Source organism: Rhinopithecus roxellana, chromosome 1 (assembly GCF_007565055.1).
Source record: "Rhinopithecus roxellana isolate Shanxi Qingling chromosome 1, ASM756505v1, whole genome shotgun sequence".
Taxonomy (NCBI): domain Eukaryota; kingdom Metazoa; phylum Chordata; class Mammalia; order Primates; family Cercopithecidae; genus Rhinopithecus; species Rhinopithecus roxellana.
The window spans coordinates 197904727-198017299 of NC_044549.1; the positions used below are offsets into that span (position 1 = coordinate 197904727).

The 112573-nt window shown below is 42.8% G+C and overlaps 2 protein-coding genes and 1 long non-coding RNA gene across 7 annotated transcripts; 2 read left to right on the plus strand and 1 right to left on the minus strand.

Moving 5' to 3' along the window:
- Window positions 1-5998: 5998 nt before the first annotated feature.
- On the plus strand, window positions 5999-78042 carry TCAIM (T cell activation inhibitor, mitochondrial). 5 transcript variants are annotated; one of them, XM_010374347.2, is made up of 11 exons: window positions 5999-6199; window positions 19209-19281; window positions 22228-22363; window positions 28805-28958; window positions 34537-34789; window positions 60889-61011; window positions 64741-64838; window positions 65084-65175; window positions 69002-69234; window positions 69842-69973; window positions 76009-77978. In XM_010374347.2, the coding sequence occupies exons 2-11, from the start codon at window positions 19253-19255 to the stop codon at window positions 76247-76249; spliced, it is 1491 nt and encodes a 496-aa protein (XP_010372649.1). In that variant the 5' UTR covers window positions 5999-6199; window positions 19209-19252; the 3' UTR covers window positions 76250-77978. The 5 variants fall into 5 exon arrangements, with proteins under 5 accessions (XP_010372649.1, XP_010372648.1, XP_010372650.1 ...); XM_010374346.2 differs by lacking the exon at window positions 5999-6199 and adding an exon at window positions 6333-6719 and having other exon boundaries at window positions 76009-78042; XM_010374348.2 differs by lacking the exon at window positions 5999-6199 and adding an exon at window positions 6350-6602 and having other exon boundaries at window positions 76009-76315.
- Window positions 78043-90307: 12265 nt separating this feature from the next.
- C1H3orf86 (chromosome 1 C3orf86 homolog) lies at window positions 90308-90668 on the minus strand. Its single transcript, XM_030938093.1, is given in 2 exon segments — window positions 90308-90385; window positions 90387-90668. Coding segments are annotated over 2 exon segments (360 nt in total).
- Window positions 90669-96739: 6071 nt separating this feature from the next.
- LOC115900026 lies at window positions 96740-98352 on the plus strand. The gene is made up of 4 exons (XR_004059711.1): window positions 96740-96976; window positions 97369-97438; window positions 97661-97755; window positions 97880-98352. It is a non-coding gene; the product is annotated as an uncharacterized LOC115900026 (long non-coding RNA).
- Window positions 98353-112573: the final 14221 nt, after the last annotated feature.

The window sequence follows — 112573 nt, forward strand, 5'->3', positions numbered from 1 at the left end:
ATTTAGGAAGTTAAAACTCTTCTGAAGTCATATTCAGAATCTATATCCCATTCTCCAAGGTGGTAGTCCTCATCTTTGATAATTTGAACCATAATTTAAAATTGTTTAGATTTTAAAAAGTATGAGTAATGTGAGTAGTAAGTTGTAACTAAGGGGACTGAAAGTATTTTTTTTTTTTTTCCTGAGAAAGGGTCTTACTCTGTGCCCAGGCTGGAGTGCAGTGGCATGATCATGGGTCATTGCAGCCTCAACCTCCCGGGCTCAAGTGATCCTCCCATCTCAGCCTCCCATGTAGCTGAGACTACAGGTATGCACTGCCATGCCTGGCTAATTGTTGTTTTTTGTTTTTGTTGTTGTTTTTGTTTTGAGATGGGGTTTTGCTATGTTGCCCAGGCTGGTCTCAAACTTCTGGACTCAAGCTATCTGCCCACGTTGGCCTCCCAAAGTGCTGGGATTACAGGCACGGGCCACCGTGCCCGGCTGGACCGAAAGTATTTCTTAAGGGAGTTCACAAAATATGGTAAATAGCAGCATCATTTGAATAAGTCTGTAACATCACAAGACTAGGGAGGTTAAATCCTAGCTCTTGCCAAAATGCCTGATTACTATGGATGAAATGTAGAACGAATACTATCACAAATGGGATATGGGGAAGTGAGGCAGGTGACGTCAAGAAAGATACCCGGTTCTTTTTTTTTTTTTTTTTTTTTTTTTTTTTTTTTTTTTTTTGAGATAGAGTCTTGCTCTGTCGCTCAGGCTGGAGTGCAGTGGTGCGACCTCTGCTCACTGCAAGCTCCACCTCCCAGGTTCACACCATTCTCCTGCCTCAGCCTCCCAAGTAGCTGGGACTACAGGCGCCCACCACCATGCCCAGCTAATTTTTTGTATTTTTAGTAGAGATGGGGTTTCACTGTGTTAGCCAGGAAGGTCTCGATCTCCTGACCTCGTGATCCTCCCCTCAGCCTCCCAAAGTGCTTGGATAGATACCCAGTTCTTTAGTATGAAGGAACTGGGTGACTATAACCTGCCATTACTTCAGTGGAGCACCTAGGAAATGAATCAGGTTTGGAGATCATTTTGAGGCACCTTTGAAAATAAGGGGAGAATAGAAAGTGGGCAATTGGTAGATTAGTCATTTCTACAAATGATAACTGAAACCCTAAGAAAGGAATTAGAGAAGTATGTGACCTCTGAGATGCTGGTGGCAAAGATGTATTAGGATGAAGTTGCAGGAGGGAAAGGATGATAAATTAAGCTTTTAGGAAAAATGGGATTGGATGGAATGGTTTACAAGTGTCTGGACTGGTTTCTAATGACAAGTTAAGACCTTATTGCTGGAACAAATAGAGGCATTTTTACTTGTCAACAGTGCCAAAAGATAGAAAAGGGAAAGGAGCGTTAATCATTGCTGGGTGTGAGGTGTCAAAGCCCTGACAAGAAAAAGTGTTGGCTCTGGAGTAGTAAGAAGAATACTGGCAACAGTACAGGTTTGAAAAGGAAGTTTCATTAGATAGATAGAATGCTGCAGAAGGATGCAGCAGGGCACTTCAGCAAGAGAGGACTGAGCTCGCCACAGTAGAGTTTTCCTTAGGAGTATTTATAGACCTTTGAGCAGGAGCTTAAGGGTAATTTGGACCATATTAGCCATGTAGATAATGATAAATGATTATATTTGTAGACATTTTGGTGCCTTGATGTTAGCAAGGGTTGCACAATGAGTTTTGACATGCATGCATTTGGAAATGTGTAGAAATTCTAGTTACTTACAAATTTTGGGGAAAGAAGCCTGGTATCAGATGCCAGGTTTTGATAATGGGGAAGTCTAATTACTTCTAAATTCCTCAGGTAAGGAGTTTTGCCTGCAGATGGTCTGCTTGATGGCCACCAGGTGATCTTTGCTTGCCTCATTTTCCCCCTGACAGATATCTTGGTCAAATCTTTGACCCTTTCTATTACCCCATGACCCTGTGTACCTGCTGCCTATTATGGCTTCAAGAAAGGGAAAACGGCACAGTGAAGAGGGGTGTCAGGTCTGTCTGGCTGCTTTCTGCTGAAAGGGAGCATTGAGGGGATAAGTCATGTTTTTCCCTTTCTTGCTCTCTGTCATGAAGGGTTATGAAAAACTTGTTTTGGGGACAGGAGACACCAGATTCCATCAAGAGGCCCCATATAAGTGGAAGTTGCTGTTGCAGGCTGGTATTGGGATTACATAATCATCTGTAGGTGGAATCATTGTAATCTGGAAGATAGAAACTTAATGAGAGCATTAAAGAAGCAGGGACCAAATATTAGAAGAAGGAGAATGAGGAATAAAGGTCCAAGGAATGGGAGAAGCCAGGTGATTTTTGGAAACCAATTAGTAAGGATTTTGGCCCAGTTTGGGTTACTTTGAGAAAGTGTGTGTAGCCATTTGGTTTGTTTGAAAATGTCTCAGATGTTAGTTTCCACTTCTCCAGACATATTAATGTAGGTGCAACACATTTTGTTGATGACAGCACAGATGACTCCTTGTTCAGATAGGAGGTAATCTAGCACTCTTCTGTTATCAAAAATCATTCTTGCTAGTGAGGTTAAAGACTTTTCTAGTGGTGATAGATTTGTGCTAGTTTTTGCTAAGCTATTTTGAGGGAGGCAGTAAGTTCCCATAGTGTGATTTCATGATAAGTACAACCTCCCCAAGGGGTGAGAGTTGTGATGATTCCAATAACTCCAGCAATAAGTCCTAGGACCCTTTTTCTTCTAGAATGGCATTCTAGATTGGAAGTTATGTTTAAGACAGTGATTTGGGCAGGAGCTATTGTACCCAGAGTACAGTCATCATAACGAACAGAATTATCAAGGTGGGATAGGGCCAAAGCTTGAAAAGGATTTAAATAATTAATAGCAGTGCCACAAAACCATACGAGTCCAGGAGGGGCAGGTAATACATTTTTGAGGCTTCTTGGACTAAGAGGGCCACCACTGCTAAGGCTCTTAAGCCATCCTTGGGATACTAGGTCTAAAGTTTTTTAAAAAATATGCCATAGTGGCCAGGCACAGTGGCTCACACCTGTAATCCCAGCACTTTGGGAGGCCAAGGCAGGCAGATCATGAGGTCAGGAGTTCGAGACCAGCCTGACCAACATGGTGAAACCTTGTCTCTACTAAAAATACAAAAATTAACTGGGCGTGGTGGTGCGTACCTGTAATCCCAGCTACTCAGGAGGCTGAGGCAGGAGAATCACGTGAACCTGGGAAGCAGAGGTTGCAGTGATCCAGGATCACGCCATTGCACTCCAGCCTGAACAACAGAGTGAGACTCCATCTCAAAGAAAAATAAGTGCTATAGGGCACTTAGAGGGCCCCCCAATCTTGGGCTAAGACTCCCAAAGCTATTCCCTTTTGTTCATGTACATACAAAAAGGCTTAGTCAGATCTGGTAGGGCTGAGGTCAGGGCTGAGATTAAAGCCTGTTTGAAAGTGTTTAGAGCATGTTTGATATCATTAGTCCAGAATAGAGGCTGTTCCTCAGTTCCCTTGAGGGCTTCATATAAAGATTTTGCTATTAACCCGAAGGAAGGAATCCATATTCTGCAAAACCAAGCCTTACCCAAAAATGACTGAAGCTGTTGTTTACCACAGTTCTCATGTTTAAGATCTTTACAAGCACTACAAAGGCTTTTTCACTGGGAATTAAAATAAGACCCCAAAATTTAACCCTTTGTGTGGATATTTGTACTTTAGAAGGAGATACTTTGTACCCACAATTAGCAAGTTTGTTTAGTACTAATACTGTATTTTGGTTTGGAATAGCCTTGTTAGGACTATAGATTAGTAAGTCATCCACATACTGAAGTAGATTGCTATCTGGGAGAAGCTGCAGGGGCTATTTTAGTGAAGTGTTAATACAGCTAGAAGGCAGGGCCTTAGCTGTAAATTAGCTTGTAGTTTTGTAAATCACAACCTAATGGAACAGGGCAGCTTGGCTGAAAAGGAGTAGAGAAATAGCCTTTCATTTTACAAGGGAGTGGTGGTGTGAAACAGCCTCATTGGAGTTTTCCATCAATATCCATGAGGAAAATGGAGGAGTGGCACACTGGGCCATAGTAAATGTTTAAAGCTGAATAACTGTCCATTGTACCCATGAGTAATACTACCTGTTGTTCAGCCACAGTCAGATTTGCCCTGGGCTTATCCACAGAGATGGAAAAGACAGGGCCATGGATGGCTTCAAAGGCCCCATCTAGAGGATGGATGACTGACATTTCAGAGGCTTGATCATAATCCAGGAATAGAATTAGAGGTACTTGCCCTTGCCCTCACCCTCGTTCTACAGGATCCCCTTGTTAGGTTGGTGAGATTGTGGCTGTCATAGCCTAGAAGGAAGAGGTGGCCCCCCTTCACAAGGGAGGGACACTCTTCCAATTTGCAGTGAGGACAGGGTCCCAGGGATGACTTGCAACCTGGAGGTTTGGGACATTCTCAACTTCAGTGTCCTTGATTTCTGCAGTGATGACAGGCTCCCATTCTGTTAGTGTTATAGGGATGAGCCTTGGGGTTATTGGCTAATGAAAAAGAATGTGCCAATGTTATCTCAGTATAATTAGCTTGGTGACAGCAATTTTCCTCCTCCAATTCAGCCTTTTTTTTTTTTTATGTTTCCTCCTGGTTATTGAAAACCTTAAAGGCTGCTTTTAATAAAGTACAAAAGGGAGTCTGTGGTCCTTGCTCTAATTTTTGGAGTTTTTGTCTGATGTCTGGGGAAGGCTGACTTATAAAATGTATGGCCAGAAGGGATTGGCCCTCAGGGCTTGCAGGGTCTAAATTCGTATATTTATGCATGGCCTCCATCAGTCTAGCTTGGAAAAGGGCTGGGTCCTTGGTCCTGAGTGATCTATCATAATTTAGAAAAATTAACAGGTTTTATTACAGTCTTTTTCATTCCTTCCAACAAACATGTTATCATATAATCTTCTCTGCCCCTGTCTCTGTTTGGGCTGGCATTGGCAGCGTGGTATTGCCAATTGGGTTCTGTGTTGGGGACAGCTTCTGCCCCGCCTCTATTATTAGGATTGCCAACATGAGCTTCATCTGCCCAAACTCGAGCTGAAGACCGTGATTTTTCTTCGTGGGAACAGCAAATAGTTAATACCACAAATGTGTCTTGCCAGGTTAACTCAAAGGCAATAAAGCCCGAAATTCTTGAATGAACTTAGAGGGATCCTGGCTAAATGAACCCAACTTGGATTGAATTTGCCAAAGATCAGACAATGGAAAAGGGACATGAACTCAAATTGTTCCCAAATCTCCGTTTGCCACCTTGTGGAGAGGCAAAATGTTTGGGGGATTTTCTGAGGACTCTGTACTAGTGGCATAGGTAACTCCTGTGCGAGTATGTGAGGGTGATAAAGTATCTGGATGGTAGGGGGCAGGGGTTGATTGGGGCATGGAGCAGATGGCAAGGGGTACACAATGAGTTTTGACATGCGTGCATTATGGAGATGTATAGAAATTCTAGTTACTTTTAAATTTGGAGGGAAGAAGTCTGGTACCAGATGCTGGCTTTAGATAACAGGGAAGTCTAGTTACTTCTAAATTCCTCAGGTAAGGAGTTTCTGCCTCAGAATGGTCTGCTTAATGGCCACCAGGTGATCTTTGCTCGCAATTCTATTTGCTTGATTTCATCTGTGGCAGTTTCTGGGTGCGGGGGTGGGGGAAATCAAAGTTATAGAAACAAAATAAAACCAACAGTAAAACTTTCATGCTGACTGGAGAATGCTTAACGTTTAAAAATAGGTGTTGAATGGGCCAAAGCCAAACAACGCAAGCCGGAAAAGAAATGTTTAAAAGTTGACTATATTTATTTATACAAGGAAAACCAAAAGAGATAATTAAATGAGACTTTTAAAATTCGGGGGTCTCCACTGAGGCTTGTCCCCGGGCGCCAGCTCCGGGAGTTCGGCAGAGGCTCGTCCCCTGCCAGGGCGTCTGGGGCAAGGGACCGCAAGGCGCATGCGCGTCCTCCGGCAGCCCCCTTTCCCCTCCTTCCCCAAGATCCAGCGTGTGCTCGGTTGCCCTTCTCCGTTCCCTGCGGACCCTTGCGTCAGGACCCACCACCTGCCGGCCCATCATTTTCCGAGTCCCTGCAGCCTAGTCGGAGTGCTCGCTCGCGCCTCCTAAAGCTTTCAGCCGAGCGTGCCGAGACCCCTGAGGGCGGCCGGTAAGAAGGCGGAGGGGCAGGGGCCTCAAAGCGCGCGGGGAAGGTGCAGCAGTCACTAGAGTGGTGACGTCAGCTAGAGGCAGGGCACCGCGGTAGGTTGAAGCCACGCCCTGGCTGCGCGCAGGCGCTGTAGGGGGAAGGCCTGGCACGCTCCAGCCAACCAGGGCGTCACCTGCAGCCCGTCCCTCTGCCCGGGCTTGCCTCCAGCGCTCTGCCGCCGCCCGAGCGGGGAGGGTGTTGGGGCAGGTGGAGCCGGGGGGGGGGGTCCAGCTGAGAATTCGGGGTTAGGGGCTCAGAGAGCCCTGCGGCTAGGAGCCCGTTAGAGCCTGTCGCCCACTGGTGCGAGGGCAGGTGGGAGCGCCTAGGCCGTGCGTCGCGAGTTGGTTGGCCGGCTGACGCCCAGGTGCGCATGCGCGGCCGAACAACCCTGCGGGCGGAGCGACTGTCCTCTCTCCTGGTGTACTGGGTGGGAGGTGGAACTGGTTGGACAAAGCCCTCGCGTCGGACCCTTGCCAGAACTGTAAGGAGCAAGAGGGGAGGGACTCTGGTGGTGCGTTCATGCTCCTCTCAGGGTGGGAAGCAGGGTCGGAGGGGAGTGCTCAAAGCCACCTTAGCGCAAAGTGCTAACTTTTGAACTGAGGCGGTGCCGGTGGCCGCAGTATCCGCATCACATCTACATTTTAACTCGCTTTGAAATGAGAACGCAAAGACGATTTAGGTTTTATTGTTTCTGACTTATATTTTACCGAGGTCTTTGGTTTACGGGAAATTGTTACCTACTAAATCTCATATAGCAAGAGATTGAGAAAAGGAAGCTACAGAATCTAGGCTAATTTATCTGATAGCATTTCCTGCTTTTGGTCTTTTTGCCTTTTCCCCCTACTCTACGAAGTACATATTCAACTGAAAAGCCATGAAAATTGCCGCTTTTATCCCTCCTTGATGTAACAAACTGCTTTCAGAAACCTTACAGGATAGTCACTAAAGGAAGTCACAGTTCAAATGAGAGTGGCATGATATTAATTTTATTTATTAATAAATTACTTTCAAATAAAAGTTGTGCCAAATGGTCAAAGCTCAATCCTGGGAGCTCTATTTGGCACACACTGTTATTCTTTCTGTGTTAGTTGAAAGTGATTTAAGCAAAACAAAACCGTTTTTCCTGTACTCTTCCATAATTTGGATTTTTCACCGATTTACGTATCTTTCCTCCAAATTTGGTTTGAAACTGCACAGATTTAATGCCTCAGCACAGATTTTAGGTAAAATTTGAAATTTTCATTTTATGAAACAGAAGCTAATATCACTATTAAGTAGATTAAAGTAGTCATTTACCATGGTTTGTAAATAAATTGTATCCTTCCCGGTCCTCTGCCCCCTTCCAGGAAAGGCACCATTTCCTTGGAGAAGACCTTCCTGAGTGCTCCCCGTCCCATTCTAAGTGTAGCGTTTGGGAGTTTCTCATATTCTGTGCATGTTTGTATTATTGCATTTACTGCGTTTATAGTTACCTGCTTGTGTCTGTTTTTACACTCCGCCCTCCCTCTAAAAGTATTTTGAGTGTTAGAATTGTCTTAATATTTTTCTAGTCCCAATGCTTTACGCAGGACCTGGCCCGTAAGTGATGATGAATGGGTGAGTTAAAGACTCAGTATGCCTTCCAAGTCTGATAAGACAGTGCAACCTCTTTAGTTATTTTATAGCATTTTCCATGTGGAAGTATAGTGGGCTAAGTGCAGTATGGACAGGAACCACTTATGTAACAATTTGTCTGAAGAGGAGAAGCCTGCAGTTGATGTGGATGCCCTGGGCTTTTGGAGCTGGTGTCTGAATGAGAGCACCCAACTCGACTCTGAAGCAGTGTGTCTTCAGTCAGCTGATAGTAATTTGATTTTCTGTGTAGCTAGTCCTGAGAGAGTAAGAACATTATATCTGAATCTTCTAATTGTCTTAGCATTTATAATCTCAAAGTAAATCTACAGATTGACATTCTAGTTATCAGGCCTTCTAATTTAGCTTTCCCAAGGTCCGCATATATCTGTTTGAAGTGATAAAATTGGGTTCTGTTCTTACAAAGTTGAAGACTAACTCAAGATCTGGGCGTTAGGAAGAGGCAAGCAGCCATGTCTGCCAACCTGCTGGACTCTAACATTGTCTCTACTTGGAATTTTGTTTTTTTAGTCTGAAAAGTACGTAAACCATACAGGAAACAAAGAACTAATTCAAGCAAAAACTGGAAATCCTCCTTTGATTTTTAGCATAAATTGGGTAGCTAAAAATCCAAGTTTGTATTAAATAATTGTTTTTAAAGAATTAAAGCTTAAACATTAACAGATGCCCCAGAATCCTCTTTGGTGATAGAATCAGGATTCCCTAATACAGTGGTTCTCAAACCTGAGTGTGCGTCAGAATCCCTGAGAGTATGTTAAAACAGATTCCTGGATCCCACCCAGTTTCTGATTCTGCAGGACTAGGATGGGACTTGATAATTTGCATTTCTCATGAATGTTGTTGCTGCTTTGAAAACCACTGCCCTAAGAGTTCTTTCTCTCCTTCCTACCCTATCCCTTTCCTCTTTTCCAAAACTGGATCCTGATCTGTCACTTAGTGTTCAGAGCCCATTCTTAAATAAGAGCTTATAGGAAATACTCGAAAGACTCATAGGACTCAGTTGTTCATTCTTATTCTTAAACAGAACAAGAAAATATATTTTTAATTTTTTCCAATGATTTGTATAAAGTGATCATCTTAGAGCAATAATTTTGTTTAATGGATAGCAGAATTATTAACTGAATATATTTTTATGTATATAGGCATTTTCCTCTAGAAATATGAATTGGCTACCATTGTGGGAGAGAGGAGAGTTGCTGGAAAAAGGAAAAGTCACATTCCCTCTCATTTCTCCTCTATTGCTCTCTCATTGTTTCTCCATGCCCCAGAACACTGTCTTCAAAAAGTCAGTATTAATTCATAAAAAGACAATTACCACAGCACAATATAACTTTATTATACTCACTTTAGGTTTTTATTTTGAAGAGAGAAATGCTACTTCCATCAAAACTTGTGTTTTTATTGCTTAGCAAGTGCTAACTTTATCTTCAAATGGTAAAAATAAACAACTAGCTACTTTTTAATTCTGATGAATTAAAAGTATTTTTCTAGAGAAAAATTTGTGAAATTAGATTATTCATTTGTACTTTTTAAACTGTAGCCTTGGCAAAATTGTCTACTACCTTGTTTTTTTTTTTTTTTTTTTGAGGCGGAGTCTCACTCTGTCGCCTGGACTGGAGTGCAGTGGCCAGATCTCAGCTCACTGCAAGCTCCGCCTCCCAGGTTTACGCCATTCTCCTGCCTCAGCCTCCCGAGTAGCTGGGACTATAGGCACCTGCCACCTCGCCCGGCCAGTTTTTGTATTTTTAGTAGAGACGGGGTTTCACCGTGTTAGCCAGGATGGTCTCGATCTCCTGACCTCGTGATCCACCCGTCTCGGCCTCCCAAAGTGCTGGGATTACAGGCTTGAACCTTGTATTTTTTAAGACCTTCAGACATTGACTCCTTATTGTGATAATTCTGAGTTTTTCAACAAAGTTTTTCAAAATTTGTTTTCAAATAAAGTGTTGTATTTAACTGCATGTTTGAGCAATATGTTATCCGACATTAGGTGGAAAAAAGAATTATGCCATTTTTTAATATACTCTGACATAATAATAGTTGCAACTTTTTTTTTTTTTTTGAGACAGAGTCTTGCTCTGTCACCCAGGCTGGAGTGCAGTGGCGCGATCTCCGCTGACTGCAAGCTCTGCCCCCCAGGTTCTCGCCTTTCTCCTGCCTCAGCCTCCCAAGTAGCTGGGACTACAGGCGCCTGCCACCATGCCCGGCTAATTTTTTTGTATTTTTAGTAGAGACGGGTTTCACCGTGTTAGCCAAGATGGTCTCGATCTCCTGACCTTGTGATCCGTCCGCCTCAGCCTCCCAAAGTGCTGGGATTACAGCCGTGAGCCACCGCGCCGGGCCAATAGTTGCAACTTTAATGAATTTTTTAATTGCTAAATGTGGCTAAATCCCTTATGCATATTATTTTACTTAAGCTTCACAAAAATGCTATGAAAAAGATAGCCCCTACTTTCATAAGTGATGTATCCCTGAAAACACGTACACAAAGTCAGATGTGGGATTCCACATCCAGAGCGCTTAAACATCATTATTAGGTTCTAAATTTAGATTTCACCTTTTAGAAAAGTCTTACTGAATATTTCTAGCATTTTGTCTGTGTCTTTCCACTATTTTATCTTAAATGTGCTGTCCAGATAAATTCAGTCCAGTGAGCATCAGATACAGACTAAATAGCAATATAGATGTCATTTTCTCATTTGTATTTCATTTCATATTCTTTATTACTAGTATTAGAATTGTAATTTTTCTTTTTTATAAATAAAGACAAAAATTCAATAAAATATTCACTAATTTCATTGACTAATTTGTACTCCTGTCTAGCAGATTAGCATTGTGTTAGCTCAGAGTATTCTTTCGGTTAATGAAAACTTAAGATTCAGAATTAAAAGGCAGTTTGGAGCAGGGACAGAATGTTTATAGATATCCACATGTTTCCGCTGTAATGCCATACTTGCATTCCTGGAAATCCTGACATGCTGCCAAACAATAAGCAAAAGTAACAGTTTGTGGAGCAAAAACACAACACTCACAACTGAACAAACGTTTATAAGAGCCCTAACAAAAACCCTAACCCTAATAAACATACTAGTACAATTAAATCTAGTTTAGACCAGTTTTGTCAAGATTAACATTCTAATCTAGGAGTAGCTTTATTTATCTATCCTTTTTTTTTTTTTAAGACTTAGAAATCTCTAGCTTTTTCATTTATCCTAGCACATTGCCAGATGGTTTGATAAAGTGGAAAATGTAGCCAGACATGAACCCACTAAACATCTGCTTCTTAAACCAAAAAAAAGAACTACCAAGAGATTTTTTTTTTTCTCTAAAGGTCTTTACATATCACTAAAGCCTTTTTTTTTTTTTTTAAATTGTAGAAAGACTACCTCTGATCATTTCAGATCAGTAATATGTTGAGGGAAAAATACATATATAATGTCTTTCCCCTGTTGACCAATTGCACATAAGCTGATTCACATTAAATAAACGTTTTGAGGCTGGACACAGTGGCTCAGGCTTGTCATCACAGCACTTTGGGAGGCTGAGGAAGGAGGATCACCTGAGGTCAGGAGTTTGAGACCAGTGTGGCCAACATGGAGAAACCCCATCTCTACTAAAAATATAAAAATTAGGTGGACATGGTGGTAAGTAACTGTAATCCCAGCTACTCGGGAAGCTGAGGCACGAGAATCACTTGAACCTGGGAGGCAGAGGTTGCAGTAAGCCAAGATCATGCCACTGCACTACAGTGTGGGCGACAGAGCAAGACTCTGTCTCAAGAAAAAAAAAGAAATGTTTTGGTGTTACGACAGACTTTTCTTAACCATCTGTGTTATTTAAGGGATGAGGAAACAGACTCCAGAAGGTAATGTAACTTGCCCTTGCTCACACAGTCACTGAAGATGTGAAGATTTGAATACAGATCTCAAGCTCCCTGCCTTCCTTTCCAAACCATTGTGCAAACTACCTACTTTGACAGTCCCATTAACTGTGTTTAGATCAGCACAGTCCAATAAAAATAGGATGTAAGCCTTGGATATAGTTTAAAATTTTCCAAAAACTAGATGTTTTACTTTTTAAAAAGTAAAAGTGAAATTAATTTTAATGAATTATAATTTCAACACATAACCAATATGAAAAATTATTACTGAGCTACTTTCCATTCTTTGTACTAAATCTTTTAAATCCAGTGAGAGGTATTGAGGATAGGAGAGTATATGGGTTTGGCACCACGGGGTGGGTAGGCAAAACAATTTGACTGATAAGGCGCAGATCCTGAACCTGTAAGACTTGTCCGGTTTTTGGACAGGTAAAATGGACTTGTAAGGAGAGTTTGTAGGCTTTAAAAGGCCATGCTGTAATAGGTGAGTGATAACAGGCTTTAATCCTTTTAAAGTGTGCTGTGGGATGGGATATTGGCGTTGAGCAGGGTAAGAGTGATTAGTTTTTAATGGGATGGTAAGCGGTGCATAATCGGTCATCAAGGAGGGAGTAGAGGTGTCCTATACTTGTGGATTAAGGTGGGGAGACACAAGGGGAGGATGTGAAGGAGGCTTTGAACTGGGAAAAAGGCTGCCAATGAGGTGTGGCTGTAGCCTAGGAATAGTCAGGGAAGCAGATAATTTAGTTAAAATGCCTCGACCTAATAAGGGAACTGGGCAGGTGGGGATAACTAAAAAGGAGTGCATAAAAGAATGTTGTCCAAGTTGGCACCAGAGTTGGGGAGTTTTAAGAGGTTTAGAATCCTGGCCGCCAATACCCACAACAGTTATGGAGGCAAGGGAAACAGGCCCTTGAAAAGAAGGTAATGTGGAGTGGTAGCCTCCGTATTGATTAAGAAGAGGACGGACTTACCCTCCACTGTAAGAGTTACCCAAAGTGTCTGTGATGGTCCAGGAGGCTTCTGAGGCAATCAGGCAGCGTCAGTCTTCAGCTGCTAAGCCGAGAAGATCTGGGAAGGAGTCAGAGAGCCTTGGGCCAGAGTTCCAGGGGCTCTGGGAGTGGCTCCCAGGCGAGTTGGACAGTCCAATTTCCAGTGGGGTCCCACACGGATGGGACACGGCTTAGGAGGAATCCCGGGCTATGGGCATTCTTTGGCCCAGTGGCCAGATTTCCAGCACTTGAAGCAAGATCCTGGGGGAGGAGATCCTGAAGGAATGCCTGACCGCTGTGGCTTAGGTATTTTGAAGTTCTTGTGTGCTGGAGATGTGGCTGGGGTTTCTCTCACAGCAGAGGCAAGTAATTGCAACTCTTCTCTATTATTGTACACCTTGAAGGCAAGGTTAATTAAGTCGTGTTGTGGGGTTTGAGGGCCGGAATTTAATTTTTGGAGCTTTTTCTAATGTCAGGAGAGGATTGGGTAATGAAATGCATATTGAGACTAAGACGGCCTTCTGGCCCCCTGGGTCTAGGGCGGTAAAGCGTCTAAGGGTTGCTACTAAACAAGCCATGGACTGGGCTGGGTTTTTATATTTGATGAAAAAGAGCCAAAATGCTAACTGATTTGGGAAAGGTCTGATAGAGAAAAAGGAACATAAACCTTGACTATGCCTTTAGCTCCAGCCACTTCTTTAAGAGGAAATTGTTGGGCAGGTGGGGGAGGGCTAGTGGTGGAACGAAACTATAAGCTGGACCAGGGGTGAGGAGGGGAGGTGATAGAAGGATTATAAGGTTGGGGAGTGGAAGCTAAAGAAGAATTGGGACCTGGCTCAGCCTGGCGAGGAGCAGACTGAGGAGGAGGGGAGAGGTCAGATGGGTCCATAGAAAAGGAGGATTTAAAGGACTCAGAGCTTGGGGTGGAGACTGAAGGAACAGACAGGAGAGAAAGAAGAAGATTCGGGACGAGTCGCATTGGGAGCAGAGATTAGGAAGGGACCGATGTGTAAAAGAATGCCTGGAAATCAGGCATCTCAGACCATTTGCCCATTTTACGACAAGAATTATCTAGATCTTGTAGGATGCAGAAATTGAAAGTGCCATTTTCTGGCTGCTTGGAACTATTGTCGAGTTTGTATTGGGGTCAAGCGGTATTATAGAAGAAACTAAGGCATTTAGGTTTTAGATTAGGTGTGAGTTGAAGAGGTTTTAAGTTCTTGAGAACACAGGCTAAGGGAGAAAAAGAAATGGAGGGTGGAAGGTTGCCCATAGTGAAGGAGGCAAGCCTAGAAAAAAAAAGAGGGTAGAGACACGGAGAGAGGGGGGTGAGGGGTACTTGCCCCCCAGGGGAGGTGGTGCTTGCCACCAAGGTGAAGGATCCAGGCAGATGTCCCCGCGGTGATCACACACCTCCAAAATGTGGGCAAATAATCAGGCAGGCATCCCCGCGGTGATTAAACACCGAAGAAAGACTGTCTTCCCGAGTTTGTGACTGGTGCCGGAGTTTTGGGTTCAGGGATAAAACGTGTCTCCCCTGTCTCTACCAGAAAGGGAAAGGAACTGAAATTAAGGGAAGGGAGAGATTGAAGGGTGGCACCAAAATTGAAAGGAGAAAGAAGTTGAGGGATAGTGAGAGATGTTAGAGAAGAGAGTAAAAAGAGGCTGCTCACCGGATTTTAAATTGGTGAGATGTTCCTTGGGCTGATTGGTCGGAGGACCCGAGGTCGTAGGTAGATCTTTCATACGGAGCAAAGAGCAGGAGGACAGGGGATTGATGTCCCAAAGGAGATCCCCTACTCCAAGTCACCAAATGTCACATGCATCCGTGTGAAGAGACCACCAAACAGGCTTTGTGTGCAGGTGGGCTGAGTCTGAAAAGAGAGTCAGCAAAGGGAGTTAGGGGTGGGGCAGTTTTATAGGATTTGGGTAGGTAGTGAAAAAGTACAGTCAAAGGGGGTTGTTCTCTTGGGAGCAGGGCCCAGGGGTCACAAGGTGCTCAGTGGGGGAGCTTCTGAGCCAGGAGAAGAAATTTCACAAGGTAATGTCATCAGTTAAGTCAAGAACCAGCCATTTCTACTTTTGTGATTCTTCAGTTACTTCAGGCCATCTGGATGTATATGTGCGGGCTTGGGCTCAGGCGCCTGACAGTTACCTCCCAAAGGCCCCGCTTCCTTCTTTTTTTAAATTTTTTTTTGAGTCAGGGGTCTTGCTCTGTCTCCCAGGCTGGAATACAGCGGCACGATTGCAGCTCATTGTAGTCTCCACTTCCCAGAGTGAAGCCATCCTTACCTCAGCTTTCTGAGTAGCTGAGGCTACAGACAGACAACACCACCCAGCTACTTTTTTGTTTTTTAGAGACAGGGTCTCACTATGTTACAGCCCAGAGGCTGGTCTTGAACTCCTGGCCTCCCTCAAGCAATACGCCTGCCGCAGCCTCCTGAATTACTGGGATTACAAGTGGGAACCATCATATGCAGATGATTTTTTTAAAAAAACATATTTCACATGTTTGTTGTAAATAATATAGGAGATAAGAAACAAAATTAAAACATTTAATATCCTACCTCCTAGAGATAGCCATTGTTACAGATTGCATATTTTTCTAGTCTTTTTTTCTTTGCAAGCTTGGGGTCTGGCACTTGTGCTGTCTTAACTAAATCTAGGTTATTTTGTTCACCTTATGATGAAGTTTGATGAGAATTCAGTCCCTCACAGGTAACACTGAACCTTCAAATAGTTCAAATTTTTTTTGTGTTTTTTATTGTTGTTGTTGTTTTTGAGATGCAGTCTCACTCTCTCGCCCAGGCAGTGCAATGGCACGATTTCGGCTCACTACAACATCTGCCTCCCGGGTTAAAGCGATTCTCCTACCTCAGCCTCCCAAGCAGCTGGGACTACAGGCATACGTTTCCATGGCCGGCTAATTTTTGTGTTTTGGGTAGAGACAGGGTTTCTCCATGTTGGCCAGGCTGGTCTTGAACTCCTGACCTCAGTCGATCCGCCTGCCTGGGCCTCCCAAAGTGCTGGGATTACAGGCAAGAGCCACTGCATCTAGCCCCAAATGTTTTTTTTTTTTCTCATTGTATCTCCATTTGATCTTAGAAATCTTTGAAATGGTAGAAGTATATTCTGTATCTTTGTATTTGTCTCAAAATATCAATGTGCATGGTTAAATAAAATCACCTTTTTAAATTTATTTTATTTTATTTTGTTTATTATTATTATTATTATTATTATTATTATTATTATTTTGAGACAGAGTGTCACTCTATTGCCCAGGCTGGAGTGCAGTAGCGTGATCCTGGCTCACTCCAACCTCCACCTCCAGGGTTCAAGTGATTCTGCTGCCTCAGCCTCCCAAGTAGCTGGGATTACAGGGTCCCACTACCACACCTGGCTAATTTTTGTATTTTTTGTAGAGACAGGGTTTCACCATGTTGGCCAGGCTGGTCTCGAACTCCTGACCTCAGGTGATCCTCCCGCCTCAGTCTCCCAAAGTGCTGGGATTATAGGCATGAGCCACCGCGCCCGACCCACCGTTTTAGTATTTAAATGGATACTTATAAACGCATTCTAACTCCAAGAAACTCTTGCCACATCAGTCAACCTGGAAATAAATTGAAGTATCCATTTTTGTTTAAGAATGTACTTTTTAAAAAGATAATTCCTGATTTTTCATTTAAAATTTTCTATCATTCTATTAATAACAGTTATGCTTCATTAGATTACTTCACATATATTGACCACTTCACTTATATATATGTTATGTATATATTATATGTTAGTTATATATTACATATATAAAGTTATATATATGTGTATATATAATATATAAAAAACATTTTGATACTTAAGATGTGACAGAATAGGACTTTAGCCATGTGGTGATTGTTTTGAGAGAACGTGCTACTCAGCAGCTCTCCACTAGAATGGAATAATGGAGAACAGGAAAAGCTCAGAGCTCAATTATGTAGGGGAGAAAATAATTTTTTACCTAATGGTTATTATGTGAATAATAGGGCCTTGCAAGATTTTAATAAGGTACTGCTCATAGGATTTTAAAAATCATTTGGTCAGTTGATATGGAGACCATAGTATATTCGAATATCTTGCTAAAGATCTAAATTATTGGAAAAGTTCATGTGATTCAAATCCTTTCCCCTACTTTTATCTCCATAGCTTGTTTTAAAAATAAACTTTAATTTTCAGAGCAATTTTAGGTTCACAGCAAAATTTAGCAGAAAGTAAAGAGAGTTTCATATACTCCCATCCCTACTTACACATAACCTCCCTCATTATCAGCATCCACACCAAAATGGTGTATTTATTACAGTCAGTCCACACTGACACATCCTTATCACCCAAAGTCCGTGCTTTACCTTAGGGTTCACTTGGTGTTGTCCATTCTAAGAATTTTGACAAATGTTGACAAATGATGCTTCCACCGTTGTAGTATCATTCATACAGAATAGTTTCACTGCCCTAAAAATCCTCTGAGCTCTGCCTGTTCATCCCTCCCTATCGATTAACGCGTGGCAACCACAGATCTTTTATACTGTCTTCATACTTTCTGCCTTTCCCAGACTGCTTGGAATTCATATGCTTGGAATCATACAGTATACAGGTATACAGCCTTTTCAGATTGACTTTTTTTTTTTTTTTTTTTGAGACGAGTTTTTGCTCGTGTTGCCCATACTGGAGTGCAGTGGCACGATCTTGGCTCACTGCAACCCTCCGACTCCTGGGTTCAAGCAATTCTCCTACCTCAGCCTCGTTAGTAGCTGGGATTACAGGCACCCTCCACCACACCAGGCTAATTTTTGTATTTTTAGTAGAGACAGGGTTTTACCATGTTGGCCAGGCTGGTCTCAAACTCCTGACCTCAGGTGATCCACCTGCCTCGGCCTCCCAAAGTGCTGGGCTTACAGACATGAGCCTCCGCACCTGGCCGACTTCTTTAACTTAGTAGTATCCAGTTAAGTTTCCTCCCTGACTTTTTTTTAGCCTGAATAATATTCAGTTGTCTGGATGTAGCACAGTTTATCCATTTACTTACTGAAGCACATCTTGTTTGCTTCCAAGTTTTAGCCGTTATAAATAAAGCCTCTATAAACACCTGTGCGCCGGTTTTTGCGTGCACATAGTTTTCAGTTCGTTTTGTAAATTACCAAGGACTACTGTTGCTGTATAGTATGGTAAGAGTATGTTTAGTTTTGTAAGAAATTGCCATACTGTCTTCCAAAGTGGCTGCACCTGTTTGCATTCTTACTTCCCACTAGGAGTGAATGAGAATTGCTGTTGCCGCACATCCTTACCAGCAGGTGTTGTCAATGTTTTGGATTTTGGCCATCCTAATAGATTTGCAGTGGCATCTCATTTGTTTTAATTTGCAATTGTCTGAGGATACATGATGTTGAACTGCATTTCATGTGCTTATTTGCCATCTGTATGTCTTCTTGGTGAGGTGTCTTAAGGTTTTTTGCCCATTTTTAATTGGGTTGCTTGTTTTCTCATTGTTAAGCTTTAGGAGTTCTTTGTATATTTTGGATAATAGTTTGTTATCAGATGTGTCTTTTGCAAATATTTTCTCTAAGTTCGTGGCTTTTCTTCTCATTCTCTTGACATTTTCTTTCACAGAGCAGAATTTTCAGTTTGACCAAAGTCCAGCTTACCAGTTAAGCTGGATAGTGCCTTTGGTGTTATAACTAAATAGTCATTTCTATCCCCAAGGTCATCTAGATTTTCTCTTTTGTTATCTTCTAGGAGTTTTACAGCATTTTATATTTAGGTATATGACCCATTTTGAGTTAATTTTTGTGAGAAATGTAAGGTCTGTGTCCACGTTAATTTTTTTGCATGTGGATGTCCGATTGTTTTAGTGTCATTTGTTGAACAAGCTGTCTTTGCTCCAATGGATTGCCTTTGTTCCTTTGCCAAAGATTAGTTGACTTTATTTATATGAATCTATTTCTGGGCTCTCGGTTCTGTTCCATGGATCTATTCATTCTTTCAGCAACACCGTGCTGTCTTAATTACTGTAGCTTTAGGGTAAGTCTTGAAATAAAGTAGTGTCATTTTTCTACCTTTGTTCTCCTTCCTTATTGAGTTGGCTACTCTGGGTCTTTTATCTGTCTTTATAAACTTTAGAATCCATTTGTCAGTATGCACAAACTAACTTGCTGGGATTTTGATTGTAATTTCATTGAATCTATAGATCAAGTTGGGAAGAATGACATCTTGGCAATATTGAGTCTTCCTATCCATGAACATGGAGTATCTCTCCATTTGTTTAGTCTTCCTATTTCCTTCATCTGAGTTTTGTAGTTTTCCTTATCTAGATCTTATACATATTTTATAAGATTAATAACTAAGTATTTCATATTTTGGGTGATAATATAAATCATAATGTGTTTTACATTTAAAATTCTACTTGTTCATTTGTGATATCTGCTTAACTTTTAAGCAATTAATGGATGCCTGGAAGTTGACGTACATATATATTCAGAAATGTTTTGCCACCTGAGACCTATGAGGAGGTAAGTATTGTGGTCCAATCTGTAATTAGTATTGTGGGGGTGGCGGGGGAGGTCTGTTATGCATTTGGTTTATTTCAGTTTGTTATTATTTTTCTAATTCTGAAGTTATATTATGGTGGAAAGCAGGAACAAAAAAGGAAAGAAAATTTATATGAGAAGACAGGTCCTCCAAGAGTACATTCGGAGTAGAAGGTGAAAAGAATACTGTCCTTCAGAATAGTTAGGTGTGAAAAGCTTAAACAGAAAAACAGATAAGTTTCCTCTTAACACAATTCACTTTATGGTATTATGTTTCAAGCGTCTAGGGCACACAGTTTCTTTTCTTTAGAGTTTAAAAGAGGGAGAGACTAATGAGAATACAGAAGGGAAGGTTCTGGGGGAATAGGTACAATGCCTCCTGGAGCATGACAGGTACGCAGTAATTGTTCAGTTTGGATAGGTAAAAATGCAGGTCAGGGAGGATGCATTAGGACTTAGAAATTATGTAGGACAAAAAGGGGAAAATGAGGAAGATTCTTGGGAGCTGGAACTAAGGGTTTCTATAAGGAGTGATTGGAGATCAAGTTGGAAAGACAGATGGGGAAACAAAGAGGGTTTCAAATACCAGACTAAGGAGTGGATTTATTCGCAGGAATTAGGGCACCACCAAAGCTGTTTGAGTAAGGAATACAGTGATGGTGGGATTTTAGGAAAGTTAATCTGTTGGTGATACCCAATATGGTTAGAGAAAGGGACAGCAGAGTAGACTAATTGTGAGACTGTAGTCCAGTTTTGTAGTGATGATAATTGATAGCAGAGAACGTGGAAAGAAGGAATGATTTCATTGAACATTGTAAAGTGAGAAGACTTTACTAACTGAAAGTGAATGGGGGTAGTGAACTAATTTGGGTTTTGTGCTTTACAACATTGAGAAAGGTGGTACCACAATAACAAAAATAAGGAAGATAATCCTGGATTGAGTTGTTAGCTGCTCCTGGCCTTCTGTAACCAGGCTGAATTTAAAAAGACAATAATGACTTGTGCTCCTTTTTTAGATATGCAAAATTTGAGCAGCTGGCAGGAGAGCTAAGTGTATGTCAGACGTTGGGAAATGAGAATGGAAGCTCAGAGGGATAAGTGGAGTTGCAACTGTGGTTTACTTAGACTAGCTCATATTTAATCCTGGCTGATTGTTTCCTTTGCTTTAAACTCCTGTTCTAATCCTTGAGGTACAAATCCATATATTGACTTTATAAAATGTTCAAATATATGGGAGGAATAAAAGATAATCTGCAAATAGGTTGGTGGTCTCCAGATTGTTTAAAAATCACCAGAAATGATTCCACAATCTCTACCATTTTAAAAACATAAAACTTTTCTAAAGACTTGGCACACCTAATGTATGAGAACAAAGGCATGTGCAATGTTTAGAGACTTCATTATAAAAAGCTTAGGTTGGGCCAGGCGCAGTGGCTCACGCCTGTAATCCCAGCACTTTGGGAGGCTGAGGCAGGGAGATCCTTTGAGGTCAGGAGTTCAAGACCAGCCAGGCCGACATGGCAAAACCCCGTCTCTACTAAAAATGCAAAAATTAACTGGGCATGGTGGCATGCACCTGTAATCCCAACTACTTGCAAGGCTGAGGCAGGAGAATTTCTTGAACCCAGGGGGCAGAGGTTGAGCCAAGATCGTACCACTGCACTCCAGCCTAGGCAACAGAGTGATACTCTGTCTCAAAAATAAATAAATAAATAAAAGCTTAGGATGGAAAAGGTAAATGATAACATTTAAAAATAGTCGTGGAAGTACTTTCAAAAAACCGCAAATAATTTCATTTGGATTTAAACACTGTACTTTTAAAAAACACTCTCAAGTGGGTTACAAAACTTAAGAATATCACGGCCGTGTGTGGTGGCTCATGCCTGTAATCCCAGCACTTTGGGAGGCTGAGGCGGGTGGATTACCTGAGGTCAGGAGTTTGAGACCAGCCTGACCAACATGGTGTGAGACCCTGTCTCTACTAAAAATACAAAAAAAAAAAAAAAAAATTAACTGGCGGTGGTGGCACACGCCTGTAGTCCCAGCTACTTGGGAGGCTGAGGCAGGAGAATCACTTGAACCCGAGAGGCAGAAGATTGCATGCAGTGAGCTGAGATCATGCTACTGCACTCCAGCCTGGGCAACAGAACAAGACTCCGTCTCAAAAAAAAAGAATGAGAATATCAAGTTATCCAACTAGTATAATTTTAGCATGCTAATAATGAGGGAATGAACTAAAAGACATCTGTATCTCTTTTTAAGTATAATAATTATTAAAATGTTTGCTACTATAAAGAAAAAAATTGAACCAGGCATGGTGGCTCATGACTGTAATCCCATTGCTTTGGGAGGGTAAGGCGGGAGGACTGCTTGAGGCCAGCAGTTTGAGATCAGCAAAAGAACTAGTTGGGTGTGGTGACAGGCACCTGTAGTCCCAGCTACTTGGGAGGGTGAGGTGGGAGGATCACTTGACCCCCAGAGATCGCACCCCTGCACTCCAGTCTGGGCAACAAAGCAAGACTCTGTCTGAAAGAAAGAAAGAAAAAGAGATAGATATAAAGAGAGAGATATAGATATAGAGAGAGAATTATACTATTGGATATTAAGATTTTTTTATCTGAATAAGAAAATTAGAAAGAAAATTGTTATTTGCAGTGAAGTCAGCTGAATTTCAAAGTGGAGTATTGAGGGGAAATTATAATATTATTTAATATTTCTCATTTTGCACAAGAAAAAATTATAACCACTGTTTTAGAAACCATGTGGTACTCACCGCTTGTAAAACTAATAGATTTCAGAAAACCATGAAGTATCTATCTTGTTTCTGCTGTGCATAGTACGTTTAATTTTATTGTCACCTTATACATTGAGGATTTGTGTGTGTATGTGAGTGCCTCAATGAATAACCAGCCCACATCTTTTTAAAAGGTTATGTCTAGAGAAGATATTTCCACACTGGTTTCCCTATTCAAGAGCTTTATCAGGAGCTGAAGCAGTCAATGCCTTGAGGCCTTTCTATTTTGCAGTACATCCAGATTTCTTTGGACAGCACCCCGTAGAAAGGGTAAACATTTATTTATTTTTAAACCAGTAGTGTACATTTCTGCTTATTTACCTTTGATACAATATAATACATAGAGTTCTATAAATGTGGATTATTCTGTTGTAGTGATATAATCAATGCTTGGAACTAATTTGAAATGTAGATACTGAAAATTGAAAATAGAGCTTTTTTAATGAAAGCTGTCATTGTTTTGTACAGGCAATAAAGCTGTCATTTAAACTCTTTAGAGTACTAGTAATCATGTTTTTGGCACCAAGTTTTGAAGTACAGTTGAGGGTTTGAAAGAAAACTTAAGACCTCTATTATCATGATTGATCTCTCTCTTTTTTTTTTAAATTATACTTTAAGTTCTAGGGTACATGTGCACACATGCAGGTTTGTTACATATGTATACATGTGCCATGTTGGTGTGCTGCACCCATTAACTCGTCATTTACATTAGGTATATCTCCTAATGCTATCCCTCCCCCTTCGCCCCTCCCCACAATAGGCCCCAGTATGTGATGTTCCCTTCCTGTGTCCAAATGATCTCATTGTTCATTTACAACCTATGAGTGAGAACATGCGGTATTTGGTTTTCTGTTCTTGTGATAGTTTGCTGAGAATGATGGTTTCCAGCTGCATCCATGTCCCTACAAAGGACACAAACTCATCCTTTTTTATGACTACATAGTATTCCTTGGTGCATATGTGCCACATTTTCTGAATCCAGTCTGTCACTGATGGACATTTGGGTTGATTCCAAGTCTTTGCTATTGTGAATAGTGCTGCAATAAACATACGTGTGCATGTGTCTTTATAGCAGCATGATTTATAATCCTTTGGGTATGTACCCAGTAATGGGATGGCTGGGTCAAATGGTATTTCTAGTTCTAGATCCTTGAGGAATCGCCACACTGTTTTCCACAACGGTTGAACTAGTTTACAGTCCCACCAATAGTGTAAAAGTGTTCCTACTTCTCCACATCCTCTCCAGCACCTGTTGTTTCCTGACTTTTTAATGATTGCCATTCTAACTGGTGTGAGATGGTATCTCATTGTGGTTTTGATTTGCGTTTCTCTGATGGCGAGTGATGATGAGCATTTTTTCATGTGTCTGTTGGCTGTATAAATGTCTTATTTTGAGAAGTGTCTGTTCATATCCTTTGCCCACTTTTTGATGGGGTTGTTTGCTTTTTTCTTGTAAATTTGTTTGAGTTCTTTGTAGGTTCTGGATATTAGCCCTTTGTCAGATGAGTAGATTGCAAACATTTTCTCCCATTCTGTAGGTTGCCTGTTCACTCTGATGGTAGTTTCTTCTGCTGTGCAGAAGCTCTTTAGTTTAATTAGATCCCATTTGTCAATTTTGGCTTTTGTTGCCGTTGCTTTTGGTGTTTTAGACATGAAGTCCTTGCCCATGCCTATGTCCTGAATGGTATTGCCTAGGTATTCTTCTAGGGTTTTTATGGTTTTAGGTCTAACATTTAAGTCTCTAATCCATCTTGAATTAATTTTCGTATAAGGAGTAAGGAAAGGATCCAGTTTCAGCTTTCTACTTATGGCTAGCCAATTTTCCCAGCACCATTTATTAAATAGGGAATCCTTTCCCCATTTCTTGTTTTTGTCAGGTTTGTCAAAGATCAGATGGCTGTAGATGTGTGGTATTATTTCTGAGGGCTCTGTTCTGTTCCATTGGTCTATATCTCTTGTTTTGGTACCAGTACCATGCTGTTTTGGTTACTGTAGCCTTGTTGTATAGTTTGAAATCAGGTAGCGTGATGCCTCCAGCTTTGCTCTTTTTGCTTAGGATTGTCTTGGCAATGCGGGCTCTTTTTTGATTCCATATGAACTTTAAAGCAGTTTTTTCCAATTCTGTGAAGAAAGTCATTGGTAGCTTAATGGGAATGGCATTGAATCTATAAATTATCTTGGGCAGTATGGCCATTTTCATGATATTGATTCTTCCTATCCATGAGCATGGTATGTTCTTCCATTTGTTTGTGTCCTCTTTTATTTCACTGAGCAGTGGTTTGTAGTTCTCCTTGAAGAGGTCCTTCACATCCCTTGTAAGTTGGATTCCTAGGTATTTTATTCTCTTTGAAGCAGTTGTGAATGGGAATTCATTCATGATTTGGCACTCTGTTTGTCTGTTATTGGTGTATAAGAATGCTTGTGATTTTTGCACATTGATTTTTTATCCTGAGACTTTGCTGAAGTTGCTTATCAGCTTAAGGAAATTTTGGGCTGAGATGATGGGGTTTTCTAAATATGCAATCATGTCATCTGCAAACAGGGACAATTTGACTTCTTCTTTTCCTAACTGAATACCCTTGATTTCTTTCTCTTGCCTGATTGCCCTAGCCAGAACTTCCAACACTATGTTGAATAGGAGTGGTGACAGAGGGCATCTCTGTCTTGTGCCAGTATTCAAAGGGAATGCTTCCAGTTTTTGCCCATTCAGTGTGATGTTGGCTGTGGGAAAAGACCAAAAAAAAAAAGGCTAAAAGTTTGATATTGGCTATGGGTTTGTCATAAATAGCTCTTATTATTTTAAGATACATTCCATCAATATCAAATTTATTGAGAGTTTTTAGCATGAAGGGCTGTTGAATTTTGTCAAAGGCCTTTTCTGCATCTGTTGAGATAATCATGTGGTTTTTGTCTTTGGTTCTGTTTATATGCTGGATTACGTTTATTGATTTGCATATGTTGAACCAGCCTTGCATCCCAGGGATGAAGCCCACTTGATCATGGTGGATAAGCTTTTTGATGTGCTGCTGGATTCGGTTTGCCAGTATTTTATTGAGGATTTTTGCATCAATGTTCATCAGGGATATTGGTCTAAAATTCTCTTTTTTTGTTGTGTCTCTGCCAGGCTTTGGTATCAGGATGATGTTGGCCTCATAAAATGAGTTAGGGAGGATTCCCTCTTTTTCTATTGATTGGAATAGTTTCAGAAGGAATGGTACCAGCTCCTCCTCGTACCTCTGGTGGAATTCGGCTGTGAATCCATCTGGTCCTGGACTTTTTTTGGTTGGTAGGCTATTAATTATTGCCTCAACTTCAGAGACGCAATAAAAAATTATAAAGGGGATATCACCACCGACCCCACAGAAATACAAACTACCATCAGAGAATACTATAAACACCTCTACGCAAATAAACTAGAAAACCTAGAAGAAATGGATAAATTCCTGGACACATACACTCTCCCAAGACTAAACCAGAAAGAAGTTGAATCCCTGAATAGACCAATAGCAGGCTCTCTCTTTTTCTTTTAAGGATGATACATGGAAGAGTTTTCAATGCCCTAGTGATTTTTCCTTACGATGCATGCTGCTGGACCACTCCCTACAACTCAGTTAATGTGTGCTCCAGGAATACAAACTGATACGAAAAATGGCTTATGGTAGATGTAGTTAAGACAGTCAATATATTTTAACATTAGAAAATTCAGTCAGTCCTTCATATCTGTGGGTTTTACACCCATGGATTCAACCAACCTCAGACTGAAAATATTAGGGGGAAAAAAATACATCTGTACTACAGATGAACAGACTTCTCTTTCTTGTCATTATTCCCTGAACAACACAGGATAACAACTACTTACATAGCACTTACATTATATTAGGTATTATCAGTAATCTAGAAATGATTTAAAGTATATGGGAGGATATATATATAGGTTATTTGCAAATACTACACTATTTTATATGAGAGACTTGAGCATTCGTGGATTTCGGTATCCACAGGAGGTCCTGGAACCAATCGCCTATGGATACCAAGGGACTACTATATATTACAAAGCCACATGCTTTGGAATTACTTCATTGGCTCCTTCTATTTTCATTAACACTGATATCTAGTTTAATATGAAAAGGAACTTGAAATCTTGAAAATTAGAACATTGTTTTTTTTTCTACTTGCAATGCAAAATCTATTTTGCTTTTTTGCTTTTAGGAAAATATTCTGATTGTGGTATTTGATACTTATGTTGGCTACTCAAAGTCAGAACTTTTCAAAGTAATCAGTAAATTGAATCAACAGAAAAATATTCATTACCTTGGGGATGCATTAATAATTTAAAGTTTTTAAATTCAACATGTATAGAAAAATCAAGCTTAGTAATACTTTAATGTTATTCTACCAATGTATTTTTTTAAATTAAGACTTCTGTATGCAGCAGGGCGTGGTGGCAAACCTGTAGTCCCAGCTACTAGGGAGGCTGAGGCAGGAGGATTACTTGAGCCCAGGAATTCAAGCCTGGGCAACGTAGTGAGACCTCATGTCGTAAATTTAAAAAACAAACAACAGAAAATTCTACGTGTGGTAAAGGGTTAACTCAGCAAGCTTGGGTTGCTTAAACCTTGCACATTCCAAAGAAAGGTCTGACTTCAGTGCTGAACTTTGGCTCCTGGGAAATGAGCTCTGAGCCCCTGGAATATCCCACCTGATAGGAATGTTTCTGTTTGCCTGAGGCGTTAGACCATGCCAGATAGACAGTTTATGCTAACAGTATGATTTATAGTGAATACCTGTTTTCCTGTGTCTAAGACCCTGGACTGCACTGTATTCATTTGACCTGGGGGATTTAGGGAGCTGAGACTGAATAGCTAAAGTGAGTCACATAAGCACTAAATGCTTACCTGTCTGACCACCAGTAAAACTCTGGACATCCAGACTTGGATGAGCTTCCCTGGTTGGCAACACTTTTCACGTATTGTCACACACCATTGCTGGGGGGATTAAGCACTGTCTATAAAACTCCACTGTGAAATGACAACTGGAAGCTTGCACCTGGTCTCTCCTGATTCTGCTCTATGCACCTTTTCCCTTTGCTGGTTTTAATTTCCATTCTTTTGTTGTAATAAACCATAATGGTGAATAAAACAGCTTGTCTGAGTTACGTGAATCCTTCTAGTAAATTATTGAACCTGAGAGTGGTCTTGGGGACCCCTGACACAATGTGCCTAGAGTTTAATGGTTCTGATAAATTTACGTTTTCATGTTATCTTTAAACTTGTATTTATTGACTCCTCCTTTGTATCAAGCCCTTGCCCTAGCTGCTGCCTGTGCTTAGAGTATCCTTTTCCCAGATATCCCAGATATGGCTTGTCCTTTACTTTCTCACTGAAGTGTCACCTTTCAGTGAGGCTCTCCCAGATTACACTATTACTTGTGTTTGTTTTGTTTTGTTTTTAAAACTACCCTATTTTAAATTGCCGTCTCTGCTTTACTTCCTAGCATTCCCTCCCCCCTTTTACCCTGCAGTACTTCTTGGTTTTTTTTTCCTTTCCATGTACCCTATTTCCTTATTTATTAGGTTTGTTGTTTATTTTTCTCCCCTCACTAAAATGCAAGCTCCATGAAGGCTGTTCACTCTTCTTGTCACTCTTTTTGCCACCACATGTTCAGTTCAGTCTTCTTCCCACTATTAGAGAAGACCCTTGCCCCTTTTCTTAGGAAGACTGGCTTAAAGTCCCGTCTATTCATAGCATCGAACTCAAAGTCCAGAGTTTCACAGTAATGCACCAGATTTTGGGGTTTTTTTTTTAATCCTCTTTAATTTAATTTAAAAATCTGCAAAACATTTGTAGTTTTCCAAAAAAAAAAAAAAAAAAAAATCAAAACTAAATACAAAGTTTAATGAGAAGTCTCATTCCTATATTCCTATTTCCTTTACCCAATTCCTATTCACTTCCTATACATAATCTTTTTTTTTTTTTTTTTTTAAGATTTTGGAGACAGTGTCTTGCTCTGTCACCCAGGCGGGGAGCGTGGTGGCACCATCAAGGGGCTCACTGCAGCCTCAGACTCCTGGTCTCAGGTGATCCTCCTACCTCAACCTCCTGAGTAGCTGGGACCACAAGCATATGCCACCATGCCCAACTAATTTTTGTATTTTTTGTAGAGTCGGGGTTTCACCATGTTGCCCGGGCTGTTCTCAAACTCCTGAGTTCAGGCAATCTGCCCACCTCAGCCTCCCAAAAAGTGCTGGGATTATAGACATGAGCCACCACGTCCAGCCTTCTTGTGTTACTTTTCAGCAAAAATAGAAATATTTATCAAAAAATAATGAAGATTTTGTCTTACACTGGCAATAAATATCCCACACTTGCGTACAGGACTCATGTGGCTAAGAACATCATATTAGAATAAATTAAACTATCATTTATTACTTTGGGATATTTAGTCATTGGCATTTTCCACATTTAGGTTATAAAAGAATTCAACCATGTTTTCTTCTATTACTTATATGGTTACATCTTTTTACGTCTTATCCATATGGAGTTCATTCTGTTACATGTTGTGAGATGTAGATCCAAAGGGCTATGAAATCCCAACATTTCTAAATACTAAATTATTTAATACTCTCAATGTGTTTAAAAGGTTAGATAGATATCATTTCTGATATTTCCTTGTTCTATTTTGTATGTAAATGCCCTTAATGTTTTTTTCCAGGAAATCAATGAAAATTCTCTTAAAAGGTTAAGTGTCTACTTAGAAAACCTCCAGAAACCAGGCTTCAAGTCTTTGAAACCAACTCAGCTTACATTTTATGTAAGAGAAACAGACCAGAGTTCCTCTGATGGCCAGGAACCTTTTAGTACTTCCGGTACGTTTTTTATTTCTGGTGTGTCCTTTGCAAGCTTCATGTTAAATGTGTTCATTAATTTTGACATTGTCAGAATACCTTTGGATCAAAACTTTGGTGATAGAAAAATAATAGCATTTAATTGATTGTTTTCCTAGAATTAGATTCTATTCCTAGCTGCATATGTTCGAACAAGTGATTTTTTACATGTTTAAACTTTTTTGTTTCTGAAACTAAAGTGTTCCTATTTGTCCCCTTCCCAGTTCAGTGTTATTTTAAGTGTTAAACATGTCCAAACAATATGTATTTCTAAAAAGTACAGCTTGCATTCTCTTATTTAGTCCTCCGAATACTCTGAAGCTGGAAATATTTACCCAATTGTAACTTAGTGATGTTCAGTGCCTTTCCCAAGACCAGAGAGAAAGAATATAAGTCTTGAACCCAGGTCTTTTAATTCCAACCTTATGCTGCTTCTAAAATCCAATTGATCTTAGTAGACAGCCACCTTTTCACTACCTTTTGTCACTGCTTTTCCATATTTAAAATTAAGGACAAATATTTAGGTTAAGGTCACTAAAGGCCTATCATTTCTCTAATTATACATGCTTTTGATGATCCTTGAGGAAATAACTGTATTTTTAGTATGAACTTAAGACAATTTAAAGAGTCACTCAGTGCTTTCTGTGAGTTAAGGCTAAAACAGGATACACTGTAATTGTTTTTTTAAACAAACTGCTATAAAACTCAGAATTTGATAGGTCTTTGAGATCTAAAATCTGTTTCTAGCTCTGCCAGTGACCTAGCTGTGTGACCTTTAACTTTTGGGTGTTCATTTATTAAAATGAAAGAGCTGGAGAACTGTGTAGAGGCCACTCACATGGAAGATCCCTAATTTACACCTCACCCTCCCCTGGCTCTCAGGACCTCAAATGGAAGGAGGAAGAGCTTGATCTGAAGAATGCTGAAGTATATTGAAGACAATGCCTCACCCAGTCTCTCCAGGGACTAGTATTTGATAGTATACGATCTCCTACCTTTTATTTTCTCATAATTGAATATGGGAGATCAGGAATCACAAATTCCTTTTCTTGGCAGTTTCTCCATTTACCTCTGGCATAGAGTTTTATTAAAAATAGCCCTATTCTTCAATATTTAAAGGCAGAAAGTCAACTTATAGCCCTTTTGTGAAGGAACAGCTGTACTGAAGAATGCTGTAAATAATGAATAATAAGCATGTTGATCACTCTAAGTGACACAATTCTATTTGAAAGTTTATATACATTGTGAATGTGCTGTTCTTAGCCATGAGTCTCAAGCAACTGAGATACATTGTTACTAGTGTAAAATCAAATACTCATAAATACTTTTAATAGATATATGCTCCTGTTAGGGTCAAGATTAGGCTAGGAATTAAATAACGTCTTACTTAATATGTAGTGGTCTACTTAGGTTTCATGATTTCTCCAGGAGGACAGATGGAATTTTTAGAGGCAGATTATGTCCTTTATAGTTGTTAAAATAAAAATATTATCATCAATCTGTTTTTATTTGTATGTGGTTAAGAGAGTCAAGTTCATTCCTACAGCTACAACTACTGCTTCTACCACCATCAGCTGGATTTGCCTTAAATATTGAATATACATAGAGTTAGTAAATTGAATTTAAAAGCTTAGTGGAAATCTTAGAAAGTTTCACACAGCAAATTAGGGACAGAGCCGGTACTAGAACTAATGTCTCCTTATTCCTAGTCCAGTGTTTTGATTTGTATACCACATTATCTATTAATTCTTCTTTTAAAATATTGTAATTAATCATTTTTCCTTTTGCCTTTATAACAAAGATTTAAAACATTTTTACTTCTGTAACATGTTTACCTGATTATGAAATCAAAATCAAGTAGGTTTTTAAAAAATTTTTATTTCTAGAACACTAGAAATCATTAATCAGCTTTAGATAATTAAGATGGTAATAATGTAAAATGTTTACTAGTGATTTTCATTACTGAAATTTTATGAGCCTTTAGCATTATTAATACATTGAAATCCTTAAAGGCTGAAATTATTTCTTCAGCTCCATATCTTTTTGGTGGTTCATGAGGAAGTAAATGTTGTTATTAGAATAAATTTTAAAACAAGTTAGAGATTTACTAAGAGCTTTCTGTGAATTAATGCTAAGACAAGTAGCTGTAGCCAGCTCTGGCTGAGTAAAAACAGAATCCTTTACTTTCAGTTAATGGTTAACTTTGAATGATTTCTTAAACAAAAATAGCTTAAAGCTGGGCATGATGACACAAGCCTGTACTCCCAGCTACACAGAAGACTGAAGTGGAAGAATCACTTGAACCAGGAGTTTGAGGCTAGCCTGGACAACTGGACAAGACAGCAAGACTGTTTTTTTGTTGTTGTTGTTGTTGTTGTTGTTTTTTGAGACGGAGTCTTGCTCTGTCACCAGGCTGGAGTCCAGTGTAGCAATCTTGGCTCACTGCAACCTCTGCCTCCCAGGTTCAAGCGATTCTTCTGCCTCAGCCTCCTGAGTAGCTGGGACTACAGGCACGCGGCACCACGCCCAGCTAATTTTTGTATTTTTAGTAGAGACAGGGTTTCACCATGTTGGCTAGGATGGTCTTGATCTCTTAATCTCGTGATCCGCCCACCTCGGCCTCCCAAAGTGCTAGTGTTACAGGCATGAGCCACTGCACCTGGCCGAGACTGTCATTAAAAAAAAAAAAAAAAAGTAAAAGGTACAGAAAAAATTAAACTAGAAATGGGAGAAAAGATATAGCATATATGACAAAAAGATGATGCTAATACATAAACAGTTTTTACAAATTAAAAATGAACCAGAGTAGCTCCATTCCAAAAATGGACAATGAATAGACAGTTCAAGAAATAACACATATAAATGTCAGTTAAGTATATAAAAATCTTTAGGCCATGCATGGTGGTTCACACTTATAATCCCAGCACTCTGAGAGGCCGAGGCAGGCAAATTGCTTGAGTCCAGGAGTTCCAGACCAGCCTGGGCAACATAGCGAAACTCTGTCTCTACTAAAAATACAAAAAATTAACCAGGCGTGGTGGCACGTGCCTATAGTCCCAGCTACTCGAGAGCCTAAGGTAGGAGAATCACCTGAGCCCAGGGGGCAGAGGTTACAGTGAGGCAAGATAGTAGGCACCACTGCACTCCAGCGTGGTGACAGAGTGAGACCCTGTCTCAAAAAACAAAAAAAATCTTTAGCCTCAGTATTCGAACGCAAACTGAAATAATTAAGTAGTATATTTTGCCCATTAATTTTTTTCTTTTTTTGCTAGTAATACCCATGAATGGTAAAAATACATTTTCCCACATTATTGATGGGTATATAAATTAGTGCAAACTCTACAAACTCTGCAGCTTGGCATTCTCTCCCCAAAGCCACAAAATTCTTCTTGGAATGTATCCTGAGGAACCAGTAAAGGATATTGCAGTGTGGTACAGGCAGTCCTCACTATATAGTAACTCTTATGTTGGATTAAATAACGAAGCTGGCAAATTGAGATAGAAACAGATTTACTCCTTGACTGTGCACTTCTGAGGATGAGCTATTTTTTCTTAACCTCCAATGCAGCAGTTTGGGTTTTCCTTTCCTCCTTCACTGACTAGAATAATTCCCTTGCCAGTAGTTCTAAGTTTCCCCAAATTATTGAACTAAAAAAAAAGTATTTCTTAGTTGGCATGTTCTGGATCTCATAAGTTGGTGTGGCAAGCAGAATGTGTATCTGTGAGAATGATTTAAATTGTGGTGTCTGTCATCACAAAAGTTGCAAATACTTTTTTTTTTTTTTTTTTTTTCTGAGGCAGAGTCTTACTCTGTTGCCAGGCTTAAGCACAGTGGCACAATCTTGGCTCACTGCAATCTCCACCTCCTGGGTTCAAGCGATTCTCCTGCCTCAGCCGCCTGAGTAGCTGGAATTACAGGAGTGCACCACCATACCCAGCTAATTTTTGTATTTTTAGTAAAGACACAGTTTCACCATGTTGGCCAGGCTGGTCTCGAACTCCTGGCCTCAAGTGCTCCACCTGTCTCAGCCTCCCAAAGTGGTGGGATTACAGGCATGAACCACTGCCCCGGCCTCATACGTGGTACACACATACAAGCACATAGATGGAAAAGGTCAAAGAACAGTGCTGCCTAAGAGAACTTTCTGTGATGAGGGAAATGTTCCATATCTGCATCATCTAATATGGCAGGCCCTAGCCCTTTGTGCTTATTGAGCACTTGAAATGTGGCCAATGTGGCCAAAGAATTTAATTTTAAATTTTTATTTCATTTCAATCAATTTAATTTTAAATTGCCACATGTGCTAGTAGCTACCATCTTGGATAGAGCAGATCTGGAAGAATATGTACCTATTAATAGTGGTTACCTCAAGTAAAGATGGTAAAGTTGTATGCCTACTAACAAGAGACTTTTGCTCTTAATTTTCAAAACTAATTAAAATTTTTTTTTTAAAAGCAGAGTCAGCATGTTGTAGTGGAGAAAATATTTGGCTTGGTGTCAACTCAGACTTAAGCCCTGGCTTCATTCTTAATCTATGTTCCTTCACATTTGACAGGAGAAATGATAATGGCATAGTTGGTGGTAGTGTTGATTGAAAAGATATGTAAATTAAGCTTGAACCATGCCTAACACCCAGAAAAGAAAAAAACAAAACCAGTGGATTTTTTATTGATGACTTAACAATTTAGATTACTTACCTTAGCCCAATGATTACCCAACATCAAAACCAGTAACTTTTTTTTTTGAAACAGAGTCTTGCTCTGTCACCCAGGCTAGAGTTCAGTGACACAGTCTCGTCTCACTGCAACTCCCGCCTCCCGGGTCCAAGCAATTCTTCTGCCTCAGCCTCCCGAGTACCTGGGATTACAGGCGCCCACCACTGCGCCCAGCTAATTTTTGTATTTTTAATAGAGATGGGGTTTCACCATCTTGGTCAGACTGGTCTCGAACTCCTTACTTCATAATCCACCCACCTAGGCCTCCCAAAGTGCTGGGATTACAGGAGTAACTTTTAAACAACTAGAGAATTTTAAATCACTCCTGAAAATATTGGGTTACTGCCTAGTCAAGTAAGCAAGTATGAGGACCATCTCCTTCAATCAGAGAGAAAATTCAAGATGGGTTTCTGTGACCACTGAGACTAGATTATATGGCCCCTCTTACCTGAACCGCTGTTACAGTATACACCTGTATTCTCCTGTCTCCACTAGAAACTATCTTTGGTGTACAGCTGCTTATAGGAGAGCTTTTCTCTCTCTTAAGAGACCAGATTTATCAACAGAATTGAGAATATTCTGAATCCCCTTGTTGGGCTGGGATGGGTTTGGTCACTGGAACCAAACTAGAAAATGGAGCTGATGATTGAAGGAATTCATGAAGGTAAAATATTATGTGGTATAGTTTTAGAGAAGGGAAGTAATTTTTCTATTTACAGGTGATTTGCTAATAGGACAAATTTAAATCAGTAATAGAATGTTTTCAAAGATTTTGATTTTATACATGTTGAAATAAAGCAAATAATCATCTGTATTAATTGTTTGGGGGAATTATATTCTCTAGGATTTCGAGCAGTCAAATTTACTTTGCACACCAGAGATCTGCTAAGCACAGTATTATATATTCTCAACTCCTGCAGTTTATCTGTTGAACATATCCAAAGCTTGAATACTAATGTGCATACCCAGCCTCTCAAAGAAGCTAAAAGGATGCCTGACAGGCCCATCAAATGGGACAAGTCTTATTACTCCTTTACTGGATTCAAGGACCCTGATGAAGACCTTGAACAAGTCTCGAGAATGGAAACAACTCTCACGTATGTAAAAGTTTTTATTTAACTAGACTGTATTTGTAGTTTGTGTTTATGACACTGATGTATTGGGATGGCAAAAACTTTTTTTATAAATAAAAAGTGTAGTTCACATTTAAAATTAAAGCCTAGTTTTCCAGGAAAAGTAATGCTATCAATCTAGTTAATCCAGTAACCATTATGAAAAATATATTTCGTGTTTCTTACTTAAAGTTGCCAAAATACTTCCAGCTGTATTTAAAGTTGTGGTCTTTTGATACCAAACACATGCAGGATATTGTTTTGTTTAAGTTTTAAAAATTCTATTCAAGTTACCTCCAGTACGTGGAGAAAGGCTATACCTAAGACTATACAAATATTTTTTACTCTTCTTCATGTGTCAGGCATTTCTAATGGATAGTTCAGTAGTGATGTACTTTAGTGTAATAATCCATACATGAGAAAAATACATGGTGACAGAATTATTCAATATCATCTAGAATAGCTGCTTTAAAGTTACTTTTTAAATTATAAAAACCATATATAAAATGTTTTCTATTATTTAGCATGCCTTATTTGTAAAGTTACCTTAATGTTTTTTAAGTCATTTTTGGATTTCATAAAGACCCATCACATTCTCTTCCTATGATTGTATCTAAAAAGTCCAGTGGCTTATCAGAGGATTCTCTCATTATGGCATAGTACATGATCCTTCATTATCCACTGGCATAATATCTGCTTTGTGGATTATCTATACTAAGGGATTCCTCCTTGTTACCTAGCTAGATTCCAAATAAGTCTGAAGAGGTAGGAAGGTAGCAGAGTCCAGTACAGAAAAGGACAGAAGTATATGAAGATGTGTATGTATGTACCTATGTGTGATAGTCTATGATATTTATCTATATACATAACTGATGGATAAATCACTTCCCTAAATATGATGACTTTAATTGTTCAGATTCTCTTCTGAGATGGAAATGTGCATTTGGGAATAATAATTTACTGATGGACCAGAAGTAATGACACAGTAAGAAGTCGGGTAAAAAATGAAGAATAGCCTGGCACTGTGGCTTAATGCTGATAATCCCAGCATTTGGGGAGGCCAAGGTGGGAGGATTTCCTGAGGTCAGGAGTTCAAGACCAGCCTGAGCAACATAGCAAGACCCCATCTCTACAAAAAATACAAAAATTTAGCTGGGCATGGTGGTACACATTTGTAGTTCTAGCTAATTGGAAGGCTCAGGCAGGAAGATCCCTTGAGTGCAGGAGTTTGAGGCTGCAGTGAACTGTGATCGTGCGATTGCACTCCAGCCTGGGTGACAAAGTGAGACCCTGTCTCCAAAAAATAATAAATAAATAAATAAAAAGTAGAGTCGTGGTGGCATAGAGGTTGCTGAATTGAAAATTTTGGTTTAGAAAAACGAGATAATTTAAGGTTAATTGCACACAGACACTATGGTGGGAGTTGAAGTAGATTTCTCTGAGCACAAACTGGAAGAGAGGTTCTCGGCCTTGCCTTCAAGTTTTATGTGGAATACAGCACATACAACTTCTGCTTACACCCACAGGAGGATATTGCTGTACTTATCTTGCACTGTGTCTAGATGAACAAAAAGTTGGGGATTACTGGCCTATGGGTACAGAAAACAGTGAGATAGAGTAAGTCAAGCCAAAACAGCAAAAATAATAGTTGTTGGACTTTACTCAAGTTAAAAGGGCTTAAGAATACTGTATTAAAGGATCTCAGAGAAGCACATGGTCTGTGGTTCAGTTGAGTATTTTGTAGAACACAGTTTTTATGTGGAGTTGGATGTGCAGCCATCATGAAAAGAGTGCCCCAAAGGACCTAGAACTGGACTCAGATCCCTGGCAAAGTAATGAAAATACCTTGAAACTTTAGAAAGCCAACTCAACAAGATAAGTGGTATTCAACGGGGTTCCTTATCTAAGCTCAGTATTTATAATTTTTTTATTTGTATGTCATTCAATAAAATTCCTTAGTTTTTAGTAAAGGAGACTTTCTTATATTACATTATACTATATGAGTTCTTAAGAGTAGGGAATATGTCTTGATAATCTCTGTGTCTACTAATCTACTTCATAGATTCATAGAATCCATCCAGTATCTTAATTAAACTGAACTAAAGAATTGTTGAATAACTAAATGTGGTGTGCTAGAGGCTCAGTATAAAGAACTCAGGCTTTAATATGGGAATGCAAAGTAACATAATACATAGTGTAGCAATAGAAGTCACTTAGCAATGAATGTAGAGGGCCATATTTTCTTAAAATGCCTCTGTTAATTTTATTAATGTTAAGTAAAAATATCTGCTATTTTTAGTGAAAGATACATTGTCTTAAGGAAAATTTCTATGCGTAGATAAGTTATGTTGCTGTGAATTCTTGATTTCCTGGAAAGTCAGCTTTGTTTTAAATTCAAGCTCTCATTTTGACAATTATGAGGACAAGCTTAAAAAACAAGTCACTCTGACTTATTGTCTACCCTTTAAGAGGATAGCAACATAAAAAATAGACCACTGTTTGGGAGGCCAAGGCAGGCGGATCATGAGGTCAGGAGATCGAGACCATCCTGGCTAACATGGTGAAACCCCGTCTTTACTAAAAATACAAAAAATTAGCTGGGTGTGATGGCAGGCGCCTGTAGTCCCAGCTACTGGAGAGGCTGAGGCGGGAGAATTGCTTGAACCAGGGAGGTGGAGGTTGCAGTGAGCCGAGATCGCGCCATTGCACTCCAGCCTGGGCGACAGAGTAAGACACTGTCTCAAAAAAAAAAAAAAAAAAAGACCACTGTTTTAGAAGTTGAAGTCAGTGGAAATTTAGCTTTCTGAATCACTGATTATTATCCATCTTGTTGTCAATAGCTATTTTATCTTTACAGAAATTAAAGTAAACCCATTATTAAGCAGTTACAGCCTTTCTTTTTTTAGCTTCATAAAAGTGAAATGTATAGTGACATAGCATTACAGTAGATAGGGGTTTTTTTTCTTAGTTTTTAATGCTTATATTGAAGGGCCTTAGATTGTATTTCTTTTTTAATTTCTTTCTTTTTTTTTCTTTTTTTCTTTTTTTTTTTTTTTTTTTGAGGCTGGTTCTTACTCTTTCAGGCTGGAGTGCAGTGGCGTGATGACAGCTCACTGCAGCCTCAAACTCCTGGGCTCAAGTGATGCTCCTGTCTCAACCTTTGGAGTAGCTGGGACTACAGGCCTGTGCCACCATACCTGGCTAATTTTTTTTTTTAAGACAGAGTCTCACTCTGTTGCCCAGGCTGGAGTGCAAGGGCGCTATCTCAGCTCACTGCAACCTCCGCCTCCCAGGTTAAGCATTCTCCTGGCTCAGCCTCCTGAATAGCTGGGATTATAGGCACACACCACCACACCCCTGGCTAATTTTTGTATTTTTAGTAGAGATGAGGTTTCACCATGTTGGCTAGGCTGGTCTCGAACTCTTGACCTCAGGTGATCCGCCCACCTCGGCCTCCCAAAATGTTGAGATTACAGGCACGAGCCACTGTGCCTGGCCCATACCTGGCTAATTTTTTAATTTTTAGTAGAGACAAGGTCTTACTATGTTGCCCAGGCTGGTCTCAAACTCCTGAGCCCAAGTGATCCTCCTGCCTCAGCTTTCCATAGTGCTGGGATTACAGACATGAGCCACCATGTCTGGCTAGATTATATTTCTTTTTTTTTTTCTTTTTTTTGAGATAGAGTTTTGCTCTTGTTGCCCAGGCTGGAGTGCAATGGCGCGACTTCTGCTCACCGCAACCTCTGCCTCCCAGATTCAAGCAATTCTCCTGCCTCAGCCTCCCGAGTAGCTGGGATTACAGGCATGCGCCACTATGCCCAGCTAATTTTGTATTTTTAGTAGAGATAGAGTTTCTCCATGTTGGTCAGGCTGGTCTCAAACTCCCGACCTCAGGTGATCCGCCCACCTCAGCCTCCCAAAGTGCTGGGATTACAGACACGAGTCACCGCGCCTAGATTATATTTCTTAAGCATTGACATCTTATTGATTTACCTGAACCAGATCATCACACCTCATGGAGTTTGAGTTTAGCTTAAGAGTGTGTAAGTTTAGAGCAAAAAATCCAGGCTGGGTAGGAGAGAGAGGACAGCACTACACAGAACCAAGACAAGACAAGGAATACTGCTCATTGGGCCGTTAGAGTGAAATGCAGTGTAGGCTAAATCCCTTCACCGGCATGTCTTACAGTGCTGATGTAGCATTATAATACCTGTATTCATCTGAAAGGTTTCATATCTCTTATCTCCCTTTCATAACCTGGTTTCCCAATTCTAGCATGTTCACATAGGCCCAGAGCCCCTTGACCTTTACCCAAGCATGGGCATTGCCCAGTTTGAAGGAACCTCTGCTGAGGGTTTGTTCAATGTTTTAATATATGGTAGTTTTTCCTATTATATCATAAAAGCCGGAATGCTATCTCTATCAATTTCTCATTTCAATTACAGTTGACCCTCGAAGAATTTGTGTTTGAACTGTGCAGATCCACTCTTACATGGATTTTTTTTTCAACCAAAAGCAGATTGAACATACCATATTTGCTCCCCTAAAACTACTGAAATAGTAATAGAAAGAGAGAGAAAGAGAGAAAGAAAGAAAAGAGGGAAGGAGGGAAGGAAGGAAGGAAGGGAGGGAAGGAAGGGAGGAAGTACAGTATTAGCAAGATGTGAAACCTATGCATAGGGAAGGCCGACTGTTGGTATATGCAAGTTTGGCAGGGCCAACTATAGGACCTGAGTATGCACAGATTTTGGTACCTGTGGGTGGGCCTGGAACTAATGCCTCATGTATAGCAAGAGACAACTGTACTGATTTTTTTTTTTATCTGTAATTATTTTACAAATAATTGTAAAACTGTTAAACCATTTCAGAGCTTTCAAATCATGTGAATCAAGTGACTGCCTAGTAGGGAGATTCAGGTGCCTGTAAGTCTACTAAAGCCTCTTAGCCACCATGGTCACTTTGGCCATATGCAGTTTAAATTTTTATTCATGTATTGTTTAATTCATCTTCGTTACATGTATAGATTATAGAGAGGAATCATAAGAAACACATGCTGAATTATATAGTTCAGAAGGAGCATAAAAATGATAGTTCTGCACATTTATATCCATCTGATCTCCTGATTTACAAATTACATTTCATTGAATCAAAATTTTATTTTATTTTATTTTATTTTGAGATGGAGTCTTGTGCAGTTGCCCAGGCTGGAGTGCAGTGGCGCGATCTCAGCTCACTGCAAGCTCCGCCTCCCGCATTCACGCCATTCTCCTGCCTCAGCCTGCAGAGTAGCTGAGGCTACAGGCGCACGCCACTGCGCCCAGCTAATTTTTTTGTATTTTTAGTGGAGACAGGGTTTCACCGTGTTAGTCAGGATGGTCTCAATCTCCTGATCTCGTGATCCACCCGCCTCGGCCTCCCAAAGTGCTGGGATTACAGGCGTGAGCCACTGTACCTGGCCCCAAATTTTCTTTTTAATTAAATCTTGAAAGCAAGTTTAGATGGTTTTAATGTTTCTGAGCACTATGTTAAATGAGAAAATATAATTACAGTATTATTTAGTATAGACTTTAGCTTTCAAAATAATTTTATCTGTTTTTGGTTTTGCTGAGAAGTGCAGGGTAAAATTGTGTCTTGGCATTTTTAAATTAAAATAAATAAAAATAAATCAGTTGAGTTTTTTATTTTTATTGTTTAATATTTTTTGAGACAGGGTCTTGTTTGCCGAGGCTGGAGGAGTTTTTTAAAAACACAAAGTGGGAGATTTATCAGGTCATAAAAACTCTATTTAACCCACTTTTATACTGTATCCATTGATTACATTTCAATGTATATTTTAGGGCATGGTTTGTAATTTTGAATTTCTCAGCAAATTGTGTTTTATCTTACTTCAACATTCCTTTGTTATATACCATATAAAAATGATAAAATGAAAGTTTTAGGCCAGGTGTGGTGGCTCATGCCTATAATCTCAGCACTTTGGGAAGCTGAGGTGGGCAGATCACTTGAGGTCAAGAGTTCAAGACCAGCCTGGCCAACATAGTGAAACCCCATCTCTACTAAAAAACAAAAACAAAAACAAAAACAAAAATACAAAAATTAGCCAGGCGTGATGGCGCACGCCTGTAGTCCCAGCTACTCGGTGACTGAGGCAGGAGAACTGGTTGAACCCCAGAGGCAAAGATTACAGTGAACCAAGATCGTGCCACTGCACTCTAGCCTGGGTGACAGAGTGAGACTCTGAAAAGAAAAGAAAAGAAAAGAAAAATTTAATACCTAAGTAGTTTTTGAAGATTATATAAAATTATAAAAGGAATGTTCCAGTCTAAAACAAAATTAGGAAATGCTGTTCTGTGTTGTCAGTTTTTGTATTTCTATATTTTGGGTATATTCTTTGATTATCAAATTATATTAAAACAAAAATGTACTTTAATTATATAGCTTGTGTTTGAGAGGAGCTAACCAGATCCATTTTATATAAACAAAACAATTCCATATTGAAATGTCTATCCCACTGAACAAACATGTCATTGAACTATAAAAAGACCATTGAAATACTATTCTTACAGCTGCTAAGATACCAGTGAATGTCAGAGTTCCATTTTCTCTATTTGACCTTAGCTCAAATATATTTACATTTCACTTTGAGTGTCTACACTTTGAATCAATTTTTGTGTTCATGAAATACCACATTGGACACACCTACAACATTGGAACTATTCTATAGAATGTTTGGGATTTGATAGTCATGCTTTAACTCATATCATGCATTTATTTACTCTTCCCCTTGTTTATAGGCTAAGTCACTGTTTTTAAAATTACAAGTGATAATGCACAATTTAGTGACTCAGGACCAGCAAAGTTGTTTTGCTTTGCTTTCTTTTTTTTTTTTATTTTAACTATATATTGTTAATGCATTTCTAGTAGTAAGTTTATTTCTCAAAATACTTGGTTTAGGTACATACACATAAATACAAGTGTGTGTGTATATGCTGGTTCACTATGTGAAATATTTCTCACTATGTGTTGCCATCAGAGAAGTATAAAAAGCTTTTGATGTCAGGTGCAGTGGCTCCTGACTATAATCAGCACTTTGGGAGGCCAAGGTGGGAGGATTGCTTGAGGCCAGGAGTTTAAGACCAGCTTGGGCAATATAGTAAGACCTTGTCTCTAGAAAAATAAAAGTTAAAAAATTAGCCAGGTGTGACGGCATGTGCCTGCACTCCCAGCTACTCAGGAGGCTGTGGCAGGAGGATCACCTGAGCCCAGGAGGTCGAGGCTGAAGTGATCCGTGATCACACCACTGCACCCCAGCCTGGGTGACAGAGTGAGACCCTGTCTCTCTAAAAAAATAAAAATTAAAAATAAAAAACTATTGCTCTATGAACTTCAGGCAGTGAAAATAAAATAAAGGCTGTTATTGGTCTAAACTCCTTTGTTTTGTACAGTTTGAGGCCTAGGAGTGTAAAATTTATGCAATTTTAACTTTATTGTAATTTGGATCATGGCTCTCCTTTTTCATCTCTTAAATCCATGGAAAACTGAACTTCGCTTGAGTTACTAAAGTATTTTTATTTCAAAAGCATCATGACCCTAGGAACTAAACCAAATGATTTCACAGTCCAGCATTAGTGCTTGTACATGGTGTTCTGGCATTCATTTTTATATATCTTTTAATGTTCTTTTGGCTTCATTTTATTATCAGTTTTTTTCTTTTTATTTGGATCTTTTAACAATACATGTAATATATGTATGATACATATTGCTGCAGTTATAATGAAATCATTTTTAATCAAGCTGTCTTAGTCCATTTTGCATTGCTATAATATAAAGGAATACTAGAGGCTGGGTAATCTATAAAGAAAAGAGGTTTGTTTGGCTCATGGTTCTGCAGGCTGTACAAGAAGTATGGCATCAGCATCTGCTTCTGATAAGGACTTCAGAAAGCTTCCCCTCATGGTAGAAGGGAAAGAAGAACAAGCATCATGTGACAAGAAAGGAGGAAAAAAAGAGAGGAGGAGGCGCCAGGCTATTTTTAACAATCAGATCTTAGAGAAACTAATAGTGAGAAGTCAGTCATTACCATGAGGATGACATGAAGCCATTCATGAGAGTTCTGCCTCCATGACCCAAAACCTCCCACCAGGCCCTGCCTCTAACACTGGGGATTAAATTTCAACATGAGATTTGGAGGGGACAAATACTTAAACTATAGCACAGGCCGAGGTCAAATAAACAACCACAACCAGTTACCACTTCCATACCCTATGATGGCTATATTCTAAAAGAGAATAACAAGTGTTGGTGAGCAGGTAGGGAAATTGGAACTCTCCTCCATATAAAATGGTGCAGCTGCTGTGGAACACAGTTTGACAATACTACAAAATATTAAACAGAGTTATGTGACCCAAGAATTCCACTCCTAGGTGTACACCCAAGAGAAATGAAAACAGACATTCACACAAAAATATGCTTATAGCAACATTATTCATAGTAGCCAAAAGTGGAAATAACCCAATGTCTACCAACTGATAAATGGATTTTTTAAAAGTGGTATATCCATATAATGGAATATTATTTAACCACAAAAAGGAATGAAGTACTGATACTTACTACAACATGGATGAATCTTGAAAACATACTAAGTCACAGAAGCTGATTGCAGTCAACCACATACTGTATGATTCCATTTTATGTAAAATACCTAAAATGGGCAAATCTAGAGAGACAGAAAGTAGATTAGTGGTTGGTAGGGCTGGAGAGCAGGACTATTAATGTGTACATGTTTTCTTATTCAGGTGATGAAAGTATATTAAAATTGACTGTGGTGGTGGTTGTACAATTCTGTGAACATACTAAAAATGGATGAATGGGTGAGTTGTGTGGTATATGAGTTATATTCCAACAAAGCCATTTTTAAAAAGAACTATCACTACTCTTTCTAAAACTAATAATACTTTATTAAAAGTATTATTAGTTTATGTTTTTGAACAATGTGTAATTTTGTGATAACAACTGAAAAGGTTGGGGAGAGCTAGTAAAGGAACAGAGCTTTTGTTATTGAAGTTAAGCTAGTATAAATTCAAATTAGGGTGTTATAACTTTAGGTTGCTAAATGTAATCCCCCACGGTAACCATAAGAAAATACCTAAAGGACAACACAAAAGGAAACGAGAAAGGAATTTAAATGTTTCACCACAAAAAAAAAAAAAAATATCAACTAAACACAAAAGAAGATAGTAGTGCAAGAAATAAGGGACAAAAAAGCGATAAGACACATGGAAAACAAATAGCAAGATGATAGAATTAAGTCCTGTCTTATCAGTAATTAAATGTAAATGGATTAAACTTTCCAAAAGACAAATATTGGCAGAGTGGATTTAAAAAACATGATTTGGCTGGGCGAGGTGGCTCACACCTGTAATCCCAGCACTTTGGGAGGCTGAGGTGGGTGGATCATGAAGTCAGGAGATTGAGACCATCCTGGCTAACACCATGAAACCCCATGTCTACTAAAAAAAAATACAAAAAAATTAGCTGGGCGTGGTGGCGGGCGCCTGTAGTCCCAGCTACTCAGGAGGCTGAGGCAGGAGAATGTTGAGAACCTGGGAGGCGGAGTTTGCAGTGAGCCAAGATCGCACCACTGCACTCCAGCCTGGGCGACAGGGCGAGACTCCATCTCATAAATAAATTATTAATTAAATAAGTGATTCAACTATATGCTGTCTACAGGAGACTCACTTCAGATCCCGAGTTGAAAGTGAAAGGATGGAAAAGGATAGTATTCCATGCAATAGTAACCAAAAGAGAGTTATACTAATATGAGACAAAATAGACATGAAATTTAAAAAGATTACAAGAGACCAAGAAGGATATTACATATTAATAAAAGGCTCCATACAGCAACAAGTGATAGCAGCTATAAATATTCATCTACCTAATTCCTGATCATCAAAATATATGAAGCAAAAGTGGACTGAATTGAAGAGAGAAATAGAAAGTTCTACAATAATGGCTGGACACTTTAATACTCCACTCTCAACAGTATATAGAAGAATCAAACAAGAAATAAGTAAGGAAACAGAGGACTTGCACAGCACAATTAACAAGCTGGATCTAACAGACATATACAAGACACTCTACCTAACAACAACAGCATACACATTCTTCTTGAGTCCACATGGAACGTTTTCTAGGATGGACCATATTTTCAGCCACAAATTCAGTCTCAATGGATTTCAAAAGATAAACATACAAAGTATCTTCTCTGACCACAATGGGATGAAATTAGAAATCAACAACAGAAGTAAAACTGGAAATTTCACAACATTGTGGAAATTAAAGCACTCTTAACCAGCAGATCAAAGAAGATATCATGTACCACGTAAATATACTTACTATGTACCCATGAAAATTAAAAATAAAAAGAAATCCCAAGGGAAAATAGAAAATACCATTCTGGCCGGGCGCGGTGGCTCAAGCCTGTAATCCCAGCACTTTGGGAGGCCGAGACGGGCGGATCACGAGGTCAGGAGATCGAGACCATCCTGGCTAACACGGTGAAACCCCGTCTCTACTAAAAAAATACAAAAAACTAGCCGGGCGACGTGGCGGGCGCCTGTAGTCCCAGCTACTCGGGAGGCTGAGGCAGGAGAATGGCTTAAACCCAGGAGGCGGAACTTGCAGTGAGCTGAGATTCGGCCACTGCACTCCAGCCTGGGCGGCAGAGCGAGACTCCGTCTCAAAAAAAAAAAAAAAAAAGAAAATACCATTCTGGACATAGGGGCTGGCAAAGATTTCATGATGAAGATGCCAAAAGCAATTGCAACGAAAGCAAAAATTGACAAATGTTATCACTAGAGCTTTTGCACAGCAAAAGAAACATATCAACAGAGTAAACAGACAACCTACAGAATGGGAGAAAGTACTTGCAAACTATACATCTGACAAAGGTCTAATATCCAGAATCTATCAGGAACTTAAGACTTACAAACTGCTGGACACAGTGGCTCACACCTGTAATCCCAGCACTTTGGGAAGCTGAGGTAGGCAGATCACCTGAGGTCCAGAGTTTGAGACCAGTCTGGCCAACATGGTGAAGCCCCATCTCTACTAAAATTATAAAAATTAGCTGGGCATGGTGGCACATGCCTGTAATCCCAGCTCTCGGGAGGCTGAGGCACAAAAATCACTTGAACCCAGGAGGTGAAGGTTGCAATGAGCTGAGATCGTGCCACTGCACTCCAGCCTGGGTGACAGAGTGAGACTCTGTCCCCAACCCTACCCTCCCCCCAAAAAAAACTTTTACAACCAAAAAAACACCCCATGAAAAAGCAGGCAAAGACATGAACAGACACTCTTCAAAAGATGTACATGCAGCCAACAGACGTATGAAAAAATGCGGAATATCACTAATCATAAGCAAAATGCAGCCCGGTGCGGTGGCTCACACCTGTAATCCCAGTGCTTTGGGAGGCTGAGGCAGGCAAATCACAGGCTGTTCAAGAACAGCCTGGCCAACATGGTGAAACCACATCTCTCCTAAAAATACAAAAATTAGCTGGGCATGGTGGCAGGTGCCTGTAATCTCAGCTACTCGGGAGGCTGAGGCAGGAGAATCGCTTGAACCTGGGATGCGGAGGTTGCAGTGAGCCGAGATCGCTCCACTGCAACAGAGCGAGACTGTTTCCAAAAAAAAAGGGGGGGAGCAAATTAAAACCACAATGGGATATCATCTCACACCAGTTAGAATGGCTAGCATTAAAAAGCCAGGCCAGGCACAGTTGCTCACACCTGTAATCCCAGCACTTTGGGAGGCCGAAGTGGGGAGATTGCTTGAACTCAGGAGTTTAAGACCACCCTGGGCAACATGATGAGACCCCCTTTCTACCAAAAATACAAAAAAATAGCCAGGCTTCGTGCCATGCGCCTATAGTCCCAGCTATTGGGGAGGCTGAGGCAGGAGGATTGCTTGAGCCTGGGCCTCAGTGGGGAGGGTGGGGTGGGGTGCATGCAGAGGTTGCAGCAAGCCAAGATTATGCCATTGCACTCCAGCCTGGATGACAGAGCAAGGCCCTGTCTCAAATAAATAAATAGATAAATAATAAACAGATGCTGTGGTCAGGTTGTAGAGAAAAGGGAATGCTTATTTAGTGTTGGTAGGAGTGTAAATTAGTTAAACCATTGTAGAAAGTAGTGTGGCAGTTCCTCAAAGAACTTAAAACAACTAACATTCAACCCAGCAGTCTCACTACAGGGTGTATACCCAAAGGAATATAAATCATTCTCCTGTAAACACACATGCTGACATATCTTCATTGCAGCACTGTTCGCAATAGCAAAAACATGGAATCAACCTCAATGCCAATCAGTGGACTGGGACTGGCTAAGGGAAATGTGGTACATATACATAATGGAATGCTATGTGGCCATAAAAAAGAATGAGATCGTGTCCTTTGCAGGAACATGGATGGAACTGGAGGCCATTGTCTTTAGCAAACTAATGCGGGAGCAGAAAACCAAATACCACATGTTCTCACTTATAAGTGGGAACAAAATAATGAGAACCAATGGGCACAACAGGAAGAACAACAGACACTGGGGATAACTAGAGCTGGGAGGGAGAGAGAGGGGAAGGGGTTTCTAACTATCAGGTGTTATGCTACACTCAATACCTGGGTGACAGGATGAATCATACCCCAAACCCCAGCATGTTACAATACACCCATGTAACAAACCTGCACATGTACTCCCAAATCTAAAATAAAAGTTAAAATTATATCTAGGGAGGAGAGTGGGAGGAGGGAGAGGATTAGGAACAATAACTATCAGGTGCTATGCTTAGTACCTGGGTGATGAAATGGTCTGTACGTGAGACCCCTGTGACATGAGTTTGCCTTTGTTAACCTGCACATGTGCCCTAAACCTAAAATAAAAAATTAAGAATTTTAACGCAAATAAATCATAGACTTAAATGTAAAATGTAAAGTACTAAGACTTAGGAGAAAAAGGAGGGGAAAATCTTCAGGGGGATATGAAGAGAGGTTGATTAATGGGTCCAAATATACAGTTTGATAGATAAAAGTAAGATCTGTCTGATAGATCAGTAAGGTGACTATAGTTTACAATCATCAATCATGTATTTCAGAATAGCTAGAAGAGAATTGAAATGTTTCTACAATAAAAGAAAGATTTAAGGTGATGAATATACCGATTACACTGATATGATTTTTACAAATTATATGAATATTACGTTACTGAATGTACCCTGAAAATTTAAAAAAAATAAAATGTATGATTAACAATTTTGAGCAAAACATATAGATGAATGAAAACAAAAACACAAGGTACCAAACTTTACAGGACACAACAAATTCAGTGAAGCGATGCTAAGGGGGAAATTTACAGCTATAAACACATTTAAAAAACAAGAAAGATCTCAAATCAACAGTCTAACTTTACACCTTATGGGATTAGAGAAAGAAAAATAAACTAAACCCAAAACTAGTAGAAGGAGGGAAATAATAAAGATTAGAGCAGATAATCAAAATAGATATTAGATAAACAGAGAATAGAAAAATGATAGAGAAAATCAACAAAACCAAAAGTTGGTTCTTTGGAAAGATCAGCAAAATCAACAAACCTTTAGCTAGATGGACTAAGAAAGAAAGAAGACTCAAATTACTAAAGTCAGGAATGAAAGTAGGAACATTACTACCAATTCCACAGAAATAAAGATTATAAGAGAGTACCATGGGCATTTGTACACCAACAAATTGGATAACCTAGATAAAATGGACAGATTTCTAGAAACACAAAATCTACCAAGACTAAACCACAAAGAAATAGAAAATGAGACTGAGACAGTAATTTTAAATTTCCCAACAAAGAAAAGCCTTGAACTGGATGGCTTCACTGGCAAATTCTACCAAACATTTAACAGCAATACTTCTCAAACTTTTCAAAAAGAAACTGAAGAAGGAACACTCCCTAACTCATTCTGTGAGACCAGCATTACCCTGATACCAAAGACAGACAAAGACACTACAAGGAAAGAAAACCACAGATCAATATCCTTTATGAACATTAATGCAAAAAGCTTCAAAAGATCCTAGAAAAATTAATTCAGCAGCATATTAAAAGGATTCTATACTATGACCAAGTGGGATATATTCCTAGAGTACAAGGATGGTTCAACATACAAAATCTATCAGTGTGATACACACTAACAGAATGAAGGAGAAACCCCACATGGTCATTTAAATCATCATTAAAATGATCATGATGCAGAAAAAAGCATTTGACAAAATTCAACATCCTTTCATCCTAAAAACAATAAACTAGAAATAAAGGAAACTACATCAACATAATAAAAGCTATATGTGAAAACCCAGAGCAAACATCATTCTCAATAGTAAAAGACTGAAGTTTTTCATGTAACATAAGAAAGTAGGCAAGGATGCCTACTTTCACCACTTTTGTTCATCATACTACTGGAAGTCTTAGAGCAATTAGGCAAGAAAAAGAAATTAAATTCCATCTACTTGGAAAGGAAGAGGTAAAATTATCTGTTCAGAGATGATAGTGGTCTTATACATAGAAAACTCTGAAGATTCCACTGAGAATCTATTAGAACTAATAAGCAAATTCAGGAACTTAGCAGGATACAATACACAAAAATTAATTGCATTTCTGTATACTAGCAATGAATCCAAAAAGGGAATTACAAAAACAGTTCCATTTACAATAGCATCAGAAAGGATAAAATGCTTAGGAATTGACTGAAGAGATGAACAACTTGTAGTACAATGAAAACTATAAAACATTTCTGAAAGAAATTAGAGAAGATATAAATAAATGGAAAGGCATTCTATGATCATGGATCAGAAGATAATATTAAGATGTCAATACCCAAAGCAATGTACAGATTTAATGCAATCCCTATCAAAATCTCAACGACATTTTTCCCACAAGTAGAAAAACCCATCCTAAAATTAGAATTTCAGGGGACCTCAGATAGCCAAAACAATCCTGAAAAAGAAGAGCAAAGCTGGAGAACTCACATTTCCTCACTTCAAAACTTACTACAAAGCTATAGTAAACAAAGCATTATGATACTGGCATAAAAACAGACATATAGGCCAGGTGTGGTGACTCACTTCTGTAATCCTAGCACTTTGGGAGGCTGAAGCAGAAGGATTACTTGAGCCAACCAGCCCAGGCACTATAGTGAGACCCCCATCTCTATAAAAAGAAAAATACACAAGCATATAGACTAATGGAATAGAATAGAGAATACAGCATTAAATCCTTGCATATATGGTCAGCTGGTTTTCAACAAGAATGCCAAGACCACTGAATGGGGAAAAGATAATCTTTTCAACAAATGGTACTGGGAAAACTGGCCACATGCAAAGGAATGAAGTTGGACACTGACTTACACTAAAATTAACTCAAAATGGATCTTTGACCAAAATGTAAGACATAAGCCATAAAACTCTTAGAAGAAAACATAGGGCAGAAGATTCATGACATTGGATTTGCCAGTGATTTCTTGGATATAACACCTAAAACACAGGCAGCAAAAGAAAAATAGACAAATTGGATTTCATGAACATTTTTAAAGTTTATGCACTAAAAGACACTATCAGTAAAATGGCAACCCACAAAATAAGAGAAAATGTTTGCAACTCATATATCTGATAAAGGAATTGATATCCAGAACAGATAGAGAACTGGTAAAACTCAACAACCAGCAAAAAACCCATTTCAAAAATGGGCAAAGGACTTGAATAGACATTTCTCCAAAGAAGGTATATAAATGGCCAATAAGCACATGAAAAGATACTCAACATCATTAATCACTACGGAAATGCAAATTAAAACTACAGTGAGGTACCTACTCACACCCATTAGACTGGCTACTGTCCAAAAAACAAAATAGCAAGGGTTGATGAGGGTGTGGAGAAACTGGAACCCTTGTGCACTGTTGGTGGAAATGTGAAATGGTGCAGCTGCTATGGAAAATGATACGGTGATTCCTCAAAAACTTAAATATAGATTTACCACAAAATTGAGAGCAGTGTCTCAAGTAGATATTTGTATACCCATGTTCATAGCAGCATTATTCACAATAGCCAAAAGGTGGAAGCAACCCAAGTGTCCATCAGTGGATGAATGGATAAGCAAAATTTGATATACTCATACAGTGGAATGTTAGCCTTAAAAAGGAAGGAATTCTGACACCGTCTACAATATATGAACCTTGAGGACATCGTGCTACATGAAATAAACCAGTCATAAAAAGACAAATGGTATATGATTCTACTTATGTGAAGTACAAGGAGTAGTCAGATTCACAGAGACAGAAAATAGAACAGTGGTTGCCAGGGGCTGGAGGGAGGGAAAGGGGGCATTAGTGTTTAATGGGTACAGAGTTTGAGTTGTGCAAGATGAAAAGAGTTCTGAAGATTGATGGTGCTGATAGTTGCACAACAATGTTAATGTACTTAATACCACTGAACTGTACACTTAAAAATGGTTAAGGGGCTGGGTGCAGTGGCTTATGCCTATAATCCCAGCACTTTGGGAGGCTGAGGCAGCAGGATCACTTGAGCTTAGGAGTTCAAGATCAGCATGGGCAACATGACAAGACCCTGCCTCTAAAAAAAAAAAAAAAAATTAATTAATTAGCCAAACTAATTAGCCAGGCATGATCACACCACTGCACTCTAACCTGGGCAACAGAGTAAGACTCTGTCTTTAAAAAAAGAAAAAAATAATTAGGTTAGGAAAAATATATTAGTGATTACTAACTAGTATTTACTTGTTTATAGGTAATTTCATTTTTTATAAAATCAGCATTTTTAAAAAAGTTTTTGCTTAGTAGAGGTTAAACATTCTGGCTTACTTGGTATTTTACTATGGAATAAATATGAGATTTCTTTTATCTCAATAGTAATTAATTGGACTCACCATTGAAAACAAAGGCTCTGAATTTTTAAATGTCTGTGATTATAAAATTAAGCTAAGAATTAAAATGATTTATGTGACAAATTCAGGCAGTAATGATCCTTTAAAAATCCAATAAAGTATTCTCATTTAGAGAGTAATTTAGAACTTTATTTCTGACCTAAAGTATGGTTAGACAAGGTAACCATGTGTTTCCACATTGATCAGGAAGGTATTCTTTTCTATTTGCCTTATGGTTTAATTTATAGTCAAATTTCATGCTGTCTAGTGATCTCACTGTGATGACATTCAGATTAAGCACACATTAGATAATAAAAGACTCATCTTTCCCTCATGGGGGTAATAGGATAATGGAGGACATAAGACATGTAGAGATAAATTTTTATACAAACAGGCTGTGATGGGTCCAAAAAGGAATACTGAATAAGTATTACAGCCAATCACAGGACATATATTAGGGAGCTCAGAAAGATTTTCAATTAAATCTAGCTCTTGGCTTACTTCCAGTTTTCATAGTTTTTGCTTGATGTGGGAACAGATCATTCAAAGTTGTTTAATGGGAATCCTCATTGCCACATTCATTTTTCTCTAGACTATTGAAATAACTTCCTAAGGATCTTTCTACCACCAGTTTCTCTTCCCTGCAACCTAGATTCTACATTCCTTCTATATTCCCAACTTTACCAAAGGCTTTGATCACATCATTCCCCTTAATAGCTCACGCATTATTGAGAGGAGATCCCAGTTGGTAGCCTGCAAATACAGGCGTTTATTAAATTTCATGGAGCTTGATAAATAAGAAAATACTGATAGACACATTTTTAGGAATTTTTGGAAGACAGAAAGCAGATGAGCTCAGAACTGTGGAGAAACAAGCCAGCCAGAATGCCTGCTATCACCTCTACAATGTATTTGTCCTGGAGAGTCCAGCCAGTGTATAATAAGAAACAGAAATGGGACATGTAAATATTGGAAAGGCAGAGATACACTTCCACTACTTAGGATTGTCACTAAGAAAATCAAATGGAATTTTATTAGTCAAGAGTTTTTGATTGCCAGTGAAAGAAACCAGCTCTATCTAATGTAAATAGAAAATAAATTACAAGGATATGAAGTATCTTGTCATATTTACAGAATATTGGAGGACATGGTTGAGAAAATGTCCTGATGGGTATGAGCTGAGAAAAGAGACTCTCACTTTACTGTAGATGCTTTTGTGCAGAGTGTTTTACCCTAAGAAATAGATCCATATACTTATTTAAATTGTTTTAAAGAAAAATACAGGGACTGCTGATCCTGAAAAAGTTAAGGAGCATAAAAAATAATTCTGAAAGGCTGGGTGCAGTGGCTCACACCTGTAATCCCAACACTTTGGGAGGCCGAGGCGGGTGGATCATGAGGTCAGGAGATCGAGACCATCCTGGCGAACACGGTGAAACCCTGTCTCTACTAAAAATACAAAAAACACTAGCTGGGCATGGTGGTGGGTGCCTGTAGTCCCAGCTACGCAGGAGGCTAAGGCAGGAGAATGGCGTGAATCCAGGGGGCAGAGCTTGCAGTGAGCCGAGATCACACCACTGCACTCCAGCCTGGGCAACAGAGCAAGACTCCGTCTCAAAAAAAAAAAAAAAAATCTGAAAATTTGTCTCTGATTACCTTCACCTGACAGTTGCATTGATAGTTGCACTGATTTGATCAAAATTCAGAAACACAAGATGGTGTCTCTTGTACATAAGCACCAAAACTAAAAAGAAAATGCTTTTGTTGACTTTATTTTCAGTTTTGTTTTTCACATATTCAAGAATAAAGACATTCTCTACAATTATTTTTTTTCTCTAGAGAAATGCTTACAAACAGTAGCCAGCAACTTACACTTCTTTTTTTTTAAGCTATTTTTTAATTTTAATTTTGACATAATTTCAGACCCACAGAAAATTTGCAGGAATAGGGCCAGGCAAACTGGCTCGCACCTATAATCCCAGCTACTCAAGAGGCTGAGACAGGAGAATCACTTGAGCCCGGGAGGCGAAGGTTGCAGTGAGCTGAGCTGAGATTGCACCACTGTCCATCAGCCTGGGCAACAGAGCCAGAAGCTGGGAAAAAAAAAAAAAAAAAAAAAAAAAAAAACACTTTAAAATTAGCCACACCTGTAGTTCTTTCGACTCCTGAGGCCAAGTAGGAGGATTGCTTGAGCCCAGGAGTTCAAAATTACAGTGAGCTATTGATGGCAGCAGCAGCCCCATCTGGAGCAGCCACTGCTAAGACGCCGGGTGCAGCAGGAGAGACGTGGCCGGGGCTGCATGCTCTTCAGAGCTGGTGTGGGCTGGGAACAGGCAGGAGCCCTGCCTCCTACTGAATTGGTAGGGTGGGAGCCACATGCTCCCTGGCACAGCTGCAGCTGCCCAGCCACCCACTCTGGACTGGGACATCTCTGGGCTCTCAGGGGCCTGGGAACCCCTGCCCCTGCCAGCTCAGAAGTACCTGCTCCCACTCCCTGGCCTCTCCCAACTCCCAGTGCCCCCTCAGGTGCAGAGCAAAGTTGTAGCAGAGCCTGGGCGCTGTCACAACCTGGCCAGGGTGGTGCTGACACACCAGCCCCCTGCTGTCTCTGTCCCCTCCGGACTTTGGGTGCTGATGAGCATGGGAGGGAGGCATGGTGAGGGTGGCTGAGGGCAGCTTGGCCCAGGCCTGTAGGTACCCCTCAGCACAAACAGCCTGGGCACCATGGATGGCATGTTGATGGCGGGAGGCAGATAGGTTTCTGGGCAGAAAGGGCCAGGGCCCTGATGAAACCCCACCTTCAAGCCAGGAACAGCCTGAAGTGTGGAGACTGGGCTGCCAGTTCCAGGTGAAGTCCGTGGCCCAGAGTAAAGACTTCATTGATGACGGTTTGGCCAATTGGATGGTGCTTTTTCCAGGCCCACCAGGAAAAACCTTTCTGAGCACATAAAAACCCTGAACTCAGCCAGACTCATGCCAACATTGGGACTACCAGCTGCAGGAAGGAGTTACCCACTTCAGGTCTCCTCAATGTTGAGACAGCCTGCCTGTGAAAAGGAGCTACCCACTGTGCGTCTCTTCTCTGCTGAGAGCTGGACACTCGTGGGGACCACCTGCCTGCAGAAAGGAGCTACCCCAGGTCTCCTGAGAGCTGTTCTATCACTCAGTGAAACTCCTCTCTGACTTGCTCATCCTCCAGTTGTCCACATACCTCATTCTTCCTGGACATGGGACAAGAACTTGTGAACACCTAATGGTGGGACTTAAAGAGCTGTAACACAAACAGCTGAAACACGCCCTCTGCTCACCACATTACAAGTGACAAGGAGAGAAAAGCTGCAGCTTTTCGGGGAGGCCAGACCTAGGGGCTCCCCAAGCCAGGGCTGTGACACCCACTTTGGGGCCCTGTGGTTCCTGGTGTCTCCAGGCTTCCAGGAACCACCATGTCCCTCGGTTCCCACAGTGGTACATCTGGTCATCTGCAGCCTTGCATGGAGCCAGCGCCTGTGCTGGTGCATGGGTTTGCCTGCTCCACTGCAGTCAGCATACCTGGCTGTGCACAGTGGCTGGACCCTACGTTCACTCACACACCCCTTGCCACTCTGTGCCTGGCTGGCCCTTGGCAGACGTGGGATCTGGGCCAGTAGTGTGAGCTGAGTGCAGCCTGCCAGGCCAAGTGGGCAGAATGAGCCCAGTGGGCCTGAGCCAAACTCAGGCAAGGACACTACCAACCACAGAGGTTTCCAGCTGGAAAAGCGACACCCCAAGGATCCCGTGACACTATGATGGTGCTGTTGTACTCCAGCCTGGGCAACAGAGCAAGTCCCTGTCTCTAAAATAAAAAAGGTAGAGACTAAAATAAAAGAAAGAAAATTTGCAGAAATAATATAAAGAAGTCCCATGTAACTTCCATCCAAATTCCTCAAATGTTAACTTTGTACTACATTTGCTTTATCATTATATATATATTTAAATATTGAAATTATATATGTATATTTATACACATTTTTTCTCTAAACCATTTGAGTAAGTTGCAGCCACGATGTCCCTTTACCCCTGAATACCTAGGTTGTACATTTTTTAAATATAAAAACATTATCTTGGAAAATAATAAAAATTAAAAAGTTAGCACTTATGACAATACTGTTAGCTAACCCTGAGATGTTATTCAAATGTCACTCATTTTCTGAGTGCTGCCCTTTATTAGGAAAAGAAAATCCCAAATCATGAGCCACATTTGGTTGTCAAATCTCTTTAGTCTTTTTTAATCTGGAACAGTTCCTCAGTGTTTTCTTGTCTTTCATTACCCTGATGAATACAAGCCAATTATTTTGTAGGATGTCTTACCATTTGTTTATCTGATGTTTCCTCATAATTACAGTCAGAGTTTTTCACAGGCCTACCCCAGAAGTGATGTTGTGGTGTTTTCAGTGGATTATGTAGGAGGCATGTGATGTTTATGTAACCCATTACTAATGATACTAATTTCTTCCAGGAAGTTATGATTTTTTTTCCTTTAATTAGCTTCTGTTAAGGAGATATTTAGGGCTATATAAATATTCTTTTACTCCTTAGATTTTTACTACCTCACTTGCTCTAATATTCATTGATGATTCTTGCTTGAATCACATATTACTCTGCTGGTTGCCACATGTTGATTTCTTCATTTCATCGTCTCTTCATATGGGGACTATATGAAGTGCCTATGTCCCCATCTTTCCTATTATTCCCTTACTTTCTGGTTCACCAAGTTGTTCCAGGTTCATCTGTACTGTTCCTGCTCCAAAGTTTGATTCAGTTTTGCCAGGAAGCTCTGGCTCTTTCTAGTAGGGATTGGTTTATAGACACCAACATTCAGTGCTACATGTGCTCAGTTACTACTAATCCTCTCAGTGGCCAGAGCCAGGAAACATGTATCTTTATATCTGTATATATTAAAAACCATGGCCGGGTGCAGTGGCTCACGCCTGTAATCCCTACACTTTGGGAGGCCAAGGTGGGTGGACCACGAGGTCAGGAGTTCAAGACCAGTCTGGCCAATATGGTGAAGCCCCGTCTTTACTAATAATACAAAAATTAGCCGGGCATGGTGGTGCCCACCTGTAGTCCCAGCTACTCAGGAGGCTGAGGCAGAAGAATCACTGTAACCTGGGAGGCGGAGGTTGCAGTGAGCTGAGATCATGCCACTGCACTCCAGACTGGGTGACACAGTGAGACTCCGTCTCAAAAAATAATAATAATAAAAACAAAAACCATGTTGAGAGTCTTTGTTTTTACTTCAGTTTTTAGAAACAAAACACAAATATTGTTAAGCTAGACCAGTTTATTTTTATACATTAAATGTAAGAATTCCAAAAATCAATTCATGAATCTATAAGATCATATTTGAATCTATGTTGCAAAACATTTGGGCCCCAAACCAAACATAGTGTATCATTTGATAATTCATATGTCAATAAATCGTGCTTTCTCTTACATGATTTTAAGTAAGTTGAACAATATGTATTAATAAGTGTGGAAAAGTTGGAAAATTGTAATGCTATATCCAATAGTAGTGATATAAATTAAGATATATTTACCTGCTTAATCACATGCCATGCAGAAGTGACAAAATGTTTACCAGTATTCTTAAAGAGGGTATAGGAAGGATTATTAATTGCTATGCAACGTCAGTGAATTTTAAAAAAACCATTGAACACTTTCACCTAGAGGATAAACTTCCAATTCCCTTTCTCAGTGTGTAAGACCCTTCATGGTCTGACCCCACTTTACCCGTCATCCCTCTCCAGTCTCTTATGCCCTTCTCTCCCTCTAAGCATCCTGTCATCAGGGCATATTGGCTCATCTCATAGATCTTTGTGCACTATTATGATTGACATGCCATTCTCTCTCACCTACCTGGAAAGATCTGATACATCTTTTGGATTCCAGATCACATACTACCTGTTCTACAGAATCTTCCAGGAAGAATTACTACTTCTTTTCTCATACTAGTTCTTCTATTCTAATTGCTTATCTCTATATTCCTTATTAAATCTGTCTTCCTTTAAAACAAGGACTTTATCTTCCTTGTAATTCCAACACAACACAATGTCAGGCATTCAGGATAAATGTTTAATAGATGCATAATGATTTGTCAGTTTCAATATTCTAAACTTGATAATTTTTAAATGCTTTAGATCACAATATCTAAAACATATAAAGTGACTATTAAGGAACCTAGTGCTCCCTTCAGTAGTACATATACTGAAAATGGAATGAGGCCAGGTATAGTGACTCACACCTTTAATGCCAGCACTTTGGGATGCCAATGCAGGAAGATCACTTGAGCCCAGGAGTTGAAGACCAGTTTGGGCAACATAGCAAGACCTCATCTCTACAAATAATAATTTTTAAAAATGAGGTGGGCATGGTAGTACATGCTTGTAGTCCCAGCTACTAGAGAGGCTAAGGCTAGAGGATCACTTGAGCCCAGGAGGTCGAGACTGCAGTGAGCCATGATCACACCAATCTATTCTAGCCTGGGCAACATAGTTAGACCCCATCTCAAAAAAATTGGAACAATACAGAGAAGATTAGCATAGCCAGTTAAAAAAAATTCTTTTTAAGAAAAAATGAGGCCGGGTGCGGTGGCTCAAGCCTGTAATCCCAGCACTTTGGGAGGCCGAGACGGGCGGATCACAAGGTCAGGAGATCGAGCATCCTGGCTAATACGGTGAAACCCCGTCTCTACTAAAGAACACAAAAAACTAGCCGGGCGATGAGGCGGGCGCCTGTAGTCCCAGCTACTTGGGAGGCGGAGGCAGGAGAATGGCGTAAACCTGGAGGCGGAGCTTGCAGTGAGCTGAGATCCAGCCACCGCACTCCAGCCTGGGGGACAGAGCCGGACTCCGTCTCAAAAAAAGAAAAAAAAAGAAAAAATGGCCAGGCATGGTGGCTCATGCCTATAATCCTAGCATTTTGGCAGGCCGAGGCAGGAGAATCACTTGAGCACAGAAGTTTGGGGCCAGCCTGGGCACCAAAGTGAGACCTAGTCTGTACAAAAAAACGAAGAAAGGGAACCTCTGGTTTTCCTGGAGTTTTCTGTTGCATAGTAATGCCTAGGGCCCACTCCCTACCACCTTGTTTTGGAATCTGAAATGTTCCCCTCAGCCCAGAGTCACTTTACCATTCTATCCCCGCTCCCTCACCACCCACTCCTGCAGCAGCTCGTCAGCCTCCCAGGGCTCCATCCAGGTCACTCATTTCTCTGGACTTCCCTTGGGTAGCCAGTGACCCTGAGCACTAACAAGCACCCTTGTGTCATGATTATAGCACCAAGTGAGAGACGGTTTCTACAGAGGTGGTGCTGCTCTCTAGAAGGCCACACAGGCTTTCAGCTGTTTTCTGAAAGCTATCTTCTAATCTTTAAAGATTTTTTTTTTTTTTTTTTTTAATTTTTGGATGGAGTCTCACTCTGTCACCCAAGCTCTGGAGTGCAGTGGCGTGATCTCAGCTCACTGCAACCTTCGCCTCCCGGTTCAAGTGATTCTCCTGCCTCAGCCTCCTAAGTAGCTGGGATTACAGGTGCACGCCAACACGCCAGGCTAATTTTTTGTATTTTTTAGTAGATACGGGGTTTCACCACGTTGGCCAGGCTGGTCTCGAACTCCTGACCTCATGATCTGCCCACCTCAGCCTCCCAAAGTGCTGGGATCACAGACTTGAGCCATCACACCCGGCCAAAGCATTTTTGATATTTAGTTCTTGTAAGACTATTGAGGTAAACATTCTAAGAAATACAGGTTTAGAGAACATCTTTCTGCTGAGCTTATCATAGAGTTGATATAGTTGAGACGAGACTGAAACTGGACATTTGGTTGGGTGGAAAGGAATGGAGGTGTCACTGAGCACCAGGGTAGTGAAGAAGCCCTCCTGGAAGGAGGGTGTGGCAAAATGACTAGATTGGTAAGGTCTGACCAGTTAGAGGGACTAGGTTACAGGGATGAGGGAATAAGCATTGGGAGCTCAGGGTAGTAATATCCAAGACTAAAATAAAGGGAGAAACTGGAGTCCACCCAGCTAGAATCCACAAAGTAATCTTTTCATATTCCTTCATCAGGACCCATTGCCTCTTAATTGTCACTAGTCCCATCAGATATGTCTGTTGAGTTTGACTTTTACACCTTTTTTAGCTCTATTATAATATTTGGTCACTTACTCCATAATTAGTATTAGTTCTACCCTCCCATATGTGTATGACTGACATCAGTGAAGATCTAGTATAGCTTACTGAAGTTAGTAATAAACACACTTTGAAGTATTTTTAATTAAAAAAAATTATATCTAGAAATCTAGTGACAGGTTTGATATAATTAAAATTTAATTTTTTAATATGCAAAGAAGGTTGTCATAACTAGAATATGATTTGACAGGTGTTGGCAGTTCTCCAAGCAACTTATTTTAAAAGTAGGTATTTCTGAAAAAGAATAGGTGGAAGTAAAGGTTTGATTGAAAACTCGGTTTAATACCGGGGCTGCTTTAAGGTCATTTATGTGTCCTTTTTTTTTTTTGAGTACAATTTTTTTTAACTTTTAGGTTCAGCAGTACATGTGTAGGTTTGTTATATAAATAAACTCTCATCATAGGGGTTTGTTGTACAGTTAATTTTGTTACCTACGTACTAAGCCTAGTACCCTATAGTTGTTTTTACTGATCCTGTCTTCTATCCTCTACCTTCAAGGTAGAGTGTCTTCCAGTGTCTGTTGTTCCCCTCTTTGTGTCCATGTGGTCTCATCATTTAGCTCCTGTTTGTAAGTGAGAACATGCAGTATTTGGTTTTCTGTTCCTGTGTTAGTTTGCTAAGGATGAGAGCCTCCAGCTTCATCCATGTTCCCATGAAATACAAGAACTCATTCTTTTTTATGGCTGCATAGTATTCCACCGTATATATATACCACATTTTCTTTATCCAATCTATTGATTAGGTTGATTCCAAGTCTTTGCTATTGTGAATATGCAAGTGCATGCATGTGTCTTTTAATAGTAGAAATACTTATATTATGGTTAGTATTAAAGTGTGTGTGTGTATATAATATATACATATATATATCTCCCTCTCTCTCTTTCCCTTCTAGATCCTGGTTAGATAACAATGGGAAAAGTGCTGTTAAAAACCTAAAGAACAGTTTGCCACTTAGAAAAGAACTAGATCGTTTAAAAGATGAACTGTCTCATCAATTGCAACTGTCAGATATCAGGTAATAAAGAAGAGAGAACCTAATTTAGAAATTAAAATGAATATGAATTACCAACTGATAAGCTTTTCAGCAGCTAAATATTTGCATCTTTAACTTTAATGGCTCTGATAACTGAGTACTCTTCAATTATCTTTATGAACATCATGAAATGTTCATCTGTGTAAGAAAACTCTTAGTAATTTCTTATTTTAAATATTGAAGTAAGGCTGTGCACAGTGGCTCTTGCCTGTAATCCGAGCACTTTGGGAGGCCAAGGTGGGAGGATCACTTGAGCCCAGGAGTTCAAGACTAGCCTGGGCAACAGGCTAGTAGACCCTATCTCTACAAAACTTAAAAAAAAAAAAATTAGCTAGGCACGGTGGCCTGCACCTGTAGTCTCAGCTACTTGGAAGGATGAGGCAAGAGGATCACTTAAGCCCAGGAGCTTGAGGCTGCAGTGAGCTATAACTGCATCACTGCACTGCAGCCTAGGTGATAGAGCAAGACTTCGTCTCAATTTATATATATGTTACTTCTTTCTTCTATATATAGATAAAGAAGTAAGGCTTAAGTACTGACATTTTTGGCATAATAAACTTTTTTACATAATAAGTTTGTAAGAAAAATACCCTATTCCATATACACAAAATATATAAAAAATAATTATGCCCCCATCTTATAAGATATTTAAGGCCAGGCACAGTGACTCATACCTCTAGCACTTTGGGAGGTCAAGGCAGGAGAATCACTTGAGGCCAGGAGTTTGAGACCAGCCTGGGAAACATAGCGAGACCCCATCTCTAAATAATAATAATAAGTGTTTTAAAAAATTAGTATTTGAGTTTAAAAAGAGGAGGGGAGGGAGAAAATGGATGTTGTATTCTTGGTTCTATATTATATCGTGGAACTTTTTAAGTAAGTTTTCATAAACTTGAAAATTGCAGTTATATAAAGATCCATGCTGAAATTTATTGCGGAATAGATTTAACAGTTCTTAAAACTGTAAGGAAGGGAAAAGGACGAGTCAGGTCATTCAGTCATTGGACTTCCCATCACTAGAACTCAGAAAAATCGTCATCTAGTCTTCATGTTTAAACATCTTTGTTACTTTTTGCTATAGCCTGTTTTGTTGTTTTCAATTCTCATTATTAGGACTTTTTTTTCTTATATTAAAACAAATGACTATTTGGGTACCATAAAAACACCTGTTTTTCCTGTGTTTACAGAGTACAGATAGTATTTACATGTTCTGTTCTTGTATAATCAAATCATCATAAGATAATTCAGAATTTCAAAGCATTCTTTTAGACTTCCATGTGTGAAATGTTTGAATGTATGCATATATCTGTTATTTTATCATCACACTAATCATTTTCAGATTAAACTTTATTATAGGGGGTTCTTCCCATTCCATAGTCTATTAGCATAAACTTTTCTAACTAAAAATAGTAAGATCATTTTTAAAAGTTTATAAGGTAAATAAATTAATGTGCATGCAAATAACTTTTTCTAATAGAAATTTTAAAAGATCTGTCAAAGCAGACTGGGTTAAGAAAATGAAAGGATTTCTTGGCCGGGCACGGTGGCTTAAGCCTGTAATCCCAGCACTTTGGGAGGCCGAGACGGGTGGATCACAAGGTCAGGAGATCGAGACCATCCTGGCTAACACGGTGAAACCCCGTCTCTACTAAAAAATACAAAAAAAAAAAACTAGCTGGGCGAGGTGGCGGGCGCCTATAGTCCCAGCTACTCCGGAGGCTGAGGCAGGAGAATGGCGTAAACCCAGGAGGCAGAGCTTGCAGTGAGCTGAGATCCGGCCACTGCACTCCAGCCCGGGTGACAGAGCGAGACTCCATCTCAAAAAAAAAAAAAAAAAGAAAGAAAATGAAAGGATTTCTTAAACAGATAAAAAAGAAATAAATATTATTTTACAGTATTATGGAGAAATTTCTCAGCTTTAATTTATATTATGGTAAATGTCAATAGATATAACCTGGCCAGGTACGGTGGCTCACGCCTGTAATCCTAGCACTTTGGGAGGCCAAGGCAGGCAGATGACGAGGTCAGGAGTTCGAGACCAGCCTGACCAACATGGTGAAACCCCGTCTCTACTAAAAATACAAAAATTAGCCAGGCCTGGTGGTGCATGCCTGTAATCCCAGCTACTCAGGAGGCTGAGGCAGGAGAATTACTTGAACCCGGGAGATGGAGGTTGCGGTGAACCAAGAGCACACCACTGCACTTCAGCCTGGGTGACACAGTAAGACTCTGTTTCAAAAATATATATTATTTATTTATTTATTTATTTATCCCACATAAGCAAAAACTCTTTGGAGTTTCAATTTTTAAGAGTATAAAAGGGTCCCTGAGACCATAACATTTGAGGACTATGGGCATGAGGGCTTCTTTACTTGCTAAAAAAAGTTAGCCAAAACTCCAGCAAACAGAAACATTAACTAATGACATTGTTTTTCATTCTAAACAGCCTATATAGAACACCATTTTTAACAAAAACAGCATTTACCACTTTTGTCACTTAAATTTTTTAATGTCAAATAATCAAAAATTAATATTCTTTGAAATTATATTTTACTTTTTAAATTGTAGTTTAAAGAAAAATTTTTTTAAACAAGTTTTCATTTTATCAGAAATGACATTCATCAGAATCAGTATTAGGATAAAAGAAGAACCTGTGTTTCTTGAGAGCCTGTTTTGAATGCCTGGACTCCTTCACACACATTACCTCATTTGATGTCTACTACCTGTGTGGCAGGAAACATCCTCACTTTGCATGCATGAAAGTGAAAACCTTAGGAAGGCTAAAAGGCTAAAACCTCTGTTCAAGGTTACAGAGCTAGTAAACCACCTTAGAACTCCAAGGTGGGTTTTCTGACACCACTCAAGACCAGTGTTCTTCACAGTTACACAGCAGGGCCTCTGACATCGTGTCAATGTCAGGTTCCATGTGTCACTGGGGTTTAATATTAATTTATGAAATGAGCAGATGTACATGATTTCATCAAAATCACTTTCTCTAGAATGAGATAAAAAGAACCTGAGGTCAGGTACGGTGGCTTACGCCTGTAATCCCAACATTCTGGGAGGCCGAGGCAGTGGATCACTTGAGCCCAGGTGTTCAAGACCAGCCTGAGCTGGTGAAACCCTGTCTCTACAAAAAAAATTTGTGAAGTAGCCAGCCATGGTGGCGCATGCCTTTAGTCCCAGCTACTTGTGAGGCTGAAGTAGGAGGATCTCTTGAGCAGAGGAGGTCAAGGCTGCAGTGAGCCATGACTACACCACTGCATTCCCGCCTGGGCGACCAAGTGAGACCCTGTCTCAAAAACAGAAAAGAGAACCTGATAAACCTAACTGGAATTCCTAGTTGGAACTTGAATCTAAAACAAAACCATCATCATTATAACAATGTGAAAAAGAAAAATACTTTTTTCAAAGTTTTCCCATTTCATCATCCTATTTTTAAATAGAAACATCATATATTTGCTTTTTTTAAATCTTTGGATACCTGAGCATAGTAATAATATTTCTGCCCTCTGGTAAAAATTCATTTTCCATGTGGTTGCTTATTTAAAAATTAACTAGCTTAGAAACATATGATCAATCTAAACATGTGATGTGCCTGCTTCAGAAAGAGACTCATTGGCTTCCCAAGGACTCCAGTAGTTGTGGTGAGTGCTTGCTCCTTCTTCGGGGTGCCACTTGTTAACATGCTTGTGTGCTCTGTTGGCCTAGGTGGCAGAGGAGCTGGGGCGTCGCCCACCGCTGTAGCCAGCTTCATAGTTTAAGCCGCTTAGCACAGCAGAATTTGGAAACACTTAAAAAAGCAAAAGGTAAACATTTTCCATTTTCTTTTAAAAAATCACCTAGCTGCTATGTACATCTATAAATTTTAATGGAAAAACCAAGTAACTTTATCATAGCTGAACTTTTAAACCTGTTCTTTGAATAAAGCAGTGGCATAAAATTAGCCTTTAAGCTTGTACTGAATTTAATCCTGAGTTTATACACTATTGGCACAATGCAGAAAGAATGAAGTACCTCGACCATGACCAAAGGTTTTGTGTTTTATCATCAGGGTGTACAATCATATTTACAGACCGTTCTGGCATGAGTGCAGTGGGCCATGTGATGCTAGGAACAATGGATGTCCATCATCACTGGACAAAAGTAAGAAAGAGCCTTAAAATTAAAAACTTCTTGTCATTCATATACTTTCATTTCCAACAATGCTATAATGTTAATGAGCCAAAAAAAAATTGTGTTCTGTTTTTGTTTTTGTTTTTTAATGTTTTTCATCATAGTGTCAGCTGTTTTCAGATCAGATGCTGAAATCTCATATACTTAAAATACTTAAGAAGGAAGACTGATTTTTAAGGCAGTTTTTGTCTGGTAATATTGCATTCTTTTCTGAAGCACAGCCTGAAAGCCTATATTCTGTTGTTTTGTTTTACTTGTTCTTAACAGATTTATTGAGGTATAACTGACATTTAATAAACTGCACATGTTTCTTGTGTGTTGTTTGGTATTTTGACATATATGTATGCCCATGAAGCCATTATCACAGTCAAGATAGCAAACGTATCCAACACCTGGAGCATATGGCCCCTTGTAAACACTCCCTCCCATCTCACCACCCCCTCTCCAAGCAACCACTGGTCTGCTTTCTGTCACTATAGCTTAGTTTTGGAGTTTTATGTAAGTGGAATCATAGGGCTTGCAAACTTTTGTGTCTGGTTTCTTTCACTGTCTCATTTTGAGATTCATTCATGCTGTTGCATGTATTGAGAGTTTATTCCTTTTTATTACTATGTACTATTTCATTGTATAAAATACCACAGTTTGTTTATTCATTCACCTGTTGATGGACATAGGGTCGTATCACTTTGTGACTATTACAAATAAAGCTGCTATGAACATTTGTGTACAAATATATGGACATATATTTCCTTTCTCTTGGCTAAATACCTAAAATAGAATGGTTGGATCATATGGTAGAGTATTTTAACTTTTTAAAAAACTGCCAACACTTAACTATGGTCATCTTTTTAATTTTAGTCAGTCAGCTCTGTGGTACAATCTCATTCAATGTTTAATTTGCATTTCTCTAATAATAAATAAAGGTGAGCATCTTTTCATGTGCTTATTTGTCATCCACATATTTTCTTTAGTGAAACGTCTGTTCAAATCAAATATTTATTTCGTAGAAAATACTTGCAAACTACATATCTGACAAAGATATTATATCTAGAATATATTTCAAAACTCTCAAATTTCAGCAGGAAAAGAAAAAACCAATCCAACTAAAAAAGGGCAATCTAAAACTCTCAAAATTCAACAGTTAAAAAAAAAACCACTAAAAAGGGCTACTAAAAAAACCAGTCCAACCAAAAACGGTGACATGAAATGACATGTCACCAAAGAGAATGTACAGATGACATGTAAGCACATAAAAACATATTCATTGGCCGGGCACTGTGGCTCACGCCTGTAATCCCAGTGCTTTGGGAGGCCAAGACAGGTGGATCACGAGGTCAGGAGTTCAAGACCAACCTGGTAAACACAGTGAAACCCCGTCTCTACTAAAAATTTAAAAAAAAAAAAAAATTAGCTGGGCATGGTGGCAGGCGCCTATAGTCCCAGCTACTTGGGAGGCTGAGGCAGGAGAATCACTTGAACCCGGGAGGCGAAAGTTGCAGTAAGCTGAGATTGTGCCACTGCACTCCAGCCTGGGCAACACAGTGAGACTCTGTCTCAAAATAAATAGAAAGATAGAAAGATAGATTAGATAGATAGATAGATAGATAGATAGATAGATAGATAGATAGATAGATAAAACCACAGTGCGTTATCACTACACACTTACCAGGATGGCTAAAATGAAAAATAGTTACATGCTGGTGAGAATGCAGAAAAAATAGGTCATTCATGCATTGCTGATGGGAATGTAAAATGGTACAGGCATTCTGGAAAAAGACTATAATGGTTTCTTACAAAACTAAACATGACCCAGCAGTCCCCCTCAGGTATTTACAGCAGAGAAATGAAAAATTATGTTCACACAAACACCTGTACATGAATGTTTATAATAGCCAAAAACTAGGAAAAGAATGTTCTTCAGTGTGTGAATAGCTAAACAAACTGGTACATCCCTACCATAGGATTCTACTCAGCAGTGAAAAGGAGTGAGCTATTGATACACGCAGCAACTGGATGGATCTTAAGGGCATTGTGCTGAGTGAAAAGTCAGTCTCAAAAGGTTACAAATTGTTTGACTGTATTTATATAACATCCTTGGAATAATAAAATGATAGAAAGGAAGAAAAGATTCGTGGTTGCCAGGAAGTAGAGAGAGGGGAGCAGAGGTGTCAGTGCTATGAACGGGATCCCTGTGATGGAATTCCTGTGTGTTTTGACTGTGGCAGTGTCACATGGCTCCATACACATATAATAAAGTAAATACACATGTGAAAAATACACAAATGCATGCAAGTAAAACTGATGACCTCTGAGTAAGATTAATGAATTGTATCAATGTCAATTTCCTGGTTGTGATATTATACCAATAATTGTATAAGATGTACTGTTAAGTGAAAGGTATATGAATCTACAATTATCTCAAAACAAAAAGTTTTTAAAATGTAGTTACCAGATATACATGAGTAACCCATAGAAAAATTGAAAAATAGGGAGTAAAATTATTTTCCACAAGATGTTAAAAGTAGATTATAAGTAATCTGTAGAATTTTTACACAGCTATTGCTTTTATTATAGCAGAGTTTTTAATGCCTTTCAACTCTTCTAAAAGACCCTGGCTTTTAATAGAAAATCTTAAGTCCTTAGTGGTCCTTCCCTGACCCAGCCCCTACATCCGCCTTGAGCCCTTCTCTTTCCTTTCCCTTGCAGCAGGTCACGTGCCAGCCATACCAAACTCCTTATTGTTTCCAAACATGTTGCTCCTTCTCATGGTTCCATATTTGCACATGCTCTTTTTCCTTCCCCCAAAACAGCCCTTACATTCACGTGCCATTTCTAAATCTTACTTAATGTTTAAGACTGATCGAATTAGACGCCCTTAGAAACTTTTGCCTGAACCTCCTCTGTATCCACTCACCCTGATTTGGCATTTAGCATGCTAAATTTGGATTTTTGTTTCCTTGTACCCCAACTGTGAGTGCCAACCAAACAGGGACAAACTCTTACAATCTGTACCCTTCAAGTGCCCAACTCAGTGCTTACATATATGGTAGGTGCGCAATCGTATTTATTGCACTTAATTGAGTTTAGTTACTTTAAAGTAAATTTTGAAGGAATAGACTGAGTTGAAATACATACACTTTATTTCTAAAACCTTTATTATACCATTTAATAATTCTAAACTAATTGAAGATTCTTACCTAAATATTTAAATAATAGTGCTTAGGATTAGGACTGACTTTTTTTTTTTTTTGAGACAGAGTCTCGCTCTGTTGCCCAGGCTGGAGTGCAGTGGCCAGATCTCAGCTCACTGCAAGCTCCGCCTCCTGGGTTCATGCCATTCTCCTGCCTCAGCCTCCCGAGTAGCTGGGACTACAGGCGCCCGCCACGTCGCCCGGCTAGTTTTTTTGTATTTTTTAGTAGAGACGGGGTTTCACCGTGTTAGCCAGGATGGTCTCGATCTCCTGACCTCATGATCCGCCCGTCTCGGCCTCCCAAAGTGCTGGGATTACAGGCTTGAGCCACCGCGCCCAGCCTGGACTGACTTTTATTTGGAGCATATTTTATTTTAGAACCTTACAAATGCCCATCTAAAAATCCCAAAGATTTACAGTGGCTTGTTTTGAATATTAATATTTCCAGAATTCAATTAAGGTTTTTTTTTTATCTCTTACTTGAACTTTCTTTCAATGAAAATCATTTTCTTGTTAAAAATGTCTTAATGCCATTTATTGGAATTCTAAAATTAAATTATAGTAACATAAAGCTAATTGTTTCTTTCCCTTTGTTAACACTGTAGCTTTTTGAAAGATTGCCAAGTTATTTTGACCTTCAGAGGAGGCTGATGATTTTAGAAGACCAAATAAGCTATCTTTTAGGTGGCATACAAGTTGTTTATATTGAAGAATTACAGCCAGTATTGACACTTGAAGAATATTACTCTCTTCTTGATGTGTTTTATAATAGACTGTTGAAAAGTAGAATACCATTTCACCCTCGAAGTTTGCGTGGTTTACAAATGATGCTTAACAGGTAAATATCTAAGATAGAAGGATTACTTTTATTCCTTCGTCTAGGTGGGTTGTGTGTGTAAACGCATTAAATTGTTTTGTATTTCAATGGGTAGTTCTTAAGAATTAAAGAAGAAAATGCCACTACTTGTGTTAGCAACCCTCTTCTACACTCTAGAAAAGCCAGCATGGGAGGATTGAAGGATTTAATGTCTAGAACATTCTTTGAATATATTGCTGAGCAGATTTACTGGGCAAAGTCAATCCAATGGAAAACATTGTAAGATTAAACTAATAGTAAATCAGTAGCCAACATTTGTGGTGTATACACTGTTTGCTGAGCACTGTGTTGGGTACTTATATGCATTCTGTCTTTAGCTCTGACAACCTCACTGGGCAGCAGGTCACCCCTTGCATGTGACAGATAAGGAAGGTCAGAGGGCTTGCAAGTAGGTCGTGATCCTGAAGAAGTGTGTCTTTGTGGGCAGCAAAGCTTTAAGTTGCTGCACTTTTTGAGGTGGCTTTTCTTGATGATTTTTTTTATTTTCCTGAAGACTAATAAAACATTTTCTCTGGTGGGGGAGAAGAGAGGGTCAGTGGTTTTTCCTTTAATGTATATTTTATTTCAGTGACAGATATGCTCCAAGCTTGCATGAACTCGGGCATTTTAATATTCCAACACTCTGTGATCCAGCAAATCTCCAGTGGTTTATTCTCACCAAAGCTCAGCAGGCAAGAGAGAACATGAAAAGAAAGGAAGAGTAAGTACTGCCAGTCCTCTGTAAAGTCAGATCATTCCGTCTAACTGAAAACTTCAGATATTTGGAACTCATAAATATGGGACCTGGAAACAGTATGAAGCTTAGGAAATTGACTAATTTGTAGATATTCCATATTTATTTATTCCCTACCTAAATTATGTTACCACCACGGACCTCAGTTTGAGAAGTTCAGCTTCTTAAAAGTCAATTCAGGAGCAGAATGAAAAATAAGAATATCAGCAAGGAATTTTCCAGATGGAAAAGACTGGCAACAAGGAAAAGTATTGATTATTTCTTGATTAATAAGAATCTTTATTGTTAAAAATTTTTCAAACTGTTGATATAAAAAGAACTTTATCTGTATCTTAATTGAGAAGAAACCTTAAAGTAAAAAAATCGTCTTAAGCCAGGCACAGTGGCTCATGCCTGTAATCCCAGCACTTTGGGAGGCCGAGGCAGGCAGATCACTTGTGAGGTCAGGAGTTTGAGACCAGCCTGGCCAACATGGTGAAACCCCATCTCTACTAAAAATACAAAAATTATCCAGGTGTTGTGGCGGTCACCTCTAGTCCCAGCTACTCAGGAGGCCAAGATAGGAGAATGGCTTGAACCCAGGAGGCGGAGTTTGCAGTGAGCCAAGATCACGCTACTGCACTCCAGCCTGGATGACAGAGAGAGATAAAGAAAGATAATAAACCTTTTAACTGTTGATATAAAGAAAACTTTATCTGCATTTTAATTAAGTTGAGAAGAAACCTTAAAAAATCATTTTAGGCCAGGCACAGTGGCTCAAGCCTGTAATCCCAGCACTTTAGGAGGCCGAGGCAAGGAGATCACTTGAGCCCAGGAGTTCAAGACCAGGCTAGGCAACATGGTGAAGCCCTGGGCAATATGGTGAGAAAAAAAAAAAAATTAGCCAGGCATGGTGGCACTTGCTTGTGTCCCAGCTACTCAGGAGGCTGAGGTGGGAGGATTGATTGAGCCTAGGTGGCCAAGGCTGCAGTGAGCTGTGATCGCACCCCTGCACTCCAGCCGGGGTGACATAATGAAATCCTTTCTCAAAAAAAATATGTATCATTTTAGTTCCTAAGCAGTGTTGTTTTTATGTTGTTTGTATCTTTGAAGGAGTCCTATTATAGCCAACAGTTTCCTGTTTTGTAGGTGGTAAGACATTGCTTGATATTGTTTTATGTATCACCTATGAAGAAATGAGGTCATTTACTCAGCCATCATTTACTATGACTGCTATGTGCCCAAAGCTGAGTTCAATGCCATTGATAGAAAGACTCAGACATGATCTCTGCCTCCTGGAATTGTTTCTAGTAGGAGATGTGAGTGCTGTAAATTTGCCAGTGGTAGCTGCAGCACAATCCAGTGGGAAGAGCCAAAGCTGACACCCTGGGAGCATAGGGGACAAGGGAAGGCAACGGCAGGGAATAGGGTGGAAGCTGGAGAGAATGCCAATCCACATGTCCATGGAGGGAAGTTTCAAGGAGAAGAGAGGACAGGATAATGGGACCTGGTTGTTTAGCAGGGTGCCAGTGGAAGCAGTTCTCCTGCCTTACTGTTCATTTGAGGTTCAGTTTCCAGAAAGTGCTCTTTTTAAAAGTCAGGAATTTTAAATATAGAGAGAGGCTAGGTTTGGTGGCTCACACCTGTAATCTCAGAACTTTGGGAGGCCGAGGTGGGCAGATCACTTGAGGTGAAACCCCGTCTCCACTAAAAATATGGAAATTAGCCAGGCGTGGTGGTGCACACCTGTAATCCCAGCTACTCAGGAGGCTGAAGCAGGAGAATCATTTGAACCCAGGAGGCAGAGGTTGCAGTGAGCCAAGATCACACCATTGCACTCCAGCCTGGGCGACAGAGCGAGACTCTGTCTCAGAAAAATAAATAAATAGAAGGGATGGCAACTAACCATGGAAGCCATTCTTTGAGCAAGAGACAGCGAGATCATTTTATGTATAAAATAAATGAAGGAGCAGCATCTCTTGTTTTCCTTATGGAACTGATGACAACTCAGTAGGCCAGATCCTATCACACCCTACCTCTTGATTGGCTGTTAAGTATTTGTTACTGCTATTTCTTTTCTCAATTTTATGGCTGCTTTAACCCTCAAGAACAATTCTAGCCAACTGTTCATCATTAGGACTGATGATTTTGTTTGCTATAACCTATCAGCTGCTTTTTCTCTTTTTCTCTGTGACCATTTTATAGCTTTCGAGTAATGCTATTACGTTGTGAGAAAGCAAAGTAAAAAGAAAAACATTCAAATAGGTCAATTTGTGAATGTTCCGTCCTACCAGTTGCTCAGGCGAATAAAAACCAGCAAGTCATCTTGATTCCTCTCCCCTGTCTCACTCCCTGCCCCAGTCCACCTTCAGAGCAGACCCAGAAAGAAACTCACCTCTTCTCTTTTCCTTTCCTGCTGCACCTGGTCTGAGCCTCCATCATTTTGTGATGGCCTCTTGTCTGGTCTTCAGGCTTCCACACTCAGCACCTCCCCAGCCCGCAGTGGACTCTCGTCAGAGCAGCAGTGGGAACCTAGTCAGAGCTAGGTTCTGCCCAGTGCCCACTAGTCAGAGCTAGTTTCTGCCCACTCCTCTGCCCAGTGCCCACAGACCCTCTGCCCACTCCCTTGCTTCTCTCAGCTCAGCTCCTGGGACTCTCCTCTCACTCGTTCTGCTCCAGCCTTTTCATCCTCCTCGAGCACTCTTGACATGTATCCATCCGCTCCTGGGCCTGTGTGCTTTCCCCCAGCCTGAGGTCCTCCTTCCTCAGAAATCGCAGCTTCCTCAGGCCCTGCTCACATTCCACCTTCTCTGGCCACACAACTTGCAGCATGGAGCCCCCACCCTCTGCTGCACTCTCCTCTCCACCTCAGCCGGCCCGCCTTTCTCCATCCACCTCAGCAAATTTGCTGTTTCCTTATTAATGTGTTCTCTCTCTCTCCTTCCCAAAAGAAGGTAAGCTCGCTGAGGGCAGATTTCAGTCTATTTTGTTCCCTCCGGTGCCAACTGGGATGGGTGCCTGGCACACAAGGGGCCTTCAGGAAATACCCATTGACCTTTCACCTGCTTCCTTAGCCTTTTTCTGGCTCTGGGCCCCAGAGTCCTCATCCCTATACTTAGCCCCCAAGGAGAGGAAGCACTTGCTGCTGGTCCCAGCCTTCCTTCCCGCTCAGTCATCATCCTTGTGCCCCTGACTCTGGGCCCAGGAGCCTCTCCTCGCCTTTGCTGTCTTTCCTTCCTTAGCTCTGCTGTCCCTGCCCTAGTAAGACACCTTCATTATATTCGCAGAGCAGTGATGCAGACTAACTTCTTTCCTTCCATGAAGCATGTTCCTAGAGAGTGGTTTTCAGATACTTTTTAACTTGCAAGGTAGATTCTTAAGTGGAAACATAGTTTATTTTATTAGGTTCGTGCAAAAAGAATTGCAGTTTTTTGCCATTAAAAAAAAATAGCAAAAGTTGCAATTCCTTTTACATGAACCTAATAAAAAAGAGTAAAGCTCTCAGTTGTTCTAGTTCAAAAGAAAAGGAGCCAGAGGCCACCCATGCTCACAGGGTCCTCAGAGTAGCAGCTCTGCAGGACACTCAGCTTGCTGAACAGTTAAAGAAAAAAAGGAAAAAAGCCCACACTATTCTAAGCTGGTATATACAACCCAAAACTGTATGACTGGTCGGTCCTGTCTCCTGGCACTGCCTGGCTGGCATGTAGACAGTGTTTGATGCCTGTGGAGCCCCCCGTCCTTGGGAGGCTGGTGATAGCCTAGTTCACAGTTCTTCTGTAGGGTGGTAATAACCCAGAGCAACCTGCGCCTGAGAATCAGCCAGCTCTCCCTAGCAGGGGCATTCCCCACTTAATGTTTTCGTAGTAACCCACTCAGATGTTTCCTTTTACTCTATATCATATATTTCAAATTTTAAAATCACTTAGATAAGTTGGAAACAATCAAAATGTACAGTAATAGAAGAATGTTTAAGTAGTTCTGATGCATGTAGTAGAAACAGTAACTAAAGGCTGGGCATGGTGGCTCACACTTATAATCCCAGCACTTTGGCAGGCTAAGGCAGGAGGATCACTTGAGCCCAGGAGTTCAAGACCAGCCTGGGCTACATGGTGAGACCTCATCTCTACAAAAAATTTAAAAATTAGCTGGGTATGGTGGTGTGCACCTGTAGTCTCAGCTACTTGGGAAGCTGAGGCAGGTGGTTTGCCTAAGCCTGGGTGGTCAAGGCTGCAGTGAACCATGGTCACGACACTGATACTCCAGCCTGGGCAACAGCGAGACCCTTTCTCAAGGCCAGGCACGGTGGCTCACACCTGTAATCCCAGCACTTTGGGAGGCTGAGCGGGGCGGATCACCTAAGGTCAGGAGTTCAAGACCAGCCTGGCCAACATGGCAAAACCCTGCCTCTACTAAAAATACAAAAAATAGCCGGGCATGGTGGTGCATGCATGTAATCCCAGCTACTTGGGAGGCTGAGGCAGGATAATCGCTTGAACCTGGGAGGCAGAGGTTACAGTGAGCCAAGATCATGCCGCTGCACTCCAGCCTGGGCAACAGAGCAAGACTCCATCTCAGGAAAAAAAAAAAAAAAAATTTCCTGCTGACTGTAGAGGCACACAAGGATGAGGAAAGCCTCGTACACATTATTTTCCTGTTGAGGGGACAGCCCTGGGGAACCTTAACAAGGGCTACCTTCTCAATGCTTTTCTAAGATTGCACCTCAGAAGAATAAAGCTTGTGACCCATGGGTCTGGGAAACCCTGGGATGAGACTGTAAGCTTCTAAAAGGAATGAGAATGAGAGTCTTGCCCAGATTTTAAAGATGTATTGTTGGAGAACTATGCAGTAACATGGTCACACTGCAAGGCTTCTCATTTCTAAGCATAGTTGTTAATATCTTTTCTTGACAAGTGAAAAATACCTTTACAGAAAAAGTTACTCATCCCCTCCTATTGATAGAAGTTTAAGGGTTCTTTCTGTCTAATCCTGGAGAGATTAGAAGCAGGCCCAGCTGTGAAACATTTTCAGAACCATCAGCCCTGACTGCTGTCTGTCTGCTTGACTCTCTAAGCAGCACTGTGTAGGAGAGTAATCTTACAGAAAAAGCAAACAGCACTTGAGAAAGTGATCAGTATTATAGGCCAGGGTAACTAACTGCTGTGACCATTTCTGTTTTTACTGTCTAGTTTATGGAAATTTTATAGTACCTACTTTTCTAGGCAGAGTTTAAGGGTGATTAAATGTAAGATATTTGGACATTTTAAACCAATGAAGTATTTTAAATAGACTGGCTCAGGGACACGACCATGGCAGTTTTGCTTTATTCACGTTGTTAAATGGGCTTGCTGAGTAACTCATGTGTTGGTCTAGATGTAGCGCATTGAATCCACTTATCAAAACACCATATCCCTAAGCACTTGCCACCTGTGGGAGAAAGTATTTGAGACACTGAGTTCTGCCTAGAATCGTATACTTTGTAGACCTGAACTGAAGCCCCTGATAGAATAAGAGAGTTGTAACCTCAGGCAGAGGGGAGGGAACAGACGGGGGGCTGGTGAGGTAGGAGAGTAAGAGTGAAGAGAACCTGTCCTCCTCAGGATCCTGGTTTTCTGTGAGTCTGCTTTTATCTGGGAAACCTTTAGACAGCATTACTGCCCAAGGGTTAAACTTTAGGTGGGTCCTAAAACTAGGGGTTTTATATACTTCATTTTCTGCTTCCTTCAGTCACTAACAGCTGCTAGGTAAGGCGATATAAGAGCTTTTTAAATTTTATGTTATTTTTAGCCCTTTACTGCTAAAAACATTACCAAATACTTTTAGAGATCCATGTCACAGAAACTCAAAAGATTTAACACATGGTGGCTATTGGCATGTCTTCCAAATGTATAATTTGGCCTTTGTGGGTGGCATTTTCGGTGTTGTGAGTGCAGAGTTATGGCCCCAATATGTAAGAATATATTTACATTGTGTATTCTTTTATTTGGTTATAGCTTATGACAATATTTTTATTTTCTATATAATAGGTTAAAAGTTATTGAAAATGAATTGATACAGGCATCAACAAAGAAATTTTCTTTGGAGAAGTTATATAAAGAGCCCAGCATTTCTAGTATACAAATGGTGGATTGTTGTAAGAGACTTCTAGAACAATCACTGCCTTACCTACATGGGATGCACCTCTGCATTTCACATTTTTACTCTGTTATGCAAGATGGAGACCTTTGTATTCCTTGGAATTGGAAGAATGGAGAAGCCATTAAGTAACACAGAAATCTGTTTTATTTTTTTAAGAGATAAGAAAGGAACTTAAATTAAAAATATTTAAATCCACAATTTGATATAACAGTATTATTTACATATCATAAGAACAAAGTTTCTAACTGCTGCTTTAAAAGTAGACTTTAAAAAAAAAAAAAGTTAATTTCTGCCAGGAAATGTATTTTAAAAAGGTTTTATAGGCCAGGCGTGGTGGCTCATTCTCGCGGTCCCAGCTACTTAGGGAGGTTAAGATAGGATCACTTGAGCCCAGGAGGCCAAGGTTGCAGCGAGCCCAGATGGCACCATTGCCCTCCAGCCTGAGCAACAGAACAAGACCCTGTCCCAAAAAAATAATAATAATAATTTAAAATAAATAAGTAACTAATAAAAATATTTTATATCCCAGTCTTATGATGTTGGTTGACAAGGCTAGATAAAAAGATGTTAGAATGAAAGAACGTATTTTTAGTGATATGTAAATGAAGGATTCTACAATAGTCATATATTTTTATATGAATGAATGTTGGGTTGGGCTGGAGAGGTATGTGTGTTTAAATACAAAGGTCTCACATTCAGAGTATAGCTCTGAAATAATGGAACTCTTGTCTGCAATTCAACATGCATCTGTATAGTTACATCTCATGTAAATATACACACACATATTTTGCAGCCAGTAATTGACAGTTAATGTCCAAAACAGGTGATTGATAGGTAGCAAAAATTAGATAACCACCAATTTTGCCCAAGAGAAAGACTGGAAGGACTAAAAGCAGTTGAATATATGGTACTGACATTGTCATAAGCGGTCTGATAACCAGTTTAGTAAAACATGTGCATTAACGGAGAATTTAATTTTAAACCCATAATTTATCCTATCCATTAAAATATTATAATTGTTAGTAGTAAAAAACCAACAGGAAATGGTTTTTGAATCATTTAGCGAGATGACTCATTTGTTTCATGGGCAAACACTATCCAGGAAAATCCTTGCCTGTTTCCCAAAGAGCTCTAAGAAATAGAATCAAGTGTAAAATGGTTCAGACTATTCAGGATTTCTTGTCACTCTTCTCAACCCTGATCTTCCTGTTCTTACTGATGTTTGAAACCCTTTCATTAGCCCCGGCCTGGTGAAAGCCCCTCAGAGTCACCTCTCATTCATAGCAATACAATTTAACCCCAAGTGGTCGATGGTGTCCCCAGCACGGCCGAGAGACCTGATCTCTGGATTCAGTGCTTTTAGCTCTTCGGGTTTACCCTAAGATTCCATCGGGCAATATTTTTAACCAATCCAAAAGCTCTTCAGGTCATTTCTGAAGAGGACAAGGTGAATCCTGGCTTGGAACACCATTTTTGGGCTCTTGCTGCTGAATGAATCAGAAAGGAATTTTTTCTGAAAAGCATTAGAAAGTAAAGGGGATGTTAAAATCAGTTCTTGCAGTATGTTTTATATTTATCTAAGACACTGATTATTTTAAAAGCTTTTACATTCAATTGTGTATTCAAAAGAAGTACTGATTTGTAATTATTATAGTTTGTGTATATCATCCCGTTTAACTGTGCCTAACAACTCTACTTAAATTTTGATTTCTAGTGTAACAAATGTTTCCTGTAAAGATTTTCCAGAGCCAAATAATGGGAGTGAAAAATTCCTTAAGTGTTATATAAGAAAATATATTAGAAAATCAGGTTTGGATTATACCATTTCCAAAATATACTAATATAGAATCCTCAGTAATATGTTTTGAATTGGATTTTGTCTCAGAAATAATTGTTACATAATAAAGAATACATCAACCAGATAACTGTTTTTTTCTTGTTACCCAACTGTTAGTAGTTTTAGAACTATTGCAGTATAATAGGAAATTAGAAGAAACTGGTACTTGTATATGCCTGTTTGACTTCCTGTCCCACTCTAACATGAAAGAGAAAATTCTGTCCCACCACTGAAAGCTGGCACAGGAGCAGGCCCCTCTCACTGTTTCTACAAAGTCTTGGGTGAGAAGTGGTCTCCAAAAGGACCTGAGCTCTACCTCAGGCCTGTCCCACGGGAGAAAAAGGCCTGCACTCCCCTGCCTAGGCTGTCACGGCAGGAAGGCACATGTGCGTCCCTAGGACAGGTTCCTACCAGGCCCTACTTCCTCCTTTCTCTTAAAGGATTCCACCTCCAGGCAGCCTTCCTGAGCTAATGAGAGGGTGGTGGGCTTTCAGAAGTGGCCAGGTGGGACAAAAGGGACCAGGGCTGTCTCAAGGGCCAGCTCACCTTTGGCATCTCTAGGGAGTAAGTGTATATCACAGACAGAGGTCCCTGGAGTTAACCCCCTCCAGCTTAGGTCACTGTCCCAGCAACCTGATGCCCCTGCGTCCCCCATGCTAACTTGACCTCTTTCGTGGAGCCTGCCGCCCCAACCCCTGCTGCCCTGGAGAATTCTGCCCAGGCTTCCCTGGAACAAACCAAGCAGATCAAATCAATCCCATGGAGACTGATGGGCCCCAAGGCTGCAGGCTCCTCTGTAGGGGACCATGGTCCTGGCAACCTCCCGCCCACAGGCCAAGGTACAGGAGCCACAGAGGCATCCAGTGAGGCCTGGCAACTGGCTAACCATGAAGTGCCCACCCTGTTCCAAGACCACCCTCCTACTTGTGCCACCTGGCCAAAGACCCCTACCGCAGGCCCTCTGACATGGCACGGTTACAACAGGTCCCATCCATGGGTAAAAACTGACCCCGATACAGAGTCCCAGTGGCTGCGGATGCTAAGTGACCCCAGGTGCAAGACCCACCCCTCACTTGTCCTCAGTCTACCCACCTATAAAAGGAGGCACCAAGGCATATTCTTGCCACCCTGAGCAAATCTGTCCCAGGAAGCCAGACTGCTCCCATGGGTGGTCCTTGGCCAGCCTAAGTACCCCTTATTCCATAGCAGTTGGGCAAGAACATGAAGAAAGAAATGGAGCAGACAGTGCCCCAGACAGATCAGACCCGCTTCGGTGCTGTGGGACCCTTTTCCCCCAAGTCTTGGCTACTACAACCTGGTTCTCTTGACTGCTCAGAACCCTTCCCTCAGGCCAGGTGCAGTGGCTCACACCTGTAATCCCAACTACTTGGGAGGCTGAGACAGGAGAATCACTTGAACCCAGGAGGCAGAGGTTGCAGTGAGCCACTATCGCACCATTGCACTCCAGCTTGGATGACACAGCAAGACTCCATCTCAAAAACAAAACAAAACAAAAAACGCTTTCCCTCATGGGAACAGTTACGGAGCGTTTTAGGGATTTTCTTCCCTAAGCTGACAGATATTACATATCGGAGGACTGAGGCCCAGACTAGGGAAGATACTTGTCCAGGGCCCTTCTGCCTGCTGCAGGCAGGAGAGGTGAGATTAGAATCCAGGTGTCCCAGGATCTGAGCAGGCAGAAGCACCCCTGACACTGGGCAAGCCCACCATGAGGTCAGCACAGGTCTAGGGTCACCACCACATGGGCCCTCAGAGCAGCACTGCTCCATCTGGGAGGAGGGTAGGCTCACAGCAGAGAAAGACACACAGGGACCTTAGATGTTCCCTGGGTGGCCAGGTGTGTCAGTCCTGGCACGATGGTAGGAATGAATGAGCCGGCAGCTGAGAGGCCCTAACTTGCTTCTACAGAACTGCCCTGCAGTTTGGGTCAGGGTAGCACCCTGCAGCTCTGCTCCCCACTGCTCCCATTGGAATCCCGGCAGGCCTCACCCCTCACACCTCCCACCAGCTAAACTGCTCAGGAGCCCCATTCTCCCTCTGCTCCAGCCAGGGCACGGGGCACACTGGGACCACAAACGTGCCTAGGAGTGTCATGCTCGGGGTGATGTTTGCACACCTCTGCCCCAAAGTGCCCACCACCAGCCTGAGCAACATAGTGAGACCCCTTGTCTACTAAAAATAAGAAAAATTAGCCAGGCATGGTGGCACGTGCCTGTAATCCCAGCTACTAGGGAGGCTGAGGCAGGAGGATCACTCGAGCCCAGAAGGTCTAGGCTGCAGTGAGCTATGATTGCACCACTGCACTCCAACCTGGGCCACAGAGTGAGACCCTGTCTCAAAAAGTCCCTACCACGCCACTCATCTGGGGGGAAATGGCTCAGCAGAGGGTGCTGCCCAAACTAAAAGGGCCATAAGATTTTCACCCTCACAATCTTCAGAAGTGGGAGGTGGTCCGTTTTTCTTTTTCATTGTCTCATTTGTCACTACCATGGGCACTGGCCTAGACCTGCTGGCCGCCTGCATGAGCCAGAGACTTCTAGGTCAGCAGGACAGCAGAGATGCCTCAGGAGGGGCCGTGTGATTGGGAGGCAGGGATAATCTGTGTAGGTGCCAGCCCTGGCGCCTCACTTTTATCCCCACCCAGAAGTGCAGGATGTTTTTTGTTTTTTGGTTTTTGGTTTTGGTTTTGGGTTGTTTGTTTGTTTGTTTTCGAGATAAGGTCCCCCTCTGTCACCCAGAATGGAGTACAATGGCACTATCTCACCTTACTGCAACCTCTGCCTCCTGGGCTCAAGCAATCCTCCCACCTCAGCCTCCTGAGTAGCTCATACTACAGGTATATGCCACCACGGCCAGCTAATTTTTGTATTTTTAGTAGGATCGGAGTCACTATGTTAGCCAGGCTGGCCTCAAACTCCTGGGCTCAAGCAGTCCACCTGCCTTGGCCTCCCAAAATGCTGGGATTAGAGGTGTGAGCCCCTGTGCCCAGCCCATGAAGTGCAGGATTTTTAAGCCTTGGGGTAACATTTTTGGTCTTTTCCTTTCTTGTCAGTCATCCCATGAACACTGAGGGAGCGCCTCCTGTGTGCAAGCCCTGTCTGGGGCACTGAGGACACAGCAAGGACAAACACACTGCCCTTGAGGAGCTGGCGCCGCAGACGCTGACTGTCGCGCAGGCTTCCCTCAGTGCACTGGTTTCCTGTGGCTGACCTAAGTTATCCACTTGGTGGTTTAACACAATAGAAATGGATTCCCTCACAGCTCTGGGGGCCACGCATCTGACATCAAGGTGTCAGCGGGGCTGCTGATCCTCCTCGGGCTCTGGGTGAGATCCCTTCCTTTGCTTCTTGCCCCCAGTTCCTAGTAGTAGCTGTTGGCACTCCCTTACTTGCAGCTGCATTTCCCCCGGCTCTGTCTCTGGTGACATAGCCACCTCCTCTTCCCAGTGTCCTCCCTGTGTCTCTGCCAGTCTCTTATGAGAACATGTGTGGCTGCCTGTGACCCACCAGATCACCCATGACAAGCTTCACTAGAGCTTAACTCCCAAGAGCCTTAACTGGATCATATACTTTGCTATGTGAGGTGATATCAAGGTTCTAGGGTTAGCAAATGAATGGATGAGTTTGAGAGCCACCACTCTCAACCCTCTACACTTGGTGGCTTGGCCTCAAGAGGGACCCTGGAGAGGGGACTCCCTTCTAACCTTCCTTTTTTGTTTTTGAGACAAAGTCTTGCTCTGTCGTCCAGGCTAGAGTGCAGTGGCACAATCTCTGCTCACTGCAACCTCCGCCTCCCGGGTTCAAGCGATTCTCCTGCCTCAGCCTCCCGAGTAGCTGGAATTACAGGCACGCACCACCACACCTGGCTAATTTTTGTATTTTTAGTAGAGACGGGTTTCACCATGTTAGCCAGGCTGGTTTCGAACTCCCGACCTCAGGTGATCCGCCTGCCTCGGCCTCCCAAAGTGCTGGGATTGCAGGCGTGAGCCACACATCTGGCCTTATCTTCCTTTCCTGGGGGCTCTCCAGCAGCCCTGTGTGCAATATTGAGACTGTCTACATCCTTTAACAATTATTTAACATAATTTAACAATATTTATATTAAACTTCTCATGTTTGTATTTTTTTAATTTTTTGAGACAGGGTCTGGCTCTGTCACCCAAGCAGGAGAGTGGTGGCACCATCACGACTCACTGCAGCCTTGACCTCCTGGCCTCACGCCATCCTCTCACCTCAGCCTCCCAAGTAGCTGGGACTACAGGTGCACGCCACTAGGCCCGGCTAATTTTTGTATTTTTTGTGGGGACAGAGTTTCACCATGTTGTCCACGCTGGTCTCAAACTCCTGGAATGAAGCGATCCACACACCTCAGCCTCCCAAAGTACTGGGATTGCAGGCGTAAGCCACCACACCTGGCCTTAAACTTCTGTTTAAACCACTGTGTGTTGGCCGGGCATGGTGGCTCACGCCTGTAATCCCAGCACTTTGAGAGGCCAAGGCGGGTGAATCACCTGAGGTCAGGAGTTCGAGACCAGCCTGACCAACATGGAGAAACCCCGTCTCTACTAAAAATACAAAAATTAGTCAGGCGTGGTGGCACATGCCTGTAATCCCAGCTACTCAGGAGGCTGAGGCAGGAGAATTGCTTGAACCTAGGAGATGGAGGTTGTGGTGAGCCAAGATCACGCCACTATACTCCAGCCTGGGCAACAAGAGTGAAACTCCGTGCCCCCCAAAAATAAATAAATAAATCACTGTGTGCTTCTGTTTTCTGATTGGACCCAGACTGATACACTGATTCAGCAATGCCCCCTGCCATGAGTGGGAGGTCAGGCTTGGCTCCTTCCTGGGCACTCCCCAGCTAGAGGCCTATGTGCCCTCAGCCTTTGAATTTCTGCTCGCATGTTGCTTGATCATTTAAAATGGAAAATGTAGTGACTGCTGTCATCCTCGGTGCTGAGAGATAGCAGCCTTGCTCCTCATGACCTTGGCCTTAGCAGCCCACCTCTTCCTCAAAGTAAGGTGCACAGGCTGTGCAGCTGACACTTCTCCCCAGTCGGGGTAACCCCAATGTGTTCCAGAGGGAAGAGTTGTACAGTCGTGTGGTCTGGATGGCTGGGGCCTCACTGTGTGTCCAGCCCAGCTATAAACTGGCAGGTGGGAAACACTTACGGCCCAGCTGCTGAAAGGAGGGTGTCTGTGGCGTGTGAGCTCTGCCGTGAAGTCGAGGGAGGTGATGGGCATACATGTGGAATGGAGGCAGCGGCCGTTCTTAACTGGGCCCTGTCATTCTCACTCCAGTGGCCCACTGTCCCTAGAGTGACCGTCGAGTGCTCTGCTCTGGGTGTGTCTCCCAGTCCCTTCTCAGTCAGAAGCAATGACAGTCACATTCTCCAGCCCACAGGGTGATGCCTGGCTCCACATTGTTCAAGGCACAGCTTATCTGGCTACCCCCTCCTCTCCCATTGTGCAACCTCAGGGCAGGGCCCATGTCCCATCCCAAGACTGCCTCACCAGGCGCCCTTGTCTCCTACCAGCCGAAGTCCAAAGTGAGTCCAGGGAGGTGTCCTAGCCCATCCCCCATGTGGGCCTGGAACAGGAGATGGCACAGGCACTGGGCACAGGGAGGAGCTGCCCCCACTGAGTAGTCTCCTTGGGTCAGAGCAGCAGGTAACCCCCCATTTATGAGGGTCAGGGCAAGACCCACTCACTCTCTCCAGATGTCTCTTAGCCAGAGGGCCAGGCAGGAGTCTTTGAGGGCTGGGCTCCAGACATCTTGCCTCCCCATGCTGAGCCCATAGAGACTCTCAGCAGCAGAGGGAGGGAGGAGCAATGGCCCTCTTGGGCAGGTGGCCTCAGCACCGCAGGGCTGCATACAGCAAGCCCCTAGCCCTAGAAATCTGTTTCCCTCCTCAGCCAGGGCTGGGCTCCCCTTATGTACACCTCATTCCATGGAGTCTTTGCTACAGCCTCCAGGGTGGGCACAGAGCAGGGACCACCCACCCATCCCCATCTTCAGCTTAGCTGGCCAGGAAGTGAAGAAGCCAGGCCCCAAATCAAGGCCTACTGGCTCCAGAACTCGATGCTCTGCTCACTAATGACTGTACACCCAGCATGGCCCCAGGCAGGGAGGTCACCACAGGATGGAGGCCACATGTTCAAGGAAACCACACAGGGGGCCCTGCGTACCAGACCGGCAAGGCGACGGCACACATATGACAAGGACTGGGCTGAGCCAGCGTTGTGTGCACTTCCCACATCCCTCAAACCCAGGGCCAGGGATCACTGCAAGAGGAGCCAGCCAGGGCCATCTGGTATGTCCCAACCCAGGGCCCTCCCCATTGCCTGATCTGTAAGGCCAGCCCATCCGGGCCTGGGGCTCACTGGGGACCTCTGTCCCAGGCCATCACCTGGGATGGCTGGAACTCTCTGGTCTGACCAGAACCACTTCCTTGGGGAAAGATGAGCTCAGCAGTGGAACAGCAGAGAACTTGGATGTTCATGAAGCCATCTTCCCCTAACAGCCTGAGGTTAGAATGTCCTTCATCCTGAATGGTTGACCAGCTTCCCTAATGTTGGCTTAAGCCCAAGCAGGCAAGGCAGTGGTAAGACAGAAAGAACTTTCTGACTACCAGAGGCCTCACCAGAGTCAGAATGTGGTAATCCCATCACTTGGGAGGCAAATCAGTCACCACAGAGCATCTCAGGGCCTTGATGGCCACCCAGCTGGACACATGAGGATGTCTCTGGCCTTATTTCTCCAGCATGTAGTAGGTTCTCAGTAAACATGTGAGACAGGTTCACACAATCAGTGTGCCTGAGGGCTGTGACAGGCTCCCAAGGGCCACTTGCCCTTGTCCATGAGGTTGGTATCCAAGTGGCTCAAGTTCATGGGTTCCCCTCCCCCCACCCCTCAACCCCCCATCCATATAGGTCACCGATGGGGACATGCAGGTCCAGGGAGCATGGCTCAGTGTCAGGCCATCACTAAAGCAAACTCCAGCCCACAGGGACCTGGCACAGGGTAGGAACAGGGGCCCTGGGGGTCAAAGGGGAGTCATGCCCTCTGGAGGACCTTAACATCCTTTGTCGAGGACCCTCTGAATGTCTTTTCTTGGCTTGGCCCAGCAAGCATTGGAAGCCTCACTGGGGAATGGTCATGGGAGGGTCACGGGCACCTTCAATTTCTAGCAGAGAACCTGGAAGTGAGTTTCCCCGCCTTGCTGAGTTCATTTTCAGGGGGCAAGACCCAGTTCCATGCTGATGGTGCTGACAGTCCTTAGGGCTAGCCCCTTAGGGGCTCCTGGCCCACTGTCCCGGTGCCCCTCCCTAGCCACCACCAGGCACCTGAACACCAGCTTCCCAGCAAAGCCCCCACCCACAATAAAGAACACTCCGAGGTCTGCCCACCGTAGGCCACACGGGTTTGGAGGACAGGGACCAGATCAGGTTCTAGCCACACTAATATTTTCCTCCACCAGAGCCTCAGTGTCAAAGGAGCTGCTGGAGGGTCTGTTCAAGAAGAGTGTAGCGACAGAAGCCGAGACTGTCCCCACCCCTCTCCATCCTGCTCCCTGCCCATCACTCCAGGCCTCCATGTCAGCTCTACCCCCGCTTCCCACCCTCTCTCCCCCACTCTACCTGCCTGTGCAGATGGCCTGTCCCTGCAGATATCTACACCATCTCAGCCCGTGAGCGCTCCCCTGCCCACCCTTCACACTTTCAGAACTGCACACCCTGCTCAAACACCCTCTGTGGCTCCCCAGGATGGAAGAAACAGTTGCAGCTCCTCAATGGGTCTCTTAAAAACCTCCCACTCCCACCTCACCTCTTCCTGCCCATATCTGCAGCTGGACCTGCTGGGCCAGCCAGCACCCTGACCTGCTCTATTTCAGCTTCTGGCCTCCATAGCTTTGCTCAAGCTGTTCCTGCCCTCCAGAATGCCCTCCCCATGCCTCAGGACCCAGTGGCTCCTCCTGTGCCCCACCTCAGCCCTCAGAGCTACGCACACAAACTCTGCAACTGCACTGCATGGAGCTCTGACCCAGGAGAACTTGTCCTTAGCTCCAGGCCTGCAAAGGAAAGCAAGAGGGAGCATTTCACATGGGAGAAGCCACTTGAGTGGCTGGGGGAGAGGCACGGAGCTGGGAAAGAGCAGATGTGAGAGTAGTCCTTGAGTCAGAAGGCACTAGAGATGGTGAGGGAGCAGATAAGGTGGCTGGGGGCAGAGGACTGGGTCTCTCCCTGAACGCCCCGTCCTTTAGCCACACCTGAAGACGCATACCCAGCAGCTGGGGGAGAAAGGGAAGGACGGCGCCTGGATGCCCCTGGACAGGAGGGTGCTTGGCTCAGGCCACCCCCAGCCCTGGTAGGAGTGTGTTGTCAGTAGGACCCTGTAGCCATCTGCAGCCTGGGAGGCCCTAGCAGGGCTTGCCCAGACTCTGCTTGCATGCCTGCAGTGATGCAGCCCTCACTCACTTACCAGGCAGCTCACAAGGTGGGGTGCAGCTCTGAACAAGCAAAACCTCCTCTGAATGGAACTGAAATCTGCCCCGGGGCTCCCCATTGAGCTCCCCACTGACCCCATGGTCCCTGCGGGATAGCCCCTGCCAGACCCTGTGTCTCCTCCTCCAGACCTGGCAGCCTCAGGACACTCAGCTCTTCCCCAGGAATCACCTCCTTGGGGTACAACTCTCAGATGACCTTGATATGGTTTGACTGTATCCACACCCAAATCTCATCTTGAATTGTCATTCCCATAATCCCCATGCATTGTGGGAGGGACCAGGTGGGAAATAATTGCATCACAGAAGTGGTTTCCCCATATTGTTCTGTGGTAGTGAATAAGTCTCACAAGATCTGATGGTTTTATAAGGGGTTTCCCTTTTGCTTGGCTCTTATTCTCTCTTGTCTGCCGCCAAGTAAGATGTGCCTTTCCCCTTCCCCCATGATTGTGAGGCCTCCCCAGCCACGTGGAACTGTGAGTCCATTAAACATCTTTTTTTTTTTTTTTTTTTTTTGAGACGGAGTCTCGCTCTGTCGCCCAGGCTGGAGTGCAGTGGCCAGATCTCAGCTCACTGCAAGCTCCACCTCCTGGGTTTACGCCATTCTCCTGCCTCAGCCTCCCAAGTAGCTGGGACTACAGGCGCCCGCCACCTTGCCCGGCTAGTTTTTTGTATTTTTTAGTAGAGACGGGGTTTCACCATGTTAGCCAGGATGGTCTCGATCTCCTGACCTCATGATCCGCCCATCTCGGCCTCCCAAAGTCCTGGGATTACAGGCTTGAGCCACTGCGCCCGGCCTAAACATCTTTTAAATTACCCAGTGTTGGGTATGTCTTTATCAGCAGTGTGAAAACAGACTAATACAGACCTGGAACCCCCTCACCCTTCCCTCATCCCCAAACAGGCCACCACCCCCTGACATAAATTCTGCCTGGGAGATATGAAAACCTGAGATTTGGGCTTTACTCAAAACATCACCCTATCAGAGCTACAATGCAGCAAGTTCAGCTCACCTGAGTGGGATCTCGGAACAAACCCCCAGGAGCAAGTCAGCTGAATGCATGGCCTGGGCACCCTCCCTGCCCACGCCTGACAGCTTTTGTCTCTATGGTCTGTGATCCCCAAGGACACTCAACTCCCAAGATCCCCCTAGTTCCCACTCCTGCCACTGGGGGCAGAATGTGAATTCCATGACCAAATAGCCCTCTCTTCACAGTTGTGTGGCTAAAGAGTCTCTCCACCTGTGACCCTCCATCTCCTCATCCTTTAGGGTGTGGAAGAATGAGATCACCCCCAGATCCCTACTCATCCCACTTCCATCCTGCCTACCCTTTCCCTACCACACACACAAACATATTCTGGCCTGGGGAGAAGTTACTGTTTTATTAACTGCAAGGCCCCTGTCATCCAACACAGGGCACCAAGTCCACGTGAAGGGGGGCCACACCCACTGTCAGTTGTCTTTTCAGATTAGAGACCCTGAGAGCTCAAACTGATAACTGTCTTGGAAATGGGCAATAAGGCCCAACTTTAATAGGAAACTGCTGCCCAGGTTTTTTCATACATCCACTGTCAGCAGAAGAGGCCCTGCCAGGCCACAGGGCAGAGCACTGAGCCATGCTGTCCCACAAAGGCTCTAGGTGGCCTGTCCAGGGGATTTGTTGCTCTGGAGACCCTGCTGGTGTACACTGAGCCCTGATCCCCACCCCAGGGTGAACTCAGACTCCTGCTGCAGGCTGGGCTTGTATCCCTCTGGGCAGCTCTATGACACTTGCTGGGGCTCTTGTGGTTGGAGGAGCATGGGGCTTAAGAGCCCAAGCCAGGTTAGGACTGGAGGCCCTGGTCCCAGTCACTCTGCGCGAGAGACCCACAGCCCCTGCCCTGGCAACCTTTCCCTCCAAGGCCCAGGGCCCAGATGACCTTGCAGGCTCCAGCCCTCCCTCTGCCCTCCAGCCTGGCCTGATCTCCGTTGTTTGCTGACCACGTGGCCATGCACAGGTGGATGTCCTGGAGCACGTCATGAGTGCCCACCAACAGTGACACCAAGGACTTCATCAAGGCCACCCTGCAAGGGGCACAGGGAGTACACACCAGTCCTCCTGCCCACCCTGTGGAGCGTTGGGCCCTGCCCTCTGCCACCCTCAGAAGCAGCCAGGCCCTCGGGATCAGCCGACCCCAGCCGGGGCTGACCTCCATGCTACCTCTTGTTCCCAGTGCTTTGTCACAGCCTGTAGGTTGAGCAGGCTTGACAGACTGGCTTGCTCACTCCCATATTGTGCAGGGAGGGAAACTGAGGTCAAGGTAGGCAGAATCCTGCCAAGGTCACAGGACATAGTGGCTGCAGATTTGAGGCTGGATCCCAGGCCCGTGCCCCCAGCTCAGAAGGGTCAGGGTCCTCCATGGGCCTATTTCCTGGAATAATATAGAAGCCCTAGTCGGAAAGAGACATGGAGCCATCCTAACCTTTGACCTCTGACCTGCCCCACCTAGGATGAAAGGCTCTGGAGGCCTGGGTTCGGCCAAGAATCAGATGAAACCTGGGAGACACCTGGGTGTGATGATTGCAGGGCTGGGCTGGTGTAGCCTGCTGAGGGGCATGGGAGGGTGTTTCTCCACCAGGACTCTGTGGTTAGGCACAAATGAACCAGGAGCACCAGGGTCTCCTCTTTTGGGTAGCTCTGCTCTTCCTTGCCCTCAGAAGTCCACTTCCTTGGTACCCAGCAACTCAAGCTCCTCGTGGCAGGGAACAGTGCTCCACTGGCAAAGCCAAGGATGCACTGCAAGGCTGGCTAAGGCTCAGCTGCGCGTCAGATTCTGGCCGCACCCACCTGGCATTGCTCTGCATGCCCCACTCCCCTCCGGTGTTCCTGGTGTACTTCAAGTCCATCCTGATGACACATTTCACCTGGAGCTGCTCCGGTACAACTTGGAGCCACCCAGCACCTGTTCAGGGACACTAGTGGGGCTTTTCTAGCAGCTTCTCCTCAAACCAGGTCATTCTGTGTCCCCAGGTCAAGTCTGTGTCCTTCCCCCAGGATGCACTCCTGTACCCGCAAGGCTTCCTCCAGCCCTTGGCCAGCCTGATCAAGGAGGGCCAGATCTGTGACGGGGCTGCTTCCCACACTGCCTGAGTCACTCCATGCCTGGAGGGCTGAGAGGCAGTACCCAGAGAAAGCACAGCACTGGGGACAGGGGTGACCCGGCCAAAAAGGGTGGTGTCCACTGCTGGCTTCCTCTAGCCTCAGGCTGTCTTAAAAGGTGGCTCCATGCAGGGCCCCAGCCCCTCCCTGCCCTGGATGCTGTCCTCAAGCCCAGGAGGTCCCAGGCTGTGCCCCAGCGACACTGGGCCTGCAGGTCCGTCATCCTGGCTTGTTCCCATTCCCACCCAAGGAGGTCTGGCTCTGGCTGGAAACTAAACATATTGCTTTGACACCAATGTCAGAAGCCCAAAGAATTAAGAGTAAAATACCAAGATGGTTTGGTATTTCAAAGGAAAGTAAAGGAAGTTCTAGGAAATGTTATGTCAAAATCTAAGTAAAATTTTACTGGGTTTGAAGGCATTGGGCACGTTCCTGTGAGACCCCCAGGGTGAGGCCTGTGCTTCCAGGGAAGGCAGATGGGGCCCACAGAGCCTGGCCATGGGTGGCTCAGGAAGGTGCTTAAAGAGGGTGGCCAAATTTTCTTAAGATTCAAAAGGAAAACCAGTTACTCCCAGTAAGGACATTTTTCAGCTTGCAGGTGAAGTCCCAGGGTGCAGAAGGGCTGAGAGGAGAGGTTGAGACTGGTGGCTGAGGGGCTGGTCCCAGGGGCCCGAGTATGGGCAGAGTCACTCCTGGTGATGAGATAGTGACAGGGATTGCTGAGAACGGTGGGGGGCTCCTCGCTCCTCCGGCTTTGGCCTGGCCCCAGGTCGGTGCAGATGGGCGGGGGTTACCTGAGCCTGAGTCTTTCAGAGAAGCCTTAGATGGAGGTGCAGAGGCAGGCCTCTGTGCAGGCGGGCCCTGGGGACTGCAAGGAGCCCCCTGCATGCTCCTGGGCCGAGATAGGGGCTTCTCTTGTGGGCTCCCAGGAGAAACAGCAGGTGCATCTGCCTTCTGCAGGGGGTAGGTGATTTCTCCGCTTATCTCGTTCACCCAGAAAAACATGTCTAGAGGTTTCTGCCCCTGTCCAAACTGACTTCTAGACATACCTAAAAGGGAGAAAAGTGAGACAACACAGGTGGGCCTTCCAGCCTCCAGATGCCGGGTGGAGGGTCGGGGGAACTGCCAAGGCCTGGGTTTCCCTCAGCCTGAACCTCTTACTAGGGGACTCACTCTCTCTCCTGGAGCGCCAAGCCTTCCTGGGACAGGGACAGGCCTAACTCGAGGCTCCAGATGAATTCTAGGGTCATTTTCTTCTTAAATGGTCTTTTCAAAATGTTTTAATCTTAACCAAGTATATACTAAGTATACTTTACATCCTGACCTAGTTCAGAGATGTGTGTGTATACTAATAATTTCATGGAATGTAAATAGTTATGTACAATAGTGTCTGATATTTTCAATTCTTTTTTATGTAATTAAATCTACTATATTCCTTAAGAAAATGTGATTGCCATGCAAATTCGTTTTGTAAGGAAAGCAGCAATGATGAACCGTAGCTTGAAAAACACAGTCTTCAATTAAGAGAAGGATGGAGAATCTGATACAAAAGACCAAAAAAAAAAAAAAAAAAAATCACTCTTGCAAAGTTTACACAAACATGACCATGTGTGGTTAGCAGAATGGTCCCCCAAAGATGGCCCTGCCCTAATCCTTGGAACCCATAACTGTGTTTCATTATATGGCAAAAGGGACTTTGCAGATGTAATTACAATTATGGACCTTAAACTAGGAATATCATCCTGGATTATCCACGTGGCCCAGTCTAATCACTTGAGCCCTAAAAGGCAGAGAGCTTTCTCTGACTGGCATCACAGAGATGCAGCAGCAGGAGAAGTGAGAGAGATTCTAAGCATGAGAAGGACTCAACCCACTATTGTTGGCTTAACGATGGAAAGTGCTTAACGGAAACTCTGTCAACAAAATGAGCTTGGAAGTGGATGTTCCCCAGAGCTCCCAATAAAAGCTGGAGGTAGACAAAACCTTGATGTTAATCTTGTGAGACCCTAAGCAGAGCCACGCTTGCTGACTTAGGGACTTCAGTGGTATGAGACAATAAATGGGTGTTGTGGCTGGTTCGGTGGTTCATACCTATAATCCCAACACTGGGAGGTAGGAGGATCGCTTGAGCCCAGGAGTTCCAGATCAGCTTGGGCAACATAGGGAAACTCATCTCTACTACTACTACTAATAATAATAATATAAATAAATTAGATAGGTGTGGTGGCATCCACCTGTGGTCCTAGCTACTCAGGAGGCTGAGGTAGGAGAATCCCTTGAGCCTGGGGTGGTCAAGGCTGCAGTAAACTGAGATTGCACCACTACACTCCATCCAACCTGGATGTCAGAAGGAGACCTCATCTCTAAATAAATAAATAAATAAATAAATAAATAAATAAATAAATGGGTGTTGTATTGAGCAGCTACACCTGTGGTCATTTGTAAGAATAAGTCATTTCCTGGCCGGGCACGGTGGCTCATGCCTGTAATCCCACCACTTTGGGAGGCCGAGATGGGCGGATCATGAGGTCAGGAGATTGAGACCATCCTGGGTGAAACCCCATCTCTATACTAAAAAATACAAAAAAAAAACTATCCGGGCGTGGTGGCGGGCGCCTGTAGTCCCAGCCACTTGGGAGGCTGAGGCAGGAGAATGGCATGAACCCAGGAGGCGGAGCTTGCAGTGAGCCGAGATCACGCCACTGCACTCCAGCCTGGGCGACACAGCGAGGCTCCATCTCAAAAAAAAAAAAAAAAAGAAGAAGTCATTCATTTTCTGTTCTTACAAATGGCCACAAAAGGAAACTTCTATGCCATGTGAACACGTTCTCAGGATCAGTACAGGAGGCAGCCTGCAAGTCTGGGCAACTCTTCCTACTTTCTTTCCATCAAATTCCTTCACCTTCTTTAGAACGGACACAATGACTGTCAATCCTGAGAAACTTCAAGGTGCGCTACCTAGAATATCAACCAGCTCAACCAAAAGCTGATCCTGACACCTGCTTCCTACAGGAAGTTCTGATTTGCTCTGGCGGAGAGGATCTCCCCAGCATCCCCTGGTGGTTGGAAACAGGGGGCTCAGGTGCTCAACAGTTAGAGGCTGGCCAGGAGCTAGGGAACTGGATAGGTATGAAGGGTTTGAAGCTTACCTGTCGGAAGGTTCTGGGGTGGAGGAGCCTGTGGAGGGAGCTTCAGAGAGCAGGAGGAACATTAGAAGGCTGGGCCCCCTGCAATCTAATCTTTATTGTGTAATGCGTTTTCCGCCCTATCCCAGCCTAGCTTCTGCCTGGCGATCTCAGACCCCTGCAGGGAAGCTCCCCACTCACCCCTGCGCCATCCTCGCTGTCACAGTGCCTGATGCCCCCCACGTGGAAGTGTGTCTGCCAGTTGCCTTTCCCTGCCTGATTTCCAGCAGTCCCATCACATGGCTCCAAAAACAGCATTGGGGTTTTTTTCTAGAACCCAAATTTACAAACAAGGGGCAACGTCCTCTGACAGGGTTGGTTTGTGTTCAGTATAGTGGAAGCCAGGGCCACCTGGATTAGGAACATCTTGTGATCTGCTCCCTACTCCCCTGGGTCTGGCTTGCTGGGCCTCACACCCTCTCCACACCCTGCTCTCCCTGAGAATTAGATGCAGCCCCCATGTCACCAGCTGCTTACTGGGACCGCCCAGCCCAGGCCCACCTTGAATCCTCACCAGGTTCCCCACTCTGTGGACGCAGTGGCTGCTGTGTGTCCCATGGAGCCAGCCCATGGTGCTGGCAGAAGATGGAATGGTCGTCCTTCTGGGCTGGCCCCAGGTCACCCAAGCAGGCTTTTCTCCTCTCCTCACCTGCCTGGTGGTGCCCACCCGATGTGGGGCGGTCCATAGGGCTGCTGGAGCTGAGTGAGGAATGAATCCCTTCCCAGCCCCCAGGGGCTCGCCCAGCAGCCTTTCCCCGTTGGTGCTAGTAGCCTTGGGTCTTCCCAGAGACGGCTGCAGGCCTGTCCTTAGCATGAGGCCATTGCTAAGGTGAAGGAGAAGCCTCTGTCCCCTCTTCCCTCCCTGACTCAGCTCGCCTACTCTGGCACTGTACTTGGTGAGGCCAGGTGTGCTTTCCCCCTTCCTCCCTGGGGCCTCTCCCCTTCGGTCCACACAGGGGCAGTTTCCCCAGGAAACTCTAACTCATTCCATTACCTTCCCCCAGTTGATCTTGGAAACCCCCTTGCTGTGAATACTGGCAAGCTTAGGAGCTTATTCCTCCCACCACGTCATCCAGCTCTTGATCAGTGTGCTCTGAGGACTTTTGTCTTCCAAGCTTTTGACAATCCTGGATGCTGGTTAGTCTTTGGTTGGCTCCAAGACGCAGTGTCACACAAGTACCATCCTGTGGACACGCTGAAGTTCCCATGGAGTCTTTTCTATCGAAAACTCGGCCTCTTTCAGGCCAAACACTGGCTCCCTTTTTGTGCATAGCTTTCTAACTGGCATAATTTCCCCAAAGATAATTGAGAATTATAGTGATCACTTTGGGGAAAACTCTGATATAGACAAAACAAAAACAAAGCAAAATTCTGAATATTCAAAGGTCTGCTGTCTTTAATTGGTATGAAGAGGCTCCTAAACACAATCTGGACTCAAAAAGTGCCTCTCTAAAATATTCTTTAGCTATAACTAATATGAGCATCTTTTCCTTCATGAGAATCTTTTCTTTCCTTTTTTTTTTTTTTTTTTTTTTTTTTTGAGATGGAAACTCACTCTGTCGCCCAGGCTGGAGTGCAATGGCACCATCTCAGCTCACTGCAAACTCCCAGATTCAAGTGATTCTCCCACCTCAGCCTCCTGAGTAGCTGGGATTACAGGCATGTACCACCACGCCTGGCTAATTTTTGTATTTTTAGTAGAGACGGAGTTTCATGATGTTGGCCAGGCTGGTCTCGAACTCCTGACCTCAAGTGATCCACCCACCTCAGCTTCCCAAAGTGCTAGGATTACAGGCATGAGCCACCGCGCCTGACCAAGCATCTTTAAATGTCGACATTTCCAATGCCCTTTCCACGTTTTGTGAAAGGCTTCAGGTCCAAAACTGTCCCTATGTTGGGTAAACAAAAAAGTTGGCTGGCAAATCACTCTATTGTATAAACATCAATATTTGGCTAAACTTTTTTTTTCTTTTTTTTTTTTTTGAGATGGAATCTCGCTCTGGTTGCCCAGGCTGAAGTGCAGTGGCGTGATGTCGGCTCACTGCAAGCTCTGCCTCCCAAATTCATGCCATTCTCCTGCCTCAGCCTTCCCAGTAGCTGGGACTATAGGCGCCCGCCACCACTTCCAGCAATTTTTTTTTTTTTTTTTTTTTTTTTTTTGTATTTTTAGTAGAGACGAGGCTTTACCATGTTAGCCAGGATGGTGTCGATCTCCTGACCTCGTGATCCAACGGCCTCAGCCTCCCAAAGTGCTGGGATTCCAGGCGTGAGCCGCCGTGCCCGGCCTTGGCTAAACATTTTAAGGAGACTCTGGGTACCAAGAATAAAAGAACCCTCACGAGGAACATCTTTGTCTTGTTTGCCTAAATGACAGATCATTTTGTTTCACAGGGAGGCATCACTTCCTTCCTTTCCATATGTTGGAGATTAATACATTCTGACTTTTAAAAAAATTCTATGGTTTGATAGCATTGTCAAGAACTGAAATTATGTCAAAACCAGATATAGGACACTCTCGTGTGTGTATTGTATATGTGTCTAAACTTTCATCCCTCTTCTTACAGAGAAAAATGATCAGTTATTTGTCTAAAGCCAGCTCCTTCTCATTTTTTTCTATCCCACTTCCTCTCCTTTTCCCTCGTTTGAAAACATGAAAGACTTAACAAAAATTACATTCAGCTGTTATGCATATATTCTAGGAATTTTTAGTTCAGGTAAAGTCTAAATTGCCTAAAGAAAAAAGTTATTGAACTATTTTTTTATGGACACTAAAAAATGTATTTCCCTGATAACCTTTTAAACTAGCTATGACATAAGAAAAGACGTCAACTTCAAAATAAAGGAAAACGTTACCATGATTCACTCTTTAATTATTAGTTTATCTTTTTTAAAAAAATGTTAGTACAATATTTTGGTTTATTCCGGACCAAAATTAGATTTCTCATAATTCAAACTTCCTAAATTTCCTACATTAATTTTATGTACTTATTTATTTTTTGAGATGGAGCCTTACTCTGTCCCCAGGCTGGAGTGCAGTGGCACAATCTCGGCTCACCGCAACCTCCTCCTCTCAGGTTCAAGTGATTCTCCTGTCTCAGCCTCCCGAGTAGCTGGGATTACAGGCATGCGCCACCACGCCCGGCTAATTTTTGTATTTTCAGTAGAGATAGGTTTTTGCCATGTTGGCCAGGCTAGTCTCAAACTCTCGACCTCAGGTGATCCACCCGCCTTGGCCTCCCAAAGTGCTGGGATTACAGGCAGGAGCCACAGCACCGGCCTACATTTATTTTATAAATGAAATGTTTTCATCATTTCCATAATTTATTTAAAATAAAAAATTTTGGCCTGGCATGGTGGCTCACATTTGTAATTCCAGCACTTTGGGAGGCCGAAGCAGGTGGATCACTTCAGGCCAGGAATTTGAGACCAGCCTGGCCAATACAGTGAAACCCCATCTCTACACCAAAAATACAAAACTTAGCTGGGTGTCGTGGCACACACCTGTAGTCCCAGCTATTCGGGAGGCCGAGGCACAAGAATTGTGTGAACCCAGGAGGCAGAAGCTTCAGTGAGCTGAGACCGTGCCACTGCACTCCAGCCTGGATGACAGAGCAAGACCCTTTCTCAAAAATAAATAAAATAAAATAACAGATATAAATTCACCCTTAAAATATAGAGCACTCTCAAAAACTGAATTGACTTCACTCTCCCAGAAATCGAAGCACATATGACTAAAATAATTGCCCTCACCCAGGCATGCAAACTTGTGAAAGTGAAGTATGTAGTTATGCTGTTGGTAAAGGGGCTTTTGTCCACAAATTCAGAATGCTTAGAGAACCCCAGGGGAGGAGCTCAGTGGGTGGAGTCTCCAGGGATTTGTTGGAAGCTGTTGGGAGAGCAGGAGTGAGCGCTGTGATTGGCTGGGACCTCGATGTCACAAAGGTCAGGGGCAGCTGCCAGAGAATGAAGCAGAGGGCTGTGGGGTGAAGGAACTGCCAGTCTTCCACCACTCCTTTTCGTGGTCTTTCCCTTCACTGCCTTCCTTCTCCCAGACACACTGGGCATCCAGTTCCAATCCAAAGACTGCCCCTTTGACCAGGCCCATCTCCTCCACCTCACATCAGACGGCCAACCAGCTGCTCAGACCTCTAAACCTCAGTAACCTAGCAGGTAAGGACTTTCAGATTTCATCAGGAAAGATTATCTCTTCATACCTTATGAAAGTAATGGAACCAGCCGGGTGCAGCGGCTCATGTCTGTAATCCCAGCACTTTGGGAGGCTGAGGCTGGTGGATCACCTGAGATCAGGAGTTGAGACCAGCCTGGCCAACAAGGTGAAACCCCATCTCTACTAAAAATACAAAAAAATTAGCCAGTCGTGGTGGTGCACGCCTGTAGTCCCAGCTATTTGGGAGGCTGAGGCAGGAGAATCACTTGAACCCGGGAGGCGGACGTTGCAGTAAGCCAAGACCACATCATTGCACTTCAGCCTGGTCAACAAGAGCGAAACTCTGTCTCAAAAACATAATAAGTAAAAACTAATAGAATCTATAAATTCATAGGAAATGGCCCTTGGCAAACGTGTGTCAGGAGAGGATGACTTGGAGGTGTCCACCGTGTTTCTTACTGAAGGTTTGTTCAAACCTAGAAATTCACTTGGGACAGCTTATGAGTCCTCTCCTACTCCTGGGAAAACTTTTACAGTGTCTGACAAAGTCTGTACCCCTGGGGCATGGATTAGTTTGTTGAAGTCCACAGACCACACAGTTTCTTGGAAGGTGTGCAGCGTAAGGGTGCATTCCTCTATTGCCCACTGATGGAGAACTCACTTAGGCTGTCTTTCCTCTCCTTCAGATGCCTAGAAGTCAATTGGGGTCAAGGAACAAGCCTCTACTCACATGCATTTGGGCAAATGAAGTCACAGAACAAATAACCTACCCTGCATCCAGGTTAGATCCTCCTGCACCATTTCCTGCTTCTCTGCGGAGCCTGCAATGTGGACCCCTGTCTGGATGTGGGGCTGGGGAGGTGGCTCCTCCCTGTCTCAGAGGCCCATCTGGTGTTTCCACACAGGCACTGAGTCCAGGGACACCCTCTGCTGCTGCCTCACCTAAGAGAAAGTGGCCCAAGAAGCATTGGCCCAGTGCCTGCTGATGCCAGGAGCCCTCTGCCACAGCCTGACACAAGCATCCTGCACTCTCCCCTCCCAGACCCTCCCCAAAAGCGTGGGCCACAGGTACCACTCCCCATGCCACTGAGCCCCACATGTCCCATCCCCCAAGCCACCCCCGCCCAGCCCCAGAGCTTTCCTACGTTTATGATTTGTCCAAAAAGGTGATGTCCTTCAGCCCCCAGAAGGTCATCCTCCAGGCTGTGACCATCACACAGGATGTCTTGCACGGGGTCCTCATGGGCCTTCAGCCCAGCACAAATCGTGGTCTGGTTTGACCTTTGAAATATCTCAACATCTAAAATTCAGAGCTTTTTTGGAATATTTCTCATTTTCCATAGATATAATTCTTTCAAATAAATTCCTTAGAAAACAATATCCAGTGTTTCATTCTTTGTGCTAACATGTGCTTTTTCCATTTTGGAGATGAAAAATATCATTAGAAATAAAAACTCAACAGACAGATTAAACATCAGATAAGATGCAGTTAGCAGGCCAGGCGCAGTAGAGGTTGCAGTGAGCTGAGATTGAGCCACTCCAACCTGGGTGACAGAGCAAAACTCCATCAACCACACACAAAAAAGGTAAGATGCAGGTAGCAGAGGTGTCAAGCGAACTCGAACAAGATCTGAAGTGCAATCTTCCTTAAGGAGTCCAGAGATAGGAGACAGGACATTTGAAGGAAAAGTTCCAACAAAGCACAGACAGGCTCTAGGAGATCACACAGGGAAAGGGGAGGCTACATCCAAGAGATAAAGCTGAGAATTCCCCAAAACTGATGGAAGACAGGAATTCTCAAAGTGAGGGATGCCACTGAATCCCACAGAGGATAACTGAAAACATCCACACTTAGTTACATTGTAGCAAAACCATGAAACACTGAAGACAAATCTTGAAAGCTGCTAGAGAAAATACCTGATGACTTGAAATTAAAAATGATCAAGTTTAATGGAATAATATCTTTAACACACTGAAAAAAATCAGACATCTCAGATTTGTACGTTCAGTTAATTATCCAACAATTAGGGAACTATGAAGACTTCGAAGATAAAAAGTTTACCATGAGCAGACCTGGACTAAAGGGATGTTTTTCTGAAGCAGGGTTTCGGTCTGGGCACTGTGGCTTATGCCTCTAATTCCAGCATTTTGGGAGGCCGAGACAGAAGCATCCCTTGAGGCCAGGAGTTCAAACCAGCCCAGCAAGACCTCCATCTCTACAAAAAAGTTTTCAAAAAATTAGCTGGGTGTGGTGTTACGCACCTGTAGCCCTAGCTGTTCAGGAGCTAATGTGGGAAGATCACTTGAGGCTAGGAGTTTGAGGCTGCAGAGGATAGCACCACTGCACTTTAGCCAGAGCAACAGAGTAAGACTCTCTCTCAAAAATAAAATAAATAAAATTAAATAAAGCAGTGTTCCTTAATCTTGGCACTCTTGATATTTGGGACTGGATAATTCCCTGTTGTTGAGACAGCACTGGGTAGTGTAGAATGTTTAGCAGTATCCCTGTCCTCAAGATGGGGAGGCTGGCACCTCATGTAAAATGTTCGGCCAGGTTGCAGCCTGCATTAGCTTGGAGGGTGGATCACAATTTGACCAAATCTGTGGCATTAGGAACTAACTGTGAGAATCCAGAATGCTGGTTTTGTTGGCTCCTCCTTGGCTGCTTTTAACAAAGTCCTGTGAGAAAGGTGGTCTCTGGCTGGAGCTTGCCAGTGTGCAAGGAGAGGTGGTAGGACCCAGAGTGCTGCTAATGTAGGTAACCCCTGACTGGCCTGCCACACACAAACAGTTGAATAATTTGGTGCCTTGAAAGTTTGAAAAAAATTCAGCCACTCTATACACCCCAGTCAAGGCAGTTGCGAGCTGTGGCTCTGAAGAGGCAGTCTGTGTAGGAGATAGCCTTGGTGCTGCTAGCAAAGACAAGATTTGGGGTGTTGCTTTTCATAGCAAACCTATGATATTAGCAAACGTGGAGAGATCTGGCACAATCAAGCGTTGCTAAAAGGAACTCAAAGGCCTGCTACAAATTTCATAGAGCTGGACATAAGCCATCCTCAGTGAACCAGGACAAAAACTAAGCACAGCCCAGGGTCCACAAAGAGTGGGCTGGATGGCTGAGCGTGGTGGCTCATGCCTATAATCCCAGCACTTTGGGAGGCCAAGGTGGGTGAATCACCTGAGGTTAGCAGTTCATGACCAGCCTGGCCAACATGGTGAAACCCCGTCTCTACTAAAAATACAAAAATTAGCCGGGTATGGTGGCGTGTGCCTGTAATCCCAGCTATTTGGAAGGCTGAGGCAGGAGAATCACTTGAACCTGGGAGGTGGAGGTTGCAGTGAGCCGAGATATTACCACTATACTCCAGTTTGGGTGACAGAATGAGACTCCATCTCAAAAAAAAAAAAAACAATAAAGAAACAAAGAAAAAAGAGTGGGCCGGAGCTCCGTAGTGGTACCATCACACACAGAATACCACGATATAATGAAAACACAGCATCACCACATGCAATGACATACATAAAACTGACAAACAATTTTGAGCAAAAAATGCAAGACAGACAATACTTTATTACTTCATTTCTATAAACTACAAAAACAGGCAAAAGTAAACCATATTTAAAGATGTCTATAACAGTGGTAAATACTGTGTAAAGGTTATGGGCTACTTCTGACCTGAAGGGTGAAAACCACCACAGACAATATGTAAATGAATATGCCTGAAGATTATATTTATTTTTTATTTTTTTTGAGACAGGGTCTCACTCTGTCACCCGGCTGCCATTTCAGCTCACAGCAACCTCTGCCTCCTGTGTTCAAGTGATTCTCCCATCTTAGCCTCCCAGCTGGGATTACAGGCATGAGTCACTGCACATGACTACATGTTTTGTATTTTTAGTAGAGACAGGGTTTCCCCATGTTGGCCAGGCTGGTCTCGAACTCCTGACTTCAAGTGATCCACCTGCCTTGGCCTCCCAAACTGCTGAGATTACAGGCGTTGAGCCACCATGCCTAGCCCTTGAAATTTAAATTTCAATGTACCTAAATGAAGTTTTATTGGAACACACCTACACTTGTTTGTGTGTGTGTGTGGAGGGAGACAGAGACAGAGAGAGAGAGAGGGATGTATCCATTTATAAGGAATTGGCTCATAGAATAATGGAGGCTGGCAAGTCCCAAATCTTCAGGGTGGACAAGCAGGCTGAAGACCCAGGAGAATACATATTCCAGTGAGAGCCCAGTGGCGCCTGCTGTGGAGCAGGACTAGCGGATGGTGTGCATGAACTCCGAAGGCCGTCTGTGGAAGAATTCTCTCTTGCCTGAGAGAGTCTGGGGCAGCCAGACTTTTTGTTCTCCTCAGGTCTTCAGGTGAATGGATGAAGCCCACCCACATAATAGACAACAATCTGCTTTCCTCAAAGTCCACAAATTTAAACGTTAATCTCATCCATAGCAACCTCATGGAAACACTCAGCATAACGTTTGACCAAATACCTGGGGACCTTGTGGCTCAGCCAAGTTGACACCTAAAATTTACCCTCACACTCCAGTCCTCCAACATCCCAGCTTCCCTCTTACATCCCTGGATGGCGGAACCCAACAGGGAACCAGCTGGCAGAGCAGCATCGTGTTCTGTCTGCTTCCTTTTCATTAAAATCCTGCTCATGGATTCATCCTCACAGTAGGTTCATTTTCAGGCGGAAATGTAGGAAGCACAGGAGATTACAGAAGACCTCTGCAGGCCAGCTCTGCAACATCCTAACAAGGAACTGGGAAACTGAGGTACCACGGGAAGGAGATACTCTCCATCTCTCACCACCCAAAGCTTCCTGGACTGCTAAGCATCATCGTTCTTTTTTTTCCGCTCTGTTGCCCAGGTTGGAGTGCAGTGGCACTATCTCGGCTCACCACAACCTCCACCTCCCAGGTTCAAGCGATTCTCCTGTCTCAGCCTCCCCAGTAGCTGAGGTTACAGGTGCCGGCCAATTTTTACATTTTCAGTAGACACGGGATTTCACCATGTTCAGACTGGTCTCAAACTCCCGATCTCAGGTGATCCGCCCACCTCAGCCTCCCAAAGTGTTGGGATTACAGGCATGAGCCATTGCGCCTGGCCTAAGCCTCATCGTTCATCTTTCCTGCTGAGACAGAAGAGGAGATTGAGGATGTAGACATTTTGTTGAGGAAAGGAAATAGGTCAGATAACTCAATGAAGTCTGAGAGAGCCATTCTGAGAACCCATGTTCTATTTCCAGAACCCATGTCAGGCCATTCCTGGGGGGGTCTGGTGGGGTTATGAGAGAAATGCCCAGGGAGGGAGATTGGAGAAGGTTCAGGGAACAAGTTCTGGCTTCTGTCCTTAGAGCCGGACCTGGAGAGAGAGAGTGGGAAAGTAGAGAACCATCAGCTCATTTCCCTCTCACCATGGCAAAAGCATCTCCATCAGGCAGGGCTGGCTTCACAGACAGGCAGCCTGGGCAGCCCTGCGGGGCCCCACACTTAGAATGGCCTCCACCTGCTATCTTGCTCTGCAGTCAGGGTCTTGAAATTCTGAATGATCCTGAACATCATGCACTAGACCTGGCAAAATAGCCTGTCCTGAGCAGGTCTCAAGGCAGCCCTGGACTTTGGAAGGCAGCACTGAGGCCCCACTGAGGAAAGGAATGGCTGCTGAGGGCTGAGAACTAGAACTGAGACTCTCAGGCAGCCCCTTTGGAAAACAGCTTGGCATTTCCCCAAAATGTTAAATGTAGAATTATCAAGTGATCCAGAAAATCACATATGAAATTGCCTCTTGTGTCCTCTTTAAACATATAGAACGTAACTATCGGAAAGAGAGAGAAAGAGGCCTAGCTCGGTGGCTCACTTTTGGTAATCCCAGCACTTTGGGAGGCTGAGGTGGGCGGATCACTTGAGGTCAAGAGTTCAAGACCAGCCTGGCTAACATGGTGAAACTCTGCCTTTACCAAAAAAAAAAAAAAAAAAAAAAAAATTAGCCGGGCGTGGTGGCATGCACCTGTAGTCCCAAGAGGCTGAGGAAGGCGCTTCACTTGTATCCAGGAGGTGGAGGTTGCAGTGAGCCAAGATTGCCTCCACTCCAGCTCAGGCTACAGAGCAAGACTCTGTCTCAAAAAAGAAAAAAAAGAGAGAAAGAAACGTTTTGGAAACATTATTTGCCCTTAGCCATGTTTTGGGTTTATTTCCCACACTGAGTCCTATTATGTTTCCCAACATGTCTGCAGTAGTTGCTACTTCCTGCACACCAGGTCCAGTGACCATAATGTCATCAATATAATGGACCAATGTGACGTCCTGAGGGTGAAAATGTTCTCAAAGGACCTGGGAACTAGATCATGAGCTGGGCTGCAGAGTTGAGGTAGCCTTGAGATAGGGGGATGAAGGTGTATCTAGCTGAAAGCAAACTGTTCTTGATGGTCTTTACTCACAGCTATAGAGAAAGAAACATTCACCAGATGGGTAACTGGGCAGCCAAGGGGATAATCGGATCGGGTGTGCCACACTTCGCCTGCCCTGCTTGCTTTTGGTTGCCTGCTCTGTTATTTTTTCCCCCATGAAGCTGAAGGCCACGATAGCTGAAGCCTATGCTATTGAACACTGTAACTCAACTTTCACGTGCTACCTTACAGATAACATTTGTAAGTCACCATAACAATCACTTGAGTTATTTTTCAGGAACTTGGGGCAGTTCCTGTCCAGTTCAAACTGGTTGAGACTGCCAACCCTTCAACCGGGCCTGTACACATGCCCAAGAGGTGGTCTTTTGATATCAGAGGGCCAAAAACTCCACCCTCAGATCATGTTAATGCCACCATTTTCTGTACATATGTCCTATGAACCCCAATTATGACTGCATTTTTCCCCACTGCCAATTACCTTTCCCCATGCCTTAGACCACCCTACTTCTCTAACCTATAAATCTCTCTAAGCCTCATCTTTGGGGAGGTGGATTTGATAGCCATTCTCCCATCTCCTCACCGGACAGCCTTGTGAATAATTCTTCTCTCTTTTGCAAAACCCGTGTCACAGTGATTGATTTACTGTGTGAGAACAGAACAAACCTGGGCCTGGCTCAGTAACAACTTCAAACCAGTTGCCAGATGTGTCATTTGCTCAGCACTGAAACCACATGTGGAAACAGCACCTGCACTTGGAGTCACTACTCAATTAAGTTTACAATTAATCCACTTGTCCTTCTCCAAGATCCATCTGTCTTCTGCACAGGCTGTAGGTGAGCTAAGCAGGGATATATGCTCAAGTCTTTGATGGTGGCACTAATCTCAACAATCTCTCCAGGAATGTGGTATTAGTTTGCTTTACTATTTTTGTGAATGAGGCAGCTCTAGTGGCTTCTACTTGGCCTTTTCTACCAGAATTACTTTTACTGTATGGATCAGGGAACCAATGTGGGATTCTGCCCATTGTTGACTATGTCTATTCTAATTATGCATTCTAGAACCACGGAAATAACCATAGGATGGGTTCAGGAATCTACCAGATATACTGTGATGAATCTGAGCCAAAAAGTCCATTGATCACCTGACCTCCATACACTCATACTCTGAGGAACCATGGTGGCATTTTGAGTCTCCTGTAATTACTGCTAGTTCAGAACTAGAGGCTGGTTATCCCAGAAAAGTCTAATTATTTGTCCTTCTCAATGCACAATCACTCTGATAAATGGCCTTGGTGCCTTTGGGGAGGCCTAGGAAAATGGAAAGTATAAATTATTGTCAGTGCAGCAGGGTCCTGCTTCGAAGGGACCGGGCCTATCCTTTATTCAAGAAGCTGTGGGTCTGTGAACTAGATCAAGACTTGGAATTGATTGAGGGATTATAACTCTGTGTTGGTAATTTGGGTCAGACTTCTCTATTCACCAGACCTGGAGCTTTCCTACTTATTGGGATCGAGTAAAACTTTAGTAGGCAGCCAGCCCATCCATTTCAGTTCTCAGGACACTATGATCAACAGGCCAACATCACAGATCTCTGTGGGTGACACCATTCAGGGTCCTGCTTTGGCTGCACTGTCCATGGCAGTCACCACACCAATCGGGTTTTTGGTGACTAAGTGTTACCTTATGGTCCCTGACTCCTCAGGATTCCATCAGCCCCACTGCACTTCAGGGAGCATTTCCCACTGTAATGTGGCCTGTGTAGAACATCTGTCACTCTCTACATGAATTTATTTCTCATAGTCTTAATGAAAGGAGTGTCCTCTGGACCCTCCCTGGGTGGGTGAGCAGGTATTTATATGATAAATACACTCAAGCATTTTTATCTCCCTAAGCATTTACATTATCTTCCTCTACAGTATACCAAGGAAGTTCTGGCATTTCAACTCATTTAGTGCAGGTTATGTCTGGACCCGTATTTTTTTTTTTCTTTTGGAGGCAAGTTCTCACTATATTGCCCAAGCCAGTCTCAAACTCCTGGCCTCAAGCAATCCTCCCACCTCAGCCCCCCAAGCTGGGATTATAGTGGGTCCGTATCTCAACAACTCACAAGCAAACGTAGAGAGCCATTCTCAGCTTCTCAAGTTAAAACAATGAACCACAAATCTCTGCTTAATTATCCCATATCAAAGAATTTAGCTTGATCTGACTTTATATTCCTTCCATGATGATCCTGCACCCTTGTTACCGAAAAAGGCTCCCGATCCAGACCCCAAGAGAGGGTTCTTGGATCTTGCACAAGAAAGAATTCAGGGCGAGTCCATAAAGAGAAAGCAAGTTTATTTATTTATTTATTTATTTATTTATTTATTTATTTATTTATTTATTTATTTTGAGGCGGAGTCTCGCTCTGTCGCCCGGACTGGAGTGCAGTGGCCGGATCTCAGCTCACTGCAAGCCCCGCCTCCCGGGTTTGCGCCATTCTCCCGCCTCAGCCTCCCGAGTAGCTGGGACTACAGGCGCCCGCCACCTCGCCCGGCTAGTTTTTGTGTTTTTAGTAGAGACGGGGTTTCACTGTGTTAGCCAGGATGGTCTCGATCTCCTGACCTCGTGATCCGCCCGTCTCGGCCTCCCAAAGTGCTGGGATTACAGGCTTGAGCCACCGCACCCGGCCAAAAGCAAGTTTATTAAGAAAGTAAAGGAATAAAAGAATGGCTACTCCATAGAGCAGCCCCGAGGGCTGCTGGTTGTCCATTTTTATGGTTTCTTGATGATATGCTAAACAAGGGGTGGATTATTCATGCCTCCCCTCTCTAGGCCATATAGGGTAACTTCCTGACGTTGCCATGGCATCTGTAAACTGTCATGGCACTGGTGGGAGGGTAGCAGTGAGGATAACCAGAAGTCATTCTCATCACTGTCTTGGTTTTGGTGGGTTTTAGCTGGCTTCTTTACTGCAACCTGTTTTATCAGCAAGGTCTTTATGGCCTGGATCTCGTGCCAATCTCCTATCTCATCCTGTGACTTAGAATGCCTTAACCATCTGGGAATGCAGCCCAGCAGGTCTCAGCCTCATTTTGTTACAGGAGAGGGGTCCCGATCCAGACCCTAAGAGAGAGTTCTTGGATCTTGTGCAAGAAAGGATTCAGGGCGGGTCTGCAGTGCAAAGCAAAAGCAAGTTTATTAAGAAAGTCAAGTGGTGAAAGGACAGCTACTCCACAGACAGAGTAGGATGGAGTAACCTCTAACCTGAGGTCAGTCAAGTGTCCTTGCCTTTTATTAAGAGGGGACTCTAACCCACTCTGTCTTAGGAGAAACTCTAACTCCCCCCTAAGTTGGGCCTCTAACCCAATCTCATTCTTTACTCGGGTACCCCATCACTTAGCCAAACTCGTCCAATCAGTGCTGCAGTCTATTTCCTTGGGGTTGGGGAGATTTCTTCGGTATCATCCTTTCTGTGGTTTGCCAGAAATATGTTATAGGACCCCAACGCTTACACAAAGGTAGCCCTTGGGGTCAGGGTTTCTGCACTATAGTCCCTTCTGTGGTCACCAGAAATATGTTACAGGAAAGGGGTTCCAATTCAATCCTAGAGGCTACGAATGCCTAACTTTCTGAGAATGCAGGCCAGCAAGTCTCAGCCTCATTTTCCTAGCCTTCACTCAAAATGGAGTCGCTCTGGTTCAAACACCTCTGACACTTTTACCCAGCCCCTATTCAACACGCAGTTGCTCTCATTCCAATGCTTCTGACACTATCTCTACAGATGCCCCAGGTTTCTGTAAAAATTGGCAAAATTATGCAATTTGGAGAGTATTGTATCTCCTCAGTCACATTCTGCACTTCTCTTTTCTTTTTTTATTGAGACAGAGTCTCACTCTGTCACCCAGGCTGGAGTGCAGTTTGGGATCTTGGCTCACTGCAACTTCCACCTCGTGGGTTCAAGTGATTCTCCTGCCTCAGCCTCCCCAGTAGCTAGGATTACAGGCACGCACCACCACACCTGGCTAATTTTTGTATTTTTAATAGAGACGGGGTTTCACCATTATTGGCCAGGCTGGCTGGTCTCAATCTCCTGAACTCGTGATCTGCCCACCTCGGCCTCCCCAAGTGTTGGGATTACAGGCGTAATCCACCGTGCCCAGCCTGCACTTCACTCTTTGAGGCCTTACTGGTACTGAACACGAATCAAGTTGTAGTTTGCTCTAGGTTTAAAAGCAAAAAAGGGGCTGGAAGCAGTGACTCACACTTGTAATCCCACCATCTTGGGAGGCTGAGGTGGTAGGATCCCCTGAGGTCGGAAGTTTAAGACCAGCCTGGGCAACATAGGGAGACCCTAACTCCACAAAAAATTAAAAATTATTATATATTTTTTTGAGACAGTCTCGCTCTGTCGCCCAGGCTGGAGTGCAGTGGGGCGATCTCGGCTCACTGCAACCTCTGCCTCCCGGGTTCAGCCATTCTCCTGCCTCAGTCTTCCGAGTAGCTGGGATTACAGGAGCCTGCCACCACGCCCGGCTAATTTTTTGTATTTTTAGCAGAGATGGGGCTTCACCTCATTAGCCAGGATGGTCTCGATCTCTTGACCTCGTGATCCACCCACCTCGGCCTCCCAAAGTGCTGGGATTACAGGCGTGAGCCATTGTGCCCAGTCAAAAAATAATTTTTTTTAAAGGAGTCCAGGCATGGTGGCTCACACCTGTAATCCCAGCACTTTGGGAAGCTGAGGCAGGTGGGTCACTTGAGACCAGGAGTTCAAGACCAGCCTGGGTAACATGACCAAACCTTGTCTCTACAAAAATACAAAAATTAGCTGGGCGTGGTGGTGCACGCTTGTAGTCCCCGCTAGTCAGAAGGCTGAGGCTGGAGAATCGCTTGAGCCTGGGAAAGTGGAGGTTGCAGTGAGCTGAGATCGTGCCACTGCACTCCAGCCTGGGTGAGAGAGTGAGAGCTTGTCTCCAAAAAAAAAAAAAAAAAAAAAAAAAAAAAAAAAAAAAAAAAAAAGGCAAAACGCAAAAAGTGGTGGGCATAGGTCCTGAGCAATGTCAGCAGACTTTTGGAAGACATATACCTCAGGGAAGGCCATTACATGTTCTTCAGGCAAAAGGTGGTTAACTAACATTCGAAGTTTCATTGTGACCCTCCCTTCTACTCCCTGCCCCGGCATTAGTAGCTGGGACCTCTCCACAGAAGCATGGATCCAAAGGCCACAGAACCCCTCCCTGAGCACAGACACTATGTCAGCACAGCAGTCCACCCCTCCTCCATAGATCTGAGTTCAGCTCCACAAGGCCCCTCTTACAATCTCCTACCTTTCAACAATTCTAGCTAAGTCTCTTTGTTCCTGCTTTGCACTTAGCTCCATATGAGGTGGGACCAACTACCATCACTCAAAACTGGTTAGGATGTTGAAACTGATGACACTGCAGACACCAAGAGATTACGAAAACGTTTACTATTCACATGAGGCTTTCTAAGGAAAGCAAAGAGGGCACCCACGCCAGTCAGTTGGGCTTCAGTGAAAGGAGGGGCAAGTGGCTCTGGTTTTTATCATGGTTATGAAAGCTCGGTGCATTTGTGACAGGGTTTGCACAGTTTGAACTTCCCCTCTGGCGCAAAGAGGAAGTGCCTGGGCTTTCTTATCAGCTTGTCCAGATCCGGGCAAATTAAGGGGGAAGAGCTTGAAAGCTGTTAGCAGAGAAACATCAAACATGGGGAGACTCTATTCCAGCTCCCCCAGTCCTGGGGTGGCGCCTGCTTAGCAGTTGCTACCTCCAAGACACCTTGCCATTTTCTTCTTGCCTTTTTAGCTACTTAAATATATACACTTCTTTATAAGTTCTCTGCTAAAATAACTGGTGTGGTTTCTGGCAACTAAAACCTGGCTGATAAAAAATCTCCTTGCTGTTCTTAGTAGGGTTAGCACTAACTTTAAAAGGCGTGGTAGCTGGCATACAATTATTTACTCTCCTTTTCCTCATCTAATAAAGCAGAATGACTGAAAAGCATCTCCATTCTCTGGATCCCATTTCTTCATTAAAATTATGAGTTTATAGCTTCTGGCTTCACTTGTTACTTATTAAGCAAAATTAAGGAGATTTAGGCAAGGAAGAGCTTATAATTTCCTATAAAGTGCATGTTTTGGTGATTGTGTGTCAGTATATAGAGAACGTTCTCATTTTCAAAAAAACTGTGGCCTGGTATTCCATCATAGATGGTACTAGAGTTACTTAAGCATTCCTTTACTAACAGCCATTTGTATTGCTTCTGTTACCAGAAAGCGGTTGTGATCCAGTCCCCAAGAGAGAGTTCTTGGACCTTGCTCAAGAAAAGAATTCGGGCGAGTTCACAAAGTCAAAGTAGTTAATATTAAGAAAGTAAAGAAATAAAGAATGGCTACTCCATAGGCAGAGTAGCCCCAAGGGCTGCTGGTTGCCTATTTTTATGGTTATTTATTGATTATATGCTAAACAAGGGGTATATTATTCATAAGTTTTCTGGGAAAGGTATGAGCAATTACCACAACTGAGGGTTCCTTTCCTTTTTAGACCACATAGGGTAACTTCCTGATGTTGCCATGGCATTTTTTTCTTTGAGACAGAGTCTTGCTCTGTCACCCAGGCTGGAGCGCAGTGGTACCATCTCGGCTCACTGCAACCTCCGACTTCCAGGTTCAAGAGATTTTCCTGCTTCAGCCTCCTGAGTAGCTGGGATTACAGGCGTGTGCCACCACGCCCAGCTAATTTTTGTATTTTTCAGTAGTGACAGGGTTTCACCATGTTGGCCAGGCTGGTCTCTATCTCCTGACCTCATGATCTGCCCTCCTTGGCCTCCTAAAGTGCTGGGATTACAGGCTTGAGCCACTGCGCCAGGCCTGCCATGGCATTTGTAAACTGTCATGGTACTGGTGGGAACATCTGTTAGCATGCTAATACATTATAATTACAGTATAATTACAGCAGTGAGGACAACCAGAAGTCACTTTCATTGCCATCTTGGTTTTCACCGGCTTCTTTACCACATGCTGTTTTACTGGCAAGGTCTTTATGACTGTATCTTGTGCTGACCTCCTATCTCATCACGACTTGGAATGCCTAACCTCCTGGGAATGCAGCCCAGTGCGTCTCAGCCGTATTTTACCCAGTCCCTATTCAAAATGGAGTCACTCTGGTTCAAACGCCTCTGACACTCCCAATTTTTGCAGGTGAGGAAATAGAAGCCTTGAAAGATTAGGTGGCTCACTCTAAGTAACATCATGTACCCGGCAGGGATTTCTATAAAATCATAAGATGTCAGAGACCATGCTTAAGAAATATTTTTACTTTGAAACACTTTAAGCAAACAGTGAAAAAGAACCCACCACACTATCCTGTTAATGTCTTAACATTTTGATGCCTCTGCATAAATTTTTAGAAAGAAAGAAAGAAAGAAAGAAAGAAAGAAAGAAAGAAAGAAAGAAAGAAAGAAAGAAAGAAAGAAAGAAAGAAAGAAAAGAAAGAGAGAGAGAGAGAGAAAACACAACTGAAGCCCCCATGTACCCTCCCCAAATCCATTAGGTCTCCTGCCTTAGGAAGGCAGAATGGTGACTTGCACACATCATTCCAATACATGATTTCATTTCATATTATTTGAATCCACAGAAAATAGATTACTGTGCAAAACAATAACACTTTCTATATGTCCACAATGCTTACATGCTAGACACTATTCTAAGCATTTTACATGCATTACTTCATTGACCACCCCCCACCCACAATCACCCTGTGAGATTGCCACTACGATCCCATTTTATAGAAAAGGTGAAAAACAAGTTGAAGTAACGTGCCCACAGATACACAGTATGCTTAACTTTACACAAACAGTACCTTGTATGTAGCTTCACCAACTTTCTCAGCATAATTTTTCATCTATCTGTGTTGAGATGTAACTCTTTCATATTCACTTTCCAAGGACCAAAAACAACCCATTTATTTATCCACTCTTCTGCTGATGAAATGCAGGCTTTTCCCAATCTTGCTACCTAAACAATACTTCAGTGAAGTCTTAAACTCATTTCTCTGTTCACATGGCACTTCTCTAGGATGCATCCAGGAGTAGAGTTGCTGGGTGGGTAAGTGCACACAACCTTCCAAGATTTTGCAAATTGCCTGGCATAGTATTTCTCACAATTTCCACTCCTAAAGCAGTATGAATTATCGCTGTTCCACACACTTACCCACACTTGGGTTTTCAAAAATGTGCCAGCTTGATGAGTGTGAGATGGTATTATTTCACATTTCGGACACTCTTGGTCAGCAGGGGTGGGGCAGACCACACTGAACAGGTGACAGAAAGACCTTCAAATACCCACTCCCGCCATCTGGCACTCCTCAACCCCAACTTCAGTTCCTCCAAGGGAGTGGGGGAAAGGTGGGTACGGTTGGAAGGAACCTGAATGTTCTCCAGGCCAGGATGAGATGTAAGATGAGACCCGGTGCTTAGGGCAATCAGAAACTGTCAACTGAAGCCCAACAGCTCAGAACCACCCACAGCCGGGTTCCTAACCAGCAGGTGTGTGTTTGTGGGTGGCTTCCAGTCAACATTTCACCCCACAGCCCCTTAAAAAAAACCCCAACCCTGACTTAGCCAAACCAACTTCAGTTCCAGACTCCTTAACAGAGGTAATTTTGTGCAAGATCTTTTGTGCATGGCAAACAAATAAGCACCCAACCCTGGCTTCCAGAGTGCTTGGTCTGGCTATGGTGATGGGCATAACCAAAAACACAAACAACACCTGGCACAGGCACCAAGAGAGGTGGGGCCAGGGGTTTAGAGGCACAAGGATCAGACAAGGTCAGGCCTTGAAGAATGAAGAGCTGAACTGGCACAGACAGGGGTGTGGCACTCTAGGTGAAGGGAGGCAGCACAAGGTAGAACACTCTGGGGGGATGGGGTGGGGAAGGGACAAGAAAGCCAAATCCAACACTGATTCTGCCAAAATCTTTTGTAGTTAGCACCAGTCAGGCTTCTACTTTTTTTCCTTTCAGCTAATCTGAATTTATCAATATTTATATAATTATAGTACTTATAGAACTAAAATTATTTGAAAACTCAGGTTACTGGACAAACGGGATCAGCATAATCCCAATCTCAGGTGGAGCTTACTTCAGGATAAAGTAATTTCTGTTTTTTGGCCAGGCACGGTGG

Excerpts from the sequence above, each read along its gene's own strand:
- TCAIM (XM_010374347.2), top strand. The coding sequence starts at position 19,253 with ATGTTTTGCCACCTGAGACCTATGAGGAG. Across the intron at positions 61,012-64,740 it reads TTGCAACTGTCAGATATCAG|GTGGCAGAGGAGCTGGGGCG; the intron begins GTAATAAAGAAG and ends CTGTTGGCCTAG. Across the intron at positions 69,974-76,008 it reads AACATGAAAAGAAAGGAAGA|GTTAAAAGTTATTGAAAATG; the intron begins GTAAGTACTGCC and ends TCTATATAATAG.